The sequence below is a fragment of the Podarcis filfolensis genome (genome assembly GCF_964270895.1).
Source record: "Podarcis filfolensis genome assembly, chromosome: 9".
NCBI classification, from domain to species: Eukaryota; Metazoa; Chordata; class Lepidosauria; order Squamata; family Lacertidae; genus Podarcis; species Podarcis filfolensis.
Window position 1 is genome coordinate 33,022,708 of NC_139610.1, and position 111,322 is coordinate 33,134,029.

At 42.4% G+C, this 111,322-nt stretch overlaps 1 protein-coding gene across 1 annotated transcript; it reads left to right on the top strand.

The window, feature by feature from the left end:
* The first annotated feature begins 32,306 nt into the window (after positions 1 to 32,306).
* AADAT (aminoadipate aminotransferase) lies at positions 32,307 to 110,433 on the top strand. Its single transcript, XM_083572161.1, has 29 exons — positions 32,307 to 34,424; positions 38,263 to 38,335; positions 38,672 to 38,777; positions 39,305 to 39,473; positions 39,932 to 40,064; positions 42,177 to 42,251; positions 46,065 to 46,274; positions 47,937 to 48,002; positions 49,478 to 49,560; positions 50,434 to 50,530; positions 51,568 to 51,629; positions 53,242 to 53,306; positions 54,647 to 54,753; positions 54,886 to 54,987; positions 55,580 to 55,612; positions 63,618 to 63,672; positions 69,334 to 69,438; positions 72,586 to 72,757; positions 73,358 to 73,490; positions 75,217 to 75,291; positions 75,628 to 75,837; positions 76,504 to 76,569; positions 77,986 to 78,068; positions 78,360 to 78,456; positions 78,960 to 79,021; positions 80,755 to 80,819; positions 81,984 to 82,090; positions 83,427 to 83,528; positions 110,166 to 110,433. The coding sequence occupies exons 3-29, from the start codon at positions 38,711 to 38,713 to the stop codon at positions 110,295 to 110,297; spliced, it is 2,733 nt and encodes a 910-aa protein (XP_083428287.1). The 5' UTR covers positions 32,307 to 34,424; positions 38,263 to 38,335; positions 38,672 to 38,710; the 3' UTR covers positions 110,298 to 110,433.
* The last annotated feature ends 889 nt before the right edge of the window (positions 110,434 to 111,322 follow it).

Consider the following 111,322-nt stretch of genomic DNA (forward strand, 5'->3'; position numbering starts at 1 on the left):
TTGCTACTGATGAGTTCAGTGGAGGTGTGTGTTTTATCATTTTGTGTTTCTGAGTCGTCCCCCCCCCCCCACTTCCGAGAACAATGTTATTGGGCATTCACATATAAATATGATTGGTAAACAAATAAATAAAATGTGTGGGAATATCTGGCATTCTTGGTTTCCATCATCACTGGGCAATCAGGTGCCTGGGAATTACAGTTCTAGCGGAAAATTTGCTGCTCTTGCTTCTTCTTCTTCTTGGTGTAAAAAGAGATTTATTTCTTTTCATCAAGGTCACCAATGCTCCTATTCAGTCTATAAGCAGTGATGCTCAATTTGCCTTCACAGATTGAATGTAAGAGGACATGGCGAGAGACGGCGCACTGTGACCTGAGAAGAGCCAGTGCTTATCTCAGACATAATATGATATTGAAAAACTTGAGTGATTTTCTTTCCCCTTAATCCTTCTCAGAAGGAGGTGAGTCTGGGCAGGGAGGACTGTAAACTGAACAGTGTGAAGTGTAATAAAGGAGAGGAAACTCTGAAGTCTTACACAACACATACACACACACACACACCCAGACAGACACACACACACTGCCCTTGCCCATTAACTGAGAAGATTAGATTTATTGTACCTTCTGATACTTCTTTTAGTAACTCAGAGTTGCTTTGACTCCCAGATATTCACTCTTGACCATCAGTAATGTAAGGCACAACAAGCGTGGCCATAAACATTGCATTGACCTATGCAAAACTCTTAAAAGAAAACCAATGAGATTGACTCTTCTGAACATCACAGACCTACATTATCTCAATCACTAGAACATGATAGCTACAGGTTTTCTGCCAGCTACACATACTCTGGTGGACACATACTAAGCATTGAGTTGGACCTGCATGCACTGTATAACTCAGAACATTCCATGCTGGATCACAAACGGAAGCATCTGGGGCAAGAGGTTTGCATCCAACGGGGGTAAAAAGAAAAATCTGACTGCATGTAAAAAATTGCACAAGCTGCACTCCAAGCCTACACATGTCTACTCAGTACTAAACCCCACTGAGCCCAATGCTTACTTCCTCCCAAGTAGGTAGTTATAGGCTCACAGGCCTACTCTTGAACTCTCTCCAACTTATTTTTTCAGACTTCCCATCAACTTAATTCTATGCGCGCGCGCTCTCTCTCTCTCTCTCTCTCTCTCTCTCCCCCTCTCCTTAATTGTCCCAAATCTCTTCCATTTTAATCATTTCACATTTTGTTCAGACTTCCTTATCTAAAGGCAGATGGGGGAAAACACTTTGCCTCTCCTCCTCATGAAAATTCATGAAGTGCAGACTTCTCCTAATATATATGTTTGTATGCAATTTTAACTAATATACTAATTTTTGCAAAGCATCACTTCCTTATAAAATGCATTTCTGTATGTTTTTCCCACTAGTATATGCATTTTTTGCACATTTTCCCTCAGTATATGCAGTTTTGTACGCACATTACCTGAATTACATTGCAAAATTCAGATACATGCAAATTTCTAAGTATTTTTTGGTTCATGTCTTGCTTTGGGAAAGGTGAATTAAGTTTATTTAATTTATATGTGAATTCAATTTAAATTCTTCCCATCCCTTCTGAAGAGTATATGGTTTTAAATGGTGCAGAGCTCCAACTGCAGCTCTTGTGTGATGAGGTCTGTTTCCAGGTCTTGTTTAAGCAAATTTGATGCCCAGAAAGGCACCTTCTGTGTGTTTATATTCATATTCAATATGAATATGAAGTTTTTCTCCCCAACCCCCACCCTTCAAGACTTGGCTCTAGGGTGAAATCCAGTCTTCACTGAAGTTAAAGGGATCCATTGATTTCTGTGAAGTTAAGATTTTACCGCAGGCATCTAAGACGACGTGAATAGAAAGTGAGTTACTGCTGAACAAATCAAAAGCTGCTCTTATTCTACATTTTCATTCCAATGGCATTCAGAGGCTTCAAGTCTGTTATTCCAACTTAAGCATTCTGAGGTAAAACTAAACACAGAGAGAGCATATTCAAGTGCCTATTAGAGAATTCAAAAAGATGTGAAAGGAATCCACCCAGTTTGTTTTGCATACGTTTAAGATTTAATTGATTTGACACAGCTTCGATTTGCCTTACATTGTTATATGATCTTATTGCTTACAAGTTTTCACATATACGCATACACACACACAACTTATGACAAGACTGCATGCAACTAATAAACATGACTCTAGTCCACAAAAGCTTATCCCATAATACACGTTAGCTTTCAAGGTGCTACAAGACAGGTGCTATTTTTCACTGCCAACAATCTAAAGGGTTAATCCTCTAACTAGCTTGTTTTCAATTATACAAGGCAGCAATTAGGACTTTCAGAAATGAAACTTTCATTGACAGGTTCCAGCAAAATCCTATGAACATTTACTCTTTAGTTAGTGTGTTTAGGATTACAACCTAAGACTCCAATCCTATATCCACTTTCCTGGGAGTAAGTCCTACTGAGTTCAGTGGGACTTGTTTCTGAATTAACATGTGGGGGATTATACTGTAAAGGCCATTTAATGAATTCTTTCATGGAAAAATTATGTAAGACATACATTTTGTCACATGTGTATCTCCTTTCTTGCAAATGCATGCTGTGTACTTATGTTGGAAACAACAGGGCAAACACAGCTGTCAGCTTCCTACCATGAACAATAAGTATGTGATTATCACATATGACTGTGTCCATCTAACTGGTATGATCTACAAAGAAGAGTGAAGGAAGAGCATTCCATTGTGCAGCTCCTGTACAGTGGTACCTCAGGTTACAGATGCTTCAGGTTACAGACGCTTCGGGTTACAGACTCAGAAACAGTACTCCGGGTTAAGAACTTTGCTTCAGGATGAGAACAGAAATCGCGGCGCGGTGGAGGCAGGAGGCCCCATTAGCCAAAGTGGTACCACAGGTTAAGAACAGGTTCAGGTTAAGAACAGACCTCCAGAACGAATTAAGTTCTTAACCCGAGGTACCACTGTATTGTATATTTTACTATTATTTGTAAGCAGCAGAGGCTGATACAATAGGGTAAGAGTGAGGAACCTCTGGTCCCATGGGCCAAATTTTGGTCCATGGGGCTGTTTTGGAGGAGGCATGCCCACTTACCCTACACCTGTTGACAGGTGAGGGGTTGTTGAGGACAGGGCTTCAAATGGACAACTGGGAGCTTAAAATGGGATCCTGGTTGTTCCTTTGGCAGGAATACAGCTTGCTTGAGGAATGGGAAGTGGAAAACACCCCTGCTTCCAAGTGCTGCTCTTTGAAGCAGACCCATGCCACTCCTTTCAATCTCTGAAACTGGAAGCTGGAAGGAACTGAGTGGGAAGGTGTGCGCAAGGGATTTTAACATGATGCCTGTCAATCATGTGGCATCATAATCAGTTGGCTCATCTCCTTTTACCAGCAATAACTCATCCTCCAGTTCCTGTCTCCCTACCATCACATTTCATAGGGCAGGTCCCTAAATTTTATCACTGCAACAATCAGTAGTACAAACGTCATTGGGGTAAAGTTATTGGTAAATTACGTGTGATCAATGTTTTATTGACTTCTCCCTGGCTTTACTTTACATTCATTATCCATGGAAACTGTTTTCCTGATAGCTTATAAATTATTTTCCCCCTATTTACTAATGAGGACCTGGGGATAGAGAAAAAAACGTGCAAAGAAATCAGGGGAATAATGAATCCGTTCATAATGCATTCAATTTTTGCAAAAATAGCACCTGCTGAATTTCCTGTCTATGCTTGGTCTGGGGAATAGAAATAAACAAATTCCTTTGTGTAGTGTTAAGATATTATCACTTCTATAAGAAGTGGCACAGCAGCTGCTACCTTCATTAAAGACAGTAGCAAATTTTAATGGGTCCTAATTTGTTCAATGATGAGTTCTGAATAAATTGCTAATTGTCCCACTCCGCCTTGCTTGTCTATTTTTAGCAATATTCTTCATCCTCTCCTTAATCATTCAGCTGACATGCTACACCAAAGGGGTCCAGGTAATTGGTACCCGAGGAAATTGCCATACAGGAGTGACTAAATTCAGATGGCTTTATTTTTATGTTTTATGATAAGCTCTTCTCCAAAAGGAGCAATTTTGTTCCCCAGTGCCTTGAATGTTTTCAAGTTTATATAGCATTTTCTGCTCATAAGATTTTTTCCCCCTGTCTCCAGATTGCAGGAGAGTGCTGTTTGAGTTCCTGGTGCCATGCACTTCCACATCTAACAGATAAGGGAGCAATAGCCAGTGTGGTGCCCTCCAGATATTGCCGGACTACAACTACCATCAGCCCCAGCAAGCATGGTCAATAGGGGTGATGATGGGAGTTGTAGTCCGAGTAACAATTGAAGAGCACCATATTGGCTATCCCTGAAATAAGGCATCTAAAGAACTACTGGTTCTTTTTTTAAACAGTTTAGTGGAAATATTGAATGATAAAATATGCAAAAAGGGTTAGTAGCCTCACCTGCCACTTTTAGGGACCAATTTTTCACTGCTGGAATTTTAATGTGCATTATATTACGATTTCAAATTATTGGATGACACCTGACTAGTGCATAGGCACTAGAAGGTGAGGATTAATAGAGGGAAAATTATACAGATAAATAAATGAATCTGACTCGCTGGACAAGTGCTATTGATTTGGTTCAATGTTGTTGGTTTCTTTCCCCCTTGGGTTAACTTTTACATGTTTCTTTTAAAAAGGAAAATCAATAAATACATTTATTTGTTTTAAAAGAGAGGGGAATTTAAAAGAGAAAGATTAAATGCCCAGGATGGAGGGTTTTAGTGTCAACAAATAGCAAACACGGTGCCAGTGCAAGTTTCGCAAGCCATGATGATGCTCTTCATTGATATGGCAGAGCTGTTGCTCCAGTATCGCAGACAGGGCACAAATGTTTAGGATCAAGGCGCCAGCTGCAGGCAAAATACATTACAGTCCTCTTCGCATTCCTTGCCACAGCAGCCCTTTGAAGTTGGCCACCTTCCCCACCCCCTGGCCCCACCCTGGCACATTAACAGATGGAAAACTAGAGGTAGTGACTTGCCAGAAACTATTGAGCTGAGCTGATTGGGATATGAGCCTAAACCTTTGAAATCTATCCCTCTTTCTGATGGATTGCCATTCCACTCCTGTTCTGGGCTCAGCATGAAGCAGATTGAGCCAGTGGGGAAAGGACCTAGAAAAACTTGACTTCTACACTAAAAGCTCACTGGCTGGCCTCTGGCTAGTCATTAGAGCCCTGATCCAGGGATCTGCATGGTGCTTGTGGAGATTCCACCAAACAGAATGAAGGGGAATATCTGAAGGAGCGTCTCCACCCAAATCGTTCTACCCAGACACTGAGGTCCAGCACCGAAGGCCTTCTGGCGGTTCCCTCACTGCGAGAAGCCAAGTTACAGGGAACCAGGCAGAGGGCCTTCTCGGTAGTGGTGCCCGCCCTGTGGAACGCCCTCCCACCAGATGTCAAAGAGAACAACAACTACCAGACTTTTAGAAGACATCTGAAGGCAGCCCTGTTTAGGGAAGCTTTTAATGTTTGATGTATTACAGTATTTTAATATTTTTTTGGAAGTGGCTGGGGAAGCCCAGTCAGATGGGCGGGGTATAAATAATAAATTATTATTATTATAAGGTGCCTCTTCTGAGTCATATCCACCCCCATGTGAATAAGGGATGGGGAGGGATTTACTATATTAAGTTAAATTTCAAGGCCCCACTCAGCCATGAAGTTCATTGGAGGGAGCTATCTCCTGGTCTAAGCTCCCTCACAGGGTTGCTGTGAGGATCAATGAGGGAGGGGAAAGTACCATGTATGCCACCTTGATCTCCTCAGAGGAAAGGTGGCATCTGATTTTAATAAAATTAAAGTATCACCAGGCTTTTAGATGGGACAAGACTTGTCCTCAATTCTGCAGTGACCTCTTGTGAATATTGGGGGTATGTTGCAACATCTGGGCCATTCATTTGTGGTTTGGTCCCACTGTCCCAGCCTCAATTTTCCATCCTTAATATAGGAATACTGATCACATGATTACTCAGGAAGAAATATGTGCAAGCTTGAGACCTTAGGAATAGGGATTTTACATGCCCGCACTGATGTTACTGCAGCATTGCCATGTAGCACAAGCCCATGGATGTTTACTGAGAAGTAAGCCTTCCTGTGTTTGATATCATTTACTCCCAGGAACAGCTCATGCAGGATTGCAGCTGAAATGAGCACGAGACGAATGGAAGTGGGAGAGAAAAACTGGCCAGGAATGCAATGCGTCTTTCAGGATGATCTTCTCTTGGCCCAATAAAGCTATGATGGGTTGCGGAAGGCAATGAGGCATTTATCAGTTGGCTGCACTCTCCTTTCTAGTCTTGCGTAAATAATGTAGCATACTGTTAGGATCCATAACGATAAATGACCCATAATATACTTAAGTAAATTATGTGGCACCTGCTAAGTACTTAGGATTTCACTGTTTGTGCCATTTGATGAACGAAGAACAAACCTCACCCTTCAGGAGAATGGGTTGAGTCTTCAGAGTGGAGGGGAGAGCAAATATGACCGCATGGATCTAAATGTGACATGTAAATAATTATTAAACCTGGTAAACCAAGCATCTGCTTGAAAAGCAGGGAAATTTGGCGTGATGTTGCCAACAAGGCATAAATGAACCAGTATCAGAAAAGTATTTTGTAAATCTATCAGGTGGGAATGTTAGGAGAGGAGGAGAATGTGAAGGTGGGTTCACACACACACACACTCCAAGAACAGATGTGGGGACATCACAGGGCTATGTGGGGCAGCCTCACCCTATTGCCAATATATATAGCAGCCACGCCTTGTCATCCATGTGTTTTTCTGGAATGTGAAGGGACTCATAATGCATATCTGGGGCGCCAACTTGAATAAAATATTGGTGGGGAAAGAGGGTAAGCCCCGCTATGTAACTTGCTTCATACTGCACTATGGAATGAATAGGAAAAAACAATAAATCAGGATATGAATGGTACAACAAGGTTTATTTTTAATTTTTATTAATGTTGAGTTTGCTTCAGATGGTGGGGGCACCATCAGGGTACCAATTCGGGCAGCAGGATGCTTTGGGCTAGCAGTGGGTCTCTGATAAGTACACATTAAAGGGTGAAAGACAGGGTGGACAAGCTGTGGACTGCTTTAAAAGAAAGAAGATGGTGTTTTCTGCACTAGATATGGAGGCGGAACTGAAGCTAGGGAAAGGATCTAAGGGAAGGGGGTTCTATCTCAAACAAGGGAAGATACTTACAAGACACTCAAAGGAGAAATTGGCAAGAATTCTTGCTTGGTCTACAAGGGAATTGCTTTGCATTTAGGGGCAGAGTGGTAAGCGAACAGGAAAGGCAGGGTTACGCATCGTATTGTTATCCGTTTCTTATTTCTGAGAAGTGGGAAGTTCCAAGGGCAGTGAGACTGAGATTGGTTTCCTTTGGATGACACACGCAGGAGACTTATGGTGTCTGTCAGAGCTCACTGGGAATAATCAGCTACTCCATCTGAGGGGGTCTCATCCCCTGAGAGCAATTTGCGCAACCCTTTCTTCAAGACTGCACCCTGCCTCCCTGTTTGCAGCTAAAAACTCTCAGCTCTCCCCCCCCCCCCCGCCTTACTATGCCGGTTCAAACTGCAAATAGCTTTTAGGTTTTCTCTTCTCCTGTTTTGTAGTCTGGAAGAGAATTTCTTTATCGAAGGTCTAATGGCCATCTTGTTCTAAACACCCGAAGGAGATTCCCAGCTATCAGGAGACTTTTCGCTGCCATTAGTTTCCCCTGAAGAAACATTGACGGAGCGTCCTTGACCACTAAACACCAGTCAGTCTAACAAAAGATTGGTGAACCAACAGACATTGTTGCACTAGTATGAGGTTGCATCCAAGGCAGAAGTAGAGATTTTTTCGGGGGCAGGAAGAATAGATTTACTTTTCATTCAAAGGTGACCCTACCTAATCTGCATTTTTCCAAAACAATACTTGAACCGAAGCGCAACTATCCCTCAAATTTTGCTCCGAATTTGGTAATGCAGTCCTCCAGTCACGTAATGTGTACAAAAGTGCATGTACTGGGGTAAAATCTGTACAAAATGAAAATAATAATGTACAAAGTTGCATTCTTTTAGTGGATTTTGCAAAATGTGTGTATTAGGCAGCATGTATAATGGGGGGGGGGGAATCCCACTTAAAATGCTGGTGAATTTTCATGAGGACTCTTCTTGTTTTGTTTTGTTTTTTTTAAAAAAACAGATGTGGAAATGTGGAGGGCTGGATTTAAGATTGGGAGAAATGAGAAAATGGGAGAAACTGCAATTGTCAGATTCATCCATTCCTGGGTCAAAGTATATGTGGTGCTTTAAACAAGGAAAAACACCACTCAGTGATAGTGCATAGTAATTGAAGTGGGGATTCCTAAGAGATCATTAATCTGATATACACACCTAGAAGTAAATACCACTGAACTCAATGGATTGTGCATTTAGGGGCTTTAAAAAACATGTGTGATTACTGCCTAAGACAGACTAGAACTATGTGTTCAGTTCTTTTAAAAATACTGTGTTATTTATCCCATATTGCAAGTTCTAGCTATAATTAGACCTTAATGAGCTATTATTTTCATATTTTGAGTACATGCCACAGTTTAAAATTATGAAATTAATCTACAAGATTTTTAATGGTAGATACCCACATATGCTGGATTTCCTTTCACTCAGCGAAAGTAAATAATTATGAAATCTTCACAAACATTTGGAAAACAAAGGATATTTAAATTGTGCATGACATAAATGAACTATTCGAAACAGCTGTGTCTTGAGAGATGGATATAAAGCTTCTCCAAAAATGATGTTTTCATTTCCTTCCTCTCTAAATAATTTCCTCCACCAGGACGTTCTGTTGTTAAAAATCCATCTATGCACAGCTGGGGAAAATTGAGAGACAGTAGAAAGGCAGCTATTCATGGCATGGATCCATGCCCCCTCCCCACCCTAAAAATCACATCTTTTTTAGATAGAGATAAGTTACTCACATTTAGGCCATATTCAACTCAATAGAAAGAGTTAATTTCTTTTCAATGAATGATTGAATCTATTTTGGTCAATGGTCGATGGAACCTAAACACAACTGCCACGATCTGGATACAACTCAAGATGAATTAAGGTGTGACTATTCTGGTCTCCTCTACCAGAGTCAGAGTGGTGGCTTGATGAGCATTTTGGTAATCCTGAAAGTTTGGGTTTTTTCATCATTTTAATGGTTAATCAGTCTACTGAAAATACGGCACTAAGAGGTTATTGCTGCCAGTGGCGTAGCGTGGGGGGTGCAGGGGGGGCCGGCCGCACCGGGTGCAACATCTGGGGGTTAGGGTTAGGGGGCGCAAATCCACGGGTTAGGGGGCACAAATCCATGGGTTGGGGGGCGCAAATTACTTGCCTTGCCCCGGGTGCTGACAACCCACGCTACGCCACTGATTGCTGCTGCTGCTGCAGCAGCAGCAGCTTTCCAGTATGAATCCATAGTGATATGGATAAGAAACAACAAAGTTCTAACCAGAGAGGAGTGGCTGATGAAGATGGTGGACTATGCGAAAATGGCGAAATTGACTGGAAAAATCAGGGACCAGGAAGAGAAGAAATTTAAGAAGGAATGGGAAAAATGTATAATGTATTTAAGAGAACGACTAAAAACTTTGGCAGGATTAGAGTAATACTTGTAACATACAAAATACAATGGAAAATGGTTAATAATATTTCTAACAAATTTGGGGAAAATAGGATAAGCTGAAGGAAAAAGGGATTGACAATGGAAACCAGGGAAGGGTGGTGGGAAGTCAAGGGATTCTGAGAATCCTAAATGTGAAGGTTAATGATATGTTTAAATTGAAATTTGCTGTGTAAAATTTAATAAAAAATATTTAAGAAAGAAAGAATTTCCCCAAAGCTGCTGGAGGAGAGTGTACAGGTGGCTGTGAAGTTAAGGATTCACATTTCATAATCTGAAGGTGAAGTAATGCCAGCTGCTCAAATCAAGACACAACAGAGCCAAAAGGGACATCAAATCACTTTGGAAAGCATGTCCATCTTTAATTAAAACTTTTGCACATTGCTTCATTTTTTTGTGCAAGAAGGTTTTTTAAGAAACATCTAACACACTGGGGCTAAAATATATTCAACTAATGCTAAACTGTGCTTAATTAGAACTAAGTCCCATTGATTTTAGTGGAATTTATTTCCAGTTAAATAGCAGGGAGACCACAGCCCTAAAGAAGAAAGAAGTGCAAGAACCTAACTAATTGGTCATGAATATACGAAATTGAGAGATGGTACAAAATCTAGCGAACAGTCATACAGATGTGTATTGTGAGCTTTTTGCAGCATGTAAGCTTTTTGCAGCATGCACACAACATCATTGGCATTAAAATACCAGCTTGTATCTTTTCACTATGTAATTTGCTCACCACAACAATTTTGCAATATCCCAATGAACTGTTTGCAGATTAAGGCTCTCCTGGCCAAATCTGGAAATGCCCATTGTAACTCAATAGTTCACCCATAGATGCATTAAGAAAACCGCGTTTCCTCTGCTGTGTAGAAACCTATGTGGGACTTTGTAACACCATGCTTTGAGCAACTTCTCAAGAATTTACCCCATTTGAGACCCATTCAAGGAGCCCAGTTGTATATGAATCCTACTGTGCAAAGGAAGACAGAAAGCTGCCTATGACATTCCCAGCACTACCAGGAAATGTTAGGTATTGCAGCTGGGGCCTTTTACATGCTCCACCACTGATGGAAAAACCATATTGTGAAAAAGAAGGGACAAAATTGTCCTGTGTGTTATCCGAGAGAGGGACATCACTGTGACGGGTAAAAAGGTAAAGGTAAAGGGACCCCTGACCATTAGGTCCAGTTGTGGCCGACTCTGGGGTTGCGGGGCTCATCTCGCTTTATTGGCCAAGGGAGCCGGCGTACGGCTTCCGGGTCATGTGGCCAGCATGACTAAGCCGCTTCTGGTGAACCAGAGCAGCGCACGGAAACGTTGTTTACCTTCCCGCCACAGCGGTACCTATTTATCTACTTGCACTTTGACGTGCTTTCCAACTGCTAGGTTGGCAGGAGCTGGGACCGAGTAACGGGCAAGTCCTAGGCTCTGTGGTTTAACCCACAGTGCCACCCGCGTCCCTCACTGTGACGGGTAACCAAGGATAATTCTTTATTTAGTGGAAGCTATGGAACAGGCTGGCCCAGCACTGTTCGCAGTAGCCACAATGGCAGCACTTGATAATGATAAGTAAGAATTATGAAAAGAAATAAACCAAGGCGTTGTTGCCTCTTTGGTATTCTTGTATAGCAGTACTTAAAAGTTTGATTGCATTCCCTTAATGGTCCCTGGAGGACAAAAATCTGAAACATACAAGAACTGCCTTTCAGTGTGCACTTATGCCATGGAAATCAATGGAATTGTATTTTGAACAAACATAGCTAAATTCAGGCTGTGCATGTCCTTAGTTTTCAAGACAGTCACATCCACCAAGACAACTTCCTGCTAACTCAGAGTCAAACTCCAGGCAGGTAGAGGCACAGACATTTGCTTCAAAACAAGAAGTTCACTCTTTTGGCCTGCCTATGTGTCAGAATCTCTCCAGACAGGGCCCTCTTGATCTTTTTCTTTTTGTGTGTTATAAGGAAAACTAATGAGGCCTTTTTGGTAGTGACTGCAGTCTTCTGATGCAGAGAGCTTCCTTGAGGGATTGGTTATTAGAATGCTAAAAGGAATGATTCTACCATGACAGTCTACTCAAATCCCCTGGAGGTGGGAGAGAAAATCCTATTAGCTCTTGGCTCATACCTTTGGAGACTTCAAAAGCCATCCTTTGATGTTCAAGCAAGGTCTTTGAAGTGACCAAGTGCACAAAATGAAGATAAAAGACTAGGAAGCATAGGATGCTGAATCCCATTATGTATTCCCCAAGTTACAGAAATATTGTGGTGATTTAGTATCTCAAAATGGCATACCGTTTTGCAAATAACGGCTTCTCTCTTGTCACAGGGGCCACATAATTACTGCAGAGTGGTTCACGGTGTACAAGGTTGGAGTGATAACTGGGCTTTCTAGAAAGTCAAAGAAAACAAGCTGCAAAGTATTCCCACTAGTCTTTAAACAACACAATTGTATCAAATCATACCCATACAACCATACATTTACACATTCCAGTGCTTCAGTCCTGTATGCACACCTACCTGGAAGGAAGTTCAACTGAACTTAATAGGACTTGCTTCCAAGTAGATATATGTACATAGCTAGGTTCTGATCATAGAGAAGGCAGGTCTGGTTAGCACATCACATTAAACCATAGTTTAAAACAAACTGTGCATAAGCAGTGTGCTAATGCACGCTGCGCAAAAGTTCTCACACTGCTCCACTTCTGCAGACAGATACACCACAGAAAAAACAGGCTCTGCTTGTTGCCTCATCCAAACCCAAACTGGTGGTTTGTTTTCTCCAAACAAAGCGCAAACAGTAACAAAGGTTTGCGTTTGGCTTACCACTCATGGATTGCTTGGGAGCAACAAATCATGGCCCAGGTATGGGCAATATGACAAGCCAGGCTTGCTTGTTTTGCCTACAGCACAACAGCAACAGGACTTTTGTGCAAGCAAACCGGGCCATCATGGCACAATTCACGCACTTTGAAACCAATGGAATAGCAATGGGTGAAATGCAATGGCTACGGTTGGCATGAGTGCAAACACTTAAATCGTCATTTTATCAGCAGTGTCCCAGAATGATGGGACAGAATGATTGTGTTTGTATTATACTACAGTACTTGGAAAACAGCACATTACTGGCACTCAGACTTTGGATTGTGTTATGAGACTCTGTTAGATCACAGCAATCAGCATCCATATGTGTATTCCTGGTGCAACTTGCTCCATTTGAATCCCTTGCACATGTTGCTTTGTTTTGTTTTCCCCATATGGCTCACTGTTAGGTTTACCATCCGTTTCATGCACAGAGTAGACTTTGGCCATCATGAAACAAACGGCACTTGAAAACCAGTCAGAGACCCTTTAATAGGTTCTGGCTAGTCCTACTAGAGAAAAGCTAGCAGCTGGTTAAATGTTTAACTCAACCATCTATTACTTACGTAATATGTGTCATCAAAAGCAATAACTGCGTTGCAGGGAGTTGGACTAGATGGCCCTCATAGTCCCTTCCAACTCTACAATTTGATGATTTGATACAGAGCAAATATAAACAACAAGAAACTATACCTGCTCCAAGGGGAATACACTCCAGGTTTCAAGCATAGATGAGAAAACCAAGGGAAGAAGAAGATACATGGGGTATCAATCTTTAAAATACAAGACAAGGGAGAGATAGGGTAGGATGTGAAATAAGGTGGTATCGTTCTTCATGTTTTTTGCTGTCATAATTCCCACTGGTCCTTGTATTAGGCAAGGCCTGGTTCTGTGATACTCAAAGCAATCCAATGTTAAAGAATTAATGAATACACAATATATGTAAAATCAGCAATGCAGTGGTTTTGAACCAGTGTGCCGTGGCACCCTGGGGTGCCTTGAATGATGGTCAGGGGTGCCATGGGCAACACTGGCCCCCGTCCCTCTTTCCCTCCCTCCCTCCTCTGATGCCTTCTCACGTCTCTGCCTCCCAAAGGCTTGCACAGCTGTTTGTTGAAGCAGTCCTGCCTACAAGCTCCCCAGGCGAATGGTGCCTTTGGGGCTGGCCAGGGGGTGCTGGTTGCCAGGAGCTGATGCGGCCTCAGAGTAAGCAAGCAAGCAAGCAAGCAAGCAAGCGGGTGAGGTCGCGCAGCCAGTCCTCCAGCCCTTGCTGTTGGGAACAGACAGACAAGTCCTAGGCCCCTGTGGGGCAGTGTTAGGAGGCGCCTCTCTTTGGGGCAGGGGGGCAGCTCAGAGACCAGGGGTGGCAGCAGCGGCTGCTTGGAGCACTTCCAAGGAGAGGGGAGAGGAAAGGAGGCTGAGGGAACACTCCACAAGGGAGGGTGATCAAAAAAGGTTGAAAACCTCTACAGCAAGATATTGATCCAAAGGCAACTCACATACTGAGAGGAAAGCGACCTTCTTTCATAACAATCTTTCTTCCACTTCTGATATTCAGCATCCATCCCTGACAGTTGCCACTGCTGTTCTTATGATTGTTAGTTTGTTTACTTCTGCATGCATGCGCACACCATAACATATGACTTTGATAGGAAACTCACCACAGCACAGTTTTAGAAACTGAGATATGAAAGCTAAGAGCTAAATGGCACCTTAATCCTAGGTTATAGTTGCAACAACAGAATGTCTAAGTGCGCTTTTTATAACAAGAATACAAAGCTGAAAATGAATGAACTACAGCTAAATTATGTTTATTTTTCACATGGTCTAGTCCTTCCCCTGCCTGCCCCCCTAATATTCTTAAGAGGGTCTCTTCTCCAGTCTTCAGAGAGTAGCTGGAAGTGGGGAGGCAGAAAAAGGTCCTTTTGCAGTTTTAATCTGAAATTTTAGGTGCAGTACTGCACCCAGAGCTCAGAAACTGCTTGCAATAATGAAATTCTCTGTCGCAAAATGCACCCAGAAACAATGGGAGTTTTGAATGTTGCCACAAAAATAGTGGCCACTTCTGCTACTCCTTGGTTGAGAGCAGCTGGTGCAGGCATCATTGCAACAGCAGTAGCAGTAGATGGCAAACTGGGGGGGGGGGATCAATTCTCCCTCATCCACATTTTCAAATTTGGCATCCATGCGAAAGCAAATTCCTTAGGAACACACACAGAGCAGAGCAGGGTACGTGTCTATCTAGCTCAGGATTGTTTTCTCTGACTGGCAGAGTCAGGCAGAGGGCTTTCATATTATCTGCTACCTGAACCTTTTCAACTGGAGGAGTCAGAAAGCATGCACACTATATATTTAAAGCACAATCCCTCTGCTCAAAAAAATAACCCTCACAGACCTACAGTTCCCAGCACCCTTGAGCTACAGTTCCCTTTTAATGTATGCTGTATACACAGTCTCACCCTGTGACTTTTTCTATGCAAAGCATGTCTTCTACCACTGAGCTATGCGCACTTCCCCTTCTTTGCCAATTTCTTAGTGGCACAGAAACTGGAACCCTGAACATCCTGTACACATGGAAAGATACAGGCTTGATTCTGTCTTCTTTTGACTAGCTCCTAAAAATGCCCAATTAGCTTCCAATTAGTAACAGCTCAGATTCTAAGGATCTGAGGTGCATCCTGCATGAGATTTTCTAATTTTGCCAGCCTCCTAACCAGTGCATGCATCACATAACTGAAACAAAATTAGCATTGAAAACAAAACCTGTGAGATCATCCAAAAGCAGGATTGATATCACTGACAAGTTAAGCAGCCCTTGACGACAACTGTCAATTGTGTGTATAAACCACACAGCCTGCCCTTAATGATCACGGAAAGAGAAGCAGCCAATTTCTCTTTGAAGACCCAACACAACACAGAATGCCAAAATCACTTAACAAAAGAACGCCATTGTCCAAACAATCTGCAGAGTTATGGGGAGGGAAATAAAAATGAGGAACTGTTTCAAACCAGGGTTTTCGCAGTATATACCTCTTTAGACAAAGCATTCTGATATTTGTGATAATCTGCTAAAATGAAAATTCTCCGGGATCAAGTTGCTAGTTACATATTTGCCTGGCAACCCAGCAGATGGTATTATCTCCTTTATATGCCTTTCTAGGCTTCGGATGAGGGTAATAAGATGAAATCCCATCAATAACTCTCGCATTTAATGCTGGCAGCAGGAATAGTTATAGCAACAGAACGGCAACACCCAGATGCACTGTTGCTGAACGGATTGATTACAAAAGGTTAGATGCTCTTGCGATGGAAAAAGCTAAAGCATTCAAGAAGCTACTCACATGGCAACCATTTAATAGTAATAATAATAATAATAATAATAATAATAATAATAATAATAATAATTTATTTGTACTGCTCCATCCCTGGCCGCAGCCAGGCTCAAAGCAGCTAGCATCATAAAACTAACAAAGTATACAAAGAACATAAAAACAGACAATCAGTTAATTAAAATACACCTGGTTGCTTTTCATTGGTTTCTTAGACTAGCAACCCAAATGTCCTTAAAAGAAAAAGAAAGAAAGAATAGAATAACAGCAAACACTCTTCCCAAACTGTTGATCTTGCAAGACAAAGCTTTTTACAAAGATCTGATATGGAGTTCCATCCCAAACGCAATACAATTTATATCCAAGGAAGCAATGAGTTTTTTCCCCTCCATCAAAGCATATTTCCTCATGCCTGTTTGAAGACCAAAATCTTGTCTCTGTTTGTAACATACCTTGTAGACATTTACTTGGGGGGGGGGACCTCTTTGTTCACCAGCCTCTGTATCAATTCACATTTTCTGTCAGTGTTTTCCCCCCAGATTTTTGACTTGGTTGGAACATTTTCCAGATTGAATGACCGGCCAAAGTACCCCTGAATTCCTGCATATTACAGAAGATCCCAGAGCCCAATGGACCTCGCTATCACCTGGGATGGACAAATTCATCAATTTCTATTTCTCAACTCTCCAGTTTTAAGTTAAGTTCTCAATATTTCCATGTTGGTTTATGGAGGGAAAGGCCTTGTGAAAATTCATAAGCATTTAAGTGTGACCATCTCTTAATATACCTATTTGTGTGCGCAATTTTGCCTAGTATACACATTTTTGCAAATCTATATTGTATTTTTATGTATTATTTTCACTAATATATGCATTATAATGTACACTTTACCCTAGTATGTGCATTTTTTGCACACTACTTGGCTGGAGAAATGCAGTGAAAAATTCAAAGACGTGTGAATTTCAAAGGAAGGCTGTGCTTCAGTTCACATATTGTTTTGGCAAGTGTGAATCAGGCAGCTTCACCTTTAAATGTGAATCAAATTTCTTCCCCATCCCTACCACCACCTCACTGGAACGGATGGTGCATGCCAAAACACACCTTGAACTCTCATGCCTCTTTATGAAGGAGAGACTGTCGTTCAGGAGAATAACATATGTTCCACATGCAGGAGGTGCCAAGTTCAGCTCCAGCATCTCCAGCTAAAATGCTCAGGAAGAGGGTGAAATGAGAGCTCTCTAGCTGCCCGTCGGACAGACAGAGTAGAAAACAGTGAGCTGGACAGTCAGACATGCTATGGGGCCATTTCTTATGTTCAAGCTACATTGGGAGGAATAAACAGTGGGAAACAAGCTGTGTTTCTGGGAAGGCCCAGTCTGCTGCCCATTCCACCTCAGTATCAGCTGCAGGGGGAGGGGGCAAAGTTGCAGCCAGACAGCAGAGAGAGGGGGAAAACTCACATGACACTCTAGAGTGGGGCTGGCCCAAGACATCTTGGCACCTGAAGCAGCCCCCCAAATGGCACCCCCTCTCCCTGCCAGGGAAGAAGGGGTGAAGGAAGATCTACATCAGGAACATGGAGCATGTATAATAAATGTGTATAATACATAAATGGAAAAAAATCTTAGAGGAATATATGGAAAAAGATATACTGTATTTTTCGCCCTATAGGACGCACTTTTTCCCCTCCAAAAAATGAAGGGGAAATGTGTGTGCGTCCTATGGGGCGAATGCAGGCTTTCGCTGAAGCCTGGAGAGCGAGAGGCGTCGGTGCGCACCGACCCCCCTCGCTCTCCAGGCTTCAGGAAGCTATCCGCAAGCCTTGCGCGCCCAGGAGGAGTTCCCGCGGGCTCACAAGGCTTGCGGGAGGCAGCCTGCAGCCCGGAGCACGGGCTGCCCTCCAGAAGACGCCCCGTGCTTCGCGCAGGTGTCCGCAAGCCTTGCGCGCCCGGGGGAAGTTCCTGCGGGCTCGCAAGGCTTGCGGATAGCAGCCTGTTCTGGGGGCTGGGGTCGGGGGAAGCTCAGGCTTCCCCCGACCCAGCCCTGCGGCTGGGGGGGGGAAATAAATTTTTTTTATTCATTTCCCCCCCCAAAAAACGAGGTGCGTCCTATGAGCCAGTGCGCCCTTTAGGGCGAAAAATACGGTAAAATAAACTTTGTGGTAAAATCAAGGCAATAAAAAAGTATAATGAGAACGACTGGAAGCTTTTTACAGAAGACGTTATTGAATAAGACATGATGTTGTATAAATTCCGGTACTTTTAATTGTTATTTTATTTTTATTTTCTTGTTACTTTTAAGCTTCTTTTTGTACTTTTTGATGTGGAGAATTCTTTTTTTTTTCTTTTTCTTTTTTTGTGCTTAACTTTGTTGTACTTACCTTTATTGTATGATGTATTGTAAAACAATGAAGATATATATATATTTTTAAAAGGAACGTGGAGCAAGGGGGAAAAATCAAGATCGGCAGGATCTGCTGCCCTGGTACCTCACCTTGCCTCTTGGGTAGGTCGGACCTGCTCTGGAGTCAGAAACATGTTTGGTGCATAGTGTGGGGTGCGGCTGGCTGCCCTACTGAAGGACTGAGCAGCCACCTTCCACCCTCTTCTTCTCCTTCCAGCAGCACCTACCTTTCCTTCACCTTTCCTCTCAGTCTGATTTGATGGATGTTTGGGGGCTAAGTTGGAATTGTTCTCTGATCCACCTTGTTTTGTGGGCTGGCTTTTTTCACCTTCTCCATGCTGGTGGTGGTACTAGATGGTTTACTGTGTTGTTAACTAGCTTGAGCAGTCTTAACTTTTGGCGGTGAGGTGTGGGGTGATGAACGGCTGTGTTTTCAGCCTGGTGACTCCCTTTAGGCTCCTCTAAAGGTGACAGGCTGCCATCTCTGGGCTCTGGGATGCAATAAGGACCACCCTGGGGGCCAAACTGCTGCATCAGCTCTGGGACCGGGGAAAGGGGTGTGGAGTGACATAGGCCTTCCTACTTAACTTCATGGTATGGCCTGGGAATGGGATGCAGGTGGGACACAGTCATGCCTCAGGTTCCTGCAGGCAGGGGTTTTGGTTGCCCTAGTGGCTGCAGTTTGCATGGACAGGCAGACACCCCCTCCAATCCCAGGCGACTCCCTAGTGGAATAATGACTCATGACAACGTGTTATGGGATTAAAATTGGCCACAACTTTATTAAAGATTCAGATGTAGGGAGAGCTTGGCTTAGGCATTGGGCGTTTATCCCTCCCAGTGCCCAGCCGGGGATCTGGGGAACATCAGGGCTATCCAAAATGTGTGGGGATTGGACTGACTCTGGAAAACGTATGCTTAAGCAGAGAGCCTGCCCCCCATGTCGCCACAACGCAGGGGAGACCACTGACAACCTATCGGCGTACGGCCAATGCCTCCCCTCAAAACAACCCCTTTAACAGGAAACCCTGGGATTGCTGCCGCGGGGGGGGTCATTGCTTCATACACACACACACACACACATTTAGGGAAGATAGACTAAAGGATTCTGCCCAAGGCCTGAATCCGCCAAAGTTGCGACGTTTTGCTACGGGGAAGGCAAAAGCTGCCAATGCAGGGAAATTCCTTCCTGGTCCTTTATCAGCAACCAATTACGTAGCAGCGCCCACAAAACTGTGGAGAAGAGGTTAGCCTGTGAAAGAAGGCATAAATGAGGAAGGTCAGGGTGGGAGAAGCTCTGGAGCCGACTGAGGACTCCCAGGTAAGTTCCACCCTCTATTGTGTAGGCAGGGCTGTCCCACCCTACCTGGCCAACCCCCCTAGCAATGCCCCTCCCCCCACTGGGATTGGTTAACTGTCTGAGGTTAGGCGGGAACCTCCAGGTATCCAGCGTGGGAGGGGGCAAAGCCAGGTTGTATTTTAGGGAGCTACGTAGAATCTGGGGGGGGGGGCTGTGTTTGATGTGGGGAGTGGTCATTACTTGAGGTCAAGGCTCGCTCCAATACCAGTGGTGGTGTTTTTCTTCCTCTTCTTCTGTAGGGATTTTATGAGTTTTTAATCTTCATTAAGTGCCCCTAGTTCAACCCAGCCTCTGTGTCTGTCTCTTTATTCGGCCATCAGGTCACAAACTCATCTGCCATTGCTGATTTTCTCATTGTACAACCTCTGGTAAGCTTCCAAGGATTCCTATGGTTCCCCAGACACAATTTGAAAACTATTGTTCTGCTGCTAAGTTGCCATGGAGAGGGCCTGTGAATGGGGCAGGCTTGCGGCAAGCTCATCTATTTTGTGTAATTATTGCTTTCTGGTGCATCTTTAAAGACGCGTTTAGCATCTTTTCTCAGCTGGTGGCTTACTATTGGGCTTGTTATTTGCTGAATGGAGACTCTGTGTCTGCTTCGGAGTTTTGCTTAAAGTGGAGTTTTGTTGGCGGTGCATGTTTTATAATGCTTATGTGTTTTTAAAAAAATGTATGTGTGATAGTCTATGTTTTTGCTTTAACCGTAAGTTGCTCAGAGGCATTTTGCATTAAGCAATGCCTATATATATATATATATGTTGTTATTATGATTAAGCTTCAAGACTGTATAATCTTCTATTTCTTTCAGATGGAAATACCACTTTAAAAAGAGTCCACAAAGGTTTTCTGCTTCCTAATACATCCTGAATATGTGGACCTTGAAAACATTAGTGGAGAGACTTTCCAGGTCTTCAATGTGATGCTATGGGGCCACTGGAAGCATCTGTGGGTCACCACCATTCAACATCTACCATGTCATTATTGCCTGGTAATTATGTGCAGTAAAAGGGTGTCATAAATATGAATTGCTGTAATTATGCTGTTAGCCCTCGAATCAATAGCACTCATTGGCCAGTCATAAAATCACAATTGTGGCTTTAATGCACAATGACCAGCAGCTAAGCAATACCTGCTGATTCAACTTGCATCTCAAAGTCCTAATGAGAGCCCCAGGTTTACTGTTCAACATATAAATGCACCTTTGGCATAGTTTTCTTTTTTCTCCTCCAGCTGGAGAAATAAATGTGCTCTCTTTACAAGACGTACCCTCAAAACGGTTACTTGTGTTGACATCTCACAGCTAGTACTTTCCTTATATGGCCAGCCTTTCCCTGACCCTTAAGCCTGGAACCTGTTTTGTGTTTCTGAATCCTCTGAATCTCTGTTTTGGTCTCTTTTATGTGTTCCTATATTGCTGTTTTATCGGTTTTAGGCTGTGTTTTTTGTTTTAATATTTTAATGGTATATTGTCTGTTTTTAGGCTGTACAAAGCTTAGAGTTTTTTGAAATGCTGGGTGGTATTCAACTAAGGTTCACTTAGAGTAGACCTACTGAAAAGAATGGACCTAACTTAGCCACGTTTGTTAGTTTCAGCAGGTCTAATCTAAGTTGAATACCACACTTTTAAATAGTTAAAATAAATTTCTGGAATGAGGGACAGAAAATGCACACCTATTGAATACTTTGCTGTGAATGAACATGAACACTGAGTTGAACCAACTTCACTCACTATTTAATTTGTACTATTTAATTTGAACCTCTTTAACCATACTGGTGTTTTATTAGAAGTATGCTCTGCAACATGTTTTTGACACAAAAATTAGTTCATCGGTAGTGGATTTGTCCTGCTTTCTCTGTCGTTCTGCAATGCTACCACATTATTACTGGCCAGAGGGTCTAGATGGCAACAAAAGCAAGGAAAGGAAATGGGGGAGCCTCTGTAGGCAAATAGCTCCATGTGCATTTTAAAGCCCTTCTTCATGAACCAGAGACAAGTGATAAGGATGACACTAGGTAGATAATAGGAGACGAAAGACTTGACTTCCTAAGGCAGCTTCTTATGTTGCCTATTATTTCCCCTTGTCTTAAGTTGCTCTATATACACACATGTTGGGCCACTTTAGATGCTCATCAAATTTGCAGCCAGCATGACCAGTGAGCATAGTGGCAGCAGGGGTCAAGGCCTTAACCCATGCAGCTCTGCAACCTCCACCTATGCCTTTAGCACCCCTCAGGCTGCCCCTTTAACACTGTCTCCTCTGCTTCCTACCATTTGATAGGACAGCTTCAACTCCCTTTCAACTGACTCTGGTTTTGCCATCATTTTATATTTAGTAGCTTACCTGTCAGGATGCTCATCTGTTTCTACTGCTTCTTTGTCTGGATGCTGTTCAAAATCCTCAGTCAGGTACCCAGACGTGGCCATGTTCATCTATAGAGCGTTGTTTTGTGAAGCGTCCTGGCATTCTGCAGTTTTAAATATACATCACTAAATTTCAAACCTGATAAATAGTCTTCAGGCTGCAACAATCGATGGTCCTGCACCACTCCATCAACATATCTGAAGGAAGCAATTGCTTCAGCTTAAAAAATGATGAAACCGACTGAATCCCTTGGCCATGAGGCACATCCTAATGGAAGGCTTAGCATACATCAAAACCTCTCCTTGCCTTTGCTTGTTTGCTTGGAATCTACATTGCAAAGCAAGAGATTTCAAATGAGAAGGAAAGAAACCATTTCAAAAATCAATGTGTTTAGTCTATAAGCCCACTGTACTCTTAGTGCAGTCTGTAACTAAAGCTTGCACACAAAAAACTGAGGTAGAAAGGGCAAAAGCTTGCACAGATTGTTGATCATTTACTAGAAAACTGCCCACTGGTATCACATGGTGTATGCATGTAAAGCTGAGGAGGGGCTTTCTGTTTTCTGTTTCCAGTTTTGCAGGACAAAGAGAAAACCATTCAAAATACCTTTATGACAATCAGCTTGCTAAAATGTCTTCTTTTCATTCATTCACTCAGAGGACTTTTTTTCAGCAGAAAATCACCAGAACTGAGTTCCAGCACCTCTTTTTGTAGAAAAATAGCACTGCATTCCCTCATTCATTCATTCATTCATTCAGGCGCACTATCCTACAAGGCAGTATACCGTATTTTTTGCTCTATAAGACTCACTTTTTCCCTCTTAAAAAGTAAGGGGAAATGTGTGTGCATCTTATGGAGCGAATGCAGGCTGCACAGCTATCACAGAAGCCAGAACAGCAAGAGGGATTGCTGCTTTCACTGCACAGCGATCCCTCTTGCTGTTCTGGCTTCTGAGATTCAGAGTATTTTTTTTCTTCTTTTCCTCCTCCAAAAACTAGATGCGTCTTGTGGTCTGGTGCATCTTATAGAGCAAAAAATATGGTACACAATAATTGCACCAGACATAACATGTAAAGCTATCCATTTAAAATCCACATCACACCCACTTCAGCATGAGCAGTGGCACTTCATCAAGACACAACAATTAATAAAATGCAGATTGAAATGGAAATGTCAGCAGCCTTCAGACCCTTTGCCAATTGCGGGCGCTAGTGAGTGCCTCCCCTGAGTTCTGTAGCGCCGGAGCAAATGGCAAGAGAGCCAAGTGTTCTTTTAGCCAAGGAGGGAGGAATCAAGCACCCTGCAAGCTGCCCCTTCTCTGACTGGTGGATGGGGCCCAGTGGGTCTTCTTCCTGAGAGGGAGCAGGTTCAGCCTCTTGGTGGTCCTCTGGCCTACAGCTGAGGCCAGAATGTGCTTCCCTTCAGCTTTGCGGACTCAGGGCAACAAGAGATAAAGTGTGTGTGTAAAAAGAAGGTTGCCCCCAATTTAAACCCTGTGCCCTACATATCAAAAGTTTTGGGAAAGCACAGCTCTGAGTTCAGCTATAGTAGACAAAACATTAACTTGTTTAAAAACCTAAAGAAAGCGCTGATGATCAAGCTGCCTGCTTTTAATTTGTCACTGAAAACCACAGAGCATACAACATTTTGTTCATTAAAGAACAAATTCAACCCAGAATGGGTTATTTGTTAGACAAATGAAGAGCATCTTTTCCACTGCAGACCACTGCCGACTGTCATTTTTCCAGAGTAACAGCAACACATAAGATCAAAATCACTTTGCAATGCATTTGCTATGCTACAGAGAATATAGTATTGCAAATCAACTACCATAGTCAAGGTGATTAGTAATTCTAACTCCCTCGGGTTTATACGCCTTCCCAGTTTTCATTTTCGCTCTTTTGGGCCTGGCCCATTTAAGTTAATGGAAATCATTAATGGGCTTTGTTTCTGGCTTGGTCAAGTACACATGATGGTTCCAGAAGAAATTTATTTGGATTGTGGGACGATGCTCTCCGCTTGCAGGCAACTTTTTGTTGCCTCTTAATAGCAACAGCTGTGTTGATGGTTTTGCTTTTTGCAATACCCCTTGGCTTTCAAAGCAGGTGCCTTAGCACTACTACAAGTGCTCATGCACTTTGTATTATTTATTCCCTGAAAGCTTTTGCTCACAATAATTGTTGGATGCAAAGAACAGTTTCACACAGTTGTTGTTTTAATGTACACATTAATGATATGTCGAAACACTGAAAATGACAGTGTCTACTACCAATGACTTCACATGTAAATGAAATATGCAAGGCTTGCTGCTGGTGTTAGGGCCAACCAAAGCTAACACAGATTAAAAATTCATCCAGACTTCCAGGTTACTGTGGAATGGCAGCAGACGGCGAGCTCCGTGAACAGCTCACTCATCACAAGAGCTTTGGAGGAAGCACAGATTTTTTATTTTGAGGGGTCCAGCAGTGCAAACAACTCTGACCAAGGAAGAGTGGCAGATAAAACTGATGAACTATGCCAAGATGGCAAAACTTACAGGAAGGATTAGAAACCAGGAAGAGGAGGTCTTTAATAAAGAATGGGGAAAGTTTATAATCTATTTGAAAAACTATTGTAAACAACTACACACATTGACAGAAAACTTGTAGCAAAATTTTGAACTATGGAATGATAAAGGATTTATAGGAATAGAGTTATGAAAGCGATGCAGAAGGGGAAATCATTATATTACAATCCACAATGCAGGAGGGAGGAGTCAAAAGGGATTATATGCTTGTGTTATTTCACTTGTCTATGTAAAATAGAAAATGAGAAAATTAAAATTCAGACAACAGAATTTCCAAAACTAGTAAATAACCACCAAGAATCAGCACCTAGGACTCCAGGGCACTGGAAGGGTTCAGTTCTGATGCGTGCCCTAGTCTAGCGTTGCAGGCAGGGCCAGGTAGATGGATCTAGCCATCTTCTAATTTCCTACAATGCCCCTGACATCACTGTAGGTCATTGTGGGACATTAAAAGGGTGGCTGGATCCAGTTGCCCAGTGCTGCTTAGAGGACTGACTCTGCAGCCAGGCGAGGGCCCATTAGAAGGCACTTCACCTATGCCCCTCTCACACCTGAAGCCAGCCTTGCCAACATCCAGTGGCGTAGCGTGGGTTGTCAGCACCCGGGGCAAGGCAAGTAATTTGCACCCCTTAACCCGTGGATTTGCGCCCCCTAACCCGTGGATTTGCGCCCCCTAACCCTAACCCCCAGATGTTGCACCCGGTGCGGCCGGCCCCCCTGCACCCCCACGCTACGCCACTGCCAACATCTCCACATGTTCCACATCATTACTACTGATGCATGAATGAGACAACACTACCAAAGGGATACTCTCAGCTACCCAGATAGGCTCTTGGAAAGCTCTCTGGGATTCTGTTCACATGATATTTCAGCATTTCCATTTGTTGTCTTCACAAGCCATTTTTCTCTTTCTTACTTTATATGCATCTATCACCCAGTGAGGCATTTCCCTTAAAACTGGGCCTTATCTAGCCATCTCCCTTCTCTCACTTTCGGCTGACAGTTCGGACAAGTAAATCTAAAAGGCAGAGTTACCAGTAACCTCAGGATTTGCCTTCTCATTTTTCAGACTAGCTGGATTCTTATTCTCATTTTAGCTTCGCAACATTGTAGATTTCTTTAAGTCACCATTGCCTTGACTTCAATGGTAATGATCTAGCCTCTAAAGTGTGATCTATTCTCTCTAAAGTCTGACAGTTAGACGATTAAAAACCCACAAAGCTGGCATAGAAAATGCATCTCTTTTTCCATAGCGCTGGCCCCAGAGCTCTGAAAATTTCTGAGGTGTTTGGTTTCCTGCAGATGTTTTAAGGTTCTACATATAACAGCTTCAGGTTCCCTGAGGGGACAATGAATTTGTTACTAATTAACTGTATTAGAGCTCTGGTAGTATTCCTAAACAGAAAATAAAGACGAAAGGCTGGTTCCTACCTAAAGTTTTTTCTTTCTTTCTTTTCTTGTTCTTTCTTTCTTTCTTTCTTTCAAACTAGATTACAAAATCTATTTGAATTTGCAGAAGTCGTCTCCTAGTGCTTCTTTCCCTCCAGTAAGGACGGTCAGCATTGCAATGGAGCAATGTGAAGCATTCCCTGCAAGAAACAAAATTCCAGAGGAAATGCCATTTCCCCTGCCAGTGTGGTGTAGTGGTTGAGAGCTGTAGACTCGTAATCTGGTGAACCGGGTTCGCGTCTCTGCTCCTCCACATGCAGCTGCTGGGTGACTTTGGGCTAGTCACAATTCTTTGAAGTCTCTCAGCCCCACTCACCTCACAGAGTGTCTGTTGTGGGGGAGAAAGGGAAAGGAGAATGTTAGCCGCTTTGAGACTCCTTCGGGTAGTGATAAAGTGGGATATCAAATCCAAACTCCTCCTCCTCCTCTTGTTCTTCCTTCTTCTTCTTCTTCTTCCAATCTCTATTTCCATCTACCATTATTTCAAAGTGAGCCAGGGCTCCATCACATGACCTATGTATTGAGCATTAATCCTGGTCTGCTTGCACAGCGCTTAGGTGGAGGCTAGGCAATCTTGATCTACTTTGCAGGGTCATCCCATTAACCATTTGTTCATCTCGTACTTTGCTGTACCTTTCCCTGTTCACTTCCCTCATGATAAAAAGTTGGTTGTTGTTATTTTTAAGTGGCTTTGTTGCACTGCGGCGACAAATCGTGTAAAGCTACATTTCTTATATGCCTTTAAATCCCTCCCACAAACTAGTAGCAGTCTGGAGACACCCCCAGAGATTAGAGCGTGGAGGGGTTGTTGTTTTAACATAGGGCAGAGCTCCATCTGTTCTATGGAAGCCTCATATCAGAGAGAAGCAGGTTAGTGGTACCAGTTGCCTTAACTCGCCTTCCCAGCTTGCTCCTGAACTCTCTGGAACTCCTCTCTCTACAGCAGAGCTTTCCAAACTTTTCATGTTGGCGACACACTTTTTAGACATGCATCATTTCACGACACAGTTAATTCTGGTTTCACTAGCAAACCGGAGGTTAAACTAACACCTTTCCAGCATTCGTGCAACACACCTACACACTGCAGCTGACACACTAACGTGTCGTGACACACGGTTTGGAAAGCTCTGCTCTACAGACTTCCTTCCTTCCAAATCCCTATTCCCATGGTGCCTGTTCCCACCCAACTTCTCAAATTCTCACAAAAGCCCCATGTGGCTTAGGGGGTTATCTTTTCGGGCAAGGTGCAAGTGGCAATGTATAGCTTTAAAGGGGGGGCACAGATCTACATAAAATTAACCTATGCTGATTTATTCATATACAGTGGTATCTCAGAATACAAACACCTCAGGTTACAAACACTTCGGGTTACAGGCTCCACTAACCCAGAAGTAGTACCTCAGGTTAAGAACTTTACCTCATGATGAGAACAGAAATCGTGCAGTGGCGGTGCGGCGGCAGTGGGAGGCTCAAATAGCTAAAGTGGTACCTCAGGTTAAGAACGGTTTCAGGTTAAGAACGGACCTCCAGAACGAATTAAGTTCGTAACCAGAGGTACCACTGTAGATTAACATGTTAAAAGAATTTAAATAGACGTGCATTTCACCATAGTGAAGGTATTGGAATCTTTGACCCTCCAGGCATTACCCTCCAACTACAACTCCCATCATCCTTGGCCATTGGACATGCTTGCTAGGGCTGATGGGAGATGCAGTTCAGCAACATCTGGAGAGCCAAAGGTTCCTCACCCTTCCCATTGTGGCTAAGAAATACTGTGACCAGGTGACTTGAGCATCTGCTATCCAGGTGCTAAATGTGAACTAAGAACTGCAGGCATCTTCCTATGGTTTTTAGCCTTTAAAACTGGTGTGGACTGGATAGTCCTTCAGATAAGACTCCCATAATACAAGTATTGAACTTTGGGAGATTCAGCACACACAAAAGGAAGGATTTCTTCACACAGTACATAAACTATGGAATTTGCTACTGCAAGTTGTTGTGATGGCCACCAACTTGGACAACTTTAGGAAGATTATACAACCACATGGAGGATAAGTATATAATGGCTAGCGTTGTTAGAAAAATCTTTGTTGTTTTTAAAATATATGTTTCTGTTGTGAGACGTGGGATCAGGCAGAGCCAATGGAAGAAATTTACCGAACCATATTTCATTATGAAATTCTATTTATATCTACTTACTGATTATCAACAACCTAAGCCACAATCTGTTTTGCTTCAAACTATTCCAGTACTGAAAGATTGGCCTCACATATTACGGTTTGCATAGTATTCCTAGATCACCAACAAAATAAATCCAAATTGACAGGCCGGTAGGTTTGTAGGACAGTATTTATCTCTAGGTTGTCAGGAAAAGTAATTTCATTTCTTATGATTCATTTCATTTATATTTTAGTGTATTAGCTGGATACATTATTGATCTTTGCTCCATCCAATTTTGGCTTCACCATAAAGACAAAAATTTGATCTGAAAAAGAAAAGTCTTTTCTGGCTCATTGTCTAATAGGAATGCTGCTGATAACTAGAGTTTACAGAGCCTGAAGTAAAAGATAGCAATTATAGTGAACCTAAAATGGATCTCTCGAATGGGGGTTGGGGGAAGCAGTGCTTATATATTTGGAAGAAAATGGTGAAACTGAATATTATGACTTAAAGGTCCTGGCCCTTACTTTTGGCACAAACCTTTGCAACTGGATGTTTTCTTTTCCTGATACAGTCAAAGTTGACTACATTTGATATAAAATGTCAAATATGACTGAACCAGTCACGCAAGGAAAATGCTCATCACCTCTGTAGTAATGCTGTGAAGGTTTCAGCCGCATCACGAAGACTGGAGGTGAAATGAAAAGAGGACAAGCGCAGCAATTCCATTTGCAATCTCAAAACTAAGAGAGACAATTGATTACCCTGGCATTTGCCGAAAGTTTGCAGCTCATGGCAATAATCCAAAGAAACGTGTCCTTTGCTTATCTGAACAGAATCCTGTATGCAAAAACACGGAGAATTTCAGAAACCAGTTTGTGGCATTTATTTACTTTATAATAATAATAAAAAAGTAATTTATATTTATGTTTCTATTCCATCTTTCCCCCAAGGAGATCAAAGAGACATACATAGTTCTCTCTCCCCACCATTTGATCCTCACAACAACCCTGGGAGGTTGCAAGATGATGGCGCAAAGTCTCCAAGTCAGCTTCATGGCCAAAGGGGGATTTGAATCCCAGGAACCCAAGTCCTAGTCCAGAACTATAACCACTATACCACACTGCCTGTCACGTTGCATAATGGGGGAAGTCCCACTGGGTGCACAGAAGCCCTTGAGCATGCCAAAAGTTAGTGTCTGGATTGTGACCCATCGGCTCTACAAGCTAGAACAGTGTTTTGCTTTTCACTCCAAAAAATATAACTCTGTTCTATCCACTAACCATTCTCTAGGAATCACCTTCCAAAGCCTTTGCCATGACAAACTGATCAGTTAAAACACAAATTAGAGAGAAGCAAACGGAAGAATCGAGGGCAGGTAGACACAATGCAGTCATTACCAGATGCTGCTGCCTTTTCAGCTTGCTGCAAGTTTTTGAGTGGTTTGTTATTTTTATTATTATTTAATATATTTGTATACTGCTTAAAACAAAACAACAAATGCAACACACACACATATATATATAAAAACAAACAATTAAACTGAGAAACTACAGTATGAGCAATGACAATGTTAAGTGCTCAAAGGAGACTATGAAAAAGGACATACTTTAGTGTAAATGCTCTCTAGACAAATAGCTCAATATGTGGTGAAATGTTCCTGACTGTAGCTCTTTAGATTGCATATGAGGTATAGTACAACTGATGGCTCCTCCTGGGTAGGTGGAATCATTTATATGAAAAACTAGTGCGTCACGTTACCCGAAAATTACTAAATTTATTTCCCTGACAAATTCAATGGGTGATAAGTTCAGCTGGCCTTCAAAAATCACTTTAAAACCCTTCCAATTTGTGCTAAATTTTAGTTACCATGGTTGCAAAAGTGATCCCATGCACATTTAATTGGAACATAAGAACAACTCAGCCAACTAGATGCTCATTTGAAACTCACAAGCAGAACCTGAACACAAGAGCACTCTACCCACCTGGGATGCCCAGAAATTGGTATTTCAGGTGCCTATCACCTCTAATAGGTAAAGGTAAAAGGACCCCTGACCATTAGGTCCAGTCGTGACCGACTCTGGGGTTGCAGCGCTCATCTCACTTTATTGGCCGAGGGAGCCGGCATACAGCTTCTGAGTCATGTGGCCAGCATGACTAAGCCACTTCTGGCAAACCAGAGCAGCGCACGGAAACGCTGTTTACCTTCCCGCCACAGTGGTACCTATTTATCTACTTGCACTTTGACGTGCTTTCAAACTGGTAGGTTGGCAGGAGCAGGGACCGAGCAACGGGAGCTCACCCCGTCGCTGGGATTCGAACCGCAGACCTTCTGATCGGCAAGTCCTAGTCTCTGTGGTTTAACCCAGAGTGCCACCCGCGTCCCTATCACCTCTAATAGTGGTGGTAAAACATAGCCATCATGGCTAGTAGAATAGAATATAATCACAGAGTTGAAAAGGACCACGAGGGTCATCTAGTCCAACCCCAACAATGCAGGAATCTTTTGCCCAATGTAGGACTCAAACCCACGACCCAGAGATTAAGCATCTCATGCTCAACCGACTTAAGCAACTTTCCTAGTATGTTTCGGTAACAGTATCCAGTGGGCTTAATCATCCTCAAAGTTGATAAAAGTTATTTTAAGTGTTACACTTAATCATAGACCAAGCTGCATTTTAGCAGAGGCTCTTTCCAAGAGCCCAGAGAGTTGCAACGCCCTGTTGAAATTACATTTGGAAGATGCCATCTTTAGTCAAGAGGAGGCTTGTTTTCAAGCCTAATCATAGGGTGGGACTGTCTCTTCTCATATGAACTGACCCAGACCCCGCAATCCTCATCTGAGGCTCTGCTTCATAGGCCTCCTCCGTGAGAGGTCCAGAGGGTGGCAACATGAGAACAGGTGTTTTCTACAGTGGCTCCCCATTTGTAGGATGCTTTCCCAGGGAGGTTCGTCTGGTGCCTTCATTATACATCTTTAACTGCCAGGCAACAACATTCCTCTCTAACCAGCCTTTGGCTGATTGATATTCTACAGCATTTTAAATGTGGGGGGGGGGGGTTGTTTCGATTCGGTTTTGTCCTTACTCTTTATTTTCTTCTTTTATCCTGTATTTTTATCATGTGAACTGCCCTGAGATCTTCAGATGAAGGGCAGTATATAAATTGAATAAATGAATTTGTGATTCACTGCATTTATATCCTACCTTCTTCTCCAAGGAGCTGAGGGTAGCGTACATGGTTCTCCTCCTCACTGAAACCCCACTGCAACCAAGTGTTTAGGCTGAGAGGCAGTGACTGGCCCATAGATGTCAACCTTCCCTTTTTTTGCGGGAAATTCCCTTATTCCAGTGCCGTTTTCCGCTGCTATCCTGGATTTTTAGATATCCTGTAGACTGTCCCCGGGACAGGTGAGGCTGCTGATCCCTTATTTTCAAATCTGAAAGTTGACAGCCATGGACTGACCCAAGATCATCCAGTGAGGTTCAAGGCTGAGTAGGGTTTTGACCCCTGGTCTCCCAGGTCCTAGTCGTATTTCAGGGAGAGTGGAAAGTTGCAGCATCATGTGGTGCCCAGCAACAGTTCTGCTGGATTGCAAATGAGCCCATGGACCCAAAAAGAGTGGTAACCCTGCTTTATATTGATTTTGTATTGAGTGTTGGTCTGTACTTCCAAATGAGCTGACTCAAACATTTAAAATCGAGCACTTATTTTTAAAATCAAGCTTTTATAATAATCACTCAGATGGTATCATAGTTCATGGGATTTTATTTTATTTTATTTTAAAAACCTAGCTCGGAAATCGAGCAAGCATTTCTATGAGGCATGTATGAAGGCTAAGCATTTATGCATTCTGAAAACATGTAGCAGACATCTATCAAGAAAATAACTGGAGGTAGTTAATGGAAATGCCTGAGATATTTTTTTCTCTTCCTGGGAAATAGCAATAAAATCATTGCTTTTTTACAAAATGATTATAAGTTAACATACTATCTTTCAGGGCTGCAGAAAATATTATGTGTCAGGTGCACAAAAATATTAAAATGTACTGGGATTATTTATTTAATTAACCTTCCTTGTCATGGATAAAGTGATTAAAGGAAGTTTAGTACGCACTCAGAACCAAGATAAAATAGCAGCCCTTTATTGTTTCCTTGAAGAAATAGGACAGATTACTGAATTTCAGAATGGAAAAATATTTTCATTATTGCAAATGGGCCATGATGTACAAAATCTATGGAAATTTAGTACAACACGTCTAAATTTTAAAATTAAAAAAAATAAATAGCGTCATTAGACCTTCAAGTCACAGGACCACTCGCTGTGCTCTTGCACACACCTTGAAAGGCGAAAACAGCTTTTCGCAGGTGGCTCTCATATGCTGTGCTTCACAGCAGAACCGCTAAAAGAGAACCCAATGAACAGGTAAAGATGACCATACACATGTTTCTCCTATTAAAGAACACCAGCTGGGTGCTGAGCGTTGCCTAGCACACGGCTCCGATACTGAATAAATGCTTAGTAGCACCAGCAGTCACATGACTCCAGGACTCTCTTGACTTTATAATGCTGTAACACTTGTTCTCTTACCATCTATCACTTCCTTGCTGATGTCAAAGCAAGCCTTACATATGCACACATTTGTGAAGGCAATCTAACAATATCACATTCTATATACTCTGTATTTAGTTATTTCACTAACTGCTAATGGCTCCTGACTGGAGTTAACCCTTCCAATGAAATTCAGCCTGGTAATAGCTCAGGTGGGACTCATTCCTTCCCATTTCACAAACTGCCTGCAGTGAAGCAATTACTATCAAATGGAATAAGCTGACACAATTCTGCTTGGAACTTGTCTTTTTACACACACACACACACACTTCCAAACTAAGGTGCACAGGCGACATCTAGCGGTCAAAGGGAACAAATAATTAGACCACAAATGGACCATCAGACACGATGCAACATTGCATTACTTATTTTAAGGTTAAGCAAGAGTGCAAAAACAGAGCATAGGAAGGCAACCTGAAATCTCCTGCAGAATTAGGTCACATACTATATGCCTTTAAAAGAACAGAAACGAAAACCGTTTTTGTATCACAGGACTTGACTGAGAGCCTGCTGGCACTGCACTGAAATTAAATCCTAAAAACTGCCTTGGGTAAAGTCTTGGCACATAATCCCTTTGAAAATTGGCAATTTTCTTTTCTCTCCCCCCCCCCCCCCGCCCAATCACTTTGGAACAAAAACTGAGGTGATAAAAATGCTTAATTCAAGTGAACACACATAAATACATATGGTAGGAATGCCAGCTTTTTAACCTTTCATGCTCCACTCATTCTAAATGTTGAAACATTTAATAGCTTTCCCTTTGGGTTTTAGAGCGATCAACTAACTGGATATCTGTTTTAAAGCGTACAGGTATTTTTAAAAATGTATAAGGGAATTTAATAAAATAAAACACATTGCAAGCATCTTATAAAATGTATACTGTACTTTGACAAAAATTACACCATCTGTTCCCGGGAAGCCAATAACGCTTATCTAGGCTGTTTGGGGACTGGGTGTGGTTCGACAATAGTGAAAGACAGCACTCTGCACATGTTCAACAGCATACGAGTAGCATACACCTTTTATTTTGGGCCCGGGTGTGCTTTAGCGACAGTGAGAGAAAGGTAGCACTCTGCACATGCTCAACAGCCTGCCGGCGCACATTGATTCTTGCTAGTGAGCTTTAAGCAGCCGAAAGGAAAACTTTCCTTTTCCTGGTCCAGATCCAACTCTGCTGTTAATGTTCGTTGTGTTTTTTAGCGTGGTGTTAAATTTTAATTGGAAAGTATGCAGAATGTGTGTGGTTTTTTTAATGAAGTCAAAGGGAGGAGCGGCTTCCTTCCCACCCACCCGCCTTATTTGAGTTGGGGATATGTTGACGCTTCTTCGCGCCCATATCAAGGTCGGCTCTCTTGGAAGCGAGCTTGCGCGCGTGCTTGCCCAGAAGGGGAGCCGGGGACAAGGCTAGACAAGCGGCTCCTCGGCGTTGCAGGCCGCAGTTGGCGACGGAGAGGCGGGCCCCGAAAAGACCGGCGGCGGCGGCGGCGGCGCGGCGGCTCCTTCATCAGGCGCGCCAGGGCCCGGTTGGCAGCGGCGAGCATTGGCGGCGAAGGTTAGTATGGCGCCGGGCCGGGCGACTCGGCCGCGCTCCGCCGCTGCGCTTTGCCGGAGCTCCAGCTCTCCCTGGCGGCTGCACAATCGCGGAGCTGGCAGCCCCCGCTCGGGCCGAGCAGCAGCAGCGGCAGCACATTGGAGAGCGAGGTCGGCGAGCGGACGCGCCTTCCGCGTCACGCAGATCCCAGACTTGCTGGATCCCCGGACGCTTTGCAGCAGCGGCTGTTGGCGTTGCTGCTACTGCTAAACTAGCGCGGGGAAGCAAGCCAGCGCTGACGCTTCAACCTCGCCGCCGCCGCCGCCGCCTGTTAAGCTTCTGTTTACCCCGTGTGGGAATGCGACAGCGTGCGCTCTGCGCATGTTTTGAGACGCTCTTTTTAATCACGTGGATCATGCTTTCCGGGAGGGGATCCTGCAGCAGAGTCGGCACAGAGAGGAGGGGAAATGGTTAGAATGGGAAAGGAATGGGCAAGCAAGCGCGCAAAGGGAAAGTGGTGCACGTCAAGGGTCGTGGGTGTCTCTTCTTAATAGCAGAGCATGCTTCTTCAGGTTAAAAGGATCAGATAGCAGCTAATACCAAAAGGCCCTCTTCGAGAGCCTCTGGAACAGTGGTTCCCAACCTTTTTATGGCCATGCCCCACCTAGGTAAAGGGACCCCTGACCGTTAGGTCCCGTCGTGGCCAAATCTGGGGTTGTGGCGCTCATCTCGCTTTATTGGCCAAGGGAGCCGGCATACAGCTTCCGGGTCACGTGGCCAGCATGACTAAGCCACTTCTGGCGAACCAGAGCAGTGCACGGAAACGCTGCTTACCTTCCCACCAGAGCGGTACCTATTTATCTACTTGCACCTTGATGTGCTTTCGAACTGCTAGGTTGGCAGGAGCAGGGACCGAGCAACAGGAGCTCACCCCGTCATGGGGATTCGAACCGCCGACCATCCGATCAGCAAGTCCTAGGCTCTGTGATTTAACCCACAGCGCCACCCGCGTCCCTTATGCCCCACCTAAGTATCTCTAAAATCCTGCTGCCCTGCACCCGTGACATATAATACTTATTATTTTTTTTAAAAAAAGCGAACTCCTAATCACGTGGAGGAAGCCTAGAAGACCATGAACTTGGTCTAAACATTCTCGAATTGCCCCCCCTTAAAAATCAAATTGCCCCCCTGGGGGCAACCACAGCTCTAGAAAGTGCAAGGTGGAACAGAGCCCTGCTGGGATGTTTTCTGCCCTCAAAATCCAAACTTATAGCCAAGCAGCCCTGTGTGCCCCACAGTCATATTTACAGAGGCTTCCTGAAGTCTTTCTGTTAGCTCTGCTTGCCCATGACAGGTACCATTCTTCACAATGCCGGGCTACATAGGCATATTGGAGTCCTGTATGCCTGCCAGTAACCTGCATTTATGCTGCTCTTAGAGCCTTCCGGACAGGTGTTTATTCTGGGGTGGTGCCCCTCATTCTGGCGCATCGTTTTCAGACACCACATAATATTGACATAAAAATGGCAGCCTGTATTTTTCCTTTACTTAATCCAGATTTACCTTTTCTATAAAAGACCACTACCTTTAAAAAAAGAAGAAGAAGCTATTGCTAACACCCCATTTGCAATAGTAAGCCTCTGCCTGGAAGCATTCCTGGTCTCTCCACACATATCCACTACTACAGGGATCAAGGTATCGCAGTCTAAAATGGGTGTACCTAGGGGTTGGTTAGGTTGGCCCCCACCAAGGATGTTAAAATCACACCTCTACTCTGGCTCCGTCACAGCAGCCCTGTGGGGGCCCCTCACCAGTCAGATGGCACTACTAGCTCCTTGCCAAGGTTGCAAAGGAGCCTAGGTACACCTGTGGTCTAAACTACCAAAGTTTCTGCTCCACAGCTGCACTGAAGGAATACTTTGGAAGGACTTCCTCACTATACATGCACCAGGTTTAAACCTCTAGGAAACAAGAAGCTGCATTCCTTCAAACTGATCAGTAGATTTCCAGTACTCAGCTACTTGGAACAGTGGTTTTGTCAAGTGTCAGTATCAGTCTTGTGAATACATTCCCTTTCTCTCTTGCTTGTTCTGTGTGAACACAGTTTTTTTTTTCTCCATGCCAGCTTCCTACACAAACCTATTTGTCAACACTAAATAGGAAGGATGCAAAATTAGATAATACAGTCCTTCTGTATGGTAACAAGTCTTGGATTATTGTGGGTGGAGGTGGGGATACTCTCTTTGCAGCAGGGAAATCGTTGCTATATGGAAGATCATTTGCTGCTGCAGTGAATAATGGAATGAGGATTTTAATTCCCGCCCCTCAACATAAATACGTAGCATAATTTTTATGTACAAAGGGAAAATGTTCAGCAAGGAGATGGAGCATAAAGAACTACTTCCATAAAACTGTTTGCAATTTGTAAAGCAGATAGTAGAACATAACTGTGTTTTCTCAGCTGATACAGACTTATTTTCTATGAATTCAATAAAAGAGACTGCTGAGCATCCAAGCACTTTTGAATCTTTTGATTCTCTCAGCACATGCATACACACGGATTCATTTACATTTTAACTAAATGGATCCTGGTTTATTTTTACAATAGGGAAGCTTCAGACATTAGGTTAAGTATTTTTTTCTAGAATATGTGGTTGTGTTGAAGGTAGAAAGCTAGGAAATTGGGAAGGGAAATCAGTTTGGCTGCAGTGCTATGCACACCTGGAACTTACTCCCATTGAACTTTGTAGGACAGACTTCTGAGTAGACAGGCATAACACTGTTTGAAAACATTTTGAAAGACTGTTTTCTGTTGTTCTTTCTCGAGACAGGATCTTTTCTTCCAGTCTGATGTGCTGAGGCATCCCATGACTGCTTGCAGTGTGGATATATACAGCTGAAGAAACAAAGGCGGGTTCTTGTAAAGATTGCACAGTTGTCATGCCTCTAAGTCTGTTTTATAATTGTTTCTGCCTAGAAGTAATGGGGGAAATGAAGGTCGCAGTTATCCCTCAACTGCTTTCAGATGGATAAAATAGAAAGAAGCAGAACATGCAGCTTCTATCACCTGTCCTCTACCTTCTAATTCACTGATTATAATAAAACTCTGATTTACTTACTTTAAAGCGGGGCTGAATTGTGACTTAACTGAGATCTGGTTCATGTAAGAGATCTGAGCATGCAGCAAATTCAAAGCCAGTTACTTCTGACTTTGTGGAAAAGCTTCCATTTAATTACAGCCGGATCAATTCTCAGCGTTTGATGAAGCGAACAGACAAAAATATCAGTCGCGTGTTGAAAAATTGATCTAACCGCAAGAGAAAAGCAATTGGACAATGACTCTGTTGCACAGCCAATTAAAGTGTAGTTTGACTTTTCTGTGTGCTGATAACCAATTTGGGGGTTGTGTGGCTCATCTTTAAGACACTGACCAAGTAGTGGTGTTTGTAGAACTGATTAGACTTTTGAGGAATTAACCATAGAAAGAGGAGAAAATATCATACTAATCAGTGCAATACTACAAAGTAATATGCCGCCTTATTTATCCCTCATGCGGAAGGAAACTTTGATATTGAAAATAGGCCCATTTGTTTACCAGCAATTCAGGGGATTTGAAAGATCTATCGTCTTAGCGTAGCTTCAGGTGTTTGGGGGCAGGAAATGGGAGAGTCATAGATGCATCATGTAGGTTCAACTTTGGACCTTCTAAACAAGCATGAGAAAGGAAGGCAAAACCCTTGCTTTTTAAGAATGTACAAATTAGCCACTCTTAAACCAACCTTTCTTTTGTGTAGTGTTGTTAACTGATTTTTGCTAATTTTATCTAACACTGCTTTACTCTCATGTGTTTCCAATGCAGCTAAGCACAAAGGGCAAGATCCAGCTCACGTCAAGCACCTTTAAGACACATCTACTTCAGTTGGAGTGTTTTGGTATGTTTATGCTATGACAGCTACTCTTTCTCTTATCAGTACGAACCACATAGTGGCATGAGAATATTTAGGAATTTTGAATAAACAGAACTAAGCTAAAGATCTATTACTTGTATGGCTTCCCCCTTTTTCTTTCGTAGTCAGCCAAACCTCAATAAGCAAAGCTAATCAGATCAGCTTATACAGAAATAATGCATTACATTTCAATGTCCCACTGGCAAAACTAGTGCCATAGATTTTGTCAGTGCTCTTTTAGAGTGTTTATAGTGATGTTTTTAAATAGCATAATAAAAGAACTGTTTCTTTTTATTGCTTTTTATTTTAACCATTGTCCAGTTTATCTGGAGGCCAAGTCCGGTGCTTGACGATTTAGGCATGAATTACTCACGATTCATTACTGCAGTCAGTGCTGCAAGAACAGCATCTCCGATAAGGCTCCTCAGTAAGTACATATTTTGTCACTCGAACCAGAACCTCTGATTTTCCTCAGGTTGTTCGTATGATTTTATAGGTGTAGAAAGCAAGAGCCCAGCTGAGTTGACCTCCTTGCCACTTTATGTGGGCAGCATATAAATGAGCTCACTAAACTATCAGCCTATGTGGTTTGACACCACAGGTGTGCAGAGCAATAACAGAAGGGCCAGCTCTCTTTTCTGAATTGTTCCCCCACCCACCACTAGGGAGAGGTCATGGCTCATTCACACACTTCATATGCAGAAGGCCCCGGCTTTCTACTAATGTTTGTAGAGGTTTCTTTTAGATTTTCATGAGCTTCTTGGTTATACAGTTTTTCCATTTTTCTGCATTTTACTTTTGTTACCTGCCCAGACAGCTTGGGATAGAGTATGTAGGAAATCTAAATAAATAAAATGAGGAGGGGGTTAAATGAAGGAGGGGGTTAAAAGGAAGTATCTGCTGATACAGGATCTTAAGTTTCATTCTTCTCTTTTTGCTTTTCTTTTACTTTAGCTGAATTGATGCAGAGGTCTCCTCCATCACTGATTTCTCTGGCTGGAGGGGCACCAAACCCCAATACTTTCCCCTTCAAAACTGCTAGCATTGCCATTGGAGATGGAACAACGGTTGAAATTGGGGAAGACTTGATGAAGAGAGCTCTCCAGTATTCAGCCTCTGCGGGGTATTTTACAGATTTCGTGGATCCAAGTAGTGTTTTTGAAATAGCAAGAGGAGGGTTGCAAATGAATGCTGGCCAGAGAGGCACAGTCTCCCATTCTCCTTTGTGCAAGTGCACAGAGTACCACCACAGAAACCCTCTTCCCTGTTGCTGGTGAAAATTTATACGAGTAGCAAGGGAACAGGGAAGTGGCAACTCCATGGGTAGGCCTTGGATAGGGTGCCCCTTGCATCTGAAACAGCACCATAAGATCAGGCTGTAAGACAGTGGTGGCTAACATTTCTGGCCAGGCAGCTGCATCCATTCTTGTTCTCCCTCTCCCAATTGCTTGAGGCAAAAATATTTTCAACCAAGATCTAAAGTTAGATCAATAAAGGATGAGAATCTTGAAAGGGGACATGTAATGCATTATTATGAGGAGCTTATTGATGCAACGATTTGAAAGAGAAATGTTTGCTTAGCATTCCAGAGCTATTATTCTGGCTGAAGGATTTGCAGAAGAATCTTCACAACCCTCCAACTGTTGAGTATCAGCCTGAAAAGGGGAAAATGGAGTTGTGTGTCACCACCGGCAGTCAAGAAGGTTTGAGTAAAGTAAGACAAAAGCAATATATGTTGAAGGTTATGATAATTATCCCCTGTTTTCCTCAATGCGGTGCATTGTTACCTTGCATTGCAAAGATTCAACTACTGGCTGGTAGATAAAACACACTAATATTGACCTAATATCTTAGGATCCATACAGATGTACTTTTAATATGGTGTCAGCATAGTTCTTACCTCCTAAGCGGTTAACTCAGCTTTACCTGAAATCTTATCTTCTAAGGATTCCTTTGCCAACTGAGGTTGCAGTCCTAACTCAACTTACTGGGGGCAAGCCCGGGTGAATTCAACAGGACTTCATTCTGAGCAGGCAGGCTTAAGATCGCACTGTGGGAAGTCTGCCATGCCACTTTTTCAGAGCTCTAGCTGAAGAAGATTAGATACATCTGGCAAGAACACGGTGGCAACCTGCCTTTTTTCACAAGCAGGACAAATAGGAGCTTTGGTGTGTGTGACTTGCTTCTGGAAAATAGCACCGAGGGAAGTTTAAGTTCCCTTCTCCAGCACCATGACCGTGTTCCAGTTTTTCCCTGCTCCCTCCCTCCAGATCATGGGTCTCCTTCATCTCCTCTAATTTGGTCCTTGTGATTTGTTAACATTTTAATAGAGATTTTATTATTTTTCTCATTGGGGTTTTTTTTTGGGGGGAGGGGCAAGCCATCTTGAACTTAGGCAAGGCTCCATTTTCAGAAATCCTAAAGGCAAGGGAAGAAGAACCAAAAGCAGCCAAACTGCCACATCTTTTGCTGGCAATAGTTTCTCTTCAGCTCAGTATTAGCCTGCCTGTTTGATCCAAGCTGCTCTGTTCTCAGGGCTGGCCCTACCATGAGGCAGCATGAGGGTGGCGCTTCAGGCGGAAAATATAGAAGGGCAGCAAGCCCTGTGTTGTGTGCATGTGCTGTGTAACTTGTCCTGCAGCCACTTAACTAAGCCACTGCCTTAGGGTGCACTGGAGGATGTTGAAATAAATTTCAGTGGTCTGCTGAGCTTTTGAACCTCGAATGGAACTGGGAGGAGGCAATTTCTCACCCTTTCTTTCAGGCAGCAAAATGTCTTATAGCAAAACCTCAGCTATAACTGCCCACACCTTTGTCTGTCCTCCTCTTGACTCCATCCAGACTTACAAACACCCAGGCAGAGGAGGAGGAGAACAGTGATGGTGTCTGCAGCTACCCAAGTTAAGAACATCACCAGCATCATTTCTTATATGTAAAAGCACCAAGAATGTCCTAGGCACATCTGTAGTTAGATAAAAGTACACAAGCCCTGTTCTCAGGAGGCTGTTCCCATTCCACATTGCTGTTTTTAGAGTAGAATTGCTGCATTTCACATCATAATCTATGCAGTTTTGAAACTGACAAAGTAATTATTCTTTATTAATAGGTTGCATGTAATTACAGTGGTACCTCGGGTTAAGTACTTAATTCATTCCGGAGGTCCGTTCTTAACCTGAAGCACCACTTTAGCTAATGGGGCCTCCTGCTGCTGCCGTGCCGCTGGAGCACGATTTCTCTTCTCATCCTGAAGCAAACTTCTTAACTTGAAGCACTATTTCTGGGTTAGCAGAGTCTGTAACCTGAAGCGTATGTAACCCGAGGTACCACTGTACTGAATATGTACTGTTTTGGCCAACGACCTGTGAAACAGGCAAAGTACAAAATGAGCATTTTGTGCAATATAAATAAGGGGCTGCTTTCTGGTTTTTCGGTCCATTTTTTTGCCACTTATATTCTTAGGAGCACAAAATTGGGCTGTGATAGTACAGTTGAGTAGGATTTTATGTGCCGTAACTTTGCTATCCATTTAATTAGCATTCATTTGTAATGTGTTATGCAAGGTTGTTGTTTTTTTCTGGCCTGGACATTATTGAAAGGGTGAATGTATATTTTTGAGAGGGCACCCCCCCACAAGTTTAGCCATAATTCACCCAATGAGCAGTTCTCTACTTCCCATAATACTTTTTTTCTATCTTAGAATCAACTTTGGTCTACAAAATAGCTAACTCATTACTACCATAAGGCACTTACTGTAGAAGTAGAGAGAAATATTAATGGTACACAGAAAGTCTTCCAATAATATATGTTCTATATTTTAAACCTGTAGGTATTTGAAATGCTGATTAATCCTGGAGACACAGTCCTTTTAGATGCGCCCACCTATCCCGGGACACTGGCAGCTGTGAGTATTCCATCATTCTGGAAACCTATGACAGTGGCAAGTGCTGGTATAGTTCAGATCTTCACCTAAAAACAAGTGGGGTGGAATCTACACATATATTTTAAAAAACGCTGTGAAAATGCTTTTTTAAAAAAAGTTTTTTAAAATATATTGAATTTTGCATTAGCTCACTAGCACCATCTAGGGTCACGTTTGCATAATGCACTTAAAACACACTAAGACATTATATTAGCAGCTGTAAAGCTTGAGTCCTTGGTTTGACTCTGACTGCTGCTTAACAGTGGGCTAGAGAGGTTTTTTTAATCCTTTCCTGAACTCTAGCCACACTAGCCACATCTGTACTAACCTTTTAAAGCACAACAAAACCACGTTGTAAAAGCCACAGCTTCCCCCCAAAAATGCATGGAACTGTAGTTTTGTTAAGGGTGCTGAGAGTTGTCCATTTCCCCTCACAGAACTACATTCCCAACAGTGGAAAGAGGTGTTGATTATTATTAAACCACTCCTGGTAATTTTCATTGAGACAACAGCACATAGGATCAGGAGGTTTAACCCCATCATTGCTGCTGTACTTCTTTTGAAAATCCTTCCAGCAGCTGTTACTGGCCTCTGGAGGGAGTCACCCATTCATCCCAATGGGAGATTTTCTTTCAGGCATAATTGCAACCACAGGATGGTGGCGGCAGAATTTCGTCACATTCACAATTTAAACCTCCCCTTGCCACCCACTGCAGTCCTAATGAAATCCACCCCTTTGGCTACTATTGCTATTTTTAAAAACCCTGACATGATTACTGGAGACACATTTGGTCTGGTATCCTGTATACACTTGTCTATAGGAATATAAGAAGCTGTGTTATGCTGAGTCAGGCCATTGGCCCATCCAGTCTACTCTGAATGGCAGCAGTTCTGCGGGATTTCAGGCAGAGCAATTTCCCAGCCCTGGTCAGAGATGCTGGGGATTTCACCACAGACCTCCTGCCTGTGTCCACTGGGACACAGACCTTTCCCGCTGAACTCAGTAGAACTTATTTCTGAGTAGATGTGCGGAGGCCTGTGCTGTTAGCATCACATCTGGTTTCTCCACACATTCCTGTTCATGGGAGGGAACTGTGTGGTGATAACTAAACGGCGAGCTTTCATGTGCAAAAACTGGCTTTGCGGCTCTGTAGTTTTAAACATGTGCCTCGTGCGTTTAGATGAAATACAGTAATGTATAATAGCCGTAGATGCAGAGAAACGCTGGGATAAATCTTGTTCCTGTCAATATTACATACAACAGTTCAGCCTTCCCTGATTCTGCAAATCATTGTGGTGTCTGGATGATTTATGGTTTGACTTAGTGTGTTGTTGGCAATATTTTTTCATTATCCATTCCAGGGGGGGCCCAGTATAAAACTTAAATGCAGCTGCATTTCATTTATGGCCTAATAAATGAAGGGCTAGTTAGTGCAGAAAGAGAAATTGCAGACTCTTTATTTTAAACCTCAGCTATAACTGCCCACACCTTTGTATTTTCCTCTGGTTGCTCTATTAGCATTATTGAAATTTCAGGCCTGTTTCTGAATACCTTGCGTTTTGGAGCAATTATCCTTTCTTTTGTTGAGGCAAGTTATTTCTGGTTCCAGCAGTTTCACCCGATCGGGAATGAGAGATAAGACTGTGAACTGCTTTTCGCATTATGTGATAGAAAACCCAGCTTTGCTCCCAAACTTTACACGTAAGAGGAAACTGCGTCCAGTTCTGGGTCTCAGCTGTCTCTTACGTTTGTGTATCGCATTCTTAAGTTGTACATTTAAAAAGTGTTAAGAATGCATCTATAATGGGTGCCAGAGGTGAGCAGGGCCAGAGGCAAAAGTGAATGAAGTAACATGTGCAAATTTCACCTTTGTAGTGTGGACACAGGTTTGTACACACAGTTGCCACACACCACTGTCTAACCTCCATCCAGACAAGCAAGAAGCATTAAAATTCAAGGTCATGTTCCAGACAGGCCCAAACTGTGGCCTAGGGAATGTTCTGAGGCCCAGATAGAGATGCCTAGAAGACCTGAGGTTCCCTGTGCCAATCTATAACATTTCAAGCGTGGCGCAACCATGCAAGCCAGGTTACGTGTGACAGTTGCGTCTCCATGTCGTTGCCATTTTTGGAAGGGATGCGATAAAACTCTCAAAACCTGAAAGGTGAACCTCTCCACATGGACAGCTTGGTGTGCTTTATTTGTTTATATAGAGATTTTTATATGGTTTTCTGGCCTGTAAATCAACCCTTATGTTGTTTCCATGTCTCACCCCTGTCTCATTTGTTTCATAGATGTTCTCATTACTACTGTGGTGGCGAGCTTGTTATTTTTAGTTATAAAAGCTTGCATTCTTGGGCATAGAAAAAATTGGTGGTACAAGGTTCATTTCGAAACTGAGTACGACCAGACCGCAAATCAGTTGTATAGCAGGATATGCTAAAATGCTCAGAAAGGCCAGTAAGCATGCAGATTCACTTCCCTGTGATACATGAACACATTTGGCTGCGGTTCTGTGCACATCTATTAGGAGTAAGCCCCACTGAACACAGCGAGACAGACTTTTCACCTCATAGCACCCTCAACTGTTCTAAGTAGATCTCCTGTTTCTTGACGATCTCTGTCTATTCTCCCTCACAACACCTTATTCCAGGGATGCCCTCTTTGAATACATATGTAGCACCATCTCTAGGTCTCTCCAATTGCTTCCTCAAAACACAATTTCTGTGATTCCCTTACTTCATCGTTTACACCCAGTATGCAACAAAATCTCAGTTAGCTGCATTTGCTCACAAAGGTCTCTTGTTGCCCCTGCTTTTCCCGTTCCCACCACTCCACAGTAATATTTTAGACGGGAAATAGATGTGGGGGTGCGAAATGCTCTGTGTCTTTTTTGCTTAGGAAGTATATTGCCATATACACTGATGTTTCTTTTAATGGACAAATGATTCCAAAGGTAAGCTAAAGATTAAGGTTTGGACCAACTTCTGCTCATGAACGGGTCAACAAGTTTTCAAGCTCCACAAAAACCACAAAGTGCTACAAAGGATTTCTGCTTCTGCAAGCAAACTTCCCTTTTTCCTCCTCTCCCTGCTCACTTTCTGTGCCCTCCACAAATCTTCACAGGATGCCATCCTATATTTTATGGTCTGTTCCATGTGATTTAAACCCTCGGTTTCACTATACAGTATACTTCGTGGCAGGCATAGGCAAACTCCGGCTCTCCAGATGTTTGGGACTACAGTTCCCATCATCCTTGGCTACTGGTCCTGTTAGCTAGCTATGATGGGAATTGTAGTCCCAAACATTTGGAGGGCCGGAGTTTGCCTATGCCTGCTTTATGGTGTTCCCCTCCCCAACACCAAGTGTACATGCAGCAAACAGAGTGTGATACCATGTGTGATCAAGCTGTGAAAAGATGGAGGGAAAATGTAAACCCAAAAGGTGATCAGCTGTTCAAGAATGAGCTTTCAGTGATTCTTAATTAATCTGTTTTCTTAAAGATAGGCTTCCCTTACATGACAGCTAGTGGGATATGGGAATTAGGCAGTATAAAGATCATTTTTTGATTGGCAGCAGGGATGGGGAACCTGTGGCCCTTGAGAAATTGCTGGTCATTGACCATGGTGGCTGGGGCTGATGGGTGTTGGAGTCCAACAGCATATGGAGGGCCACATGTTCCCAATCCTCAATTTATAGGTAAATAGGTACCATTAAAATGCTGTAGCATGTGATGCAAAATGTCCTGCTTAAGTAAACGCTCTTCATTCTTGTTGTCTTCTATTATAAACCAGCTGAGGCCGTTGGGCTGCAACATTGTCAATGTTCCCAGTGACCAACATGGCATTATTCCAAAAGCCCTGAAAGAAGTTCTTTCCAGGTGGAGTCCAGAAGATGCCAAAAAAACTAACAGCAGCCTCCCCAAATTTCTCTACACAATTCCTAACGGTGGCAATCCTACTGGAGCCTCACTGACGACAGACCGCAAAAAAGATATCTATCAGGTATATTCATTAAATGCGCATTTAATGTCACTGCTCTGGCAAATAAAAAGTGGGGGAGGTGGTTTCACATCACACAAACCTGCTGGATATTATGTCTCAGGTACTAGCAAAATACTAATAAAGAACATAGTGGAGAACAGACCTCTATATTACAGGGACTCTTGGGAGAAGTCAGTGCATCTTGGTACATCCTCTTCACAGAGATACAGAAATCTGCTCATCTGTAGTGGTTGGTGGGATGGAGAGGGACACTTAACTGATCTCCCATCCCTGGCATTGGGGGGCAGCAGAGAGATCAGTGCAGTGAATATGCACTGGTAGGAATGCCATATGAATTGGTTCCACCAATTGGTTCCACCAGGGCATTTGCACCAAGCCAATCTTCCTGCTGTCTAACCCCCTTCCTCTCAGTAAGCCACAACAGCAGCTGTGATGTGATGTCAGGAAAGCACTGCTGACCACCACTGCCGCTGCCGCTGCCGCTGCTGCTGCTAAGATGCATCTATGTGGAAATCAGACCCCAAATGAACCCTCCGAGACTTAATGTGATTTCTGAGAGTAATAAAAGTGGCAGTGCTGCCTGTAGATGTGCTGTTTGGTCGTGATTGTAAACACATCAGTTTCTTAATTCTAGGAGAGTTCAACAAGGTACGTAATTTGTTTAAAGCCTAGAACGGTTTGGGACTAGGTCATTTGAAGCCCAGCCACCGCCATCATATCCATAAGAACTTGCCTGGACCTGAAGATCAAACTGAGAACCGTTGTTCTCTGGCCTGCCATGTTAACCACCCTGGGAGTGAAGGGGCAGGGCCCTTTCAGCAGTGGCGCCACACTTGTGGATTTCCATCTCCCAAGAGCTGTGCTTGGTTCCCTCTCTTGTTGCCTTTATTTTTCCAATAGTTGTATTGATCTTATTGCTGACCCCTCCCCCATATATGCTTTTAATCCGTTGTGTGTGTGTGTGTGGTTTACTGTTGTTTTTGGTTTTAACATGTTTATTGTAAATTGCCTTGTGACGGATCATCCTCAAAGATGGGACAGAAATATATGAAATGCATGTACTGTGGTGCCAATGCGGTTGGGATGTAAAAAGGGTTTTCTTTCCCTCTTCTAAGTTCCATGTTTATCTACTCAAGCAAATACAATTTTTAGAAGAAATCTGTTGCATGTGGCTAATGACTTGCCCAATTAACAGATATACTTTTAAATCTGTGATTAAAGCATTAAACACACTCATTTAGAGTCTGGCATACTGCACTCTGATCCTCCTGACTTCCAGCCACTCGAGCCTGAAACCGTATATGGATTGCTGCTACCCAGACCAATTTTCTTAATTAGCTTCCATGGAAAGTGCTAACCTACATCCATATGCTTTTACATGCCCTCTCTCCATTGGAATTAATTAGAATCCCAGCATTTTCAAGAGATGCGGGTGCATGTGAGAATGCACACAGATCTTAGGATCAGGGCAAAAATCTCCACTGCTTATTCATAATTCCATTTGAAACTAAGTTTGGATTCACCTGACACACCTGAAGACTACTTTGTGTGATGGTGTAATGGCTTAAAGGGGAACCATTTGGGGAACAGAATGTTTCTGATTTGATTAAATATTTTATTGCACGTATGTGTCAGTGGGTTGTTGTTTCTCCCCCCTTTCAGCTTGCAAGACAATATGATTTCCTTATAATAGAAGATGATCCGTATTACTTCCTTCAGTTTGATAAGGTGAGTTTTCAATTCTGCTGTGCGCTAGCATAGATTTTGCTATCTCTTCTAACTTGCATCCTGCTGATACCACCTTACTGATTGTATTTTGAAATGATATTTCCCTATTCTTTCCCCACTGAGCGGAAAGTTATGTTCTCATCATGGCATTTGCAAAAGTGCAAAAATAAAAGGATGTCATGTGCCTCATTTTTGGCAGTAGGGATGGACAGATCAGTCCATGTCTGGTTCATATCAGCTTAATGTACATTTATTCATGAGCCTGTTCCATTCTGTTTACACATCAATATACATTTTTTGAAATGCACAAATTCACATTATTGAGCTTTTTTATTTTGTATACAAAATACACATATTTTCACCTGTGGATGACAGAGGTCTTGAAGTGGGCAGTACAGCTATTCCTGCAGCTCACAGACAGAAACACTCAGAACTTGTGACAGAATACTTTGCTCCTTCCTTCCTGTTGAGGCTCAGACCATTTCCTGTCTAAGCTTAGAGCACATCCTGTTTGGGATCTCTCTCTACCTCTTCTTCCTCAGTTCCTCTTCCTCTTCTCCTTATCCTCACTTTTTTGCCTCTGGTCCCCTTCCTTTCTCTCTTCATCATTTGTGTCTTTTGCCTTATCATTTGTGTCATTTGTGTCTTTTGCCTTTTCCTTACCTATCTATCCTATTAGATAGATAGATGATAGATAGATGATAGATAGATGATGATAGATAGATAGATGATAGATAGATAGATAGATGACAGATAGATATACAGACAGACAGGCACGCGCGCACGTACACACATCTTTAAAAAAACATTTTTTTACCTCATCCCTCTGTTGCCTTTATCCTCCACCCAGCTGACAGAAAGGGCTTCAGTCTTCCAACTAGCTCTCCTGCATGGGTAAAACCTGTCCATCCTCGTGTTCCAAAGTGGTTTCTAGCAACAAAAAGCCCATGGCTTGGTGGTATTTGCAGTCAGTGCCCAGTCATTTGGGATTTTCTCACCATTGGCACAACCCTTATTTTTGGCTCCTGACAACTGGAAAGAAGAAATCTCCAACCATATACTGAATTCAATGGCTCTGGCAAGTGGTGAAAATCAAAATGGCCATAGTAGCAGCTGGGAAATGCCGTCATCTCAAACGTTGCCATTTCTCATGCAGACAAACAAGATGCTTTCTGGCAATGAAGGCATGAGAAAGAATGTGGGACTCTGACATCAGGGCCATGTCTGTGTTGCTGCATAAATAGGTTAAAAACTATGTACGTTTTAAGAGTTGGAGCCAACTAAGTTCTTCTTGGAGTAGAGTCATTGAAATGAATAAACTTAAGCTAGTAATGATCTATTCATTTCACTGGGCCTACTTTTAGTAGAACTAACCTTCCACAATGTATTATACACCCCTCTTATACTTCTGCTTATAAAGCACTGGAATTCTTGTGTTAACTTTTACTAACTAACCTTTGTGTTCTTTCCACAAGCCTTGGGCACCAACATTTCTTTCCATGGATATTGATGGTCGAGTTATCAGGACGGACTCTTTCTCTAAGATCCTCTCATCTGGGTAATACCGGTTTTTCCTTTCTTGACCATATGCCCCAAAATGGAAATGCAATGATGTGGGTTCTGAGCTTGGGTTTTCCAGCCACACACTGCAGAAAGAACCTTAAACTATTGGTATAACCATAGGGGACACGGGTGGCACTGTGGGTTAAACCACAGAGCCTAGGACTTGCTGATCAGAAGGTCGGCGGTTCAAATCCCTGCTACGGGGTGAGCTCCCGTTGCTCAGTCCCTGCTCCTGCCAACCTAGCAGTTCGAAAGCACGTCAATGTGTAAGTGGATAAATAGGTACCGCTCCAGCAGGAAGGTAAACAGCGTTTCCGTGCGCTGCTCTGGTTCACCAGAAGTGGCTTAGTCATGCTGGCCACATAACCCGGAAGCTGTACGCCGGCTCCCTCGGCCAGTAAAGCGAGATGAGCGCCGCAACCCCAGAGTCGGCCACGACTGGACCTAATGGTCAGGGGTCCTTTTACCTTTACCTTTATAACCATAAAAGAAAGACTGCTTCTCGCCTTCCCCATTAATTTTATTTCACTTACTTCCCCCCCCCCCATCTGCCACTCTGTCCTCCCTCTTGTCAGTTACTGAGAACTAAATTCTGCTCTTTTCTAGAGAGTGCAAGTACAGCAAATGCTAAGCATTCACCTGAGCTGTCAAAAGTTCCTTAGCTATAGGTACTTGAACTCCTAGGTTCTTCTCCAGTTTCTGTAGTATTCTTTCTACTTCCTCTCTCATAATTCTCTTCTATGAATTGAAAGTCACGATAAATGTCAGGAGCAAAGGAAGGTATTCCAGCACAAATGCATTGAGTTGTAATTACATATTTAAATGATGAAAATTTACAATTTGAATTAATTGTTGTTTTTTTACATAGACTAAGGATAGGGTTTCTAACTGGTCCTAAGCCTCTCATCGACAGAGTTATTCTGCATATTCAGGTTTCCACAATGCATACCAGTACTTTCACGCAGGTAAGAGCCAACAAGGTTTCTAAAAGTATATGCAACAACTGTGGAAAGCTTCATTGTAACAGCATGAGGGTTGGGGCAGCTCCTGGGGTGTAGATTTGTGGGGTGCATTGGGAGAGAGGGGGGACTATTCCATTGTGCAATTGTGCAAGCAGAAATCCTTACGCTGGCAGAACATTCACATTGCACAAATTGGATACCAACCAATGAGAAAACCATTATGTAAAATTGTCCACCTTTTTTGTAATTTCAGCATAATTTTCACAAAGTTTGCACATGCGTGTGTGTAGATAAATAAGTGTAATTGTCACGTATTAGCACTACTTTTAATTTATTATTAAAAGTAATTATGAATTAAGAGGGTTGAGTTTAATTTAAAAAGACCTTTTAAGCGTTTGGAATCTGTGGTGTTAATTAACAACACAGAATGTTATGGGAACTAGAGCTTTTTGCAACTAGCCCCTTGTCAATTCAATTTCTATTCCTTTGAGTTAGCAACATAATTGAGAATGGTGGAAAGGGAAATGGCAACACACAAGGGAGCGGTACATGCAGTCTCTGCTTCTGGGCAAATGAACACCGCTTAAAACTTACACAGCAACACTGGGCCTAATTACTTTGACAGGGTTATTCTGTAGTTGTGGAACACCTTAAGAACTGGGCATACAGATTTATAGAGATCAAAAACCTTGGGGAGAGATAAGAATAGCTGTATCAGGCTTACAGGCTCACCATGCTGGCTTTAATCTCTGCAATATAATGTTGTTCGGAGTTATGTAGTTTTATTGGTGTGAGCCTCCCTGAGCTCCACTTGGGAAAGAAGGGTGAGCCATAAATGTGAAGCAATAAATAACTAAATAATAAATTAAAGGGGTTAAAGGGAATTTTGGATGTAATCTTACGTAACTTCCCTGACAGTAAGGCTCACTGGACTTACTTCTGAGTAAACACGGCATGCAGGTTTTCCAATACCTAGGCATTCTAGCTTGTTTATTAGTCTCTGCTTGATAAGATATTTACTCTAAGCTTTACTTCCATAGCTTATGATAGCCCAGCTTCTTCAACAATGGGGACAAAAAGGTTTCTTGGACCACGTAGATGGGTAATGCGTGTATATTTTACATTACTATGTTGTTGTCATTTTGTTTTCACGTTGGGCTATTTTCCAGTAGCCCAAGGCTCCATGCTTAAGACTTTCAGGGAAACATGATTAGAATCAGGCTTCTACTTCTGACAGTATCAGACATAACTGCTGCATTTTTTATACCAAGCAGGGCTGTACATCATGACCTTTGGAACGAGGGCAAGAAATAAGCCACTCCACGAGTAGCTAATTATAAACTTAAGGAACCGTGGGACTGCCAAGAAGGCTAGGGTTGTTAAGACAGCTAGTGTCATCCAGTTTGCCTCACAAAGCAATTTGTGTGCAGTGTCTAGCGCAGGCAAATAATTACTTCATTGGTCCTACTTTTTGTATTTTGTGCATCGAAGAGCATATACTCCAGTAGCTGTGTTGCGAGACCAGCTTCATTTGGCTCTTCTTTTCTATCTATCCATGAATTTCCATTAGAGCTGGCCAGGTCAAGAGCTTTGTAACTCCAGGAACTGACGGTGTCCTCCAAATTCTGCATTCTTTTTTCCCCTTCCTTTTATGTCATGTCTTTCTAAATTGTAAGTTTATTTGCGGGCAAGGTTGCCTTTTTTGTTACTATTTTTATTAATCTTACATAGGTTGCCATGGGAGCCTTTTTTTGCTGAAGAGGGAGATAAAAATATTTAAATAACATAAAAGTGCCATGGAAACATAAAACATGTACAGTGGTACCTCGGGTTACATACGCTTCAGGTTACATACGCTTCAGGTTACACACTCCAATAAGCCAGAAATAGTGCTTCAGGTTAAGAACTTTGCTTCAGGATGAGAACAGAAATCGGGCTCCGGCAGCACGGCGGCAGCAGGAGGCCCCATTAGCTAAAGTGCTGCTTCAGGTTAAGAACAGTTTCAGGTTAAGTACGGACCTCCAGAACGAATTAAGTACTTAACCCGAGGTACCACTGTATTATTTTACAACTGGCCAATTAATAGTACCATTGGAAGAGCCTCACCTTGCCCCACTACAGACACACACACACACACACACACACACACACACACACACACACTTGTTAATAGCATACTATAGTGAGAAGCATATGTAGAGACCTACCGGGGGGAGCGGAGTGTGAGCACAGTATTACATGGCGCCAGTATTTGCATACTTAATGCTATGAACATTAAACATTCATAACGGTGATGCGTACCTATGCGCTGTTTACATCTATTGAAATCTATGGCACCAAAGAGGATATGCATACACAAAGACCAGCCATGTAGTTTTAACATATGTGCCCCATGAGGTCTCTCTACATGCCACTCACCACTGGATTTAGGGATTTTTCTCTAAATCACCACTATCTCCCACCTGCCTGCCCCTAAAAAGCACTGACAAGAAATTTCATTTTGTGTGATAAGCCACTGCACGCAGATGAATGGCGAGGGACTAAAACCAGCTTCCACATTGCAGTCGCCATTTTGTGTACACTCCAGCCCTTGGTTTGTAACAGATTTCTGTTTCATTTATAAACTCGTACTCTTCGTTTTTGCCATCAGAGTTTTAATGATGCGAGAGTTCTCTTGTTGAAATGGCTTTTCCCCAATGATGTTTGTATTCCAGTGTGGTGGACTTTTACAAGAAGCAGCGGGATGTGATGCTTGTGGCAGCAGATAAGTGGCTAAAAGGTTTGAAGACAAGAGTAATATTTGAACTGTAAATCAATTGTTTTGTTCCTGTATGTGCCATTCAGTGCCAGATTTAGGTTTGATGAGGCCCTAAGCTACTGAAGGTAATGGGGCCCTTTATATGTCCAGCTGTCCTTTGTCAACAACAAATTATCGCTGTTTTTTTTTTGTGTTGAATATATGCTACATGGTAATTTATGGACCTAATAGGTATCTAAAGCCATTTGCACATAACAAAATATGTATTTTATCAAAGTAATTGATACAGAAATGAGCAAACCAGTAATATTTTAGGGAGCAGGCTAGCAAGCGGGGCCCATTACTTACATCATAGGTGCCTAGACAACACAAAACACCGTTGCTGTATGTAGGTTTTATTTTATTTGTTTTTTATTTTATATTTTAGAAATGTGCATCCAGTTTTTTTCCCTTTAAATTTTTGGGGGGGCCCTAAGCTATAGCTTGTTTAGCTTATACGTAAATCTGATGCCATTGCGAGCCAATGTGGTGTAGTGGTTAAGAGCAGTAGACTCGTAATCTGGTGAACCGGGTTCGCGTCTCCGCTCCTTCACATGCAGCTGCTGGGTGACCTTGGGCTAGTCACACTTCTTTGAAGTCTCTCAGCCTCACTCACCTCACAGAGTGTTGGTTGTGAGGGAGGAAGGGAAAGGAGAATGTTAGCCGCTTTGAGACTCCTGAAGGGGAGTGATAAAGTGGGATATCAAATCAAATTGGTAGGGGAACCTCAGGCTTGGAGGCTGGATATGTTCCAGGCCACACTCCTCCGCAGCCCTTTCTGCACCTTCATCAGGTGTTTATACCTGGTTGGAATGTGTCCTTCAACTCTGATAATGCCTCTTTCATTCCCTGGAGGTGGGATAGGAAAAAGTGTGTCAGTGTATGTAGAAACTAGCCTCCTGTACAACGGTAAAAATTTATATCCATTGCCCTGCCCACTTTTGCCTCATGTCCCATCCTTAGTGTCATGTGGCCCTTAGCAGATTGCCCAGAAGGGAATGTGCCCTCAGGCAGAAAAAAGTCCCTCACCCTTCCTATATGTGATAGAGGTGTACTGCAAGAAGGAAGGTAACATAGGGAGGAAGTCCATAATTTCCCTCATTTGTTCAGAGAAGTATATGAGAAGATGTGCACAGCAGATGGCTTAAGAGCAGCTCATAAGTCTTACAGTAAATCATCACAGAATGTAAAAGAAACCCAAACTAGTTAAAGAAGAAAAGTTACGTTATTGCATGAAAGTTATGTTCTTACATGTTTCCTTTCCCTGACTGTTTCTCTCTCTCTCTCTCTCTCTCTCTCTCTCTCTCTCTCTCTCTCTTAAGGCCTAGCAGACTGGCATTCACCTGCAGCCGGAATGTTTCTATGGATGAAAATCAAGGGAGTTTCTGATACACAAGAGTTGATAATGAAGAAAGCTTTGGAGAAACAAGTATGAAAATCTATACTATCCTAGGCCTAAAATGATGTTGGGAGAGAGGGAGGTAATCATAGTTTTAACAGTGTCTAATATTGGAAGAGGCAGAATAAGCTTACGAACTGAACGTGAAAGATTTGTCTTTAGGTGCTGCTGGTTCCTGGAAGAGCGTTTAACATTAACAGCTCCGATCCCAGCTCTTACGTCAGAGCTTCCTTCTCGCTTTCTTCTCCAAGCCAGATTGATCAGGTGAGTGCAGTCTTGCTGTGCCTGCCAGCTTGTCAACTCTTTGGTCAGATTTGCTATCATTTAGCCTCCTATCATCGTTGTCACTACGGCCAGACTCACAGGTGCAAGTCTGGGGCCCTGCATCACCCAGAGAGCCCTGTGAAGTCCGCACACTCCCCTGAGGTCTGTGGAAACTTGGCCCTTCAGAGAGAGGAGCATTTGGGAACAGTGGCCAAGGGTTTGACCTTCAAAGGAAGGAGCTCAAACATTCCTGTTTGGTGTAGGAATGTTGCAAAATCAGCTAATTTAGAAATAAAGCAGTAAGGTCCCTATGCAATTAAACTCATGCACAGAAGGTCTGTATACACCTCCTATATCTAGCTCCACACCATGAGAGATAGACATGGGGCCTGGAGGGAGGAGGTATGGAAAGTGCACATCTTCCTATTCCTTGGAATGCCCATGTAATGCTGCCTTCACATGTGCTCATGAGCCAAAATAAGCAGAAGAGAAAGAATAAATAGGGCTTTGTTGAGACTTGTGTGGCAGACCCTGAACCCACACTTGAATGGCTCCAATCCTAACCAATAATCATTCTTATTTATTATTGCAGGGTTTTCAGAGGTTGGCTGAGCTCATCAAAGAAGCCTTATGATTTTACCAAATGAAAAATCCTTGATAAGCTAAAGAATCTACGGTCGAAACTCCAGCCTTTTCGAACACACTGGGGTTTCCCAACTGTCCACAGCAGGGAGAGCTGTTGTGGGGGACCTTCAGATGTTGTTCGATTATAACTCCCATCAGCTCCAGTCACCATAGCTCATTGGATGATGGGAGTTGTAGTGCAACATCTGGCGGGCATCCCATTGGCTACCTGTGGTCTGCAGAGTATGCTGTGATGTAAAATGCACGCCTTCCCCCCTCATGGTGGTGCTGCTGTTTTCAGGCTGTCCATAGCAGATAATAAGGTGGGCCTGCAGTATTCACCTGAGCTTCATCCAATGGAGTCGCTGCAGCATGCAGAGAGCGGGAAGGATACAGTGGCAAGGTTGGTGCAGTGTAAATTTTCCAGTGGAGCCAATTCACCATGCCAACCTGGCCACTGCCACACAAACCTCCCTCTCTTCATCCCAGTGTGCTGCAGTGACTCAGTCAGACAGAGGACAGGGGAGCAGTGCACCTAAAGTACCCCATCTGCTGCTAGAGGCTGTATATTGACATCTTGGAATATTGGTTAGAAGAGTTTGGATTTGATATCCCGCTTTATCACTACCAAGAGGAGTTTCAAAGTGGCTAACATTCTCCTTTCCCTTCCTCCCCCACAACAAACACTCTGTGAGGTGAGTGGGGCTGAGAGACTTCAGAGAAGTGTGACTAGCCCAAGGTCACCCAGCAGCTGCATGTGGAGGAGCAGGGAAGCGAACCTGGTTCACCAGATTACGAGTCTATCGCTCTTAACCACTACACCACACTGGCTCTGGTTATTCAGGAAGATCTAAATTAAGCTATGGCTGAAGTGTTGCCCTCAATGAGTCTTGCTAATTTTTGCTAGATTGAAATAGTTTATAAAACAACGCCCCCTTTTGTGTATCAACATGTTTTCCCCAGATTTTAATGAGAAATTATCTTTAAACCATAATAGCCCCCAAACTATGTAGAGGCATGTAGAGGTGCCCTGCATCTTCTCCATCTCTCATCCACTGAACAAAAGAGTCCGAAAGTAATAAGGAAAGAAGTAGCAAGAACTGCTAAGAAGCGTGGCTGCAGCCACCATTTCATGGCATCCTCCCAGAATTTACATTCAACTGATCAAATGCCCATTTCCAAATAAATAGCTGCACTCTCCATGCAAAATGGCAAACCCGATATCTGTCTAAGGAAAGCAAGCAGATTGAACTCTTTCCACTTGGCAGTGAATCCCTGAAATCCAAATGGGAATGGCAAAAGTAAATTGGGCCAAGGACTTTCTTATGAGTAAACATGTAAAGGATTACACTATAAATTATATCAGTGGTTCTCACTGGTGTGGCAGGAGAGGATGGCAAGTGTTGCGGGAAGATTCAAGGATGATCAAAGAAACATTTAAACATTTAAGTGTGGTATAGTATACTATCAAAATAATTTGTTTAAATAATTTGTTTATTTATATTCGCAGATTATGGATAGATATTTTTTTCAAAATCAAGCAGTGCTAGAAGTTGTTACTTTCTGTTTTCCAATGTATTTCTTATCAATAAAAAATTCAGTGTGTCATGAGCAATTTTTGATTCTGACCCAGACAAAAAAGGTTGAGATCCACTGAACTACAAAAATGAAGATGAAAGCTACTTCTGCTGACCACATGATACAGATTATAGTAATGATAGCCATCATATTTGTCCCTGTTTCTGTTCAGTTTTTTTACGTAATATATAACCACCGTGCTAAAAGTATTTCTCAATGTTACTAGTTTTTTGATGATAATATATATGATGGCCACACTGCTAAAATGATTTCTCGTTGTCAGTTGCCAAGAAGAAATGGTCCTTACTACTCTACACAGATTGACATTGTTAATTTTCTGATGTTCCAGAAGCGCCTGTGAGGTTTTCTCATGGTTGTTGTTTTTAATAAAAAGTTTAATATTAACTCTGAAAATGGAAAAGTGCCTTCTCTTGGTAGAATATCTAAGGCCTTTATGAAGCATTTATGATCACATGATTAAGTGGATTGATTATATCTGTTATCTGGGAGTTTGCATTCCTGAAATCTGCAATTGGAAAGTAAACGTTCAACTTCTTAGACTGAAGGTGGAACAGGCAACCAGTGGGGTCCTAAAGTTCTTTCCTAATATCAAAGTCCTCAAACAATCTCTGACTGTTCTAACTGTTTTTAATACTGTATTTTTCATTGCTATAACCAGCCCTGAGACCTTATGGTGAAGGGTGAGTGAGAAATATAAGAACAATAATTAACTGATCATGGCTTAAAGTGCAACCTTGGGGCCCCTCTGATCTCAACTGATCTGCAAAATTCTCAGAAAAGAATCCTTAGAGCAATTATGGGTGCCCCTAAAAATATTCATTGGATTCTTCTCCTATAGACTTGGGAATCCATTTATTCTTGCATTTTCAATTATTCTTTCAAAGACTCAGTTTTGTTGCTAAGAGCAGAATCTTCTCAGTCTACTGAAGAATTCTCTTGGCTGAATACATCCGGGAAGCATGTGCTGATTCATAAATGTTATTTTCTAGGCAGGGGCAGACAGAGGACATAGTCAGCTAACGGTGGTTAAACAAATATATTTTTAAAGTGAATAAAATAGGTCTTGGCACAGACTGAACTGTCTGTGTTATCAAACGTCAAATCAACCCCACTGGTATTACTGACCATAAAAAGTATTTTACTGACATTATAAATTCCCTTTATGGAAGGCTCTGATCCTTCTCAGGTTCCAAAAGAAGCTTTCTGCAATTTGAAATAGTCATTATGGGGACATTCCTTTTAAGTAGTGAGAAGGAGGGAGCAGACAATTTAGCTAAAATCGCACAAGGTGATAACCTGCAACATTTACTTGCTGACATTGTTTTGGGGTGGAATCAGCAAATATTTCTACTAGAAACATTATATGTATTGAACTGAAAATGTGCCTTTGCAGCAAAGTTTGCTCATCATTATTTTTCCTGAGCTTGTAGTGGATAGTTTTATTGACAGATGATAGCATAGATTACATGCTATGTTTTTATCAAATTATTGGGGTTTGGTTATTATTATTTGTAGCTAGCCCTTAGCTAATAACAATACTTTGAGGGTATTGTGCTATGTAATTTTGTGTTTTTATATTGTAAGCTGCCCTGTGATCTTCAAATGAAGGGTGGTGTAGAAATTTTTAATAATAATAATATAAATAAATTAATAAATTATTATGTTATCAAAATGCACCCTGCATATAGCAACATTGTACTTAAGACTAAAGAACTGAATCTGTTTTAAACTGATCTCATTTTATAATCTCCCTTTCATGGGCTGAATCGTTAAAACAGTTTTATCCCATAAAAAGAGAATAAAGCTTCGAAGTGATAAACATTGTCTGTGTATTTGTATGACAGTTTTGGTTTGCAAAATGCCAGCTTGATAGGAAGATAACATGGTGAGAAATTCACCCAGCACAAGTGATTCTGCTGGTGGATGGTGGCTCAAGAGCTTCCCATTTCAAATGGTGGCCGGTGAAAGCTCTCTCAAAAGGCCAGGGGGGAGAACAGCAACTCATAAAGCATGAAGGGATACTCTGAGACATTGTTACCTCTCCTCCTGCATGCCGTCTCCACTTGTGCCAGAGGGTTGGATCTCGCCCAGTGTTCTTTGGCATGATCTGCAAACTTTACTATTAATGCTAAAAGTGAAACCACACATTCTAAATGTGATCTGCACTGAAGAAAATGCCTTGGGACATATCACATGTGCAGTCAAACATTTTCGCCATGATTTATAACATATGTCAAATTATAGTTCCGTAAAGCATATTCAGATGTTTGTCTGAACATGAGAACGCTGAAAGTGTAGGTGAGGGCTGAGTGTGGGGGGGGTTCCCTCCATCGCTGGTCATCCCCGTGTTGCTTGGGAAAGGCCTGAAGAGGTTTTCTATGAAATAGACTTCTCTGTGTGATCGGAGACCCTGCTTTTATCATTGTCACAATTGCTGTAGAAACTGCAGAAGGCGGGGAACTGAAGGGACATCCTCATGAGCACACTGAGGGGAAGTGCAGAGCATGTAAAGCTCTGCCAAAGCACAGGCTTTGGTGTCTGCATATGCAGACAGATGTCCAAGCACCTATAGCTGTGCCTTAAATGGAGGTGAGATTTGCACACATTGCCATTGTGGCAGAACCTGATTCTGGATTAAGACCCTAGTTAGGCAGCCGGGGCTATAATGCTTTATGCCACAACATTCCCACTCTGGTCCTGCTGTGGATCAGCCTGTTCCCAATGTTCCCAAAATGCATTGGAGAGGGGAAATGTAAATATTCACCATCTAGATTTCCTAGGTGTTTGACCAGTTTCCATGGTTCTCTGCAGTCGTGCCTTTTGAATCAGTGTTTTTAAGTTGCTCCTGTTCTTTTCACCTCTGGACTTGCATACGAGGCTTAAAGGGCTCTTGTATCATTCAGGTTTGTAATGCCAATATAAAACACCACATTGACCAGAATACTGATTCGCACTACGAATGCCCCTTCTCGGCTTTGTTTCCTGCATGAGCAGCGCTCAAATGTTAACATAAATAATGCAACAGAAGCTCAAAGGCAACTTTGTGAAAAGGCTCTGAGCCGTGTCCTTTGAGGGCGATCTGTTTCCTTTTTCCTTAAGAAATACCACGTAGAAACGAAGGTTTTGACTGAAAGTGTTGACAGAAAAGTTGTGTTTAGTGTTCATGCAGGCATTGTTTGTTTATTTATTTGCAGATTGACTCTTTGGACATTTGACACAACCAAGTACAGCTGTGACATGTCGGCTGTGACATGATATGACAGCATTAGTGCAAGGCTCCAGCACACTGCAGGAAAGTAATTTTGACAAGTGCTGTCCCAAAAAAAAATCTCCTGCATTTTTTAACCGTTCTCCATCAATGAATAAAGAAATTGTGTTAGAAATAGCAAAGGGAAAGATAAAAGTTTGGGTGAGACTCTCATGGGTGTTGGGCTTACCTTACTTTGAGGTGGTAAAGATTGTGGTCTTTCATTCATTGTACAAATCACCTCACCAGCAGTCTACACCCTGCAGCCTTTCCAAGTAGGCCATGCTTTGGTCAAAGCACAAGGGAAGATATCATGAGGCAATTCCTCTCATGGGGCTTTTAAGGATCAGAAAATGCAGGTAACAAGACAAGCTGCAAAGTGGTAGACTAATGTTTAACGGAAATTAAACCACACAGCACCTTCAGCTACCTCACAATGATAAGGTAAGCTCAAAACCCCACACTCACCAAAATTCCCCGAGAACAGGCCAGCAAAATGGAAGCCCTTTTTGCAAGGGAGAACAACTTTTGTGAAAATGGAGGACAGATTTTAGCGCAGCACAATTTCCCATTGCTTGTAAGGTTTTATTTTGAGTTCAAATAAAAGGCACTATATTACACTCTAGTTGCGTTGTTTTCAGTATTGGTGTTGAGAAATGAGAGAAAGCATGTGCTTTGTACTCCTATTATTGAGAAACTAAATAATCCCACAGTTGGGAGTGAACTGCTCTGCTATGTTTATCACAAAAGATTGATCCACATTGCTATAATTAGCAATTAAAAGTTTTTGGCTTCCACAGAAAGTGTCTCCAAAAGCAAGTGGTGGTTGTCATCATTTTCAGTTGCCTACATCATTGGCTTGTGCTAAATAAAGTCTGGGTTTTGATTGCACCTTACCGGATAGTATTATGTTTTGGCTGCTTTGAGTACGGTTGTTTCTGGAAGGACTTTTATGCTGTTGTTAAGAAGGTATTTCAGCAAACTGAATTCTCCAGTACTTAGAAACACAAAACAATGTAAAGGAAAAGCTCTGATCCAAACTTGTGCCATGGTTACTATAGGAACACTGGGAAAAGTGGGTCAGAACTCAAAACATCATCATTATTATGCCATCAATGTACATGGTACTTTACAGAGGAGGAGGAAGAGGAGGAGGAGGAGGAGGAGGAGGAACAACAACAGCAGGAGCAACCAAACTCTGTATGCTGAGAAGCTTGCCATCTACGCTTCAACAAACTGCAATAAAGGGTGCAAAGATGGTGGAGAAGCTGGATGGGAGAGGACAACATGAGATGATGAGATGTCATTGTCCTGGTGCAAATCTCTTGAGCCTTTAACTATTCATGGGGGACAGGTAAGATTTCTCAACAATAGGGCCATATTCCCATCTGAGCAACCTAAGATTCCCATCTCAGTGGTAGGTGGGGATCAGATGTAAATTTATTTATTTACCCACCCATCTGGCTGGGTTTCACCAGCTAGTCTGGGCGGCTCACAACAGAATTGATGATGATGATGATGATGATGCAATAAAACATCAGACATTAAAAACTTCCCTAAACAGAGAAAATATTACATCGGAACTTTGGGACAGAGATACCCACAGAGTCACAGAATGATATCAAAAGATGTGGTTTGGAGAACCTTCTGTTCGTAAAAGCTCTGTTATCCAGTCTTATGCAGAACACCTGAGTCACTCCAGAATTGTATGCAGATGTTCTTTGTGAAAGTGAGCAACACGTGTCTGAATTTTTATCACCTCATTAGCTGTTACATTATATGTATATATATTTTAAAGGTACTGCTTTGGACAGAGAATATCAGAGTTGAAAAGTACTAAAATCTGCTTCATCTCCTCTCCTTGGTTTCGTGTTCATTGTTTCCACAGCAGTTTCCTCATAAACTCCACAGGATTCCTTGCACACATTTCCTGCTCCACCTGCCTTAACCATATCCATTAGGCGTTAGCTGTGTAACTTGTCTGTCATTTCTGTCCTGTACCATTTGATCTACCCTTTTGAACTTCCACGAATCTTCCTATTGCCGCATTTTGGAGATAAAGCAAGTGGCAGACCGATGAGGTGGAAAGTAGCTTGGTGATCAAGTGAGCTGGTAAGCAAATGAGTGAAGAGCAGAGTCACAAGGAGGGAAGGATGCAGAGAGGTCAGCTAGAATAGTCCAATTACAGCTTGCTCTGTACCTGAAATAAATTGCTTAGACTAAGGAAGCAAGCCAGAACTGGAGGTATTATGATGCCAAATAGAATCTCATTGGCCATTTGTGTCAGCTGATCCTTAATGAGCTAATAGGGCTGCGGGTGGCGCTGTGGTCTAAACCACTGAGCCTCTTGGGCTTGCCAACCAGAAGGCTGACAGTTCAAATCCACATGATGGGGTGAGCTCCCATTGCTCTGCCCCAGCTCCTGCCAACATAGCAGTTCAAAAGCACGCCCAAAAGTGCAAGTAGATAAATAGGTACCATTCCTGCGGGAGGGTAAACGGCGTTTCCGTGCGCTCTGACTTCCGCCATGGTGTTCCGTTGCGCCAGAAGCAGTTTAGTCATGCTGGCCACATGATCCAGAAAGCTCTCTGTGGACAAACACCAGCTCCCTCAGCCTGAAAGCGAGATGAGCTTCACAACCCCATAGTTGCCCTTGACTGGACTTAACCATCCAAGGGTCCTTTACCTTTTTTGCCTTTAATGAGCTAGTAGCTACTGTGCCTCCTTTTGACCATCAGCCGTGGTGGCCTCTAACCACATTAAGAAACCAACAGCACCCTATTCTGGCAACCTGCACCAAGTGTTGCAGTTGGGTCTAGGCTGCTAGTGTCCTGACAGCTTACACCCCACAACATACAGTACCAAAAGCTTACCCTTCCATAATTTGGAATGAAATCCTACAGAAGTTGATTTCAAAATAAGTTCCATTGAGTTCCATGGTGTTTACTCGCACATCACCGAGTATAGAATTGTAGCCTGAATACAGTATATGAAATTCAAATGGGATGTGTGTTTTAACAAATTAAAAATAAGCATTGACAATCAGGTAGCCTCCATTATCCAAACATCTTCAGATTTTAATAGGCACATTCACTCACTTGATACAGCATTATCCATCACTGTTTTATGTATTGATGTTTATGCTATATTATCTGTTTAGACCTTCCACAAATTTGTTAACCATGTCAAAACTCTGATAGATAAATATTACCTGGGTATTTCTTTTGTATCCAGGATCCAATTAAAAATGATTTATATTAGCTGTCCACAGGAAAACAACTGTCCCAAGGAAGATATATTTCCGTGACATGTTTACTATAGCTTTAATTTTTTTTTACTAGGATTTGTTGCAACATAAAACATTGTTTTCACACTATGTGAAAGGAAATCAGTAATGTTTTGTTGCTGGGAAAAAACTAGGACTTTAATGGATTGCTTTTAACTTTTAACACTTCGTATAACCGCAATTCTCTCAATGTTGCAGGTCCTATAATCAGGATTGATGGTGGACCATATCTTCGTCCCAGATAAGGTCAGCTAAAGTTTCGAAACATTTTATAATACAGCATTTAGTACTAAACAAGATATGGTGGGGGAGGGGGGCGATGAGCAAGGTCTTCACTGCACAACATCCAACACTCCCCATCTTCAAAATGTTCTGTAGCGATTCATGTGTTTTTATCCCCATTTATCAAAATAGGAGACTCCAAAAAGAAAACAGCAGAAAAGAAACATGTCCACTGTAAAAAAATACTGTAAATGCATCAAGTTTATAATAAATGATATAAAGTAAGCATGTGTGCCAGCATCCCAATACTGCAACATTCATTTACGGTATCTGAGTGATTAGATAACGGAAACTGGAACACAAGATCTAAGCAGCACGAAAGGTTGAGTACAGACTAGGCAGGTAAACCTGTACTGGTTTAGACCCTGGACTTATTGTCTGATAGGATATTCCACCCACCCTCGCACTTCGGTGATATGTATTAATTCAACATGTAGCACGCTTGACCTTTCTCCTTGTCATTCCTCAAAAGCTCATTTCTTTAAATGTCGAACATTTTAAAGCGCACCACCCCTTGTATACCTTCGTCTTTCTGGTTTGCAAGCTGGCTGGCTGGCAGGGCTTCTTTCTCTTTCCTTTCCTTTTTTAAAAACTGATGTGAGTCACTTTGGAAAGCAACAATTGTCTGAAAAGGGGGATAAATTATATGGTAACAATGCACAAAGTGGGGTGTGTAGTGAAACCCAAAGGTGAACCTACCACTTTAATCCCCATCTCTGCTGGATTGGTGCTAGCAGAATGGGAGTGAGGGAAGAGGAGGGTTGCCACATTGGAGACAATAGGTAAGGGGAGGGAAAGATTTAGGCAGCCTAAGAAGTGTCTAAATTTTCTCCAAGTTTGGCAGGCAGCATTCGGATACAGTTGCTGCCTGGAATGACCCATGGGGAGGGGGGTAGATTCAGTTTTCATTTAAAGGGAAACCTACCTGTTTTAGACTTTCCAAAACGATACACAAACCAAAACACAGCCATCCTTCGAAATTTGCACTTCTCCGAATTTTTCAGTTTGATTTCCCCAGCCGTGTAATGTGTACAGAACTGTGCATAGTAGTGTAAAGTGCATTTTTAAACATGCATATATTTTTGAAAATAACATACAAAAAATGCATTTTATTAGGGGAACTTAATTTGCCAAAAATGTGTATACTAGGGGAAACCAAAGAAGTGCATTATTAGGACAATTTTTCACTAAAATGCTTGTGATTTTTTATGGGAACTTCTCGTATTTAGAATATTTGCAAAGTGATGTGGAAATGTGGGAATTTAACTTAAATGGGATGAAACCAAAATTGACCGTTTCGCCCACCGCTACCCAGAATTTTGCCCTACTGATGTTAGAGTTCCAACCTAAGTTGGAAGCCAAGGCATTGGAGAGGGAGGTTCTGATAGTGGATCTCTGGCATTGGAGGAAGGTCCTGACCTATTCAGTGGCCCCTGGGACACCTTTAAAAAGCAAATAAATGATTGCTAAGTAGTATTGAATCAAAGGTTGGTCATGACTGGGCATACAGCCATGTTTCTTGCTTGATAGACAGAGTAATTGTTTAAGAACTCAGCAGATTAATTAGTTATAGAACATGCAGTTCAATACAGCATAGGCTATGGTTTCTCTTGCCAGAGTCGCAAAGAACTAAGTTGTTGTTTTAAGAACGGGGGGAGGGGGTGGTACTGGATTCTTTCTCCGAAAAGCTACTAATTCATCAAGAACTATCATTAAAAGCTTACTGATTTCTTGGTTGTCCTTATTTAAGATGCAGAGCAATACATTGAAGGCTTAAAAAGGGAGAGAGATCTGCATTCTTACTGCCACCCAGCATATTTCATTACCTTTAAGGAGAGTACCTCGCCGAGGATCATAACAGTATGTTTAAGCTAACATTCCATAGCTTTGGCCATCCAAGATGCCAAGTTTCTCTCTTTTTTTAAAGTAAAATGCAGCGGGAAACACTTTTCAAGGGTTGAATGAGGAGAGCACCTTTGTACGCAGGAATAGGTAAAGGTAAAGGGACCCCTGACCATTAGGTCCAGTCGTGGCCGACTCGGGGGCGTTCATCTCGCTTTATTGGCAGAGGGAGCCGGCATACAGCTTCTTGGTCATGTGGCCAGCATGACTAAGCCGCTTCTGGCAAACCAGAGCAGCGCATGGAAACGCTGTTTACCTTCCTGCCAGAGCGATACCTATTTATCTACTTGCACTTTGAGGTGCTTTCGAACTGCTAGGTTGGCAGGAGCAGGGACCGAGCAACAGGAGCTCATCCCGTCGTGGGGATTCGAACCGCCGACCTTCTGATCGGCAAGTCCTAGGCTCTGTGGTTTAACCCACAGCGCCACCCGCGTCCCTCATATGCAGGAATACACATGGTCATTTACCTGTCTTTCAGAAGGGTATTATGAAGGCCTAATTTATAAAGTCCCAAACAACTAGGGGCTTATTCAAAGAAGCAGCTCCTTCCACATAGTTCTGTCTGTCTATTAAGATCTGAAGTTGAGGTCTGCCTGGCTGTTTTGCATCAAAAGAACTATCTCTTATGCAGCAGTCAGAGAGAGGGCGCTCTCTCTGCAATGGCACCCTAATTGGTGTCAATATAGGCATTGGGTCAGTTTTATCTGTGGTGATTGTGTGAACTATTGGGTAGACAAGCTTGAAGGGGCTGCTGTTTCACACTGGGAGCCAACTAGCTCTTGAGAGGAGATAAGGAGAAAGGCTGAGCTATTCCTGATGTAAGTCCAGAGTCTAAATTTTCATAACTGATTACTTGGGCAAAGTTTGCTAGAGATTTATGGTTTTGCAGGAAGCTATGAGAAATACACAATTATATTATATTCACCTTAGGAGAAGAACAGCTTTCGGCATTGCTACTATTCTTCCTTTGTGCCTGACGGTTGAAGAAAAAAAGTTGTTGTTTTTTGTTATTGTTGGAGCATTTGGTCTTCCTGCCCTTCTTTCCTACATCAAGCTGCAGACTGTAAGTTTCATACTTTTATTAATTTTCTTGTGTTAAAGCTTTATTCAGAAGCTAACAATATTGATTTCATTTACATCAGGGCTAAGCCAAATGGATGTCCCTTTAGTCCCCATGAAAATAGGTTGGGGACACACTAAACAGGAGTGGGGGGAAGACATAATCCCCCCTAGCCAGTTCACATTTTGTCAGGGGGAGAGGGAATCGCCCGTCTCTTTTGCGGTGAACAAACATTTTGCAACTTCAGTGGTGGCAAACTGCCACTTGAAAAACAGCAGTCCACACTCTGAATGATTTTCATCCGCAAATGATTTGCCTGCTTAGAGAGGCAATGAATTCCTGGCTGGTTACGATGACCCACATTGCTAGTCTAGAAAATATTACACTCACCTTAGCTCAACTATGTTTCCACTCAGTAGAATTATCATACTCATTTTGTTTTTTTTTATAATATATTTATTAAGGTTTTAGGAATTTATATAAAATAGAAAAAACAGAACAAAAAACAAGAACAATAAAAATACATACAAACCAAACAGAACACATACAACAACAAGTATAATTTCAATCCCTTATATTCATAAAACTTACTTTCCCGACCTCCTCATACCTCCCCTTTCTGTATTCCATTCTCTAATTAAGTCAATTCAGCAAATCCTTCCCCTAATTTCTGTATAATTTTTAACCTTTCTTTTCTTAATCAGATAATCATTACAGCTTTTAACCACTTAATTTCTGAATCAACATCGTTCTAGCCTTCAATAATTTTACAATGTTTCCTAAGATAGTCCTTAAATTTCTTCCAATCTTCTTCCGCCGTCTCTTTTCCCTGGTCTCGAATTCTGCCGGTCATTTCTGCCAGTCCCATATAGTCTATCACTTTCATCTGCCATTCTTCCACGGCGGGTAGATCTTGTGTCTTCCAATACTTTGCGATGAGTATTCTTGCTGCTGTTGTAGCATACATAAAAAATGTTCTGTCCTTCTTTGGCACCAATTGGCCGACCATACCCAGGAGAAAGGCCTCTGGTTTCTTCAGGAAGGTATATTTAAATACCTTTTTCATTTCATTATAAATCATTTCCCAGAAAGCCTTGATCCTTGGGCATGTCCACTAAAAGTGAAAGAATGTACCTTCAGTCTCTTTACATTTCCAACACTTATTATCAGGCAAGTGGTAAATTTTTGCGAGCTTGACTGGAGTCATGTACCACCTATAAATCATTTTCATAATATTTTCTTTTAAGGCATTACATGCCGTAAATTTTATACCGGTGGTCCACAACCGTTCCCAGTCCTCAAACATAATGTTATGACCAATATCTTGTGCCCACTTGATCATAGCTGATTTAACTATTTCATCCTGTGTATTCCATTCCAACAGCAAGTTATACATTTTTGACAAGTTCTTAGTTTTGGATTCTAGTAATTCTGTCTCCAGTTTTGATTTTTCCACCTGGAAGCCAATTTTCCTGTCTGACTTAAAAACCTCCATTATTTGATAGTAATGGAGCCAATCTCGCACTTTATCTTTCAATTTCTCATAACTCTGCAATTTCATTATATCCCCTTCTTGTTCCAAAATTTCCCAATATTTCGGCCATTTAGACTCCATATTAAGTTTTTTCACGGCCTTTGCCTCCGTTGGGGACAACCACCTGGGAGTTTTGTTCTCCAGCAGGTCTTTATACATAATCCAGACATTATACAGTGCTTTCCTGATATCATGCTCATTTTGTAGTCCCTGGTTGAGTAGGACCACTCCTGGAACTATACATCAGAGGGGCAGAGTGGAGCTGAAGCAATCGCAACTTGGGGAAACAGTGGCCAAGAACAGGTGTGAATATAACACTAACACACACGCATACAAGAGAGAGGGAGAGGGAGAGATGTGATGTTTGGAAACCCTTTTTTGCTTCTCAAAAGCACAATATTTTTCCTTGATATGTTCATGCATGAAGAATTAGCACAGTCCTACTTTATAGAAGTTTGTTATCCCTGATAAATACATTTTTTGAAGAAGAAAAATTGCTGGTGATTTTAACTCTGTTTGGAACTTGTTGTTCTGCTTGTTGTTAATGTGCTTTATTTTTTTACTGTATTTAATGACATTGCATTTTTAAATTGTTTTAGGCTGCCCTGTGTTCCTCAGCTTCAGAGAAAGCCCCTTAGTTAATATTGGATTTGAAAAGATATTTGATTGCTCTTATTTGTGCCAAGTTATAAAGTAGAACACGTGAGCAGTTGAACATAAAGTACTGAAGCATTCTCTGTGCTAAGAGAAAGAGATCAGAACATACAAGTGTAATCATTATCTGTGTCTAATTTCTACTGCAGCTTTCTAAGGAAATCTAAGGAACCTTTTCACTGCTTGTCACATCAAAATGGATTATTCCAAATTCCTGTCCGATATAAGTGCAGCAAGGAAACCAAACGTTGCAAGACTTTCAAGTGAGTAGTTGCATTTTCCAGTCATCACCTGATTTGCTTCACAATTTTCATTTTCTCCTGGCTTTATATCTATAGAATATGCTTATGCTCAGAAAAGTCTTGTTGAGAGAGAGTGCAAGTTCCCATTCGGAAGAGTAATGCTATTGGGTATTGTTGTTTTACCTTTTTGTAAACCGCTTTGAGGGGTTTTTACAATCAAGCGGTGTATAAATTTTATGAAATAAATGAATAATAAATTGGGTGGGACCGCACCTCAGTAGTACAGCAGATAGTTTGCACAGAGTCTCATGTTCAATCCCTGATAGTATTTCCAGATGTTTTAAAGACCAGGTAACAGGTGTTGTGAAAGACCTTTGCCTGAGACCCTAGCAAGTTGCTCCCAATCAGAGTAAATAATGTAGACAGGTATATAAGGCAACCTTGTAATGCTGTAATTTACTGCTCAGTAACATCCTAATGCAGTGAAACTTACTTCTGAATAGATATGTATAGAATTGCACTCAACTCCTATTTCATTTTCTGTTAGTTTTTGGTTATTTAGGTGTTTTAGGTGTTTTATCTGTAAAGGAATTGGATCTATCTGACTCTAAGGCTGCTTACACAGCACACATTCAAAGCCCCCGCCCTGTTGTTGTTGTTTAGTCGTTTAGTTGTGGCCGACTCTTCGTGACCCCATGGACCAGAGCACGCCAGGCACTCCTGTCTTCCACTGCCTCCCGCAGTTTGGTCAAACTCATGCTGGTAGCTTCAAGAACACTGTCCATCTCATCCTCTGTCGTCCCCTTCTCCTTGAGCCCTCAATCTTTCCCAACATCAGGGTCTTTTCCAGGGAGTCTTCTCTTCTCATGAGGTGGCCAAAGTATTGGAGCCTCAGCTACCAGGATCTGTCCTTCCAGTGACCACTCAGGGCTGATTTCCTTAAGAATGGATAAATTTGATCTTCTTGCAGTCCATGGGACTCTCAAGAGTCTCCTCCAGCACTATAATTCAAAAGTATTAATTCTTTGGCGATCCGCCTTCTTTATGGTCCAGCTCTCACTTCCATACATCACTAAAGCCCCCGCCTACCCACCCCCAAAGAATCCTGGGAACTGCAGTTTGCCTCCTCACAGAGCTACAATCTCCAGTACAGTGGTGCCTCGCAAGACGAAATTAATTCGTTCCGCAAGTTTTTTCTTCTTGCGAGTTTTTCGTCTTGCGAAGCACGGTTTCCCATAGGAATGCATTGAAAATCAATTAATGTGTTTCTATGGAGACCGCCTTCAGAAGGACTTTTCTCCCCACTGCCAGCCTTCAGAACAGCCTTCTGAATGTTGGCGGTGGGGAGGAAAACCTTCCTCCCACCGCAAGTCTTCAAGACAGGTCCGGGAACAGAGGAGAAGCGCTGCGCGCCTTCCCCTCTGTTCCCGGACCTGTCCTGAAGGCTTGCAGTGGGAGGAGGGCTTTCCTCCCCATCGCCAACATTCAGAATGCTGTTCTGAATGTTGGTGGTGGGGAGGAAAAACCCTCCTCCCACCGCAAGCCCCGGGAACAGAGGAGAAGCGCTGCGCGCCTTCTCCTCTGTTCCCGGACCTCCCACCGCAAGCCTTCAGGACAGGTCCGGGAACAGAGGAGAAGGCACGCTGCGCTTCCCCGCTGTCCCTGGAGATTTCCCTATGGGCTTTCGTCTTGCGAAGCAAGCCCATTGGGAAATTCGTCTTGCGAAGCCGCTAAAAAATTGGAAAACCCTTTCATCTTGCGGGTTTTGCGTTTAGCGAGGCATTCGTCTTGCGGGGCACCACTGTACCCTTAACAAATTACAGTTCCCAGGATTCTTGAGGATGGAGGACGTGTTTTACCTGTATGGGGGGGGTACACAGCACCAACATGCTGTTCACAATGAAATTAAACATGAATGGGAAAACCTCTAGGTTTGTTTCTAGTTTCAGCTAAGAACCTCACTCCTACAGAAGCCCTTATTTCATGATATACCTAATAATGTAGAAAATGCATCCTTCAACCACCATATTGTGTCCCCCAACTACTAGAAAACCACAACATATGGGCTTCTCCAAGATAGCTGCTTATACAGATCAAAACTGGATTACATTCACCATAGAACACAACTGTGATGTTTAATATTCCCTTATATTTCAAAAACACTGATGTTTTAAAAAGTGTTCTGTGACACAGTAGGTAAGAATAGCAAATTAGCTAAGGTTAAATTACCTAAGATCTATCATAGTTGTGATAATATATGTTGGAAATGTAAAGAAAAGGAAGGTAGCTTTTATCACATGTGGTGGACATGTTCCAAGGTGAGAGACTTCTGGGAAAAGATTTATAATGAATTTAAAAAAATGTTGAAATATACATTTATAAAAAAAAACCCAGAGGCCTTTCTCCTTGGAATAATAGTTTCAGAACTGCCCAAGAAAGATGTAAAGTTATTTTTGTATGCCACAATTGCTGCTCGAATTTTAATAGCCAAGAAATGGAAAACACAAGAACTACCAACTGTGGAAGAATGGCAGATAAAAATGATGGAATATATGGAACTGGCTGACCTTACTGGAAGAATCCGTGATCAAAAAGAAGATGAATACCAAGAAGAGTGGAAGAAATTTAAGGACTATTTGAATAAATACTGTGATATTAAAAATTAGAAATTACTTGAAAGTACCAAAATAGGCCTAGGATTAAATTAAGAGTTAATTAAACAAATAAGATCTAGAACTTTAAGGAAAGTTAAGAAATTTCATTTTAATTGGAATATTGTGGTTTTAAAAAAATGATATCAGAAAACTGCTATATTTTAATTACAAGGAAATTCAGATGGGAGGGCTCAGAGGAAGCCCAAAATATGTTTATGACGTTAGAAGTTTAAATAATTTATTAATTTGTGTTGTTTAGGTGTTTCGGTTGTAGGTGTTTACCGGTATTTTGTTTTTACTCTCTTTTTTGTTTATATTTGTGATCTTGTCTTTTTTCTTTTTTTTCTGTTTTTCTTATGTTACATCTGTAAGAAACTTAATAAAAATTATTATTATTTTTAAAAAAGAATAGCATTTTCTTTCACATTTGGCTTCCTCTGAAGTTCTTTTTTTTTTTTGTTAATTATATCTTTTAACTTATTAACTAATATTCTTTTACTCGTGTTAATGGCAGATGAACTGGAAAAGAAGATGACAGCGTCTACCGTCATCATGTTGAGTGGGGGGATGCCAAACCCTAACTATTTCCCAATGAAAACAGCAACTATAACCCTCAATGATGGAAGCACCATTGAAATTGGAGAACAACTGATGAAGAGAGCTCTTCAGTACAGTGCTACAGAGGGGTATGATGGAAAATCATGCAGAGGGCCCCTCCAGACTGGTGTTTTATTGCAGATGTATTCTGCAACATAATCCTGGGAACTGTAGTTTGTTTGGGGTACTGAGTGTTTTTAGGAAATCCCTATTCCCTACACAGAGCTACAATTCCCAGAGTGGTTTAACCAACAATCCCTCTTTCCAGGGAACTCTGTCCGTGGATGCACAACAGATACAAAATAAATTACAATTTAATATAAAACTTTTGGGGGGAGAGTGCCCAGAGTTTCCCACAGGCATCTGGTGGGCCACTGTGAGCCCAGGATGCTGGAATAGATGGCCCTTTTGCCTTATCCAGCAAGGATTTTCTTATGTTCTTAATTAGCTCAAGCAACTCCCTAGTCATTTATTCAAAAGACTTGTTATTTAAAATAATACTAATGAACACACTCCTGGTCCACGTAAAGAAGTTTTTCATATCCATTTCTAAGTAAGTGTTAAGATGTTTATGTATTTCTGTTTTGTTTTTTTCTTCATTGCACCAACTTCAAGCTAACCTGAAGTGGTATATTATGCATGAAGAACTGAGGATATTTAAAAAGAGGAATAAAATCTCTGTCTTCCAGAATGCACAACTTATTGTCTTGGTTCAGAGACTTGCAGATGAAGCTCCACAACCCACCAACAGCGACGTACGCTCCTGAGAAAGGACAAATGAAGATATGTGTCACTTCAGGCAGCCAGGATGGCCTTACTAAAGTACGAGCGATTCAAAGGTCAACAGAACCATGTCAGTTCAGACAACTGAGCCAAATGCCCACTGAGTCCCTCTATAGCAATTAAATCGGAAGGATATTTTTCTGCTGATGATTCTTCGCCATCATATCAAATCAGTTGAGCGAAGTTAATACTTGAAAATAAAGACTTGACATGACAGCTTCATGTGCACTATTGGAAAATACAAGTGTATTATTCCATCAAGTTTTTGTTGTTGTTGTTCCCTTCCATGGAAAGGTCTGAGATTCAGTGGAGGTCCCCACTGGTAGAAGGGAAGGGATTTATCAACTCCCCATTCCTCCTTCAGTCCTTCACACTGCTTCCTACACTGTTCAAGAGGGTCCTCCAACTCTCTTGAGCAGCTTTGCAGGAGCGGGAGCAGGAGCAGGAGCAGGAGCAGGAGCAGGAGAAGGAGAAGGAGAAGGAGAAGGAGAAATCAATTAAAATTACTTCTCCCCTTCATCCAGCAGAACTATCCTATTTTCAGAATTAAGCTCATAGAAACTGTTGACTCCTGTCCCTAGTCATAGGAGTCTGAGGGGCCGAGGTTCCTTCACACACACCCCAATAAAATATTTGAGGGTGCTGGGGGAGGGTCCAAAGTTGATGGCCATTAGCATTCAAATGGTGTATGTGTGCCACATCTTATCTGCTCCCCCCAATCTATTATTCAAGTTGGCACCTCTGTCCTCAGTGGAGACAGAACCAGATGAAATTGCTTCCAGTTATGTAGCTTTCCAATTATGTAGTTCTAAACTCTGATTCTTAAATATAGATAAATAGATGCACGTCCATTGTTCTTTATAGAGATGATTGACTTCAGGGACATATCATAGAATGATTTATTCACCAGAGATCTGCTCCTTGTCATCTTTGTTTTTAATCTTCTGCATGCATTATTAACTATTTTTATTTTCTAGTTGTGCAATGCTTGCTTGTGCTTAGCATCTATATGTAAACTATATGCTCAAGGTAAAAAAAAAGTTGTGTAAAATCTGAGTTAGGGGTAGTGCAATTTTATCATTTTTATTTATTTATAAATGAGATTAATTCTGGTTGTCCAATTCTGAGGACCCAAGGCCAAATACTACACGGTTAAAAGTTGATCAAAACCAGTTTTAAAACAAAAACACATGAATAATGGAAGAAAAGATTAAAACCGGGAAGCAGATAGATATCAACTGTCAACCAGATAAATTGAACTTCTGATGGGATATCTTAAGAAAGCCGCCCAAAAACATTAAGCCAGAATCAGGGGACAATGATTTCCACAGCCCAGATATAGCCAGAGAAAGATCTCCTAACATGTCTCTGCTATAGAAGCATCTCAAATACAGACAAGGCATTCAGGACAGCCTTCCTGGCTGGTGTCAAAAGAAGAGCAAGATAATGTCACCATTTAGATTGGGGGCTGGCCAACCTGTGGGCCATATATGACCTGATGACTTGAATCTGCCCTGCCATCTCCCTTCTTGGGCCCCAACCTGTCTTTGTGGCAATTAGGTTGAGAGAGAAAAACAGGACTTTTTTTTTTTTGTTTGCCTAGCCTAATTTCTATGGGGGTTGAGGCAGTGGTGATATGCCTTACATCTACATTGGTAAAGTATTAGGTTTTAATATTAAAACTTGGATAGGACTCCACCACACCACCCACTAAAATCCAATAGGATGCTCACTGTTTCAAACCTTTTTGATCTTTTTTTTGCAGGCGTTTGATATGCTCATCAACCCAGGCGACAGTGTCCTTGTAGAGGAGCCGAACTTCCACGGGGCAATGTTAGCAGTGAGTTATCTTTGGGGTCCCATCACAGCAAGCTGCTATGCCAACTCTAGTCCTCCACACCTGCCCACCTCCTGTCCCCCCAAAACAGTTCTTCTTTCTTGTCAGGATTCAACCTCAATCTGTTAGCCGCCATCCATCCTCCAACTGCGATCCATCCTCCATCAGCTACTACCATCAGGCACATGACATTTCAGAACCAGTTTTAAGGGGCACGGTATATGACTTCTGTATACGAGTGGTTTCGAGCTTAGCTGCTGAAATAATGTCCTGGTTTTAATGGCCTCTGTGGATTGGATAATAAATTATGTGTAATACCATGTTTCTTTTCATAAACAGCTAAAAGCCTTGAGATGTAAGATCATCAAAGTACCTAGTGATGCACATGGAATCATTCCCAAAGGCTTGAAGGAGATTCTTTCCAGGTGGAAATCAGACAATGTGCATAAGCTCACAGACAAGCCTCCTAAGTTCCTGTACAGTGTTCCTAATGGTGGCAATCCTTCTGGGAGCTCCCTGACAGCGGAACGCAAAAAAGAGATTTACCAGGTAATCCTTGGTACCCGGGCATCATCTTAAGTAGAAACAAAGACAGCATTTCCACTAAGCAACCCTAGGCATGTATACAGAGCAGCAATTTAGTATAGGAGCCGTGCTTGCTTTTTTTTTTTTTTTTTGCTTTTTTATTTTTAGAAACTACCTACCAATATGGAGTGTGGTCACTTCTTCTTCCTCTTTGCAACCTATGTACTGACACCTTTTTTAAAAAAAATCAAAAAAGAGAGAGCACTAGTTGGCAGTACTACAAATGCAGTAGCAGATGAGAGAGATGTCTCTTTCCCTAAACAATTAAGCAAATTCCCCATGCTCCCATCCTCGCTGCTCTGGAACAGCACAGGAAGAATGGAAGGAAGAAGGCAGCAAAGGAGAGTTCACAGAAAGCAGGGCCAACCCAGGGCATTTTCCCACTTGAGGCAAAACAACATGGTGCCCCCTGCTTCCTCCTCCCCTCTGCTGCCACCTGAGGTGAGTGTTCATAGACTCAGCACAAAATGGGAAACATGAACATAAACTTGGGACGCATCAATTTTCCAAGGTTTTCTCATGTTTGATAGGACCACTATTGCTTTGGCTTGTTGGCAAACCATAGTTGTGTATGCACTGATCATTCCACAAAATTATTTTCTCTTCTTTTCTTGTTGGTTTACCTTTTAGCTTGCCCAAGAATACAACTTTCTTATAATAGAAGATGATCCATACTATTTCATCCAGTTTCAGAAGGTAAAATCAAACTAATAGCACTTACCAAACTAAATGTACTAATTGGTTTGTTCTGTGTATGTTTTCTTCTTGACAGAAAAGAAAAGCATGTTCATCCTCTAGATCAGCGGTTTTCAACCTGTGGGTCCCCAGATGTTATTGGACTACAACTCCCATCACCCCTAGCTAGCAAGGCCAGAGCTCAGGGATGATGGGAGTTGTAGTCCAACCACATCTGGGGACCCACAGGTTGAGAACCGCTGATCTAGATTTTAAGGCTCCTTAGGCACTTAGGCCCAAGAACATAGGAATACAACCAAGTCATCCCATTCATCTATCAAGAGCAGTATTGTCTACACTGAATGTTGGCAGCTCTTCAGGAATTCAGTCAGGAGTCTCTTCCAGCTCTACCTGGAGATGCCAAGGACTGAACCTGGAAATTTCTACATGCAGAACAGGTGCTCTACTACCGAGTCACAATTCTTCCCCCAAAAGCAGGTGACAACCCAAGAGCAGATGATTGACAGTCTTAAGTCACATGTCACACAGTTCTGCCTTGCCCTAGCTTGTCTCTTTTAAGAATATCCAGTTTTTCTTGTCCTCCATCATGTCTAAGCACAATGGTCATATTTTTCTTTCTAGACCAGTAGTTAATGCTTTGATAGCTCCAGTATCTTTGCCTCTAACACCTTGATTACTTCATCCTGCAGCTTCGCCAAAGCTAACTCCACTTTCCTGGCTATGTGCAAGCCCCCTGATTGGTTCAAGGTGCTTTCAATGCATTGTAGAGAGCACACTCACAGTGGCAAGATATATAGCCCTCTGTCTTTTGTGGGGAAAGGTCCTCCAGTTCCCAGAGAAACTGCAGGATCAGCTCAGAGACCCCTACACACACCTGGGCTCTCCTAGGCCCAGGTTGGGCATGATGACGATGATAGTCATTATCTCCATTGATCCGTAGGCTTGGCATGATGATGACGACAGTCAATGTCTCCATTGATCTGTGCTGGTGTCTAGAGGTTGGTTCATTTTTTAAAAAGTTCTATGCACCATTTGTACAACTTCTAGGTAGGAAAGAAATACAAATTTTCCCCTTCCCATTTCTTACAGTACTTTTCAGGCGAATAGTTCGCTATCATATTTATGGTTACTAATCTTGATGTCTATGTTCTGCCTCCACTGCTGGAAGCAGTACTCCAGTTGCTGAAAATGGCTATGTGGTTCAGAACCTCCTGGACTAGGTACTGGACTAGGTGGACCTCTTCAGCAGTAAATAACACTGACAGCCTCCATCCCTTTGCCTCTGTCGTCTTTGCCCCTGAATCTAACACGGCTCTTCTTATGTACTTATCCCACCTCCACATAGTTCATGTGCCAAGCGAAACCTTAATATTGGTTTGTTTTGTTTTAATAATATTATGTTATTTGCATTTTAAGACGAAAGCGCCATCATTTCTTTCAATGGATGTTGATGGTCGAGTCATCAGAGGTGATTCTTTCTCTAAAATTATCTCTTCCGGGTGAGTAGAATATGGAAGTGCAGAACATGCTCCCTGTAGCAATGCCCCTATCACCTTAAATTAGAGTGACGATGGAGATTTTGAAACGATAACGACATTTGAATTTGTCAAATACTGCAAATTGAAATGCTTGTTGCATGGCTATGGGTGTTTTCAGTGATTTGACAGCCCTCACAAAATCCAGACGGCATTGTGCAAAACAAAAAAAGGGACAAAATTTAAAACTGGGGACTTGCCAAATTAAGTAGGGTGTGTGTCTTTCAACTCTTTGTTGTATTTTCTTTTCTATAGGTTGAGAATAGGCTTTATAACAGGACCTGCACCTTTTATAGACAAGATTGTTCTACATACTCAGGCCTCAACAATGCAACCCAACACTTTTGCACAGGTAAGGATTAGTCATATATTGGATTGCTTTCCAAAACTAAAGCTGTAATTCTGATAACATTTAATTGAAAGTGGGGTCCCAATTGAATGCTTAATCCTAAATAAACATACGTATTTTTCACTCTATAAAATGCACCAGACCACAAGGTGCACCTAATTTTTGAAGGAGGAAAACAAGAAAAAAAATATTCTGAATCTCAGAAGCCAGAACAGCAAGAGGGATCACTGTGCAGTGAAAGCAGCAATCCCTCTTGCTGTTCTGGCTTCTGGGATAGCTGCGCAGCCTGCATTCACTCCATAAGACGCACACACATTTCTCCTTACTTTTTAGGAGGGAAAAAGTGAGTCTTATAGAGCAAAAAATACGGTATATAGAATTCAGCTAAAAGTCGAAGCACCCCCAGTCATGGTTCCCCTCCAAGGAATCCTGGGAACTAACGGTGAATACACAAATCTTGCATATTTTATTTAGATTGTGACATCACATTGGGTGCTTTCTTGCAGGTCATCGTAATGGAACTTCTTAAGAAGTGGGGACAAAAGGGTTTTCTGGATAATGCAGACCGGTAAGGGGATTATGAAAATGCTAGCATTTGGGGAAGGGCTATAGCTCAGTGGTGGAGCATCAGCTTTGCATGCAGAAGGTCTCAGGCACAATCCCCGGCATCTCCAGGTAGGGTTGGGAGAGACTCCCTGCTTGAAACCCTGGAGAGCTGCTGCCAGTCAGTGCAAGCAGTCCTGAGCTAGTAGGACCAGTGGTCTGACTCAGTATAAGGCAGCTCCTTATGTTTCTAACATGTTCACAGTCCATAGGCTGTAAGTGTCACTTTCATCAATTCCATAGTAGTAATAATAATAATAATAATAATAAAACTTTTTTTTATTTGTATCCCGCCCTCCCCAGCAAAAACCGGGCTCAGGCTATAGTTAATGGATACAGTTAACAGTTGACCACAGTATCTCATAGCACCAGATCAGAAAAAAGCACCTTTGCCTGTGAAAGCTCGCGCCATGGTCCTACCGTCTCTTCGTTCTATTTTGAGATAATTGATCTTCAGGTGGCTTACAATGAAGAGCGATAAAGCTATCAAATTACAATAAAACGACTCCAAAGAACAACTGCATGAAAGCAGGAAACAGTGAGCATTTGCCAGTAAAGCCAGATAAAAGATTAAAATACCTGAGTAGATGTACAGGTCTTTGTATGACGCCAAAAGAGTAAAGGATCTGGCACTGGGCATGCCTTTTTAGGGATAGGGTTCTTCTACAACCATTGGACCTCTCACACTTACTGTATGTTTCGCTCTATAAGACGCAACCGACCATAAGACGCACCTAATTTTAGAGGGGGAGAACAAGGGGGGGAAATCTCTCCCTCTCTGCGCAGCGCCCCTTCAGCGAAGCGGCAAGAGAAACGGAGCCCCTTCCATTTTTCCTCCTGCTTCGCTGAAGGGGCACTGCGCAGAGAGGGAAAGCTGTGCAGCGCCTGTCCAGCGAAGCCAGGAGAGCAACAGGAAGTCTCCGGAGCACAGCGGGATCTCCCGCTGCCCTCCGGAGGCTTCCCGTTGCTTTCGCTGAAGCCATGGAGCCTGCATTCGCTCCATAAGACACACACACACATTTCCCCTTACTTTTTTGGAGGGGAAAGTGTGTCTTATAGAGCCAAAAATACAGTACCATCTTCCCCTTGACATGTGTCCTACTTACCTTTCCTATTTCTCTTGATGTCATTCATTCATTTATTCTGTTATGGTGCTTGGCCGGTAGAGGTTTCCCATTAACTTTACTGCTGCTACATCGTGGAAGAGGTGGACAGCCTAGGGTTCTGTAGGAGAATATACAAAGAAACCCACTCTGTCCATTTTCCCACCCAAATAGGATGGAGAATTTGGGGAGCTTATTTTTCACTCAAACTTATAATCAAAATGCATTCTGAAGAAATCATACTAACTAGGAAGGATGCAATCATTAAATTCTCACCCAAATATATGCTGTCTTCTTGGTCACACCTGAGATCGTGGGCCACAATGCATTTTTTTGCTTAATCCATGAAAGGGGTAGTAGAAGAAACAGTGCTAGCCATTTCTTCTGCAGTAAATTGTTGCCAGCTATTGTGTGACCTAAGCAACTGCCCATAGTCTCCATCCACAGTACAGAGATTGAGTGCCTAGTATTGCTGTTCAAGTTATATTAGTTCTGAATGTGACTTGTCTAGAACAATTTAATGGAAGTGCTATGGCTGACACATGACCCCCACTTTTCTTCGCTAAGAATGCAAGCATTGATTGTTTGTTTTCAGAGTGGCAGAGTTCTACAAAAAACAGCGCGACGCGATGCTTGCTGCAGCAGACAAATGGCTGACAGGTCAGTGAACTCACTCCCATGGGCAATTAGATGTAACAATGCGCCCGGATTTAAAAACAAACAAACAAACAAAAGATTCTGTACAGGTTTAAAAAAGAAACACAAAGGCTAAGATGATTTTAACATGGTAGGAGTGAGAAAATGGATGGGTTAGGGTTGCCATTACTACTTGTCAAACAGTTGCCCCTTGAAATGAGCATCTGCCATTCAAAAGAACTCCAAACAGAATGGAGTGTGTCTCCTCCATGCGCCACTGGTGTGCACAGCATGGCTTATCAAGTTATTTGTCCACATCATGTAGAGTGTTCGTGTTGGCGGCGCCAGCCATGGTCAAGAATGAGTGCATGGAAACTGTGCCCGCTGAGAAAAGTCCATTCGGTGCTGCACTCTGAGTTACTGTGGAAAATGCAACACAGAGAGATTATTTTAAGCAGTATCTGCTTTAGAAATGAAACATTTAGACTAGCCTGTAGAGCACATTTCTTGGCCTCCACTTCATGAGACTAAGAGCTCTAGATCATGTTAGGTATCTTAGGTTGTTCTTGGTGCAACCATACATCTGTCAAGAACTGGTGACAGTTCTAACATAGTCTTTGCAGCCAGTATCGCTTGTTTTCCAGAGTAAAAGCAGGTATGTCTGGAAGGCAGGAAAGTAAAAAGAACTCGCTAGAGGAGATCCTTATAGCTAAATTAGCCAACCAGAACTATGGAATGGTACTTCCTGGATGTGTGATTAGCAAATGACATGGCCTTCATTTTGTGCCTTCTACTTACTCTCATCAGATTATAACACCACCATAGTAGCATCTGGATGTGTCTCATATCATCAGAAAAAGAGACATTGCTTTGCTATTGGGTCAAGCAGAAAAACAGTGTGATGGTAAATGGCAACTTTAAACTCCAGTTCTAATGCTTGTTTACTTGACCCACGTGTAAGCATGAAGCTAATACATATACAAGACTATGATAGCTATTAGTTGGCTGAGTGTGGTAGAAAATCTTGCCTCTGACATGAGAAACTGTTTGGCTGAGGCCCTGGTGAAGAAGGCTGAAGTGTTCTTCTACACCAATGTGTTTGTCGTAAGCACTGAATATTTTAAAAACACAAACGCTTGATAAGCTCGTTAGGATGCTTTCACTTCGTTGTTGTGCTTTCTCCTCTAGGTTTAGCAGAGTGGCATGCTCCTAATGCTGGACTATTTTTGTGGATTAAAATTAAGGGGGTTTCAGATACATTCCAGATGGTCATGGAAAAAGCGCTGGAGAAAGGGGTAGGAAAAATCGATTACTCTACTGCTGTGGTAATGGGAAAGGCTGAAATATTTCATGATGTGGAGTTGGTGGGTGAAGTGCCACAAGTCAATGGGCTGATGTCACAGGGCTGTCATGTCTGAATAAGGATGAGAAAGAAATTCTGCTTTAGTTTGCATTTTACTGCAAACCTGATTTGCACTTCCCGAAGAAATCTTAATCCTACTCAAAGTAGACACATTAAGATTAATGGACATGATTAATTTATTTACATCACTTTCAGTAGACCAACTCTGAGTCAAACATAATTAGATAAGGCTCATTTGTATCCTTTGAATTTTTCATTTTTCTGAATTTTGCAATACAACTGTGATGTGTAGAAAAATGGGCACATTAGGGGAAAGTGTGCATAAAAATGCATATATTAGTTAAAATAACATCCAATTATGTATATTATTTGGCAAATTGCATACAAAAATGTATATACTGGGAGAAATACACAGCAAAATGTTGATGAATTCTCAAGACAACTTGTATAATGGTGTGGAAATGTGTAAAATTGATCTTAAGGCTGGAAAAATAAGGGGGGGGGCTGAAATTCATGCATCCCTGCTTCTGACCCAATAATGCAGTCCATAAATTTCTGTGGCGCTCAGCTTCTACCAGTTCTATTGTTATAGCCTCATTGTTGTGTTAGCAACAAAAAGCCGTTTCGGAGGAAAATGCAAATGAAAGAACTTCTTGTAGAAATTCTGCAACTGAAAATGAAATACTCCTGAAAAATATAAATGCATGCCAAGTAATCCAGTTCAGTAAGGTGGAGCTCCATAGAACTACCATTGATTTATCCTTTTGAATTTAATTTCCTATGTTTTTTTACAGCATAAATCATATTACATAAGTAATATGATTGCTTTCTATGAGCCCACATCATCCACAAGAATAAAGTGTACTATAATAAGCAGGCCAGAAATGAACTTGTTTCAGCAGTTTTTCTCTAGTTTAATATGTATGGAAAGGTCTATTTCTTACTCCTATCTGAGATAACTAAAATTTAGGGGACGGATTAAACTACCCTGTTCTGCTAGCGGAAGCCAGTACAGGCTAGTGCAATAGGACACAGGGAAAGATTGTTCGTTGGGCTAAAGTATATGCTTTCGTTGATGGAAATATGTTGAATTTCCATTCTATAACTCCTCCCTTCCATTTACTTCACTACGCAAACATGCAGAGATAACATGTGGACAATAACAGATCTACAAACAGTATATTCATGCATGATAAATTAGTAGCATCTACATACGCACAAGCAATCAAAGTAATGAACAAGTAGTAAAAAATAACCAACATTTTTAGGTGTCTTTACTTCCTGGGAAACCTTATATGATTGATCCCTCAGAACCATCCCCTCATATCAGAGTTTCCTACTCTTTCGCTACTCCAGATGAAATGGACCGGGTAAGTGCAATCTACTCTCTTGTTGTCCAAAAAAAGAAATTATATGAGAAGCAAAATTCTATGATTCTAAATCCCATTGAACTCAATAGAACTTCCTCCTGAGTAGACATGTATGGGACTGCACCATCCTAAGTGAAGCAGAAGGCATGGAGCGGTAGATTAATTGCTGGATCCACAACCTTGTGGGTGGGAGAAACAGTTGAATTGTCCATTTTTGCTGTGCCAACTCTCAGGCTGGTGCAGCAAAGGGGCCTGAGCTGGGCCCTTCTGAAGGAAATGGACCTGCTGTGGACCCAGTAGATTCAACTATGGCCCTGCTCTGCCCTTGCCTACAAAACTCCCATTTAGGGATTTAGGTTGTTAGCTACTGCCAGCAGGATTCAGTGAGCACAGCAGGGGCTTCTGCGGTGGTTTGCCCTGCAGCAGAGAGAAATCCCCGGCAACAGTGCAGATCGGGGATTTGAGTTGCTGCGTAACTGTAATGGCCACTGCCAGTAAACGTCTACAGAGACGAAACTCCTCTTGAGTTCAGTGTGTGTATGTTAATTACGTATAGGACTACAGCCAAATTGTTGCATCTTGGTTCCGGGGAAGGGAATGGGGTTTTTTTGCATTCGATTTGACATTCTCTTTCTGTCAGAAGAAACAACTGAAACAGTTTTTATTGAAAATCATTAGTGCAAGTAAATAAGCCCCATTGGAAACATTAGAAAATTTACCAAACCCATTGGCTTGAATATTCCAGTTTAAGTGCAAATTGTTTTCTTTTTTTATGTTGTGAATAAAAAGGAATAAGGGAACAAGGTGCATTTGACAAAAACGAAGAATAAATCTGGATCGTTGCAAAAACATTGACTTTCTCTTTCCGTATTAAAATAATTGTGGGTTTTCCAATACTCTCAGTCAGTCTCATCTTAAGAATTTTAAATTACAATAAAAAACTGAAAACTTGCAAAGAAGAGGCATATATTTTACCCTCTCTTTGAACTCCCAGTAGACTTTACCACCTAGTGATCATTTTTACACTTTATGGTTATGCTTAAAGTGTCCTTCCGGTTCCATATACTGCCAGTATTTTACATGTGCTGCTGAAACAGAAAGACTCAAGCCAAGAAGATACAAGAAAGGCACACACACAACACAGCAGTGAATAGACAAGTTTTAACTACAATGCATTGTGCTAATGCCACTAAACCAAAACAGTGGTACCTCTGGATAAGAACTTAATTCGTTCCGGAGGTCCGTTCTTAACCTGAAACTGTTCTTAACCTGAGGTACCACTTTAGCTAATGGGGCCTCCTGCTGGCCCGCAATTTCAGTTCTCATCCTGAGGTAAAGCACATTCACCTTCCTGTTCTTGCTTGTTGGATGAAGAAGGTAGGGCAGGCGAAAAATTCCCTGTCTTGACTACTGGCTGTCATCACATGCTCCCGTGATGGGACACTTTTCTGCTTTCAAGGGTGTGTGCCTGTATGTGTGGTGGGGCTGTTCAACACTTCCTTTCTCAAAACTGAGCTGGCCGCAGGACAGGAATGGGCAGATCAGGATCTATACTGGTAGTGTCAGCATTTTCATCCCTCCCATTGCAAGGATCACCAAATCATGTTTGTTTTACTTTCTGTCTGAGAGAAAGGAGGGGGCAGAAGCTACTCTTCCAGACTTCCATCCCTAGTAATGTGTTTTTTTCCTTCTTTGATCTGTCTAGAGACAAGATGGCAGTATGAGAGAGCTGTTTCTCTCATACATGTTTGTTATGTCTTTTATTTGTTTAATTAGAAGAAATAAATTAGGTATGCAACAAAATCTCCACAGCTTTGCTTCCATTACTCTGCTGCATTTGAAGTGCTCACACTATTATATAAATTAGTTGCTCACACTATTCAATAAAGCCCATCTTTGGATTCCTTCAAATGAATGGGCTTTGTTTAACTACAGGAATATTAGTTAAATAATACTGAGTTTTGTCAAGATGAACTATGAGCATTTTGGAAAGCATGTTCTTGATCTTTTTTTTTTTTTAGGGTTTCCAGATACTGGCTGAACTTATAAAGGAAGAAACTGCTTGATACTTACGGTGAACTAGCTTTTACCAAAATCTTCACTGGCTAATATTCAAAACTGTGCCTCTAATTTCACAGCATGAGCTGTTAAATAAATCATTGATTATACAGCAGCGTTTCATTATTTTAAATATTACGTATTTTTTGCTTTTGTTAAAAGCAAGCAAGCAAGCATTACTGTGGCCTATAATTTATTACAGGTAAATATTATTTGGTGGTTACTTAAGGTAGAATTTCAAGCTCCTTTTTAGAGCATTATTCCAAAGCTGCTTAATGTATTCTCAATAACATAACAAAACCCACATCTTAAAATAGCAGAATTATCTATTTCCAGACTCAGCACCAGGGCTTGTCACCATGGGGCAGATGCCAGTGACCCAGAAGGACTCATTGCTGAACCTATACAAAATGTTAGCTACAGCTCCCACAAGCCTGGTGGTTCTCTCAGCACAGAGCAAAGGAAAACCAGCAGCAGCCCAGAGCTGGAGCAGGCCCAAGTGTCTCCTCTTGGTCCCTGACATAGATTTGCTCCAGGGGCACTGTAAGGGAATTTAAAAGGCAATTGCCAATGGCAGTGATTGCCAGCCCTGCCTTTTTGCTGCTGTACCTGACTAACCTGGAGCCAGCTTTGCCTTCTTCCAGCCAGGGAAAAGGAGAGCTAAAATTTGGATTATCCAAAGCAACATGCACAAGCTTACATAGTCATTGGAGAAATTTATTTTTACTGCAAACCTGGGCAGTCTAGCATCCCTTGAAAAATTATAAACCTTTGCGTTGACTCCCTCTAGTGGTCTCTCTCCTAAACATAATAGCCACTAGATTCTATGCATGACACCACAATTCCCAAGGTCATTTAACCACCAATCCCTCTTCATGGGGAACTCTGCAGATTGTAGCTCGGGGGGGGGGGATAGGGGTTGCCTAGTAACTCTTAGCACCCGTAACAAGCTACAGATCCTAGTCCCCTGTTTTTGTCTCTTCCTCTCCTTTTTGTCCAATATTAGTGTCCTCTGATAACTCTCATGGCTTTTCTCCTGTGGTCAGCACAGAAGGTGGATGCCTTTGCAGACGTGTACAACTACTAAAGAGACGGAGATAGCTTCCTCAAGATTAGACTTCCACCCAGGGTATGTGAGGAGGATGGAGAACTTGGCTGGGAACTTGACAGGACTTTTTGAGCACCATGGAACCTATGGGCACCATGTTGATGGACCAGGGCCCTGGCTGGGTATGAGGTAGTATCCTACATACTGGATGCAAGATACCAGGCTTAATCCTTGGCATTGCCAGTTGAAAGGATCACAGACAGAAGATCATGTTGTAAACTGGTGTTGGGAACATTTTCCAGCGCAAGGAAAATGCATTTCCTCGTAGAAAACCTTCCAGGGCTTGTATGCCAGTGTGGAGCAGGGCCAAAGGCATAGCAAGAAGTGGACCAATGATTGTCACTCTTTATATCATGGGTTCCATTTCAGCTGTGCAGAAGCCAGAGATTTCTAGTCCCCCACCCACCCATCTCTCAATCCAGTTAAGCAAGCAGCTTCAACACCGTTCCAACCAGGAAAAACCACCTGAGTGCAGTGTGAGATTGGTGAGGAACATGGCACAGGGAGTCTCCTGAGGACCCAACAGAGTGGCTGGGAGGGATTCATTGGGTCATAGGGTAAAGGTTCCCTTTAACCCTGTCAAAATTATTGTTATGAGATTGTGGGGTGCAAACCCCCTAAATTCCTGGGCCCAATAAAAATTGGAATTAATCAAGGTTTGAGGAGCTAAATTGTGCCAAACCACTATTGTTGAAAATAGCAAGCCAAGCCAGCCTATGAGAATGGAGCCTGGTGATGGCTGAGCTGTTAACCAAACAAAAGGTGGGCAGTTGGGCCATTGGAAGATTCAGTGCCAGACAGTCACGTTGGAGAAGCCCCTCCCTGAGCCCTGGTTTTAGTTAATAAGGCAAAAGGCCAGTGTTAGTTTTTAGGATTGCAGTTTTTCCTGATGTGGGCAAGGGGGAAATCATTTGAGTCTGTTAGTGGTGACAAGGGGGAGCAGAGGTGGATTTAGGGCGGTGTAAACGGTTCCACCACACAGGGCGCTGAGCCTAGGGGGTGCCTCAGGGCGCTGCAACTATAACATGGTGAATTGAGCAGAATAGAAGGTGAGAGGTGGGGGCTCTGAACTTTGGCCTTCGCACAGAGCACTGTTAAGAAACCAGGACCCGCAAGGGGGGCAGGTCAGAGCACAAGGGAGGCTGCCTGCTTATACACTGTAGAAAAGAGTCAGAGAGCATGGCAGCTTTCTGTTTTGGATTCAAGACTGCTGCGCCTATAGGAGAAACAAGAGACCAGCTTGAAGTACAGTGCTGAGATAAATTCCCTGCCATTTCCTTTTAGCTCTATGGATTTTTTTTTACCAAAGCCAAAAAGGGGAGCACACCCAGTCCCTTCAAGAGTTTAGAGAGGAAATCCCTGGTAAAGGTTTTATATACAGTATAGTTTTTAAAATAAAATAAAAAACCCCACTATTCCCAGTTACATCAAACTCCCACCAGGTGGCACCCGAACTTCATGAAATATTATCTATGATTGAAAAGTACAGGGTCAAGTAACTCCATAAAACTAATAGCTACCAGTATGATATCCCCTTAAAAACACATTGAAGTTATTAAAAATTTATTTTTGAGGTGGTGCATATAAGAATATATAACTACCATGATTCCTCTGCAATGTAAAACCTTAAATATTAAGAACACTGCTCCCCCAGCCAAAACCAAAACCAAAACTGATACAATACAGTACTGCATTCTAACCTTCAGAATGAAATATTTGACTGTGGATGCTTTGGGGAGGAAGGGAGGAGATGGACTATTTAGATAGGAAAGACCTTTCCTCAAAACATATTGGGAATGTCGGCAATAAAACTCATCAGATTTTTAAAATAAATGTTTATTTCATTTGTCAACACATACAGAGCTGATTCACATGTGCAGGTAGTGCATGAATTGTTCTGTGCCTAACAAGACATTACATGGAAGATCTGTGAATAGATCTGCCAGTGTGATTCTCTTTTTCTAAAAGCAGCCCCAGGGCCCTTAATTTGAATTGGAGTTACTAGCCATGGTGGCTATGTTTTGCCTCCACAGCTGGAGGCAGTCATGCTTCCAAATAGCAGCTTCTGGAAACCAGGGGAGTGGGCAGTGCTGGTGTGCTCATGTGCTTCCCGTGGTTGATATTCAGTGCAGGGTAGAAAACATACAGACACAACAGAGAAAGCAAAATCTGAACTCATGTCCACTGGTTTCCTGGGACTCTCCATTTCATGATTGGAATTTTTTTAAAAAAAATGTTTTTGGAAAGCATTGACCCAACCCCTTTTCCTTACTCTGTGGTCTACTGCCTATATAATGTGTGCAGCTTGCATCTCTCTCCCAGCCACTGAATTGAGTAGCACTGAGAACAGAGCAGTCACTTAGTGCCATGTGCACCTTGGAATGCCTATTGATGTGCAACCAACAGCAATTTTTATTCTTTCATTTAAACCACAGCTGCCTTAGAAGAAAGGTAGTATTATTACTGAAGAGGGAGGAACAGCACATTCTCTGAAAGTTACCTGTGGCATCAATTTTTAATAATCCTATTTCTGTTAAGACAGAAATCCAGATACAGGAGAGATTTCTGCATGGAGCCATGGCTGATGCAGCAGCCTAGCTTCTCCCACTTCCAATGATAATCTCCTGGATGTCTACATATGGAGGCGTGTACGTTTATAAATGTTAATAAAATTTATGCACTGCTTGATTGTAAAAAGTACACCTCAAAGCAGTTTACAGAAAGATAAAACAATAATGCCAAGAAAAAAAATACATTCATACTTAAAACCAGCGCTTTTTTCTTTAAAAAAATGTTTACGGGTACTCTCATTTTCCTACTCATATTGAAATACTGCCCCTCAATGAGGCCAAACATAGATTCACAAAATGTTATGGGATATGCGTCCCCCTGTGTCCCCCCAGAAAAAAGCACTGCTTAAAACCACCCAAAAAATACTGAAAACACAAGTTAAATACAGGTTAACATTATCTCAACTTTCTAAGCATCTGGGTAGCCTTTAGCCGATACCAAAAAGAGTACAGTGATAGCTCCTGCTTGGTCAGGGAGGGAGTTCCAAAGTGCAGGTGCCGCCACAGTAAACAATTGAGTTTTTACAAATGTGCAACAGGTATAACTTGGCACCTGTAGTAGTGCCTGTTCTTCCAATCCAAGCGGTCGAGTGGGTACTCTGTCACCTTCATCAGTGCATGGTGGGAGATGTGATGGAAGGTTTGGAGCAATGTTCTTCAACCTTGAGTCCCCAGATGTTGTTGGGACTACATATCGAATAATCCCTGATCATTGGCTAAGATGACTGGAGATGATGGGGACCCAGGGTTGAAGAACACTGGTTCAGAGGACACTTCAGCCTCAAAGCTTAACAAGAAAATGGCTGGCTGACTCCAAAAAGTATGGAACCTACACAGGAAACTCTTGACTCCATTCACATGCAACTAAGTTCAGTGCCATCGAGTGACTTAATCATCTAGTGACTTAATGACGGTACCTACACTGGAGATTGCTAGGAAGGACACCCTTCCTGCAAAATCCATACTTAGAGTATGTGTCCTTGTCCTTGAGGGTCACTGCTGCCAGAAGTCACATGAGGCTTACAGACTCTGGCTGCAGATTGCTGTGGCATAGATCTACTAACAGCAAGTCCACCACAGGGGGTGCACAAGGGTGAGTCTACTAGGTGACATTTAGCTGTGGGGGGGTCACACCTGGACCCAGCTTTGGCCTTGCCACATGTTGTACCCATGAGCTGTGTTCTGAGACTTTTGTACTCCTAGGGTTGTGCCCAGATTAGCTCCAGTTAGTCAGAATCACAATCTCTGTTGCAGTTGAAAGGACAGCCAATGAGAAGTGGCTTTCCATTGCATTCTAATGGGGATGTTTTCATTGGCCACCTGTTTTAGAATCATACCATAAAGGGATTGTGGACATAGAGTGAAAGCAGGATTCTGATTAACCTCCACTTGTGTCCTGCCATATTTCCATTCTACTCTTGTTCCTCCTTATTTGTACAAGGGTATTGCTAAGACGGCATGGCTTCTCTCTCACTAGATCAGCATTGTACTCTACCAGCAGAAGCTGGTTTATGAATTTTCCTATCCAGCCCAGCAGGCAAAACTCAAGGAGCGGAACACTCTGCTAGTTTTATATGATGGTTGGTATAAAAGAGAATTTTAGAAAGTAGCCCCATGGAGAATTTTAGTTGAAAGGTAAGGGATGAATATTTTAAATAAATAAATGATAGGCAGATTTCTCTTTCCAGGATTCTTTTGGTTTGGTTTTGTTAAACAGTACATAATGCTGATATCAAAGGCTAGAGGGAATATTTTCTTCCAGTATTCTTTTGACATGTGTAAGTCTATACATTTCATCTCTTTGTCACACTCATGAATAATTTGGCTGTTTTCCCTCATGACCCAAATCCTGAATCTTTTGAAGGTTAAATATCATGCCCTGCACCTCACTCTCTAGCTCTTGTGTAGATCATTGTCAGATTTTGCATCCTGTTCTTCTACATGCATTACAGACAAGAAGAAGTTGTTTTCATTGAGGTTCTATAATTCATATTATGCTGGTCCTGCAATGAATGGAATGCAATCCTATTGAAAAGCAATTTATCTGTGAATATTTTTTAATGAAGTTTACTTGGCTGGTGAACATCAGACCACTAAGAGGCAACAAAAACAAATTTAAGAAATGGGGGGGGGGAAATAAAGCTAATTATACTGTTAAAATGACGATGATTTCTCCTGCTACTTATTTATATAATTCATTTCCATAGACTTTGTTTGTTTGCTTCTGATATAACTCATTCTCCATCCAAATGGCAAAATAATGCACTCATGCCTTCTGAATGGTTACTGCAATTGTAAGCAAGATGGTGCCCTCCTAATTTGAGATCATACTCCAATTCCCATGAACCCCAGGCAGTCTAGCCAATGGTCAGCGATGATGGGAATTGTAGTCCAACAATGCTTGGAGAGGATGTATCTATCATTCCCTCTATATCCAAAGTTTAGAGATAAGTGTAGATCCCTATGTAACCACCCACACACAAGAGGTGTACACTTTAATGATGGGGATGAGCTGCTTCATTTCACTCTGGTAGCAAAATCTTTCAATAAACATTGCTGAAATATACTCGGAGTCGAGAGTAGATTTCATGCTTTTTATTCAGCTCATAGTGGTGAGGAGGAATGGAAGTTCCCCCAGAATGTCTGCTTTATATACATTATTTACACAATGGGCCCCACGTGATTGGCTAATTCCGGGATTCTCCTGTAGGCCAATCAGGTCGCAGATTCACTTCCACCTGGAGCTGGATTGGGTGGCTCCTGTGGACCAATCAGACTGCTGCATTCTGGAGCCTATTGTTCTAGGACCAACCAGGCAGCTGCTTTTTGGATCCTATTCAACTCAGTACATAACAATTGCCATTTCCTAATATTCACTACGAGGGTTGACACCAGAACCTGGAAGAGGTATAGAAACTTCAGAAGGATTGGCATTCTGACAGCAGCAATTTCCCTGAGCCATTAAAATTAAGGTGGCTCCAGCTTTGAAGCTCCTTTAAAACTCCAGAGTTTCTATTCCACACTTGGCAGAAGTTGCACATCCACCCACCTCCTTATCACAACCCCCAAGTATCTAAAGCTGGTGAAGAATGGAGTGAAACCTGATTCAGCAAAAAAGGGGAGCTTTTTCATTGGGTGGCACATTTACAGGTAATATAACAGACTTGGCACAATTGATTTCAAGTCCAACTACCAGGCAGAACTGTTCTAAGATTGCTTGCAGATGGAGGAGGAAGGGTCTTGCAACATCAGTAACGTATCGTCTGCAAAGAGGTTTGGTTTCTCTTCCGCCTTCTTGACTTTGACTCCCCTTATCATTTTAGCCAGAACCTCGATCACCACAGCAAAGACTAAGGGTGGCAGTGGCCACTCCTGTTTAGTATCTACGCAATTTCAGAAGACAGAGATGAAGGCCTCCAGGCAGGCATTTAGAATATATTAATTAGCAGTTAAATTACCAGCATGGCACAAAGGTAATTTACTACTATACAGCAGGTGCTTTTTAAAAGTCTTTTTTCCTTCTTTGGGTAATTGAGGGAATTCCCAATTTGTTGCAAATATATATATATATTTGGACAGAATCCCAGGAAATCCAAATAAATCCCAGTAGCTCTTCAGAAAGACTCAATTGATTCCTATTGGGTACCAGTCATTTAAAACAGACACAGACATCTGTGTGCTGTGAAGGCAGCAGTCTTTACCCCAGTAGAGGAAAAAAAACCGCGGCAACAAATAGGCAGTTATATTTAAAGGCAGTCTGCTGAATAGTAACCAAACAACAACCATCCCTTTTCAAAGCTTCTGCAAGGGATCCCTACGGTCCAGATACTAATTGTGCAGCGTTATCCCTTGTCATTGCACGTTGCTGGGCGGAGATCTGCCATCTTCCTGCACCCCCCGTCCCAAGGTTACCTACAGGAGAAGGGGAGTGTTCCCTAGTGGCTAAGCCTCTCCCGCCCCCCACCCCCACCCCGGTGCCCCCTCTAGGTTCTGCAAGCGACCTTCGTCGGCTACGGAGAGGAGGGAGGAGGAGGATAGTCGCATTTTCACAGCAGCTTGGCTCGACCTTGAGCATGCTCAGTGGCGCTCTGACCTACTTATGCACGCCGAAGCCGGGGAGTTCTGGGGCTGCCGCTTTCACTGCGCGAGGGAGCCGGCGACGGCGCTGCGGCTTTCGGGGGAGGCGCGCAGGGCGCGCGCGCGTGGAATGCTGCAGCGTCCCGACGTTCCACGGTGGAACCTTCGTGGACACGCCGGCGTTCCAAAATCGAACGCGTCGCCCGTCAAGCTGCTCGAGGCGCAGCGGCGGAGCTCGTAAGGACGACTGCGGTCCAGAAGCCGGGACTGCAGGAAGGAAGCCGCCGCTGCGAGCACTCCTGTATCCCATTCCCTTTGCCGTATCGCCGGGCGCAGTGGCGGCGAGTAACGTCGGGACGGTGATTTGCAGGTAAAAAGAGAGCGAGAAAGAAAAGTGGGGAGAGTTCGCCTTTCCAACTACGCTGACGCTTACTAGCGAAGTGAGGTGGGGGTGGTTGGGGAGAGAGAGAGAGAGAGAGAGAGAGAGAGAGAGAGAGAGAGGATGTTTTCAGGAGAATGACTGCTCTGGTCGCTCTGTTTGTTGCAACTTGTAGGAGTGTGGCGCCCGAAACAGGTTTTGATGGTGGTGATGAAACCGTGGAAAGTCGACGTGAGACTCGGGCAGGGCTTCTGCGGTGCCAGAGCAGGGAGCTATTTAATGTGTCACATTGATCTTACCGCCTTTCTTCGGGCGAAAGCGCTCCAGGCGATCTCCATGCTAAGGCAGCCGCCTACCTGGCTGGGAGAAAACGAATCCGAGCTCAGTGGGACTTACTTCTGAGTAGACGTGTGTAGGGTGGTTCTGTAAGAGGCAACGGGATAGGAAGGGGAAAGGAGAGGAGGATGTGTGCCTCTGTTTGGTAGCAAGATTCATTTGGTCTAAGTCATATGGGAGTAAAACAAAAAGAAAATGAAACTTTTTAAGAGAGTGCATCTGTGCATATGCAGAATTTTGCGTGAAGAAGGAGGACTTCCAGGCCCAAAAAGGCCCAGCAGGCTTAAGTCACAATCCCTTTCTTTTAAGGAATTAAGGGTTTTTAAAGTTGGGGCTCCCAGCATCCAAAGTAAACAGCATTAGCAGTCTAGAGATTGCCTTGGATTTGATACCGTTGGTGGATATATTTGTGAGTGAGAGAACCTCAAATCCCATTCACCTACCTGAACTTTTCCTAGGAACTGGGTCCTTGAACAAACTAGACATAAGGATGATATTGTGTTGCCTTTCGAGCACTTGTTTCTGGGAAGTGGGTCTATCAGAGTTGACACCAATGAATTTGGAATATTTCTTTAGTCTCAGGCTGTGTAAAGGAATGCCAAAATTCCTTGCACTCTAGTTTGCTATGGGTTGCTTGGAATTGTAACTCTCTGAGGGGTGAACTACAGTGCCCAGAATTCTCTGAAGGGGGGATGTGTTTTCAGTGTGCTTTAAAAGTATAGTGCATGCACAACCAGGAAAAGAGAAATGTTCAGGGAGGGTTATTTAGTAAATACTGAAATGGCCAAGTACAGCTCAAAGGCCTGGAGTGAGTGCTTTTGATGGCAATCTGTGAGTATGCGACTTAGGGGTTGGGAAGCGAGTTCGTTTCATGCCTGCCTGAGAGTGTTCGGTGGAATAACAATGCAATGAAAGCGTTGCAAAAGAGAGAGATGGAAACAAACCCATCAGGTAACTCTTGGAGTTGGGTATGATGTCATGGCTAAAGCAATGTTGCACTTTGTGTTTTGAAGTTCCTTTTGTTCCTTTTGCCTCGTTGCCCAATGCAGTACATGCCTAGTTTGATCCCTGCTTGCTAGAGACTAGGGATGTTTTCTGTGGGCTGTGGGTGGCCCAATATCCAAAAGAGGGTTTATACTAATGTTGCCATAAACTTAACTAAGAAACACACTAAGGGTCCCTTAACCTTCACCCAGCCCAAACTTGATAATTTGAACTTGGTGTTTAATTTCTCATCCATTTCTCTGAAGCAGTAAATGCAAGCAAATAACCTTTTCAAATTGGGATTTTGCAAAAGTCCTTGAATTTAATTTGAACTGTCTGCTATCTTTCAGCACTTTTAATTAAAAGTGTTTCTTATTAGAATAGTTCCACAAGATGCTTATCTGGATACTGTAAATGGCCTAAAGGAGCAGCCATGCAGTTTCATGCTTTTCACAGCAACCTGACATTATCCACTTCAGCAGTACAAACCCTGCAATGAAGGGAAATCGTGTGAAACAAAGCAGACAAGAGCATCCAACTCATTCCTATTTCATTTGTAATATATAAACTTCACTTGTGACACTATACATTTCTAAAGTTCCAATAATATCGTTGGATCTTTCAGAGAATGAAATGCAACCTTTTCAGACCCCCCCCCCCAAAAAAAAGATAACTTGTCCAATGCTGCAATTCCAGAAGCACAAGTCTTTCCCTTTTTCAAGGTCATGTCCTCTCTTTGTCTCAGAGGTACAATATCTACTTGGTTGATATGAGTTCTCGTTTTTGATGTAGATCAGTGCAACATAATTTTTTTTATCAGTGAGATTGAAGCAGCTGCCTTTGTTAGATTAGAGAAAGTTTATCAAGGCCTGTACTCTGATTCCAATAGTGGCCAGCCAGAGCTCTCCATTAATGTAAGGAAACAGACATTTCTTGTTATCTCTCTCTCAACTTAGGGGAGCTGAGAATGAAGCTTTAGCTCAGTGGTGGGTGGGTGGGTGCTTGCTTGCTTGTTTTTCCAGCAGAAGGTCTCAGGTTCCATTCTTGGCATCTCCAGGTAGGGCTGGGCAAAATACCGTATTTTTCGCTCTATAAGACGCACCAGACGCACCTAGTTTTTGGAGGAGGAAAACAAGAAAAAAAATATTCTGAATCTCAGAAGCCCGAACAACAAGAGGGATCGCAGCGAAAGCAGCAAAAGCAATGATCCCTCTTGCTGTTCTGGCTTCTGGGATAGCTGCGCAGCCTGCATTCGCTCCATAAGACGCACACACAATTTCCCTTACTTTTTAGGAGGGAAAAAGTGAGTCTTATAGAGCAAAAAATACGGTACCTGCCTGAAACCCTGGAGAATGCCTTTCAGATATTGCAGACAGTTCTAAGCTAGATGGACCGCTGGTCTAACTTGGTATATGTTCTTTCCTATTACTGAACACAGAGGCTGCCAGCGTGCTTTTAGCTCCCGTAAACGTGGGAGCTGGACCAGTGTGATTGCTGCCTTCTTTAAGGTTGTTCCTGCATCACCCCATCTACATCAGGGATGGCAAACCTGAGGCTTTGTGGAAGTGGTTGGACGCCAAGTCCCATCATCCCCAGTCAACATTTTTATACAGTATTTAAGCAAAGGTGGGGTACATGGTAATCTACCACACCAGCAATGTCCTCTCCAATTTTTTCTAGGTAGCAGTAATGTGTACATTGGACTTATAACTTGAAAGTTTCCTTAACAGGCTGCACCAGTCACTGGATCACCATGGAAGCAGCTTTCCCACGCAACTGATCTACTGTCTCATATATGAGCCATTCTCTCACTTTACTTTGTTGGTGTTACATGTATCTATTTTCATCTGATAAACACTGGAGGAAATTTAATATATATCTTGCTGCTGAGCCCGAATAGTAGTCCACAAGCAAAATGTGAGCAGGAACAGAGAAACATTATAATCCCAATGCACAATGTAGCCCTTAAATCCACACTGTAGGCCATAGATGCTCAATAGATTGAAAAAGCAAGTAGCTCCCAATCTACCTATCCCACAGAGCTTGGAAAAGCACTAAAGAGTTATTGCGAGCATCTATCATAAGAACAAAATCATACAGAGATCTGTGAAGAAGAAATTGCATCTGAGAAGCTGGAGCTGATGGCAGTTATGAAGCAGCACAGAGTCGCCATGGTTTATGAGAGCAGCAGGGAAAATTACAGGTTGCACCCAGGAAAAAGAGGGGAGAAGGGTTCGTGTGGTTCATGCCTTGGGCATGGGACATTTTGCTCTCAGTGTCCAATCCACATGCAAAAGCTAGCCTGACTGGCAATGGACTCTGACTTCAACACAGCACATCCTCCACCTACTTGAAAGCAGCAAGCTAGTTTAGGGGGTGCAAGGCAGGCTGTGTGACACACACAGCTCTGTCCTTGAACACCTTGCCACTGCTCCCCATTCCTTAACATTTGCCACCTGAAGCAGCTGCCTCACTCTGCCAAGTGGTAAGAAATGAGTTCTAGGGCTTGCATTCATAGCTGCTTCCAGAACATTAGTACACACCTACCATCCTCACTGGGAAGCCACAGCTATTAATCTTTCCCGCTCCCCACATAATAATCACATAGGAAGTGGACCTGACAAGGTAAAGTAGCCGACACAGGCCATTACTCTTCTTCAGCAACTGTAGACCTGGTTTATGACCTACGCCAACATCTTTCCAAAGTCAGAGAGTTGCTTACAGCCCATGGATATTTCAAGGCCCATCCTGCTGAGCCTGAGATACGGTGTATTTCTTAAACAATGGCAACAATACCACTGGGGGTAGCAAATCAAGGATTATAGAAATCAAAAGAATTATATATGATCTTGGCATTGCAACTCAGTGGAAAACAGCCCCAAATCTTACACTGGATGCTTGGTATTGCTCACTCAGGAGTATAGCTATAATGGAGAAAATCACACATAATTTGAGATTTTGACATGGACTAGAACCTCCAGACCCTTTTTATATGATTTGGCATTCCTTGATGGCATATGCAGTGGAGCCTTAATTTTCAAGACAAGCCTTGTCACAAACCAGACAATTCTGGAACTATTTGATACCTGATAAATTAGATAGTCTTTACTTGGACTTCATTATTTTAACTCATTGTTTTGTTTTTCATCTTTTAATTGTTGTCTGTTGTTATAATTGTTATCTCTGTTTTATACACGTTATAACATGAAATAACAATTAAAAAAACTTTTTTAAAAAAAGGATTATAGAAGTGAAGCAAGTTTCTTGCCAAGGATGTGGTAGACCCACACTGTAGATCTCTTATTGTAAGGATCCACATAAACCTCAGTCCGTCCCTGCAGTCCCTTGGTTTTCATAAAATATTAGCAAAGGCTGTGATTTTGTTCAGATTTAGCCCCGATTAAACTGTGCTCATAAAAAAGCCATTGTAGCCACTTCACTATAAATACCTTGTTGGAAAAGAGCTGAGAAGTGCTGAGAAGTGTTTTGTTTACAATGTAATAACCAATGTTTGGGGACTGGATAAAGTATGTCCGTATACAACAGCTTTATTGTCCAAAAGTTCTGGGTTTCTCCCAGATGCCTTGGCACTTCAGTAAAAGAGAATGTACTGTCTTTGCCCGTGTTAAATAATAAAATCATTTTAGATAAGCATTCATAGGCCTAGTTTGCAAGGAAGAGCTTGAGAGCTTTATATTGGGTGGATAAAACTAGAAACAAAATGAAGTGCAGATGAGAATGTGAAAACTTTTCATCTTATAACTCAAAAGAAAGCATTATGCATAGGCCTGTGTTCAAATATAGGGGAGTGTTAAAATCCTGCAGTTTAATTAATTTGGGGTTCTTTCACCTCAATGAAAAGTGAATGACCCACTTTGCATCCTTACACTAAAGTGTTAGGGGTGTTCTTCATGTATGTATTCGGAATGTGTTTGCTCCAACAAATAGAAAAGTATTGTTGCCGTTTCCTTTGGCAAAGAGCAAACACATGAGAAACGCTTTTGGTTGAAAATGACTCTGCTTTGTGTTTAAAAAAATACAGAACAGGTCTATCAACAGCTATTGGCCAATCCTGTTTTAGCTAGCTAGAGCTTACAAATTCATGGTTAGCAAGTCGATGAATTCTTGTTGCTTGTGGGTGGGGGACAAATAATATGACAGCGTTGCTGCCTTCAATCCTGTTAGAGGCCTTCCTGGAAGCTTCAGGCTCTGGGCCATCTCCAGCTATAAGGTCACTTCAAACAGCATTACTACTACAGGTGTAAATACACCCTAAGACTTCATTCCCCGCAAACTATATGAGGATTCCTGAGTACTTTTGCAAAGTCCATTGTTTTCCTAGAGCTCCAAATCTGCCTTCATTCCTACTGCAGCCTCAAAACTAGTAAATATATTAGTTTTGTCATGCTAATTATTGACTTAAAACAATTATTCTAAAGTTGCAAGTATTAACTTGCTCAGATTAGATTTAATAACTGCTTATGAACTGCTTCTGATGTTTCAGAAACTGGTCCTAATCACAAAACTGGTAATCAGTCTCCTTGTATCTGTCTTATGATATTGGAATGAGGAAAGACCATTCATTAACACCTGGTAGTTACATGTGCCCCTGGGGTCCTGTGGGAGGAAGGACAGGATATATATCAAATAAATAATAATGATAATTAAAAAAATAATAATACATGCAACATACAGAAATAGGTCTACGCTCTTAAGCCCTAGATATTAGAGCTGAGTTGAAGGTTCCATCTCAGAACCTTTCTTTTGAAGATTTGTGTATGGAGAAGTATGTGTAGGTAGGGAATGGAAAGAAATTTAGGGAGATTTTGAAGACTGCAGATCAACAGATGCTGCAATTCTGTGAACATAGAGTGGGCTTGCCATGTTCCTCCATGAAGCCTCACTTGGAGCGACACTGACTAAGGATTGGGAAGAAATTCAGCTGAGTGTGCGTTTAAAGGCACAGCTACCTAATTTGCACTTTCAAAACCACATGTGAAGCAAAACACAGCCGCCTTCAAAATTCACACTTCCGAATTTTGCAGTGCAAGTAATGTGTACAAAAATACACATACTAGGATAATGTGTGCATATGTTAGTGAAAACAACACACAAAATATATCTCTGTTAGGAAATTGATTTCCAAAAGTGTGTATATAGTATAAAAAAATGCATATAAACATGTTCAGATAAATTCACACTAAAATATTGATGAATTTTCAAGTTCTTTAAAAATGCAAAGTGATGTGGTGAACTGAACTTAAAACGAGAAACTGAGAAACTGATTGGTACCGAAATTAACAGATTAGCCTATCCTTCTGACATAATGTCATTCCACTGAGCATTATGGGTATACATGGTAATTGGCCAGAGAGCTGCTGCTGCTGCTACAACAGCAACACTGAATTATTACTATTATTGATTAAATTTGTTTGTTGCTTTAGCTTGCCCAAGGCAACCAAAAGCAACTTGCAAACAAACAAGCCAAAAACAAAACCCACACAGGTACATTGAAACCATTAAAAACATTCTGTTGTTGTTTAGTCATTTAGTTGTGTCCGACTCTTTGTGACCCCATGGACCAGAGCACGCCAGGCACCCCTGTCTTCCACCGCCTCCCGCAGCTTGGTCAAACTCATGCTGGTAGCCTCGAGAACACTGTCCAACCATCTCGTCCTCTGTCGTCCCCTTCTCCTTGTGCCCTCCATCTTTCCCAACATCAGGGACTTTTCCAGGGAATCTTCTCTTCTCATGTGGTGGCCGAAGTATTGGAGCCTCAGCTTCACTCTAGTGGAGAGTTTTGACCAAACGTCATCCACCTGGAGCAGGAACCGGCAAGCCACTCCAGTATCCCTGCCAAGAAAACTCCATGGACAAAGACAAAAACATTCTACCCACTTCTAATAGCCCACAGATAGTTAAAGGCCAAAAGCCAGGTTATAAAGGAATTGTTTTGCATGACACCTAAAGCTATATAAGAAGTGGGGTATAGAGCTTCTGCTCCCAGGAAACTAAAAATTCATAGAATTTTTTCCCATCCCCAAACAAATCCCTGAACACACCCCTCCAATTTCACTGCCTACGAATGGGTCTTCGGAAGTGGGGCGGTATTGTGCAGATTTGTTCTCTCTCCTTTGTGAGTATCAGAGCCTTTTGTTGAAACATTACCTTTTATGAGAACTACAAACTGTTCAGTGAATTAAAAAAAAAAGCTTGAGGAAATGTAACACTATTGTCAATAGTAACACTTTGTGGTCTTGTAAAAGGAGTTAATCGCTTTTTTTGAGAATGTGTGCAAGTTCCTTAAGAACAGTCTCCACCTAACAACCAGGAGGATTATAAATGTTTGATTAAGGATGTTTGACCTGTAGGCCCAAGTCAGAAATACGCTTGCACCTTAGTTTGAAATAGTGATAGCACCCAAACCTGTAATTTGGGATGACCTTGCTGAACCCTTGGGTTCAGTTTCTGTTGCAGTATTTGCCTTTTCCTTTCCCACCCCAACCTGGGTAGCAGGACAGAGAGGTCTCTCACTGAGTCCTTGGTTAGGCCTTCAGCTCTGCTACAGCAGTGCCCATCTCAATATAAGAAACAGTATAGGATGCTGTTTTGAATGCTTGCAACACAAACCACTGGAAATGTAGCTCCCATTATTCTACTAAATACAACAGATGCTCTGAGGACTATATTTACTATGAGTTGTATTCAAAGTAGCACTAAGTGGCTGGGGCAAGCCAGTCAGATGAGTGGGGTACAATTCTTCTTCCTCTTCTTCTTCTTCTTCTTCTTCTTATTATTATTATTATTAAGCTCCTTGTGCAAGTGGAACTTCTGTCTGCCCAATTGGACTTCTTCCATTCTCCCCCCCCCAGACCCCCTAATTCTGTTCTGGCAGATCCCCCAACACTCTGGATCAGATTTGGGATTGCCATGGGGTCAGGGTCCTGTTGTGGAAGTCGTTCCGCTCACACAATTATTCAGTTGAATACTGCCCTATAATTCCTCGCATTTGGGGATACCTCTGCAGCTGCACCAACGTCTTAACAGGAGCCCTGCCACAAAGTTGCTCCCACTGTTGTTGCTCCCTGGTAAGCTTTTGAGAAAGGGAAGTAGTGGCAGACGGCTTGGAGAGATGGCCTCAGGGTAAAACCCATTGCAAATTATCACTAAGCTGGGACTGTTGATAGTACTTCTGAGCCCAAACACCTTGTTACACAAGCAGGTCTCCTCCAACCCCATGGCTGTTTTGAAAAATTGGATGGATTGGTGTCCTTTAGTTCTTTGTTTGTTCCCTTCGTTTAAGCTCCTTAAGTTTAGGTATCTATAGCCAGACATGAGTTAATAGCAAGTATGTATAATAATAATGCAGGAATGACAAATACTCTCTAGGCACTGTTCGCCGTCCTGGAATCTTGTGTTGGTTCCTCCATACGCTCTGGAGACCAGAGGCCAACAGGGCCTATAAATCTTATCAAGGAACCGTGAAACCTCAATATCCCTGATTTTTACGGTTCTTCTCCCTCTTGCTGCCTTTTTTTGTTGCCATGCCCTGTTGATTCTTCTTGCCTATGCAGGAGGTAAGGAACTTTGGGATTCATTCTCAAGAGAGAGAGTCTTTCTCTTTCTGTATTTCACATCGCAAACTATAGGGTTTCCCCTAGAATACACTCTGTATATGAGGACTCTCTCAGGCCACACCAATCACCAGAGCTGCGTTGCACCTTCTTCTTATGTGTTTTTGCCTGTCTGTAGTGTGTCCTTGCACTCTGACCATGCTTCTTGTTTGACTGGAGAGAGGGAAGTGTAAGTGTGAAGAAACTAACTCACCATACAAAGGTAAAATTCATATGTCTTGCTCCTCCCACTTTTGCATCTGGCCCTGTGCACCACTTTCATATGGTCACCTGGAAGGTTGTCTTGAAAAGGATTTGGACGCTGGACTGAAAACGTTGCCCTGCTCCTGTTCTAGAGGAAGGCCTGGTCCAGCAGCTCACCAGAATATACTGCTTGCCTTATTCCAACACTGATTTTGATATGGCTCTAGCAAATCTTATGAGATCTACCAAAGTCTCTAGACACCTCATATAGATAAAGGGATATAGCTTTGTCTTTCTCTTCCTAGTAAGGTAAAGGGACCCCTGACCATTAGGTCCAGTCGTGGCCGACTCTGGGGTTGCGGCACTCATCTCACTTTATTGGCCAAGGGAGCCGGCGTACAGCTTCCGGGTCATGTGGCCAGCATGACTAAGCCACTTCTGGCGATCCAGAGCAGCGCACAGAAACGCCGTTTACCTTCCCGCCAGAGTGGTACCTATTTATCTATTTGCACTTTGACGTGCTTTTGAACTGCTAGGTTGGCAGGAGCAGGGACTGAGCAATGGGAGCTCACCCCATCGCAGGGATTCGAACCGCCGACCTTCTGAATGGCAAATCCTAGGCTCTGTGGTTTAACCCACAGCACCACCAGCATCCCATCTTTTCCTAGTAGCAATGCACTATTGTCCTGTAACAAGTCAAGCCCTTTTGGACACCTGGAACTCAATAAAATGTACCACTTTCCATGTTTGGATCTTGCTTCTTGCTTCTCTTTTAGGAAAGGAAGCATGGAGGATAAGCACACAAAATTAGATTTGCTCCTTATTCCTGTCTCTGACTAATGGCTGATTCATTACGCGCACTGGAAAACAGAAGGGTGTTGTTGCCTGCGCATTGCTGAACCATAGGAAGCATATGAAATAGGAATAGATGAAAGAGTTCCCTAGCAGGTGCAGATTGTATTTCTCTAACCACTGAGTGTCTGCAAACAGGGATTAGGCGCAATGGCTTCCAGATCAGAGCATGGCTTCCGTAAACAGAGCCCTGAGCCCTAGCAAATCTTTTTTGGGAAATTAAACACTGGAAACAGTTAAATGGGGGGGGGAGAGGCAAGTGGTGTGGCAGGGAGGTTGCAGGCAGAAGATGTGGGGAATTAGCCCAAGAGTCCTGATTTTGCATTTCTCTCCTTCATTCTTAACAATAAGAGGGATTTAACTGCCTGATACATATGTGGTGTTAACGTGCATATATTCCACATGCACTGCAGCTTTGAAGAAGCAGCTGTACTCAAAGTCATTGCCTGGGGTATTCTTGTAATGAGTTAAACAAATATCTAATAAAGAGATACAGCTGTTTCTGGAATAATAGCTTTGTGTACCAAGCTACAGAGAGTGACTTGCCCGCCCTCATAAATAAACAGGGCTTCTAAATAAATCCAGATGATTTATGCAGCTGTCGTATTCACAAGCCCCTCAGAACTCCTCTAAAGAATAGATGAAATCAACCAAGCAAGGAACTAAGTGAACTTTTTTTAAAAAAAAAAAAGACCTTCATCAAAAAGTATTTATTAAAAAAAAAATCTTCACCTCAGCTGCAGAGTGTCGTTTCTGTTTACCAGATTTTTACCAGCAGAGCAATATTGTTTAAAAGGCATGCAGATAAATTTCAACACAAAAAATCCACTAAACCATTTTCATACAGAAAAAGTATGTTTCTTTATGGAAGAACTTTACTATTTTCTTTTCTTCTCTTTCTTTTTTATTTCAGCCTTAGCACTGATGCAGATGTTATATAAAACTCTGGGGACTGCAGATGTGGGAATTTTTCATGCTTCTGAATCCTAGCCCCCCAGTAATGTTTCCGGACAGCAGCTCTCATCATGTCTGACCATTGGCTATGTTGTCTGGGGCTGATGGAAGTTGGAGGTCAACAATATCTGGAGAGACACTTGAGCCCTAGGGGCTTCAAAGATTGCTGCTCCCATACAAACCCACCTGGAATGCATGGATTCGACTAAGAGTCCTCCCCGCCCCCATCCGTGCCTTGAGCATTATAATTTTTTTGGAAACACGAAAGTGATTTATGCATCCATAATCCAATTCATAACCATCCTATAGGTGATATCCAGCATTAATCATGCTCAGAGTAGATCCATCGAAATCAGTAGACATGTTACTTAAGTTCATTGATTTCAATGGGTCTCCTTTTGAGGATGACTAATGTTGGAATCACAGAGCCTAGGGCTTGCCAATCAGAAGGTCGGTGGTTCGAATCCCCATGACAGGGTGAGCTGCCGTTGCTCAGTCCCTGCTCCTTGCAACCTAGCAGTTCAAAAGCATGTCAAAGTGCAAGTAGATAAATAGGTACCACTCCGGAGGGAAGGTAAACGGCGTTTCCGTGCGCTGCTCTGGTTCGCCAGAAGTGGCTTAGTCATGCTGGCCACATGACCCGGAAGCTGTACGCCGGCTCCCTCGGCCAATAAAGCGAGATGAGTGCCTCAACCCCAGAGTTGGTCACGACTGGACCTAATGGTCAGGGGTCCCTTTAGCTTTTAATGTTGGAATGTAATGTGTGATGACATTTAGGGCACAATCCTGTGGTCACTAAGAAGGCATCCCGGGAGCCATGGGATTTTGCAGTGTTCCTTCCACTATTCCCCCAAGATGCCCCCAGGTGGGGCTGGGGAGAGATGAAAGCCCTACAGCTGGAGTACCTCTTTCCCTTCAGGCTACCTCCTTTACTATCACAAATTCTCCCTCCCCTACTCATACTAGATTGCTCTGCCCATTGATAATGGCAAAAGGCTATTCCAAGTTGTGGTCTTTAAAAGAAAATGAAGGTGACACCTTCTGGTTTCAAGACCTGTTGTTATGATCCATATGCTGAAGGCATTTACAAGTCAAAGAAAGATTTTGCTGCGGCCATGCACAAAGAACAAAACTAAGATAACTTGGCTAACTTCATTGGTACTTGTTACTCTGCAAGTGAGCAGATAGCTAGAGAGGTGGAGGATGTTGGCTTTTTGCACATTTTATATTCTCAAGGAGAGTCCATATTCAAAGTTCAGTACTTTATAAATTGGGAAATTATTATTAGTCATGATGGTAGCACTAATAATTAATTCCCGAATCGCCTTTTACAGATCTGTCTCAAGGTGATTTGCAAACATATAAAAACCACAAACATATGTTTAAAAACATTACAAAGAACAACTGCAAATAAGGTTTGAAATGCATAACATAAGACAGAGACCTTTTCATTTGGCTGGAAAAGCTTGTCGAAATGCAACTCCTCTGCCAATTATTGCAATCATTCATTGCTTTTCAGTTGCTGCATGGAATGTGGCTGTGCGAGTATCATAAGCACTTATGCACAGTGCCTGTGGCATTGCTTGTGAAAAGCAAACACAGCCTTCTTCCTGCTCCCATGCCACTTTTACTTAATTGTTAAAAATGTTCTTGCTGCTTGTACGTCCTCCATTGTGCTATTTGGTAATTATGCAGCTCTCTGATACTTGTGTTTTAAGGGTGCTTCCAGACTGGGTGTGTGTTGTAGGTTTGGTGTTCCTCAGTTTATTTGCTTCTAGCGAAAGCTAACAGCAGCTTGGTTTTCCCCACAGCTAGGCCATACCCCGTCCTGCAGAGATTCAAATCCCTTTTGATAAGGAAATGCAGTATCACATGAAGGCTGCAATCCTAATCCCACTTTCTTGAGAGTAAGTCTCATTGACATTTTTATGATTCGGCAAAATTCCCCCCTCATGCCATTTTTACACCCGAAAACCAGCACATGTCAGGAATTTACCTGACGTATGCAAGCCTACATGTACATAATTACACTGTAAATGTTCTAGGGTGGAACTTATACAAATGTAACACCAAGGACAAAAAAATGTCCCAATAAACTTGGAAGGCAGAAGCTGTTTTGACTTCACAAGCTCATAAGAAAGAAATAAGAGTATCACTCATTTTAAATCCAAGTTTACTTTTGTTGTGCTGTTTAGTTTGTTGAGTTGTGATTCTCCAGCCCATATCCATAGGTGTAACTAAAATTACTTGAATCTGTGAGCAGATGAAAGAAATGATTATACAGTCCTTTCCCCAAAATTAATGATGCGCCTGAAAGAGATTACTATGAGAGAAGTTATTGCATCTACACTCCACCCAGAACTGCTGTTGGAGTGATTAAATACTTCATTTGCACATTGCAACATGTGATTTGTAGATGTGGCAGAGTGATGTGGCTTTAAAGCAAGCAAATTTGACTGCAGGTCCAGTGTATGGTAATAAGTATCACAAAACAGATTTGTTTGCAAAGAATGCACTCATGCCAACTGCTAAGAGAAATACTATCTGCACATGAAATAATATGTACCTGGGTAAGTTTAGCCTTGATTTGAATATACCTGCCAATTTTCCTATGATAAACATACAGTACCTTTTGTATTCCATCATGGAGTGGGGTGGGGAAAACAAATGAGACAAAACAAACAAACCCTGCTATTCCTGATTGGTAAGACTGGGGGTGGAAAGGACCCTGCCTAATATAATCCTATGCATGTCTATTCAGAAGTAAGTTACGTTCCTAGGTATAATAATAATAATAATAATAATAATAATAATAATATATTATTTATACCCCGCCCATCTGGCTGGGTTTCCCAGCTACTCTGGGCAGCTTCCAACAGAACACTAAAGTACAATAACCTATAAACATTGAAAGCTTCCTTAAACAGGGCTGCCTTCAGATGTCTTCTAAAAGTTTGGTAGTTAGTTTTCTCTTTGACATCTGGTGGGAGGGCGTTCCACACGGCAGGTGCCACTACTGAGAAGGCCCTCTGCCTGGTTCCCTGTAACTTGGCTTCTCATAGTGAGGGAACTGCCAGAAGGCCCTTGGCGCTGGACCTCAGTGTCTGGGCAGAACGATGGAGGTGGAGACGCTCCTTCAGGTATACTGGACCGAGGCCGTTTAGGTAGGAATGGACAGAGTTTCTCATTTTCCCCTAACCAGTTCTCCACATTTCCTAAGAACCCTTACTAATGAGTGATCCCCATTGAACAGAATGGGACTTACTTCCAAGTAAACATAAAGAGGATTACACTGTCAGGCTGTGTCTAAGGCTCTACACTCTCTCTAGGAAGCAAGTTCCCTTGAAGACAGTAGATCTTTCTTCTGAATAATGCATAGGATTGTACTACATCAGATCATACTGTTCGTCTGCTATATTCCTTTTTCTGCTTGCTGCAGGGAAGTTGGGAGAGGGGAAGAAAGAGATTTTATTGTGAGAAAAGGTATGCACACATGCATTTTGGCGTAGTAGCTTTCAGATGGGTGTGGTGCCATGAAAATCCTGCCACAGTATATAAGTTGAGTGTGTTTCAGTGCCTATAATTCAGCTAGCGCTAGTGAAAAGGATGGGGATGGAGAGATCCCGGAGATGATGTTGTTCAACTATAAATGGCTCATAGAGTTGGAGACAATTGCTTGCTCATATAAAAACTGTGAAAAGCCAGAGAGCTACCAATGAGTGGGACTTATTGATCACCCTTTCTAGCCTGTCATTGCCTTGAGTTCATATCGTTGCGACTGCACATTTCCAGTGAACTTTTGAACCCAATGTGTTGCCAGAAGCGGAGCTAGCTGCTCCGACACCCAGAGCGGTGCACATGCTGTACACCCGGGGGCGGGGCCATGAGGGTGGGGCAGGCGCCCCATGGGGTGAGACGCCCATGGGGGCAGAGCGACCTGTCCATGGGGGATGGAGCGAGCCACCCATGGTGGGCTGCTTCCTGGGCGGGAGCAGGGGAAGGGAGCCGGGCCACTTTGCCAGCAGCCTTCCTCCCTTCCCTCTTCCTTTTGACAGCTCAGGGGAGGCTTCCCCCCCCCCCCCGACGCAACCACGATTCCCAAGCCTCCCCCAACTTGGGAGTCGTGGCCGAATGTCACCCCCCTCAGTGATGACACCTATGGCGAACCGCCCCCCACCGCACCACCTTCTTCCACCTCTGTGTGCTGCATCAGTAAATCCTAATGTTTTGCCTTTCCTTCCAAGCCAAAATCTGTAGGTTGCATATGATAATCTTGTTTAGAAATACATTGGTTTGGATACACTTAAAACATGTCTTCATGAAATTCAGAGTCTCCTATGTCATTGTAAAGGGTTGCATTAATTAATTTGCAGGGCACAGTACCACATAAAGAAGTGGCCAAGCATTGCTTTGTTGTGTTGGGATTAATGGGGGTGTGACAACATTTTGCTTCTATAATGGTTTCTACTCTTCATTACATGACACAATCAAGGGAAGGATTACAACTGAGGGCTGTGAAAATCCTCACCAGCCATGGACTTGTTAACCATTTGAAGCTACTGGGCTAGCCTAATTTCTGCAGAAGCTTTTTGCAGACCATTCCCTTTGGTGTTTCTGCTTTTGGGCAATTCTCTCTCTCTCTCCTTTTTTTTTTTTTTTGAATTATTTTTTATTCATTTTACAATACAAAAATATAAAAACACATAACACAATTTTTCACAAATACATTTTTTGGAGTTCCCTCAGCTCTTCTGCAAATCCTCCGTTTTAGTCCTTGCTTTTGGGCAATTCTCAGGGAGGAAAGAAAAGCCTCCTGGTCCTTACAGCACTTGCTCTGGACATCAGCTGTTTGGTGTTTCCTGAAACACTAATACAGGGAGGCAGCAACAGCAGAGAGGTGCCTATTTACTCCCTGACCACATCTTCTCAAGTCCTATTGTGCTACAGCTGCTTCCAAGGATTGCTGGACTTTTCTGCCCCCGTGACTCAACTATTGATAGATTTGTCGCTCTATTAATAATATCAACCACACTGCACTGCTTTAATGGAACAGATCACAACTTACATTCTGGTTCTAGTGAAACCTTAATTGCATCGCCAGTAGAGAGGTTTTTTGCTGGATAATTAACTGCTAAAAGGTTATAATAATTCAAATGTGTTTCAGGGGTCTGCCTGCATTATAAGCTATGACCTTAGCTACATTCTGTCACACAAAAATCATGTGTGCTTAAATATTTTTGCATCCCCGCCAGCAGCCTTTTACATATGTGCTTATGTGATTACCTCTTGATGTTGTAGGATTACACCTCCCATCATCCCTGACCATTGGCCATGTTTGTTGAGTTTGATGGGAATTGGAGTCCAGAAACATCTGGAGGATACCACATTGGCTACTCATGGTGTAAGCAGGTTGGCATAGCTGGACTGGTTAAGGACATATTATTCCACTTTCAGTAATGTTCCTCACTCCCATTTGCTGATATTACTTGTCTTATTTTGCAGGGTATTATTTTCTTGGCTCTTAAAATTTCATGGATCGAGGTTAATATTACCCGTGGCTTCTTCAGGACAGTGCACTACACGATTCCTGGCCCATCCTTAAGTCTGCTCTGCAGTGCACAAGAAGACAGATGAACATGTTCAGCCGCCACCTCCTTTTGTACTATTGGACTACCGTACACCTTTCCATCTTGCCAGCAGTCTTAACAGCTGCTGAAGATGTCACGAACAGCACTTTAAACCACACTCATATGCTCTTAGGATCTTTGCCTGTGGTCGTCTCCAGAGTTGATCACATTATAGTCAAAGAAGGTTACAGTGCCTTGATTGACTGCAACGTTCAAGGTAATCCAGGGCCAGAGTACAAGTGGTACAACTCCAATGGCCGTTTGCTGAAGGAAGATGGGAATACAGGTATGTAACTGTGGAGCTAACACATGGTCCCTCTAGTGCATACATGAGATGCTACAGTTATTGTGTTACATATTTATTTTTAAAAGATATTTCCCACTTGCCTTCCTGAGCAAATTCCCTCACAGGGCAGCTTTCATGGAGTAAAATGCTGTATACTAGGGATCGCTATATATGAGGACCCCCAAAGGATTTTTTTTTGCTCTGTCCCCCACCATTTCTTGTAACAGTGGCACAAATGGGGCATGAGTTGAGTGGAGAAGTTTAAATCCTTCGACCTAACCCAACACCCTGATAGGGATTCAGCTCTCCTCCTTCCCCAGTCATCAACTGGATCATTTGACAGATTGTGGCCTGTGTGTGCAAATAAGAATGTGGGGTAGTCTCTCCCACTTTGGGCCATGCTCACCTATGGCACACAACCCCTGGAGGACTGGTCATGGGCAAAGGTGGCCAAAAATGGTTCACAACCCACCCCTACTGTACACCATAAGCACATAATAACAAACCATCATTTAGAAACAATAAAATCAAATAACCCATGAAAGTGATGGCAGCAGCAAAGATGAGGTCAGCGTGACAATGCCAATAAGTAAATAAAGCTCAGCTGAACATAGAATGTCATTTCAGCACCAGTTCAGGTTGATCGGATTAGAGAACCATTTTTAGGAATATGTATCAGTTTACAGCACCTGCGCTCAGTGGCACTATATCAGGGCAGGACTTTGGGGCAGAAGTCCAGGGCCCTG

What these genes read in the sequence shown, in the direction of transcription:
- AADAT (XM_083572161.1), top strand. Translation starts at nt 38,711, where the DNA reads ATGAATTACTCACGATTCATTACTGCAGTCAGTGCTGCAAGAACAGCA. An exon ending in TTCTTGGACCACGTAGATGG is followed by an intron (nt 51,630 to 53,241) that starts GTAATGCGTGTA and finishes TTTGTATTCCAG; the next exon opens with TGTGGTGGACTTTTACAAGA. An exon ending in GCCAGGATGGCCTTACTAAA is followed by an intron (nt 73,491 to 75,216) that starts GTACGAGCGATT and finishes TTTTTTTTGCAG; the next exon opens with GCGTTTGATATGCTCATCAA.